The sequence below is a fragment of the Macrotis lagotis genome, chromosome 1 (genome assembly GCF_037893015.1).
Source record: "Macrotis lagotis isolate mMagLag1 chromosome 1, bilby.v1.9.chrom.fasta, whole genome shotgun sequence".
NCBI classification, from domain to species: Eukaryota; Metazoa; Chordata; class Mammalia; order Peramelemorphia; family Peramelidae; genus Macrotis; species Macrotis lagotis.
The window spans coordinates 4,838,609-4,960,504 of NC_133658.1; the positions used below are offsets into that span (position 1 = coordinate 4,838,609).

A 121,896-nucleotide genomic window follows, 5' to 3' on the forward strand; every position below is an offset into this window, starting at 1 on the left:
TAGACCTAAGGGAAAGAAGAGGACCTAGAACCCAGATATGAATAAATGCCCCAGGATCTGGATAAAACCCACTGCTCAAAAGTCAATATCCTGGATAATAAGCAAGAAGAATGAGCAAGAGATGCTAAGATCCCAAGGGAGGCAAATGACCTCACAGACCTCCACACTGAGCCTTGGCGAAATGAAATCATGATTAAAATTTATCTTCTTGAAAGAAATGGAATCTCCATGTGGTCTGAATATATCTAGATATCCCATCAGAAGGGATTCTAAGGGCAGGGGGGTCATGAGGAAGTATATTGGTGCAAACAACAATAGGAAGAAAAAGAGAATAAAAGCTCCTTTTGGCATATACTACAGACCACTTGGACAGAAGGAGGAAATGGATGAGAAATTCAAGAAAGTTAACCTAATAGAGATGAAGGGTAGAATAGTAGGGATGATGAATTTCAATTAAAGCACACTAGATAATAATTTCTGGGCTTGTCTAAATGTTTATGTCATTTTTCAAACAGAAAAAGGATCAACAAAAGAGAAATTCTATACTTAATTTAATGGAATGATAAGAACCTTAGAAAGTAAGGAATGAGCACTCCATCTTAGAATTTGTGAAGGAGAAGAGGAAAACTGGACACAATATAATATACACTCCAGATTTGGGGAGAGCAAATTTCTTTTTTCTAATGTAATTCAAATTTGGTTCCAAACTGTCTCTCTCCCTCCCTCTGTCTCTCCTTATCCTGCACAAGAGAGGCAACATTTTACACACACACACACACACACACACACACACACACACACACACACACAAACATTGTACAATGCATACTTCTATTTATGAGTTCTTTCTCTGGAGGTGGATAGCATCTTCCTTCATGGGTCCTTTGTATTCAATTTGAGTATTTATAAGACTCAGAATAGCTTAAGCCTTCAGTTATTCTTCAAACAATATTGCTATTACAATAAATACAACATTCATTTGGCTCTGTCCATTTCATTTTTCATTATTTCATTCAAGCCTTTCCATGTGTTTTTCTCTAAAATCCACCTGCTCATCATTTCTTAGAGCACAATAATATTCCATCATAATCATATACCACAACTTTTTTAGTCATTCACCAACTGATGGACATTCCCTCAATTTCCAGTTGTTTGTTCCCATAAAGAGAATTGCTATAAATATTTTAGAACATATAGGTTCATTTTCCTTTTCCCTGATAACCTTGGAAAATAGACCTAATAAATGGTATTGCTGGATCTAGAGATATAAACAGTTTTATAACTCTGAGCAAAAATTCCAGATTTCTCTCCAAAATGGTTGGATCGGTTCAGTATTTCACTAACAGTATATTAGTGTCACAGTTTTTCCACATCCCCTCTCCCATTTACCTTTTTCCCCTTCTATAATTTTATTCAATATGATGGGTACAAGATGACATCTCCAAGTTGTTTTAACTGGCATTTTTCTAATCAATACTAATTTAGAACATTTTTTCATATGACTATATATAGCTTCTTTCTTCACTGAAAAGGTGCCTACTCACATCCTTTGGTCATTTATCAATTGGGGAATGACTCATATTCTTACAAATTTGAAGGAACTGTCTATAAAATTTCTTGCCAATTTTCTACTTTCCTTCTAATTTGGTTACATTGGCTTTGAGAGCAGATTTCCAAAGGTTCAGGAGAAGGCTAGATGAGTTCCCATGGATTCAACTTCTAAGGGACTAAAACAGCCGAGAACTGGGAAATTCTCAAGAATGAAAAATCTTAAGCCAACAAGAGAAAAGCAGTGTTGTTAAGTCAAGTAGAAAAGTCTAGGATTTGGGGCCAGAGGACCCTGGTTTCCAGCTCTGTCATCTATTACATGTGACCTTCAGTAGATCATAAACTCCCCGGGCACCATCACCTCACCTGTCAAATGAGGGAGTTCGACTACATGACCTCTGGGTAACATCCAGGTTCATGAAACGATTTCAGTTTCAGGAGGAAAAGGGAGAGGTTGCTCAAAGAGAATGATGCCAATGAGCTGGGATGTCACCCAGTTCACAAACTTTTAAAAGACGTGGGCAAAAGATGGAATGAAGGTGGGTAATAAAAGCTGAATACCTAAGGGTAGCTTTGGACTAGAAATCTAGTATCAGAAGAAAGTGAGGTTAGAGAGCAAGATGAGGACCACAAAAAGCCATGGCTCATTTTTAAGCTATATTAAGGAAAAGAAGTTCAAAGATTTATGGAGCTAGCAACTCAGTTTTCATTTTGTTTCTGGTTGGGTTTTTTTTTTCTGCCACAATCTTTGTAGAATGAATAAAACAGAAGTATCTAAGGGGGCAGCATTAGGAAACCCCTCTAGAAAGGAGCTTTAGAAAGTCATTGCTCTGGATGATTTGAATTTGAACCCCTGGTGAAATGATGCTAATCTGTTGACAAACTCCATCCTCAGGGACTAAAAGGATTGATCACTATAAAAATCTCTGGAGGAGATTTTGGGGAAATCATGGAATCCAAAGGAAGATAGCATGAGCGCAAACCATTGGCCAACACACTGGATTTCTCTCCAAATTCTAGAATACATTGTTATAGAAATAATTAGTAAGCATCTGGACAAGGAGGCAACGATGACCAGTCCTACCAGGCTCCCCTCATTTCATTTTCTGAAAAAATTATTAGCCTTGAACAATAAAAAAATACAGTTTACTCAAATTTTAGAAAAGCATTTCACACAGTATCCTGTACTACAGCTGTCTATTGACAGAGAAGTGTGGACTTGATGTTCCTATAATTTGGAGAATTCAGACAAAAGAGTAGTCACAAATGGTTCCACAGCTGGAAAGAGGCCTCCCCCAGAGCCCTTCAAGGATCTGTCTCTGGAACTGCGCTGTTTAGCATTTGTCTCATTGATTGTGGAAAAATAGAGATGGTTAGTACATCTCGTCCACAGCCAACATCAAGCTGGGAGGGTTAGTTAGAAGACTGAATGATAGAGTCAGGATTCATAAAGATCTCAAGTATCTAAGAAGGCCACATTCAATGAACATCAATCTTGTCCTAGGGCTCCAAAATCCATCTTTTCAAATCCAAAGTGAAAGAAGGATGAAAAGGCAGTTATTCCAAAAATATTCAGAGTATTATTGGACTTACCAATTACCAAGAACCAAAAACTCCCTGTAAATCAGTTTAGATTAAGATGAATGATCATCCAGCAGGAGGGAGGTGAGTTTCCTCTCCTCTTCACTCTGATCAGACCCCACCTGGGTCTTTCTAGGAACCACATCATAGGAAGGGCAGTGATAAACTGAAGGGTGTCCAGAGGAGGGCAGTCAGGATATAGGAGGCTGAATGAAGGAATTGGAATTGCTTGTTCTGGAGAAGTCTCAAGGGGATTTGATAGGGATGTGGTGGCTGTGTTTTAAGTATCTGAAGGACCCTCAGATGGAGGAGGGATTCACTTTGTTCTTCTTAGTCCCAGAAAGCAAAGCTGGGAGCAAAGCAAAGACACATTTAAGCTTGACCTCAGGAAAAACCTTAAGTAGCAAGAGCTGTCAAAAGGTGGAATGGGGACTCTGACCCCCTCACTAAAGGTCTGCAAGCAAAGGTTGGAGGCCTACTTTTCAAGTAATTTTTAGAAGAGATTCTTATTCAACCTGGGCAAGACAGTGCCCAATGACAGCATATCTGAATGGCAAAGCCTTGCGCAAAGATACAAGTCAAGAAAATCTTGAACAATTTGGTTTGACTGGATTGGAGCGGGTAGAATGGGAGGAATAGGGGATAAGATTAGAAAGGTAGGTGGGAGCCTGATGGTGGGGGATCCAAAAAAAGGAGCAAGTCAATACACAGCAGGGGACTCTGGGTCTCATTCTAGATGTCACTGGGAGTCATTCAAGAGTTGGGAGCCCAATGGCCAAGACTTCACTTTAAGACTATGAATTTGGTGACTGTGAAGAATGGATTGGTGAGGAGAGATATTAGAGGCCAAATCAGAGACTATTGCCATAATCCAAGTGAGGTGATGAGACCCAGACTAGGGTCTGTGAAAAATGGAGAGAAGGGGACAGAACCAAGAAGTATCATGAAGAAGAAGCCATAATACTTGACCACTGATTGGGGAGGGAGAGGAATGGTCATGGACCTAGGGAACTGGATGGTTGGTGGGAACCTTGAAATGAGGAGGAGGACGCTTGGAGGAGGGATGGAATCTTACCTTCTGCAGGAGTGAGGTGATGGACAAAAATCAATACTAAGCAAAGGAAACACAAGTTAAGACAAACACATTTCAAGAGGGAAAGAGAGTCAATAGAGTGGGATGATCAAGAAAGGCTTCCTATAGGAAGCAATACCTAAACTGGTTTTGAAGAGAACTGAGGCATTCTACAAGGGGAAGGAAGGTGAGAAAGGTGTGTATGTTAGACCTGAGGCACTACAAGGTGGGAAGTAGAATAGTATCACCGGATCAGAAAGGGTGTGGAGGGATTGAAGGAAGCATGAAATGCCAGAGGAGGGATCTGTAAGGTCAGTAGGGAGCCACTGAAGGTATTTGAGTAGAGGGGAAGCAATATGATCAAATTTGAGTTTTGGAGATGTCCATTTGGCAACTAGATAGAGGATGGATTGGAGCATGAAGTGACCAAAGACAGAAAGACTAGAATGATGATGATGATGTTTGTCCTTCGTTCTATAAATGGCATCAGGGAAGTGAGGCTGTGAATTGGATTTGTGTGGGGTGGGGGTGGGGAGAGGCTGTGCTAAGTCACCAGTCTCACTCTCTCCTCTGGAGTCATCTGAGTCCTGTGGTCAGATAGGAATCAGGATGACTGGAGATGGTCCTGGAAGTGAGACAGCTGGGGTTAAGTGACTTGCCCAAGGTCACACAGCGAGCAAATGGCAATCATCTGAGATCAGATTTCAACTCAGATCTACTTGCCAGTTGGCTCTATCCACTGTGCCGTCTCAGTGCTCATAATACAGAGTGAAGTGAAGGGAGAAGGATCCACTGGACAGCTTTTAACCCCTGAGAAAATACTAGAGAGAAGAATCAGGGTGCCTCAGAGCCTGCAAACCTGGCTGATTTGAGAAGTCATATATATATATATATATATATATATATATATATATATATATATATATGTATGTATGTATGTATATGTATATATATATGTATGTATATGTATATATATATACATATATATATACATATATATAATCACTTGTAAGAGTGAATTTGGGATCAGCTAGGTGGCACAGTGCATAGAGCACCAACCCTGGAGTCAGGAGGACCTGAGTTCAAATCCAGCCTCAGATACTGACTTAGCTGTGTGACCTTGGGCAAGTCACTTAACCTCAGTGCCTTGCAAAACTTTTTTTTTAAGAGTGAGTTCTGGGAGAAGAGGGAGAACTCCACTTTGGGCTCTGCAGAATTTTTCTCCAAGGTCACCTGTGATTATTTGCCAAAGTCAATACCTTTTCTCAGGCATCATCCTCCTTGACCTCTCCATAGCCAGACTACAGGAAAGCCTTTTGTCATTGAATCACAGATTAGGAACTGAAAGGGACTTTAGCCTTGCTTAGGTCAACCCCCTTCTTTGACAGAGGAGAAATTGAGGCCCAGTGGAGAGAAGATGGAAAGACTTGCCCAATAGGCTTCATTCTGGCGCCTCCTCTCTGAGGGTTATTCTAATCTAATCTGTATTTCTTTTGGTTCTGCAGTTGCTTGCTTGCTACCTCCCCCATTAAATTCTGAGTTTCTTGAGAGCAGAGAATGTCTTTCTCTCATTCCCTTTCTAAGTCTTCCAAGCCCTTATCAAGGACCTAGGAGGTGCTAAACCAGAGGGAAAACTGATCCTTTTCTCCTGACTCCAAATCCAGGGTTAACCCAACAACCCCAGGTGGGCTTCTCACCTGCCAAGGTGAGGAGGGAAGGATTAGGAGGGCCCTGGGACCTAGGGGGAAGAAGAAGATTGCTGAGGGGATGACAGATACAGCAAGGGGACAGGGCTCCCCAGATTTGCTAAGGATTGACTCTGGGTGACCAAACACAATCAGTACCTGCCCTCTGAGTCAGAGAGAAACTGTACCTTGGCACCTAGCCCTCGGTGGCACCCGAGTCCAGGGCACTTTGGGTCTCCCCAAGAGACTGACAGATGGGAAGCCCCTCGCTCTGCTGTCTCCCACATTCCCAAGTTTATCATAGGCTGCCCAAATCTGGGTCATGAGGACACAGACTTCTGTCGCCTCTTGCTGTGTAGACAGCTCTGCCCTCTGACTTCATGGAGTTAGGCCAGTCTGACACTTCTCAGAGCAGAGACATTTGCTTAATTAATCCTGTTCAATATAATTAAATTCGAGTCATTTAAATGTCACAAATACATTTTAGACCCTACTATAAGCTTGTGCTTGACCTTGAGGATTAATTATGATAAAAGACCCAGTCCCTGCCCTCAGCAACTTCCAGTCTGCCAGGAGGTGCGATGGGCCCATAAATCTAAGGGGAGATCCAAGGTACCTGAGGAAAACATGAGGAAGCAGAGACTTCTCTGAAAAGCTTCCCCAAATCTCTCCCTCACAGGCCAACAAAGGGTCTGAAAGGGGGCCCCTTGGGGGAGATGCTCTCCTGAAGTCCCCCTTTAAAATGCAAATAAACTGATGAACACATTAAGTAGAGGTGGGGTTAGCCCTGAAACAGAGGACCCGTCTCCTTTCTCTCTGAGTCCACTTTACCAAAGGGCCCTAGTGCCCCCCTGTGGCAGAGGGATCCCCGGAAGAGTAAAACATCAGACACCAGGAAAGAAGAGACTCTCCAGCCTTTGTGAGCCTCAATCCTTCCAGGACACAAAAGTACCTCAAACATCCCATTTTGGAGTCCCCCAAAAGGCATCCTGCCCTGAAGTCCCTCCCATCAGATTGAGCTGCTGTGGATGGGAGTCTCAGGACAGAGCTGCTGGCTTAAGTCCAGGTGGGCTTGAGACTGACTGTGCCCCTTCCAGAGTGATCCGTGCCTCCGGTGTAGTTTGCCTCATTATGGCCATTTTATAAGAGAGGAATCTCTGGGGCTGCTCAGGATCACTCAATACTTATTAAGAAGGATTATTATTATAACAAATAATTGTATTATCAACGAGAAAGACTTGACTGAAGTCTTTTGATCTTAAAGCATCTTCCTGGGACTCTGTGCTGTAAACCCAGAAGACTTCCTCCCTCTCTGGCCTCAGTTTCCCCACCTGCAAAATAAAAACAATGAGTGGCTCCAAGTGCTCCTGGATTTGACATCATGGGAGTCCTATATCTGATGGCCTTGTTCAGGTCATAGAGTCATGGGACATCCTTACTTATGAGGGTGGGGGCATTTCTTCTGTCTAGTGTCTCCATCACGTCTTTTCTGTTGCCTCCAAGAGCAGGAGATGGCTCAAGAGTATGGTTTGCCCCAAGAGGAGACAACTGGAGAACATGGAAAATGGGAGAGGCTGGTTCTGGGCCAGATGGAAGGGAGGGACTCATCTCGGTGGGCTAGGAGGCTGCTGGGGAGGAGGCGGGGTTCCCATGGAATAGCCATTTGTCCAACTGCTCTGTAGCAAGCATCATTGGACTCTGCCAGGACCCCAAGACAAAAGAGAGCCAGGTCCTGCCTGAAGGGACCTTAGAACACTAAGCTTCAAGCCCCCATCTGGAAGGAGGATCATAGATCCAAGGCTCTCAACCCAGGGTCCCTGGTCTTTTAAAAATAGATAATTGGATGCCTATGATCATGTTAATACTAACGAGTATCGCTATACTGTCTGCTAAGGGCTGAGCAGTACTCTAAGCAGTCTACAAATATTACCTCATCTGATTTCAATCTAATGCATTTTCTTTTTTTTAAAAAATTGATTTAATTTTTATTATTTTATTTTATGTATTTTATTATATTATTTTGTGCATGTATCTTTATGTATTTTATTTTATTCTTTAAAGGATTCTGGAAAGAGAACCTTGGGCTTGACCCCCTGACTGCCTGGTGGTCTGGGGCACAGCCAGAAGGGAAGGGCTTCAGAGGTAGAGATTCACACTTGCCCGCTAAGAGCAGGAAGGGGGACCTCAATGGCCACTGAGTCCAACATTCCCTTTTTACAGTGGACAGGTCTTATTCAAATAGGCACCAATGGAGTTTTGTGCTGTGCACGCACATGTGTGTTTGTGCGTGTACTTGTGTATGTGTGTGGATGGGAGGGGGCGGGGGAGCGATGAGTGTTCAGAAGGCCAAAAGCCATTCCCCAGTGGATAAGGGGTCAGAGGATAAGAACACACACTCCTCAGAAGAGTTCACTCAGAAGAACTCCCAATCTTCCCCACCACAAAAGAATGCTAAAAAGGGAAATGCCAGGGAAAACAGCCTTAAGTACTTTCCTCTCTGTGAAAGAAGGGGGAGGGGGAAGTGAATTCTGGGAGAATTTTGGTGATGTCAAACACCAAAGGGGCATCTAAGAGGTAGCATAGTGGACCCAGGTCTGGAGTTGGGTGAGAGCAGTTCAAACCCAGCCTCAGAAACTGCTGGCGGTGTGACCCTGAGCAAGTCACCACTCCCCTGTTTGCCTCCGTTTCCACATCTATAAAATGAGGTGAAGAAGGAAATGGAAAACTGCTCCAGCACCTGTGCCAAGAAAACCCCAGAGGGTCAGAAGAGGTAATAAGACCTAACTGAAAACACCTGAACAAAACATCAGAAGATAGCCATAAAATGTTAGGTTTTTAGAAGGAAGGTCCTCTGCCCCGTCTGCAAAGCCCTCCTTGGGCCTCCTTGTAGGCATCTCTTCTGCCCCCTCACGCTTCCAAAACTGAAGCTCCCCAAGGTGTTGGCTGCCTCCCCCATGCTCTTCCAGAAAACAAGGACCTAGTGTCTGTTGGTGTCCCCAGGACTTGGCATATGGAGCCTTGATAAAAAGGTTTCTGTTCATTTATTGTCTCCTGAACCTGGGGCTGGGGGAGGGGGAGCTTACCCAGGGCTAGGATGGGAAACAAAGGCCTCTGGCTTCAAATCCACCTTCCCAATCCCACCCCACCACTCCATCACCTTTCATTTTGAGAGCATCTCATCCAACTCTCTTATTTTATAGTTAGGGTAACTGAGGTTCAATGGGACCCTAATCCAATGATGCCCTGGTTTGCCCAGGGTCCTATGGGTAAACCACAGGAATTAGAGTCCACAAACTCCCATCTGACCCTCTTTCTGTGGTTCGAGGCTAGAACAGAGAGACCCCGGCAACAAGAGAATCTGAAGGTCTCCCAAAGAGGTGGCTGCCCGGGGGGCCCCGAGCTGCTCACACTGGGAAGGGTCCTCTCTGGACACGTCCCCCAGGACATCCCTTTGGAATCTAGCCAAGGGAATCCTGGGACTCCCGGCTATCTCCAATAACCACCCCCTCTCCTGGGAACAAGAATTGTCTTGGCAGAGAGAAGAGGAAAAGAACGTGTCAAAAACAACACCCCCCAAAAGCAGGGCCTGGTGCGTGGGAAGGAGCACCCCCCTACAGCTCCAGGGGAGCCGGCCAGTTCTGAAGTGCAGAACTTAGCTCCTAGGTGTCACTTCATAAAAGCTACTTGGCTGCCTGTCTCACCAGAGGAAAACGGTGTAAGAATTCTCTCCCCCATTTCACAGATCAAGGAAATGAAGGTTCTGAGAGACAAGGTTTCCCCAAGGGTACACAGCTCAGAAGCCGGGGAGGGAGGGTTTGAATCGGGGTCCCTGCCTCGGCTCCAGTGGTTGCACCTTTGTGAGTTTGTTACAAAATGAATCTTTAGAGTTCCCAGCTAGGGAAGGGAAAAGGGAAAGAAAAAGGAGAAGGGAAGGGAAGGGAAGGGAAAGGGAAGGGGAAAGGGGAAGGGAAGGGGAAAGGGGAAGGGAAAGGGAGAAGGGAGGAGGGACTGGAAGAGGCAAGAAGGAAGAATGGAAGGGGGAAGGAAAGGAAAAGTATTTATCTGACATCCGATGAGAAGCTGTGACAGTGCGCTGAAAGGAAGCAATGGTGGTCCACAGTGTTCACAGGAAAGAGGCCCTTCCATCCACTGGAAGGCTCAGGCTCAGGAAGCTGTTGAGATGACATCAGTGGCTTTTCCTGCGGGCACCTGAAAGATGGCACAGAGACAGATGGGTCTTCCAGAGATGGCTGGGGCAGTCAAAGGATGATGCTAATAGTATCTGACATTCCCAAAGGGTTTTCAGGGTACCCAGTGCTTTCCAGTCACGATCTCATTGGCTGGCTTCTCCCAACAAACCTTGGAGGTAAGGACATATTATCACCCCCATTTTATGGATGAGGAAACAATAGAGACAGAGTCTATTTAGGAACCTACAAGCCCTGATGGCTGTGTCCAGGAACCCACAGCTCCAATTTTGCTCTCCCTTGAGAGGTGAACTGGATTCCATGCTTGTGGAGGAGAAAGAGACCCTGGCCCCTGGAAGCTGCTGCAAGAAATGGCACAGCTCTGCCCATAAGCTTCTGGCTGCCCAATGTAGCTCATTCTTGTTACATCTGTGCCAGATCCTATTGCTTCTAAGCTGCAAAAGGACTTTGACTCTTATCAGTGCCCTCTAAATTCTGTGCCCTTGGGCAAAATCCCTGTTGCCCCAATTTTGACTCTTCCTAGAGGGAAGTGACTGACCCCAGCTAGTGAGTCTGAGTAACTCAGGATTCTTTCCAGTACACCCCCTCCCTTAGTGTGCCCTCCCAATCCTTCAGCCCCCTCCATACACCCAAAACTGTGTTCTTTCTGGGAATATATAACAATCCTATTTCTTTTTGAGTTGGCACCATGCCCTTCAATTCTCATTGGTCTAGGCTCCTTTGGACAGGATGCCACCATGAAGATGCCCCCAGGAAGCTCATCATCAGGAAACTCAGCCCTCACCCCAGAAGCTGTATGACACTTTGTACTCCTTCCTCATCAGGATCCTCAGTACAGCACCCTCTCATTGTGGGGAGAAACAAAATAATTCCTCTCAAAGCCTCCATTTAAAGAGGATTCCCCCCCCCCAAAAGATAAATAGAGGACTCTTGGTCATCCCTTCCTTTCTTACTGCTCTAGACTCCAAAAAGAAAAAGAAAGTAGTCACTGCCCTCTAGAAGCTACCATTCTCACAGGGGAGGCAATAAAAAACCACCACCGCTCAATACATATATTAAAATATGTTTGCAATATAGACTTTGTTCATTCTCGTGCATTCATGTTAAATGCATAGAAGCACAGGTGTGTATTATATATTATATTTCAAATAAAGTCAATTATCTTTAGTCAAAAATATGTTTTCTCCAGGTCATTTTACAGATAAACTGAGGCTTAGTGAGGTGTGTAAGTTACCAGAATTCATACATCTACTAATAGTTAGAGCCAAGTTTTTGTAATAAACATCCCAAATTCAGCCTCCAGGGGGCATTCATTCTTTGAATGAATGAATGCATGCATGCATGCATGAAGGGACAAGGGAAAGGGGAAGGGAAGTCCATTGATGGGGCAGTCATTTTAGGACCGGTGATACAGAGAAAATTAAAATGACCCTATGACAGGGGACAGGAGGAGTTTGTGTTTGGCACTGCTGCCATCTCTATAGGGTGTGGCCTTACCTGTGAACAGCAACTTGTGCAGATTGAACACAACTTCTGGGTCTTAGTGTTACCCCCATCTCAGACAGTGTGCTGGGCTGCATTTGGCTAATATGGGATGGGGGTCTTGCAGATCAGGACCACTCCCCTCTAGAAGGGACGCTAAGCAGATCAAGGAAACCTTAGTGGGTGGGTGGAGGGGGGCAGCCAGAGAGCTGAGGGATTGCTGCAGGAGAAGGCAGATGGGCTCTCCCAGGACATCATCCTGGCCATCGGCCCAGCTTTAGGACACCTGGGGGTGGGAAGGGGAAGATGCCAGCAAAAATCCCTTAGCAATCCTGGAGCCCAGACACTCAGCTTTTGGGACAGAGGAGGCAGGTCCCCCATCTTCTCCCATTTAGGAGGGGGATGGGGCACAGGATCTCCCCCTTGAAGGTCCTCAACCCTAGAATTCTGGAAGCTTATTGGATTTCTTAGAGTCTGAGCTAATACAGTAGATCTGATGAGAAGGGGAGCCCTGTCACTAAACTCACTATCCTCTCCCCATGGGAGAGTCTGTACCCTAAGAATTCTGCTGAACCTCAGTTTCCCCATTAGTTACATGCATGTAACAATGTGCCCCCTGTGGCAAATCCACAGGATCATGAGGAGAGCTTTGGTGGGCATTGGCCTCCTTGGGCATCTCTCAGGATGGCCAACCTGCAGAGTCAAGGGAATCCTCTCTCTCTCTTTCTGACATCAGAATCACCAATTTTGCTTCCCCTTCTAGACTATGTGGCTTGTAAGGACAGATGAAGTACCTCCCCGAGGGCAGAGGAAAAACCTTGGGGACAAGAGTCACACATAGACCTACTCCATTCATTGCTTTCTGGGTGACCATGGGCAAGAACCTCAGTCTTCCCATCTGGAAAATGAGAGGATAAGAGTATCCCTGAGTGGGTCCCCCACAGTAGGAGAGAAAGCAAATTTCCACAGAAAAGGGACTTGGGAGGGGCACTTTTGGCATCTCGGGGTCTTGTGCAGAGCAGATGCTTTGAATGCATTGTCTGCCCTCATCTTCTCCTCTTGGACTGTAATCTCTATGAAGGCAGGGGCTCTCAGACCTCTCCAGGGGTCATGCCCTTCAGGGTCAACTGTCCCAGTTCACAATATACTCTCTAATGGGATCAAAGATGGTAGAGCTGGAAGGGACCGGGGTGGTCTCAACCCCTTCACTGTAGGGATGAGAAAAGTGAGGCCCCAAGACAGAAGGGTTCACAGGCCCAAGGTTCACAGCTGGTCACTCTGGGCAGCCTCCCCCAGCTGCCCAGTGTCCTGGATGGATCCCTCACAGTTGCATCAGTCAGAGAGGAGGAGTTGAGTTCTCCTGGGTCCCAGAGAACAGAACCAGGAGAAGGGAAGGGCAAAAAGGCACATTCAGGTGGGACCCTTGGAAGGCCTTTCCCACAAGGAGAGAGCCTTGAGGACACTCCCTCATTGGAGGTGGTTTCCAGCAAAGGTTGATGATGATGTGATGGGGCTCATCAGGTGGCAAGTGCTCTGGACATCTTCTGGGGTTCCTTCCAGCTCCACCATTTTAGGAGGTCACACTTAGATCTTCAAGGCCAAAAGAGGTGACTGGAGCAGGAAATCATCACCTTCAATATATCATGGACCCCTCAGGCAGGAAGTCTTACAAAACTGATGAGCTGTGCCTCAGAACCATGTTCGATAAAATAACAAAGGATTATTAAGGAAACCAATTACCTTGAAATATCATTATTAAAAACAGGGTTTTCTTAAGAAAAAAAAAGAAAACAAGTTCACAATTAGTCCATCCATTCTGGAGAGCAATCTGGAACTATGCCCGAAGGGTCATCAAATTGTACTTACCCATTGATCCAGTAGGGTAGGGCTGGATCCCAAAGAAATGGTAAAAAAGGGGAAAGAACTCATGTGTACAAAAATGTTTATAGCAGCTCGTTTTGTGGTGGCAAAAAACTGGAAATTGAGGGGATGTCCATCAACTGGGGAATGGCTGAGCAAGCTGCAGTGTAGGATTGTGATGGGATCTGATGGTGCTATAAGAAGTGATGAGCAGTACAGTTTCAGAAAAGCCTGCAAAGACATATGAACTGATGCAGAGTAAAGGGAGCAGAACCAAGAGAACATTGTATATAGTAACAGCATTGATTCACTGTGAAAGGCTTCACTACTCTGATCATGGCAAAGATCCAGGAGAATTCCAAAGGACCCATGATGAAAATGCTATCCAGCCCCAGAGAGAGAACTGATGGAGTCAGAGTGCAGACCAAAGCAGACTTTCTTTTTTACTTTCTTTTTCTTTTCTTTCTTTTTGCAGCATGGCTAAAATGGAAATATGTCTTGCATGACTTCACATGTATAACTAATATCCAATTGTTTGTCTCCTCAAGGAGTAGAGGGAGGGTGGGGGGGGGAGAAAATTTGGAACTCAACATTTCAAAAAGTGTGACTGCTAATGATTGCAGAGGTGTATACAACCTATATCAGTTTACCATCTGAGGTGGGGTGGGGAGAAGTTTGGAACTCAGAACTTTTAAAATATATAAAAAATTATTTAACATGTAATTGGGGTAAATAAAAATGACTTAAAAAAAGAAAAGTTAAAAAGTTTACGGGTAATTGGGAAATACTAATGAAATAATTATATACATACACACACACACACATACGCCAAACAAGTTCATGGCAGGAAGGAGAGTATGCCAGTCAATTTAGATGGTTTCTTGCTGGGATGAATCTTTTTACCATGAATATTCTCTACCCTTGGAATCACAGGGGCCACCCAATGATCAGGGCAGCCCCTTGTGACAACTTCCCTAAGATGACAGCATCATTGATGAAGGAGCCAAAAGGAGAGGGGGGAGGATACCCTGAGATGCCACCTCTAGTTGAGTGACAGAGACATTGCATTTGTCCCTATTCTGTGTTCTTTGGGAAGGGGTAAGAGGGAATAGAGAGGAAGAAATCTGGGACCTCTTGACTCCACCTGTGTGGATGACTTCAGGTCACAAAGGTTTCCTTCCACTCTCCCCTTCATTCCTTAATTCCACTGACCTAGATTGAACAAGATCCCACATTGTGTCCCCCCAGTCCCTCCCAACACCATCCCACAGGCACTGTCAGCTCCCCAACATCCTTCTCTGTGCTCCCTCCTCTCAGGGATCTCCTCTTCCTTCAACGGGCACCTCTAGCCTCCCCTTCACACTCATGAGAGTGAACACTCAGAGATATTTAACTGGAAGTTTTGCAAAGTTTTCTAAATACATTCTCTAAATACATTCATTTGATCATCCCAGGAAAGTATTGATGGAGAAACTGAGGCAGGTGCTTGACAAGGACCACCCGGCTAGTTGGTGGCTAGGGCAGGATTTGCATCTAAATTCAGCCCTCTATCCCCTGTGCTGCCCAGGCTCATAGTAGGTGCTTGGTGATGGACTGACTGACTGGTCGATCATTCTAGAAATGCAGCTCTGACCCGGGCAAAGGACAAGGTGTCCAATGATCAGGAGTCATTCAAGTTACCAAAAGGTGTCCAGTGGAGGGTCCCAGTCTCTAAGCATGGCCTTGACCTGGCCTCTGCTTTTGTCAAAGACCTCGACAAAGATAGCTTGCCTATGAGATGGACAAATGGCACAGTTTGGGGGTCCAGAATATCAGATGAAATGTCATGGGATCTAGCAAACCAAGCACCTATTAAACACTGACTACATACAAGGAACCTGGCTTAAGAGGAAAGGCTAACAGGGTGGACAACATATATGTAAAATAAATATAAAGGAAGTAAATACAAAACAATTAAATGTAGTTTGGAAAGAAGGGCATTAGGAGCTTGGGGAGGGAATAAGCATTTATTAGACACCTACTGCAAACCCAACAAATAGTATCTCCTTTGATCCTGATGCGAGTGGAGATGATCAGGAAAATCCATGTGTAGAAGGTGGTGCTGGAAAACAGAGCTTTGAAGAGGCAGAAGAGAAGAGGAAGGGTAGGTCTGGAGTGGAGGACAGCCAGCAAAGATCTGGAAGTGAGAGATAGAGAACTGGGAGTGAGGAACAGAAAAAGGCAGCTTTATTGGATCACAGAGTATGGAAGAGGATTGATGCTATCCAGTAAGGCTGGAAAGGTTGGGGCCAGGCTGGGAACGGCTTTTAGAGATAAGCAAAGTTTATTTTCATAGATGTGTGTATCTGTATCTCTGTGTCTATCTATATACATAAATAGATGCATATTTACTAGATATCTATATTTATAGATCTGCATCCAGTACACAGCAGAGGCAATAGGAAACTGCCAGACTTTATTGAATAAAGGAATCACTGACACATCAGCATTTTAGGAAAATTATACTGTGGATGGAGTAGAGGGAGACCTGGTGGGGATGGTGCCATATCCAGGCAGATGATGAGACCAGAGGGGGGGAGGCAGCACTGGTGGTGTGGAGGAAGGGTCAGAAGCTGGAGATAATGAATGAGCGCTAGGGAGGGAAGCTAGGCTCACCAACCATGCTAGCCACGTGTCCCTGGGTGGGGTGATCTGGGAGGCAGCAGGCTGAGGAACACCTGTGGGCACTCTGCAGTTCCTATAAGAGGCATAAGGGCCAGCTGGGGAGGGGTTCTCTGAGGATTTCAAGTCTGGTTCTGCCCAGGAAGCCTGAAGGAGAAGGAAACAGTTGGGATCCTGCCCCTCTTTTTCTGTGAAGAGAAAGGACTAAACCCTCTTACTCCCCCCTCCAGCCCCACCCCAGGTTGCTACTTATTGTGGGAACCTTATGGCTGAGCAGCTACTGGTGAGGTGAGGAGGCTGGGCTAGGGCTGAGGAAGGGGGCGCCCCCCAGACCTGGGCCTACTAAAGGATGGGGGGGGACAGCCCAAGAAGGACCTCCATCATTTACAGCCAGACCTGGGGCTGGACACCAAGTCCTGGCACCTCTTTCAACTGAACTTTCTCCAAAGTCTTCTCAAATATTCTTTTCCAAACATTTTATGAGCTTGTCAAACGTCCCCAGACCTAGTCAGGAAAGAGATGTTCCAAGGAACATAGAGTCCCCTTCCCATGACCAAGGCCACCTGCCCTTTCTGTGCTTCCTTTGCACATTCATTTTTTCACATTCACATTTTCTTTCTTTTGGGGGGAGTTGCTTTATTGACTCCTACCCTTTAAAAAGCCTGGGGCTACGTGAAGGGATTGGAGAAAGAGGCTTGGAATGAGTGGGCCACCCCTGGTGGGCTTCCTCCCTCTTGGACTCAGCTAACCACCCTCTACTCTGATTTCATCTTCCTTCCAAGATCCAGGAGGTCTTGTAGTCTAACCCTTCATTTTACAGATGGGGAAACTGAGGCACAGAGAAGGGCTTTACTAGAGTAATAAGACAGGATTTTCAACACAGGTCCTCTGACTCAAAATGCAATGTTCTTTCTAGCACTCGCTCTCCTAAAGAACAAGGGCCCTCATCTCCCTTTCCCTCTCATTAAATGGTTCCATTTTTTTTTTCCATTTACTGTAGATTTGTACTCCTAGGAGCATTGGCTCCTCTGATATGGATGAAGGAAGAGGCAGCATCAGGTAGGTCTAGGATTGGAACACAGAAGCCATCCAACTCAACCTCCTCCCCTTCCAGATAAGGAAATTGAGGCCCAGGGAAAGAAAATGGCTTACTCAATAGTTAACCTTGGGTCCTGGGCCCAGTGCTCTTCCCTTTGGACCTATCCTACCTTTCTTAGCTGTCAAGTCTACTTGGAAATATCATGAGAAGTATGGTTCCCTATGACATAACCCTTCTCTTTGTTTCTTACCTGCCAGATTTTGTGACCTTGGAATGCCTTGGGAGCCTCGCCAGATTGACTTTCAATGGAACCTACATCAAGGACAAGCATTTGGACTTCTATGCTGTTGGTAAGGAGAGAAAATCCTGCTGATCTAGCCCTCCACCACTTTCCATTCTGGTTCAACTCAGAACACCTGTATGCTGGCCACTGATACAAGACCTGCTCTCAAGGAGCTTCCCTTTGATGGGAGGAAGTCCATAACCCTTAAGTATGGCTAGAGACCACTGACTTAGTGAGGATGGGAGGAGAGACAGAAGGGTCTCAAGTAGGTGACACCTGTTCTCTTGTTCTCATGGTGGAATCCATTGAGTCTCTAATGTCAGAGTAGGAGGAAGATTTCTCCAATGGAACCAGCTGTGGCTATAACTCTGGGATCCTTCTTAGTCCCTATTTCCCTTCTCAGTTGGTTATGGCTGGTCCATGCCAATCAATGGCCTACAGAGGCCCTAAACAGTCTCAGTTTGCTAGTGGAGGTCAGCGATGATTTACTCTGGGAATACTGATGGTTGCTCACAGACAACATGGAGGACTGGTTGAAGTATCTCATTGCCAACAATCAGAGATGATGATTCTTGCATAACAGGCACGTTAACATTTGCCACATACAAATGTGGTTCCCATTGAGTCATAGATTTTTAGAGTTAGAAGCTACCTTATAAGTCATCTATCCTAAGATCCTCATTTTACAGATGGGTAAACTGAGGCTCTGAGCAGTTAGGAGACTCCCAAACCAGTATTGTTTCTACTGTATATCAAGTTAGTCATCTATTGTGGAACCTAGGGAAGGTGATGACTCTAGAAAGTAGGGCTCAAAGGAATCTTACCATAGAAGCCACCAGATAATATAGACTTGAAGCACGACGGTATCTCCTCCAGTATAATCCTCACCCATTTTACAGATGAGAAACTAAGACTTGGTGAGTCTCATTCAATGAAACTTTAAGTATTTACTATGCACCCCAAATCAGAGTGGGGATCTAAATTGAGTCCTCAGACTGCAATCTAAGCTCATAAGCCCTTTCCATGATCCATACTGAATCCTAGTCCAATCCTTTCCACTTTACCACCTTGTCTTTGTCTCAACTGTTACTAGCCCAGGAATAACGGATCTCTTTCACTGGGCACTGGGTGGTTCTAAGAAGATCTGTGATGATTCACATTTTCTGGAATGCTTTGCTTCCAAAATGCTTTCCTCACAACTGTCCTCAAATAGGGAGTGTCCATATTAAAGCAGCTTACAGATAGGGAAACTGAGACCCAGGTCAGAAGGTAACCCTGCTAGCTGGTACCCCGATCAGTGTCAAAACGGAGGTTCCTTGATTGTCAGGCTAGTTGGCAAGCATTAAAGACTGCTGATGAAGACTGGACTTTTGTTTCCAGATCAGTTTGGCACAGTATGGAGGATAGATGGGGCTTTGGCCACTCAGTGTGGCTATACCATCGTTTCTGACCCCTGGGGCAATGTGGAGTTCCGAGCATCTCTCCTGAGTTGTTACTCTGTGATCCAGGTGAGTCTCCTGTCCACTCAGCCTTGACCACCCAAGACCTCAGCATCTCCTCGGGGCCTGAGGAGGGCATGGGAATGAGAATAATAAATCATCATCTTGGAGGCTATGAGACTTAGAAGCTGCTTTTTTCCTCATGTGAAATAAATCGGGCATTTGATTAATGAGATACAGCCTCTGAGTGGTAAAACAGGAATTAGGGTCAGGGTCCAGGTATGGACATTTCCTCCATCCCTCCACAATTAAATGTTAACTCCCCAAGAGCACCGGTCTTCCCAGTTTTGTCTTGATATCCCTTTGTGGCTGACAGACAACACGCTGAAATGGATTTTGCTCGAGTCGGGTTCTTAGCAAGACTATTGAAATCTCGAGGTTACAAAAGAAAAAGAACCGCTTGTAAACCCAGTGACCTTGACTTCCCTTCCTGGGAAGAAGATCCCAGAACAGATGCTAAAGAGGTGATTGGGAACCTCTAGAAGGAAAGACCCTTGGTGAGGAGCAACCAGCTAATTCCACTGGGATAGTCTGGGCACAGGTAGCAAACTGATTCACAGTAACATGGGAACATTCCTAATGGCAAAATACTTGGCCTAAGCCCTGCAGGGGCTCTCTAGTTGCCACTCCTTGGGTCCTGAACAAACTCCAAGTGCTTGGCTGGTAGAAGAGCCTCTCCAATTCAATCCTGCCTCTTCCCTCCTTCTAGAATGATGTCAACTTTAGTCACCATGCAGGTCCATGTTGCCTCTAGTCCCCAGCACACGGATGTTGCTGTTTACCAGAAAAGTGTGAGCTGTACTTATTCAACCTGGTGTTCCAGAGAAATTGTGTGTGAAGCCAACTACATGGAAGTAAGGGTGTGTGGGAACCTACCCCCCCTCCCCTGGGGTCAGATGGACTAGAGATGAAGATGGACAATGGGTGGAGGTCATCCCCATGACTACTTTGTTAACCTTCCTCAAGAAGCCAGGGTTGCTGCCAAGTTTCGATAAGGGATCAGAGAAGGAAGGAGAGTGTGAGTGGCATCAGCCCTTCTTCATGGACAATAGCAGACACCTTGATGTTGCACCTTAAGGTCTGCAAAGCAATGCAGATGTGCTTAATCCTCTAAATCCCATGAGAGGTGCCAACTGTGCCCTTTTGATAGAAGACTAAGGTTCAAAACTTAAGTGAGGGGGCAGCTAGGTGGCACAGTGGATAGAGCACCGGCCCTGGAGTCAGGAGTACCCGAGTTCAAATCTGACCTCAGACACTTACTAATTGCCTTGCAAGATCCTAAAAAAAAAAAACCTTAAGTGAGGAATGATTGGAATTCATACCTTTCTGATCTCAAATTCAGTGCTCTCTTGACTTATTTGGGTGAAGAAAGCTATTTATCACCCTTCCTTCCCAAAGGTCTCTGTTAAGAGAGAAGTCCCACTCATCCCAGCTGACCTGCTTCAAGATGAGCCTGAAGACTGGGAAGCAGCATTCCCAGAGGTAAGCCTAGCAAGTTCTGGTCTCTGACTTGAATGAGCTGTAGCTTCCTTCCTGTTAAGTAGAATTTGGGGTGCTTTTTCCAACACCATCCTTTCTTGTCCCAGGCAACATCTGGCATGGCTTCCATATGGCAGATTGTCTTTCACGTCTTGACTGGAAGAAGGGTGATGGTGGTGAGCAATGCCCACAGTGCTGGCTATGGAATCAACACAACAAACACAAGGATCCTCTTGCGAGCAGGATTCAATGCCCGTGAGGCTCAGCAAGTGGAGGTCGGCCAGACTCCCTACAACCAAGATTGGTGGTTGCCTAGAAATGGGTCGCAACTTGTCAGGATTTAGTGAGTTCTTCTTCTTGGTAGATTGGAGGAGTTACTTTCTCAGTGGTAAGATCCAGCACATTCTACAGGCAGCGCTGGATGATCCTTATGGTGGATACTGCTGTGGTTTGTCCTGTGGGTAAGAGATGATCCAGAACCTATTCTTTGCCTCCCTTCTCTCTCATGATCAGATTTGGGTATTTATGGTAGGAGATCAAGGCTTGCTGGAGATTCTAAGAGAAGCTCAGGAACCCAAACTGGGTCTCTGCTTGACCTTCTAGATCCTCTTGCACCTAACCCCTTTCTTAGTGGGCCTGAATGATTCCCATTTCTTTGTGGGAGTTGTCCAAGTCCCAACAACCCCATGCAGATAGGGCATGGGGCATATCTTATTATAGATAATGTAACAGACTGGATCTGGACCAGAATATCTTCCCCAGGGCCCCACAGTAGCTGCACCAGGCTTCTGACTTGGGTGCCCCCTGACTCCCTGCCCACTGTTCTTTCCATGGTGCCATGAAGGTTTCACCAGTTGCTGAACAGTCCTCAAATCCAAGTGGAGGCTAGACCATTCTCCTCCCTATCACCTCTGCCAAATCCAGTTTAGCATCCATATCTGAGCTCCTATTATGTTCTTCTGCCCACCCCCTTCCCAACTTCAGTCAAGTTTTCTTGCCTCTGCTTAGTTTTCTCCTATAGCTCCAACTCTCTCAATGCCAAGATCATCAATTCCAGGCTTCAGAACCAGGTCAAGGTCATCTCCCCGAACTCTTTCCTTTTGCTTAAGGATCAAAAGACCCCAGAGGGGTTTTTTATAAATGGCTGCTCTGAGTCTTGAAGCCAAAGCCCCTAATCCCAGGCAACATCTGGCATGGCTTCCATATGGCAGATTGTCTTTCATGTCTTAACTGGAAGAAGGATGATGGAGGAAATAACAAATTGGGAGGGGAAAAAGATCTATGTTGGCATGCTGCCTCTGACCCTCTCAGCTTATAGAAGGAAGCCTCACCAGTGCAGTGAATAGGGCATTGGCTTGAGAGTTGGGAAGGCTTGGCTTCTAATTCCACAGTAGACCTCTACTAACTATGATATTAAACACTCAAGCATTCTGGGCCTTTGGTTCCCTCATCTGTAGAATGAAAAGGACTGGACTCCATTCTAGATTCCTTCTAACATAAGAACTGTGCTCTTGTATATGACCTTAGACAACTCATTTCTCCGAGTCTCAATTTCTTCATCATTGCATTGGAAATAATAATTCTAGAATACTTTCACAGTGATTTGGAGGCTTAAATGAATTTATATAAAACACTCTATAGGTTTTAAAGCATTCTATAAATGTCAATTATTTATTGGTGACACTGTGGGAGGTATCATAGCATAGTAAATAGGCAGCTGGCCTATCCAACCAAGAAGACACTCAAACATCCTGGCTGTGTGATTGTGGGTAAGAGAGATAACCTCTCGATGCTCTGGGCAAGTCTTTGAACCATAAAGTACAGAGAGGTGCTACCTGCATTGGTAGAAAGCATTTTCTCACCCAGGAATTCTCCATACTGGTGAAATCACAAGTCCAGTCTTTATCCACAACCTATCTTTCATTGTACTTGGTTTCTACCCTGACCCCTAGGTCAGGGTATACTGGTTCTCTGATGCCTGATGACCTAGTCTTTCCAACTACACCAAAATATACTTCCTGAGGTCGGGGTCCATGTTCTAATCTCACATTTCCTCAAAGTTGTGAATAAACAGGTGCATAATTCTTGTCAAAGCTAACTTGAACATTCCTGCCTCTAAAAAAAGAGGCTGTAGCCAATGTCTGTTTGTGCTTCCTCATCTAAGATGATGTGGAATATACGGAGGACGTGATCACCTGGACCATGCCAAAGAACATCAGCCCCCTCCTCATGGGGGCCAGCAACATTAAGGACCTGTCTGTGGAGATGGGTGTGGGGTTGTACAAACTGACCGCTGCAGATCTTCTCTCTAGAAAATACAGTCCGAGGAGTGATGGGAATGCCATCACCATCACAGTGCCCATTGGCGCAGAAGGCGGGTATTATAAGGTAAGCTCTCTCATTTCTCTGACCTCAGTTTCCTGACTTAAGAGGCCAGGAGACAAATCGCTGGTGGCAGATGAAATTGGCATTGGAGAGTTGGGTGGGCAACATGGCAAATGACTGTAAGTCACTCTCTCTAGGCCCCTTCATCTGTAAAATGAGGTGGTATGTTAATCTAGATGGTATCATAGTCTCTTCTGTCTCTCACTGTAAGATATTGTGGTCACTAAGAATTATTTCTAGCTCCAAAATCCATCAAGTCTCCAAGATAGAGAAGAGAGGAAGTCATGAAATGGAACTTGGCTTCATGGAGCTTGAAGGAGAAGAAACCCGGAGATCATCTAATCTAGTCCCTCCTTTTACAGATGAGGAAATTGAGATTCCTGGGACTGTAGGTCAAAATATCAGAAAACTAGTAACTGATCATGAGGAGGATGAAGGGAAGGGTCATAGACTCCAGGATAATCCTTCAAGGACTCCATGATCTCCATGAGGGCTGCCTCTATCATTGACACTGATCATAGGGGACAGGCTTCTGAATTCCAGTGTCTCTTCAACACCTAGTTGATGACTCTAAACTGAGCAGATCTGGGGCTCAGGAGAGGAGGACAGTCCACTATTGGACCTCTCCCCAAAGCCTTCCCTCCTAAAGTAGCCAGGAAAATTTTTAAATGGAGTTGAGTTATAGCATAAATGGATTTAGTTAAAGGATGCAGGTTTAAATCCTGACTCTAAGTGATAGATCATTGGCTCTGATTTTACTGCTAAGCTGCGACAGAGCTTCTGCCAAACTGAGTTCTCTGAGTATCTAAAGGGGAGGGGTCTCACTTCAGTGATCTCTGAAGTCCTTTTCTGAGCCACCAGTGTCTCATAGCTTGGGTCCTCACTGCCTAAGCCTCTGAGTTGGTTCTTAGGAGGACCATGGAGAAGCATCTGGCCCTTCTGGGATCTGGTAGATCCAGCCCTAGGCTACATGCAGAAAGAAGATGCTTTCTGTTGCCTGGACCTATGGAAGTCCTTGAGGGCAGGCCACGTCTGACTTGTCTTTCTATAGTGTCCTACATGTTGTCTATCATAAAGAACAGGAGTTTTGTGCTTGTTCAATGATTTAAGTCTTGACTGTGGCAATCTGAAAGTTGGAATGGGCCCTGAGTGGTGAACTGGGAAGCCTGGTTCTTGACTCAGGTCTTCTACCTCCTTCTGTGCCTCAATTTTCCCATCTTTAAAAGGAAGGAGATAACCACTACCAAGTCCAAGCTCATTGCCCCAAGTTTACAACACTCTTGTTTGCCATTGAATGATTACCTTGCCTTCCACCTTTTCCTTCCTTAGACACATGTACAATCAGGGTGTTACGGTATCTCCTACCACATTGTCCTGTCTCTGGAGCACCAATGGGAAGATGACAAATGGGGGGTGACCAAGCATACCATTGTAAAGCCTGTAAAGACCCCACTGAAGTTTCAGGAGCCCATCCTGACCAATAGTAAGGTCCCTTCCATGAGCAGTCACCCTTGACTCCCCCAGACCTATCCTATCTTTGCTTGTATGCCAAAATTTGGGACACGGCAGTATCTCCTCTCCCTGTATTCCATACTCGGCCTGACCACCTCCCCACGTCTCTGTAACCCTTGCATCATAGTCCATGATGAAAGAGTTGCTTCCTCCTCTATTAGACTGTGACCTTCCTGAGGGAAGGGCCTGAGACATACCGCCAGAAATGGTACAGAAGAGGTCTACTAATGTTTGCAGTTAATTTCCTAGATACCAACCCCAGTCTCAAAGTCTTCAACATATCTGTGGGCTTGTTCCTTCCTGACGTGGAGCTCATCAGCTTGACCATGGATGACCAGACCTTCCTTGTACCAGTGGCTAATCAGAGTGACCTCCAAATCTATGAGACTAAGCATCCAAATGGAACCAGGGATTTTGTTATTGAAGTTGATTTCAACAAGCTAGGTGTAGACATCAAGGTATCTATATTTAAACCATCCTTGAAAATCCCAGGAACAGCACTTCTAAAACAGACTTTTTACACAGGCACTCAACGAGTGGTGATTAAATGAATGCATGAACACACATTTTCTTCTGCCTTCTATCTCTAAATCCTTCATTCTTTTTTCAAATCACAGCTCACATGCCCCCTCCTACTCACAACATTTTCTTAATTTTTGTCCCCATTCACTTGTGTCCCTAACTGGTAAATCGTTTTTGAATTAGGTCTCTGTCTACATGGTCTCTTTCCCCAGTAGAATGTCAGTTCCTTAAAGGTAGGAACTCTTTGGCTTTCCTTTGCATTAGTCACTACAATGGATCCAATTCCATCAAGGCACAAGCCTATATAAATCATGCCCCCCCCCTTGGGACTAATCCTTCTCCTTTCCTCAGTTTTCCGTTGGGACCTCTTTTGTTCTTTCTTGACCTTAGGAAGGGACCAATGTCTTATCAGACATCTCTTGATGTGAAACCTGCCCCTTTTTTAAAATTGTTTCTTGGTTCTCCTTGCAAATCATTCAAGGCACATTAGACCTAGGTATGGTTTAATGAACACCTGAACTGTAGGCTCTTGTCTCTAGTATCCAGGCGAAGACTTTAGGATCTATACTTTGAATGCCAGCCTCCTCTTCAGAGTGGGTGATGATGTCTTTACTACTCCAGTGACCATTGTCTCCATCGTCCATGATGTAGGTAGGTGAGGTCTCCAGAGAACTGATGAGGCCTGGTGCGTTTTGGGGGCAGGGAATTGGGGACCTTCCTGCTGTGTAAGATCAGTGGGTTTGGGACACTCTTATGTAGAAGTCACCCCTGATGTCTTTGCAGTGCTACCCAGAGTGGAAGGGCACTGCGATGCTGAAAATCTCTACCTCAAAGTCACCCGCGGCAATGTAGACCAGAGCTGGGTCCCCTTTCTCTCAGACATGCGAATCACCCCAGAAGCTGCCTGGAAACACGGATACCACTTTCATGACAATGGCACACATCTTTCCATTCACATCCCCTACTTTTCAGCCCATGCAATATATGAGGTAGGAGCTGGAATTCCTTCAACCCTCCCCATGGTGCCAAAAAAGGAACTGAGGCTCAGGCAGGTCACATAGGGAGCAAAGACCATGTCCAGGCTACAAACAAGCTTTTAGTTTAAATCTGGAATTCCTTTGACTTTATTTAACATCCCAGCCCCAAAGAGATGTCAAAGGCCAATTCCTGTAAAACTTCATTTATGGATGAGGAAACTGGGGTCCAGCAGGCTTATGTCAGGTCACGCAGGTAGTAGGTAGTAGAAGTAGAGTTGGAACCCAGATCTCAGAATGGGGGAGCCCAGGATCTGATAGCCCTGTCTTCCTTTGACCTCTCCAGGATTTGCCTTTCACTTTCTGGTGCCTCTTATTTTTCCCTGAAGGCTCCATTCACCTACCTTTGAGGGAACCTGGGTAGGCCGAAGGAAAAAGTAGCCTTGGGATGGTCAGGAAGGGGGATGAAGGCACCTCATTAAATCTTCCCAGAAAAGATAAATCCACCAAGATGTCTTCCCCCACCACCTCCTCCATCAATCAGCTGGAGGGAGAGCTGCTCATCCTCAAAGCTGTTTAGTAGTGAGGGTTCCTGATCTGATAGCTTCTCCACCAAATAGCTGGGCCAGGCTCCTGTTCCTCACTGGATGACCTTGGCAAATCATTGGACTGCCCAAGGCTGAAGTTTCCCCTGAGCCAAGTAGCTTCAGATTTACTGAAGCTCATGAACTGATCTGACAGTATAACAACAATCCTCATGAAAGCATCTTCACTTCCTCGATTCCTCCAAGAGTCCCCTCAAATACCACCCTTTACAGGTCATCTTCCAACTGACCCTGCCTGTGTCTGATGGAAGTGTTGACCTGGAGCCTCCTGGTAGAGGTGGATGGTGATCATCTCCTCTGTCACCTCCCAGGGGACATGTCTGCTATATAGGAAGTGCTCAATCAATACTTTGACTTGACTGATATAGAAGAAGGGAGTTTTCAAGAAGTCATTTTCTGTTCAGATGGGAAAAACTCAGATGTGTTTCCTCACCTCTGAGGCTTCCTCCAGTCCAGAGCAGGTAGTAACAGAAGGGAATAAGGTCAGGGGCTCAGCTCCAATGATAGAACCTGGCATCAATCTTTCTGGACCGAGCAGGGTACCCCAAGACCTCAGCCTTCTGACCTCATCCCCTCAATGCTCTCTAGTCAGCTTGGAGGGCTTTTCTGCCCCCTCACACTCTGCCAGAATGTGGTAGCTTTCAAGGTCCCTAGCATGTCCTGTTTCCCCTGACCCCAAGGTGGGGGGTCATAGAAAGAATCCTGGACCTAGAGATGGGAGCTCCCTCTTGGTCACTACCTGTGTGTGATCTTGGGGGTGGAGCTAAAACTGAGCCACCCCTGGACATCTGGCCCAGGCTGAGATGGACACAAGGACTTGGGAAGTGCTCCTCCAAGGAGCCACAAGCTGCTACCCACCACTTGGATACCTCCATGGTTCTGGCCCCAAACCAGCCTCTTGGCCACAGTTTCCTCATCAGATAAGGATTTTCAACCTGGTCATCTTCACCATCCCTCCCAGCTTTGCCAAGATTACCGTTGCTCCAATCAGAAATATTCATAGGAATAAAAAAAAGCTAATACTTCTATGTGGTGTTTAACATGTATTATCTCCTTGACTTGTTTCTGAGGCCTCAGACCGATATCTCTCCTTCACTAGCGGAGGGTCTTTGTACTGGATTCTCATCCTATACACTCCAGGCCCCAGTGAACTGTGAACCCCCTGAAGGACAAGGACAATGACTTCTCTAGAAACCAGGCCAGAGCTCTGCATGCAGTGGTGCCTCATGTTTGCCAGTCTCCACCCTCAGTGTCATGGCCTTTCTTCTATATCAGTCTGTTCTCTTCCAGGATGTTGGTCCCTCGGGGGTTAGAGTCTGTCTCCGACTGAAGATGAAGCATCATCTCACCCTTGCCACCATGAGGGAATACTCCATTACTTGTCCCTTCTCCCCTAAAGACCTGATAAGTAAGTTTGTCTAGAACTGGTTTTATTCAAATGCTAGCTGCAGAGCCCTGGATTGAGAACATCTTGCCAATTGACCAGGAATCTGATCTTGTGTGGTTCCACATTTCAACCTAGCAAATGCTTCCCAGATTTATAGCCCTCACCAATGGTGTGTTGATGAAGGGACTTGGTGTCTATTTTAAGAAAAGAAAACTGAGGCTGGGAGAGATCACAAGCTTCAGACCCAGATAGATTCCTCTGTGTTCTGTATACCCCTACCCTGCTACACACCCACAACTGTTCCATCTGAGGTTATCTAGGACCCCCACTGGAGAAGGGTTAACAACTGGCCCTAGAGAATGACATCTTCGTCCTTTTCTCCTCCTTCCCTGATAATCCTCAAACTTCTCTGCCTGCTGATCGAGGTTTGAAATAGAAAGCTCTGGGCTCAATAGTACAAGACTCCAGGGTCTCCAACAGTCTTGGCTCATAGCCCTTAGGATTGCTCCTCTACCCTGCCTCAGACTCCTATCTGGAGCCTGTTGTGGATGCCAGAGGTAAGAAAGCAACCAGGAGAAGGAGGGCCATACAAAGGAGCTGGAGAGGGAGCCTGGAGAAGATGAACATTTCCTACCTATTTAAGAGTTGGATTTTTTTTCCAGGAAGGACCAATTAAAAAGTCCAAAATTTAACAGGTAGATATTGGGTGGGTTGGCAGTTGTGCTTAGGGAGCAGAAATCTAACACCAGACCTGCCTCTTGGACTAGCTTGCCAAGCGAATGGCTCCATGGTAGTCACAGCCCTGATCCTAGCAGGTATGCCAGGCTTAGACCCCTCCAGATTTGTGCTTCAGGACCAGCGCTGTGGGCCAACAGCAGTCAACAAGACAAGTGCCATATTTATCTTTGGGGTCAATACCTGTGGGACAAGAAGAAAGGTAAGAGGTCGTGTCCCAGGTCCAGTGGTTCACTGATCACTATGGCCAGGATCCTGTGACCTCTAAGCTCTCCTCTCTGTCCTCAGTTTGAAGAAGACACCCTGACCTATGAGAATGAAGTCCTGTTCTTCAGTCCAGGCCTGGATGACCCCATCTACCAGTGAGCTGGGTGGGGCCCTGTGACCAACCTCCTTCTGCCTGCTCTCTCCTCCCCACCTCTGAAAGACTGAATTTAGTGTGGAGTTTGGAAGTGTTATTGGGAGGGAAAGGTCCAAAAGAAGGCAGAGACTCACAGGAGAGAAGGGCGGTGTCTGGGGAGGGAGGAAAGGAGGCACACTTGCCTTTTGGTGGCTCCATCTCTTCTTCTTTAGACTCAAGTGTGCCTGTCACTATGCCATTGACGGGACGGTGACTTTTCATTATCGGCCAGAGAAGAACCTAGCACCGAACTTGAAGCCAGGACGTGGTCGTCTTGCCGTGATCATGAAACTGTCTAAAGGTAGGATCATGGGACACAGACCTGGAGAGGGGGGAGGACAAGGAACCTAGGACCCTGGCCCATAGCACTCAGACAATCAGAGAGGGGGGAAGACTCTTAGAACATCCTCTTTGTTTTATGTGGAGGAGTGTCTATGGCCACACAGGTGGTAAGGAACCAAGCCTAGAATTGAATTCACATCCTCTAATCCAAGTGCCAATGTTTCTCTGCCCCTGTTCCCTGCCATCCTAGGGCACTCCTGATCCTCGCTTCCTCCCCTCTACCTAGGGGTGCCACTATGGCACATTCTTCTCCCTGACACTTCTCCTGAATTTACTTGATTCTCCCCACCACCAGATAATGCTCTGCCACACAAACGACTTTGTGCACATTTGTATTTCGTGATAGGTAGCGTTTATAGACGCTCTTGAAGACTCTCACAGAACTTCACATAAAACAACCCTGGGAGACAAATGTTATCTCCTTTTTACAGACAAGGAAACTGAGGCTGAGAGTTAAAGTTATTTGCCAGGGTCACATGATCAGGGTCCAAGGCAGGATTCAAATGCGGGTTTTCTTGACTCGAGGTCCAAAGTTTTACAAACCGCACCATCTCCACACATGCTTGTTCTCTCCATTAGAAAGTCAACTTCTTGTGAGCAAAGCTAGGGTTGTGGTCTATGCTTGCATCCCCAAGGCCTGGACCATAAAAGGCCCTTTTAAAATACTAGTTGAGGGGTGGCTAAGTGTGGTGCAGTGAATAGAGTACCGGCCTCGGAGTCAGGAGTACCTGGGTTCAAATCCAACCTCAGACACTTAATAATTACCTAGTTGTGTGGCCTTGGGCAAGTCACTCAACCCCATTGCCTCGAAAAATATCTAAAAAAAAATTAAGAAATAAATTACTAGTTGAGGGGGCAACTAGGTGGCACAGTGGATCCCTGGCGTCAGGAAGACCTAAGTTCAAATCTAGTCTCAGATACTTAATAATCCCCCAGCTGTGTGACCTTGGGTAAGTCATTTAACCCCATTGCCTTATAAAAAGTAAAAACAAAATACTAATTGACCTCAAGCAGGGTCATAATAAAGGGGTCCCTATTCATGTTGATCTTGCATACCCTAAGATCCCTGTGCTCATACCTGCATCCTCACAGAGCTTAGAGAAATGTAACAGTGAGTCCTGCCCCCTCCTAGATGCATCGTACTCAGAATTCTACAAGGAGGCAGAGTACCCCATCCACAGATACCTGAGAGACTCCCTGTTCTTTGAGGTGGAGCTTCTGTATTGAGAAGACCCTTGGGTAGAGCTTTTCCTTGAGGACTGTTGGGCTACCACCTCCCAGGATGGAGGGAGCCAGCCTCGCTGGGATGTGATTATTGACAGGTAACTGGACAAATGTGATCCTTTGGCAGGGGACCATAGGGGCTCAGCTAGGAGACAAAGCAGACCTTGATCAGCCCTTTTTTACACTGTCACCAAGTGAATTAGCATTTATGAAATACCTACTGTGTGCTGTCAGGCCTCTTGCTCAGCACAGTCCCTCCCTTAAGGGTTTCTTCTTTCTCCCAAGCTGTCCTAATGATATGGATTTCCACGAGACCATCTTCCACCGTGTGGATGTGGGGCTTTCTGGCCACCATTTGAAGAGATTCGAAATAAGAATGTTTGCCTTCATGAAGGATCAGAGAGTGCTGTTGGAAGATGTGAGTGGCCTGGGAAGCCTAGAATAGACACACAAATCCATCCTTCAAGAAGCATTTCTTAAATGCCTACTGCATGACAGTCATTGTGCTAGGCTCAGGAGATAGGACAAAAAAAAAAAATCCCTGCTGTCTAGAAGCTTCCGTTCTACCTGAAAGAATGGGAAGAAACTTCAGCCATTGCTTAATCTAGTCTAAGTAGGATGTAAATTGCTAGGAAGGCCTTCGGTGCCGGAAGATTCACCACTTTCTGTGGCACTCAACACGTAGGGCTACTGGACACACCATCCCTGTGTGCAACCCAACCTCCCTAGAATTTGTCAATGATGGTCTGAATTCTCTACTCCAGAATTAGCCAGAGTAGGTCTCATTCTCTTCCTTCATGGGGTCTCAAGAATCCTCCCTTCTTTCTCTGTACTACCACAATCTTCTCATCTCAAGTATATCCCCTCCTCAAGATCCTTCCATATTCTCATCTGGCCTAATTTCCCTTCCTCTCACTAGCTTGCTACCAGACCTTCAGAAATGGGGTGGGCAGAACCAGACCCAGCCTAATCCTAATCCAACCCAACAGCTGTAGAACCATAGCTATCACTTCCCCACCAGGTATTCTACTTTGACTGATACGAGTAGAAGTCTTCGCCATCAGTGCCCCTGGAACAAGAGACCATTCAGAGAATTTAGAAACAAAAATCAAAGCCACCCAGTGGGTAGAGAGGGAGGAGATGAAGTCTTGTGTGGCTTCCCAGTGCATCTTGAAAAGACCCCATCATCTCTCTAGTCTCTTCTGCTTTATAGAGTAGACAGATGCATGTTAATAAGCAATTCAAGGGGCAGCTAGGTGGCATAGTGGATAAAGCACAGGCCCTGGAGTCAGGAGGACCTGGGTTCAAATCTGGTCTCAGACACTTCATAATTACCTAGCTGTGTGGCCTTGGGCAAGCCACTGAACCCCATTTGCCTTGCAAAAAAAACTTTCAAAAAGCAATTCAAGATGTCTTGGAGGTTAGAATTCTCAGCAGGGCTGTAAGACAAATATCATTAAGTCCTCCTTACCTACTTCTCTCCATTTGGAGAATGTCCTTTAATTGAACTCATGTTAACATTTCAGGCCCTGAGTAGATTAAGACTGAGGTAGAAGCCCTTTGGATAAGGGAGCAAGACACAATCAGTAAAGTATTTGGGCAGCTGGGTTCAGAGCACTAGGCTTGGAATCAAAAATTCATCTTCACGAGTTCAAATCTGGCCTCAGAGGTGTGCTAACTGTGTGATCCTGCGCAAGATCATTTATCCTAATTTGCCTCAGTTTCCTCAGCTACAAAATGAACTGGAGAAGCAAAGAGCAAACCACACCAGTATCTCTGCCAAAAAAAAATCCTTAATGGGGGTCTGGAGAGTCAGCCACAATTGGGGGTAAAAATGAGTTAACAAAAAACTGTGTTAAGGGCTTACAATTCAATAGCACCTACCCTCAAGGAGCTTCCATTTGGAAGGTGGAGAGGGAATAACTTAGATATAAGTTTATATCTAATAGTTTGAGATCTCTGTAATAATGCGAGTGGGAGAAGACTAAGAAGAGAAAAAGGGAGGATTGTTGACTGAAGATTTCAGACTTCATTATCTCAGGAAGGCATTGGGTCCATTGATGAGAAAACCTGAGGCCACCCAGCTGGGTCTGGAGGAGCATTAGTTGTTGGACTGATGCCCCCCACCTTGCCCCTTTGATATTGCCAGGTGTATTTCCACTGCAGTGTGATCCTCTGTGGGACTCAACAGATCGGCTTGGACCCTCTCTGTGTGAGGAGCTGTATCCCAGGGAAGCAACGAGTTGGTGAGTGGCCTCTGGTGACTTTGGGGTGGTGTCAGCTTCTCAGGAGGAGCTAATGGGTCTCTCAACTAATGTTGGAGTCCTGAGAAATGGTTTGTGACTACCTGTCTGTCATATGGGATGAATTCTAGCAGGGTCCAATCAAATGAGAGTCTAGAGTAGATAAAGGAATAGATTAAAGTTTTCAAATCCTCATGGGAATAATAGTATATCCACAGGAGATAGGGATTGGGCTTCTTATTTTGTTGGTTCAGAGAATTCCAGGTGAGGGAAAGCCCTCTACTAATGACAGCTGTCGCCTCTGAGAGAGTATGACTTCTCCAGGGTCACGCAGTCATTGCATCAGAAGCAGGATGAGTCTCCTGGTTTTGAGGTCTGCTCTCCTTCCACTCCATCATGATTTCTCCTGAGGTTCCCACTTCCCAGATGAGACCATTGAGGTCCTGAATTATTTGTCTAGGGTCTTATAGTTCACAAGTATCAGAGTCAAGGTTCCCAGGACAACATTCTTCCTATTATAACATCCTGTCAAGGACTGAGAAGCACCTTAGGGACCATGTAGACAGAAGGAAACTGAGGTACGGGGGGGGAGAAACTTCTATAATGTATTCTGACAGGTTTTCCTCATAATAAGCTCTAAGTTTGTCCTGGTTCCATAACTTGGGGATGCAGGTGACCTTAGGGAAATGGACTTGGAGTTGGTCTCTGCACAGGAGGTCCCTGGAAGCCCACCCATGCAGGTCCAACTGTCTCCAGTTTAGTTACAAAGGACAGGGAAGAGAGAGATGGAGCCTGTCTGGGCCACTAGAGCCAGGAAACAGCATCTGCTAGAAGGAAGACTAATCTTCTGCCCCTTCTCCTGCCCAGGTCGTAGCACCAGACCATATCACACATGGGGGCAGGTTTCCTTGGGAGCCATCTCTCTGGCTTCAGATAAAAGTAAGTCTCTTCTGGAAAAGCAAGTCTCCCTGACCCAGATAGGTGTGACTACTTCTGATTGTGCCCACCTGTTACAGGATCCTGAAGACGACTCAAGGTGACTGAAATGGGAGTGTGGCTCCAAGAGAAGAATCAAATAAGAGTTCTGATTAGAAGCAGAGTCTGGTTCATAGCAAAGCGACAGGGTTATGAAGGACTAAGCCACCTAAACTGTCCTTGGGTACCCTTTTAGAGACCTAATTAAGCTTCTAGGAGAAACTGAGCCCTTCAGGCCCCTGCTCTCTGCTTCTGTGTGCCCACAGGAGTCACAGGAACCTAGCAGGCCAATGTCCTCGTGATACAAATGAGAAATCTGAAGCACAAAGATCAAAGGGAGTCCAGAGCTACTCTTAGTTCAAGCCCAGTTCCATTGGGTTCTTACTCTAAAATGGTGGCCTCTTCTTTTATACATTGAGAGTTCAGATCCCTGATAATCTTTATTCTGTAAGCATCTGAATGGCCCCTCAAGAATGAGAGGGAGATCTCCTTCAAGCCCCCTCCCCCCAGGAAGAAGGACAATGGGACTGACAGTGCTGAGGCCCAGAAGGAAGAAGAGACCCAGAAAAGGGAAGGGATTATTCTAAGATCCTTCACCTACAGGCTGGCATATGACACCAAGCTTAGAGCTTTCTGATGCAGGGGATCACGGGAGTCAGGAAGATGAGTTCATATTCAACTTTAGCTGCTTGCCAGGCACAGCCTGGGCAAGTCACTTAACCCCTCTCAGGTTTTTCCTTGTTTAGCCATATTCTGTATCTTTATTTTCTTTTCTTGCTCCCAAAGGTCCTATCCCTTGGAGCTAGGGAGTACAGGGTGAACCCCGCTCCCAAAACAGACCTTCACAGATGTTAAAGTCCTCGTACAGGCCCAATTTCAATGGATCCTCAGAATGCACAAGGACCTTTTATTTTCTAAGGATGCCAGACGTGGTTTACTTCACTCATACTGGTCTTTCTCTGGAGTCTTCTCCCTCACCTACTTCCATTTGCTCTCTTTTCTAGGACTTTTAAATATATCGTCTTCCCACGTTAGAATATAAGCTAGTAGGTGTCTGTGGGTGGATTTGAACTCATGCAGAGGAGTATTTCTGAGTCCAGGTCCTCCGCTCTATCCACTATGCCACCTAGAAACCCTAATTGTCTACTGCACACTTATACTGAGCTTGTGGTCCACTAAACTCCTTAGTTTTTTTCCAGGAAAAACCACCCGGCCACACCACCTATCTTAATTCACCAATGAGTGACTTTCTAAATCACAAACACGAGTCTGTCCAAGGAGGAAGATGACTTTGGTTGGAAGGTGGGACATTTAGCTGCTAAATGTAGACCTAATTGATTAGCCTATCATGGACCCCATGCCTGGGTTGTGCCAGTGATCGAGGCAAAAGCAAAACTACCCTTGTCTCTATGGAGCTGCCATCCTAACAGGAGATGCCACACACCCAGATTTATATATGCAAAATGGAGACAAGGGCACCTTGGGGACAGGGGTAGGTGGGGAGAATCTGGAAAGGTTTTGTGTAGAAAATGATGTGGAAGCCAAATGTTGGAGGGAGCCAGGTACGAGCAGGCCGGGCCGAGCAAGGAGGAGGGCAGGGCCTGGTTTTCCGTCAGGCCTAAGAAGATTCGAAGCGATGGACCCCACACATCTGGGACCACAAAACTCAGCAAGAAACCCAGGGGCGGGTGCAGACTGGGGGTCAGGAAATAGGAAGGATTTCCCCAGCTCCTGGGGGCAGCTGGGGCCGGAGCCGGGCTCCACCCAGTCTTGCCCAGCCGGAGTTGGGGCCCCTTGTCCTGTCCCCAGGGAGCTAGCCCCATTGGCCTTGGGCTGGGGGCGTCCCTAGAGGCCAGGACATGAAGAGGAGCAAGGACCCTGTCCTGAGCTCTCTCCTGAAGTAACAAGCCCACTCACCTTCCTCAGGTTTTCCGGCAGAGGCAGGAGGACCACCTGGGATGGACTCCGTGCCAGTGAAGTCCTTCCCACCTTCAGAGTTCTGCCCTCGGAGAGAAAAGCCCCATCCACAGCTCAGATTAGCTTCGGGGCTGTTCAGGTGGGGGCGGCTTCCCCAGCCCTGGGGGGTGCCACCTCCCAGCTTGGCCAAGCGGCCGCCTGGGCTCCTCAGCGATGGGGTTCATTTTCTAAGGGATGGTGGATGGGGCTCCAGCCCCCTCTGGTGGAGCGCCTGGTGAAGCTCAGGAGGGATGGGTGGCTTTGCTGCTTGAAGGTTTGGGATGTTTTCTTTCTCCTCCTCTTCTTCCCCTATCCACCTCCTCCTCCTCTTCCTCCCCCACCCTCTGAAGTGCATAGCATGGGTAAGATTACAGAGGAGGAAGCTGAGGCTCAGGGAGGTTAGGACTAGATAATTATGAAAGGGGGATCTCGACAAATAGTCATTTATTAAGCACCTCCTGTATGCCATTTGCCAGGTGTTAGAGATAAAAGACAATGAATGGAATGACCTCTATTCCCTAGAGGCTCTGTGTTCTAAGGAGGAGACAGCCCTCCCCAGATTGGGGTCCCCAGGATCCTGCTCCATCAGCCCTTGGGACCCCAGAGCATCTCTGCTGTTCCCCCTTGGAGGGCAAGTGGCCTCTGGAGGGTCGGCCAGGCAAACCCACCAGACTCAAGGCTGGAACTTGCCTAGTGTGTGTGGGGGGGGGGGTGAGAAGAGCCTGTAGGTCTCAGATTACCTGTCTGCCCCCCACTCATGGAGCAGCTGCACCCCCTCCCAGCCAGCTGTGTCAGAGGAAGGACTTCAGCCCAAGACTATCAGACACCCTAAGGTGCAAAGACTCATTTGTACAGCTCAGGTGATAAGGCTTGGAGAGGGATGCCCACCCGAGCAGGGGCTGGGGTGATGCTCTGCCCTTCTGGGCCTCAATACTGTGGCCAGTCCCATTGTGCGGAAGGCCCAGAAATGTCCAGGAAGATGCCTGGCTGGGTTTGTCTAGGTTAGATGCCGCCTTCTCCAGGAAGCCCTCCTTGACCCCAGCCCCACTTCCAGGACTCTGACTTAGCCTGCTTCACTCTCCCCTCCATCAGAGAGCTGGGTCTTTGTCCCCTCTCCTCCTTTAGGCCCTAGGGCCTGAAGGGTAGAGCTCCTCTGGCCCCGGGTCTGCATAGATGTCAGATGTGTGACTGACACTGGGTAAGTCCTCATCAAAGGCCATGGGACACAGAGAACAGGGCTTCTAGCCCAGAGAAAACTCGGACCTCTCAATTGCAGTCCTTTAGGTGCCAGGCCCCGGGACCAGTGTCCCCAAGCTACTTGAGCATCCTTTTAAAGGAAGGGAGGGCTCTGGGAGAGATATGAAGAGGGAGGGTATTGCCAGTGGGGGTCCTTTTGAGGCAACGGCATGGTGAAAGGAGATGGAGAGTCCAGGGTGCAGATCAGAGAGGGAACTGGCAGCCACGGACCCTGGAGAGCACTCCTCTACAGCCCCCCACCTGCTTCAGAGTCCTTCAACTACCAGGTCTGAAGTGGCCCCTGGGTCCCCCATCCCTGCCCACCCCCAGACCTGGCTCTGATCCTGCCTCCTGAAGGCCACCCCAAACTCCCAGGGTCTCTTTTGAACCATCAGCTCACCATTGCCTCTGACCTCAGGCTGCCTTGGCAGGGTGGCACTGAGTGTCTCTCCCTGGGGACAGGGCTGTGTTTTAGCCCTTTTTTGGACCTAGTGGGCAGCATGCAGTGGGCACTTAATACATGCTTGCTGTCTGGCTGCCCTTGGCTCTCCTTTCCCCCCAAACCACTCTGCCCCTTCTTTCTCCAGACTGTCTTTGAATAGTAGAAGAGGGGAGGGCAGAGCAGAGCAGAGCTTAGCACCAGCCCTGAATAAGGGCCCCCTGGGGGGGGGGGGGGTTAGCATCCCAAGGGCTTCACCAATGTTATCACCCTTGGAGGCCTCACACAGAGATCTGGAGATATAAGGAGGGAGCAAGAAAAAGGGGGGAGATGGAGGAGATGGAGAAAGGATAGAAGGGGATAGAGAGAAAGGAGGAGACAGAGAGGGGGGAGAGAGAGAGAGATTGGAAGAAAGAGAAGGGGAGGGCGACAGGTGGTGGAGACAGAAGGTGAGGTTGAGAGATGGAGAAAGGAGAGAGGTAGAAAGGGAGGGGGGAAACAGAGACAGAGACAAAGGAGAAAACCAGAAGGGGTAGAAAAAGAAGTGGGGGAGGGAGACAGACAAAAGGGAGAGAAAGAGAAGGGGAGGGGAGAGACAGAGGGAGACGGGAGTCACCGCTGGGGCCTCCTAAGCATGGAGGTGCTGGGGAGGTCAGAGTGACCCCTGCCCCTGGAGAGCCCCAATGCTGGGGAGAGCCCTGTAATGGGGAGCCTCCTGGAAGCGGGGCCCTGGCCCAGCGGAAGCCCGGGGTCAGAGCTGCCTCCCCTTGTTGAACAGAAAAGGCCCCGAAGTGTTTCCGTGACACCTCAAGCTCTTTCAAGTCGGGGCCTTTATGGCAGGGGGCCTCCCCCCCTGGCTTGGCTCTTGTTTTCTTTTTCCCCCCATTAACAGAAGTGAAGAGGAAATGAGCCCCTGGGGGTCCCTTTATGGCCAGCTCCCGTTCACCTGTTGACATGATCCTGGCTGGGGAGGGGGCCGGGGTACAGATGCATACAAGGGGCTGATATTTTAATGCTGGGGGGGCATGAAGTAGGGTGCCAAAGATTGGAGGGAATTCGGAGGCCGTCTGGTGCAAGTGTGGCATTGACAGTGGGGTAAACTGAGGCCTGGGGAAGGGAAGGGGCCGAGGTCCTCCCTCCCAGCCTTGTCTCCAGTCTGGCGTTCCCCCAGTCGGGCCCTGGACGCTGCCCGAAGGAGCCCCAGCAGCTCCCCACTCAGGGCCTTGGCCCTCGGTTCGCTTTGTTCTCCATACTTCGGTGGCAACATCTGGGCACGACTGACTTCCTGTGTAATCGCCCGTGTTCACAAACCTCATTCTGAGAGGGGTCCCTGGGCTGTCCCAGACTGCCCAAGGGGTCTGGGGGCCCCAGCAGGCTCGGCCCTAACCCCCACCTTCATCCCAGGTGACAGCCCAGAGGAAGGGAACCACTCACCTGAGATCCCTGAGATTTGAAGGGAAGGGACAGAGAGAGGGAGAGGGAGGGAGGGAAGAGAGGGAAGAGGGAGAAGGGAAAGAAGGATGAAGGAAGGAAGGAGGGGCAAGGAGGGTTCATCAAGGGATTACAAGTACCAGGGGCAAAGGGGAGACAAAGGCTCTAAAACCCAGTGCTTCTCCCCGACTCCTAAGTTATAGGGGAAGAAGAGGGAGCCCCAGAGACCCCCATTGTACAGACGAGGAAACTGAGGCCCAATGAGGTCACCCAGATGGTGCTGACTTCTGGGGCTGAGGCAGTGTGGTATCATGGAAAAGATGATGCCCCCAATTTGTGGCAGAATCTCCCCAGAGGACGAAAAAGCTTCAGCCAATTGTCTGATACGGGGGCTTTCTTGAACATAAATGAGTGTTTAAAGAGAATAACTTGTGACTCAGTTTCATTCTCTGTAAAACGAAGGGATTAAACTAAATAGGCCCAAGGCTTCTCCCTGCTCTGATGCTCCACGGCCAAAGGGGTCCCTCAGCTGTCATATCTTAGTGTTGGGTTCTAGGGCCTTCCCAAATAGAATGTTCTCTAGGGGTCCTCCCAATTCTGATAGTCTGTGTTCTAGGCTCCCTCGCCAAGCTCTGGGGCCCCTTCTCTCCCCACTTGGACACTCTGTGTTCTATGACCAATGGGTCTGGTTGCTCCAGAAATGACCTCAGACCCTCTGGAGACCCCCTTGGGGCAGTGATGGAGGGTCCCCGCCAGACTCCGCTTGGCCCAGTTTCTGGGGAGGGTCCAGGCCCTTAGACCACCAGGAGACCGCTTCCCCTGCCCCGACTAGCCAGAAGGGGCTGCCTCTGCCCGCAGCGGCGGGGAGGGCCTAGCCTGAGGTGCCCCTCCTGAGCCGCTGGGGGCGGGCTGCATGTCCCTCTAATGACCGACCCCCCGGCCGGACCACAAAACGGAAGGCAATTTCACATGGGCCTGTGGGAGCCAAATGCGGCCGTTAGCGCTCTCAGCTCCGCCCCTGGGAGCCAGATGTGTGAGCAGCCAGAGGTGTCACCAGGCTGGGGGCAGGGGCACAGGAGGAAGACCCCCACACACACCCTGGCCCTCCCAGGGCTTCCAGATGGCCGAGGCCCGCGGTGGCTCCGGGAGCCTCCCCGCGGATTCTCAGGGAAAGGTGGGCAGCGGGCTCTGGCCGAGCCCCTGGCCTTGTGCCCGCGGCTTCACTCTGAGGGCAGTGCCCCGGCGATGGGGCTGGCAGGAGAGGCAGAGGAGTGAAGCCGGACTCATCTTACAGAGGAGGACCCTCTATAAAAGAGGAGCCTGGGGCGGGGCAGGAGGGCTGAGGCGGGGTGGAAGCAGCTGTTGCCCACCTGGCGCGGGAGAACACGGCCTGGCAGTGGAGCCTGGCCGGCTGCGGCGGGAAGATGGGGCAGGACGGAGTGGAGGTCGCGGGCTGCACTCCCACCTGCCCCACTTGCTCCTTAAGTGGAGGGCAGAAGGAGACTTGTCCCCGGGTAGCACCTCCTCTTGCGCTGCGGGGAGCCCTGCACGGAGCCCCCTGGGAGGGGGGCTTCTCGGCCTCGGTGGTCTCAGCGCCGACACGGGGCTGGGCTCCGGCATCCTCAGTTACCCCCTCTATAAAAGCGGACGCGGGGCGATCGTGGCCCCGACACTGGGGGGGTGCGTCTGCCCCCCACCCCCGTCCAGCCCTCGCCCCCACCGTGAGGTCACAGCCAAGGGAGCAGGGATCCCAAAGAACGGAGAATCCTGGGCCGATCGGGCCGGCATCCCCCCCCCCCATGTGGAGCCTCGCCTTAGCGGCCAGCCAGGCCAACGCATTCATTTTACAAATAAGGAAACCGAGTCCCAGGGGCCACATCAGTGGGCCAAAGGGGCTCACAGTAAATTAAGCCTTTTATCTCTCCCTTTCTGCTCCGATCCTTTCGGTAAGAACAGTGAGCCGGGACTCTGGAGTGGGAAGCGTCAAGGATGTCGTGGGTTCGAATCCTGCCTCCGCCATTTCCCCAGAAGTTGAGTCCTCCGTCTCCCCGGTCTCCAGAGGGGATCGATCACCACGGTTCAAAGCAGAGACAGAGCCGTGTTGGTGATGAGCTTTTATTACAATAGTCTGAGGGCCTGAAAATTGCTGTCGCCTCCCCATCCGCAGCCTCCCCCGGGGTGGGGTGGGGTGGGGAAGGAGAGGGCCAAGTCGGTCCACTTCAAATGCATCCAGGGAGGCGCCCCCCAGCTACAGCCCCATCACCTCTCGGGGGGCCCGTGACCCTTGAGGGCCCTCCCACACCTCGGTCTAGGACCCCGGGCGCCTGCCCAACGGGCCCAGCAGTTTTATGAGGTTGCCACATCCGAGGCCGCGTCAGAAGTTCTGGGGACTGCGCCCCATCTCTGATGCCCTCGCCCTGGTCCTGGCATGAGGGCCACCCCACTGAGATTCCTGAAAAGGCCTGGCCCGCCCACCGCCCTCCCCAGCCATGGTCACCCGGTAGAGCTTCGCCAGGTTGAACCCCACCTGGGCCTCAGCTTCCCCATTTGCACAATGAGGGAGGGGAGCTCTACAGCCCCTTCCTGCTCTGCAGTTGGGCAACCCCGTGATCCTGGGGGGTAACAGACCTGGCTGGTCCCCCAGACCACTCTTCTCTGGCCCCCTTCTCCTGCCTCTCCTCTAGCCCCCAGGCCGCCCTACAGGTCTCCAACCCTTCCTTCCTGGTCCAGATCTCTTCTGATCTCAGATTCCCACCTGGCGACCCCCAGCCCCACCCCCATCCCACCTGAGAGCCAAGCAAGCTGCGGGCTGAAGCCTTCCTGGGGGACTCCTACCAGGGACCCTTCGCTGGAAACACACACACACACACACACACAGAGACAGACACACACACACAGACACACACACACACACACACAGACAGACACACACACACAGAAGCACACAGACACAGAGACAGACACACACACAGAGAAGCACACAGACACACACACAGAAGCACACAGACATACACACAAAGACAGACACACACACACAGAGAAGCACACAGACACACACAGTCACACAAACACAAACACACAGACACACACACAGACACACAAACACAAACACCCGTCTGAACCAGCACCCTAAGACCAACCACAGGACGGCCCTCCCATCTCTTAGCATGTAAACCCTGCTATCCAGAAAGGGCTGGGGGGGGGGGGGTGTCCAGGCAAGAAGGAAGGAAGAGGAGACACCCCGGAGCAGCCCAACCCCCAGGATGGCAGCTGGCAAAGATCAGCATTTTCCCAGTATTGACAAAGGGGATGGATCCTTTCAAATATACCTTGACCAGACCCATGACGGCTCCACGGTGGGTCCCTCTGCCCCTGAGCTCCTTCTGGGCAGGCGGTGGTGGGGCACCTGGGAGGGAGGCTGCCAGGGAGCTGGAAGCCACCAGGATGTCTCTTGGAGGACAGAGGGCCAACGCTCCAGTCAGTCCCAAAATGTCCTTTTTTAGATTTGGGTTTCCAAACTTTCTGAGAGGCGCCTGGCCCAGCCTCTCTCCTCCAGCCCCCATCCCTCAGCCCAGTTTGTTTTCTTTGACTCTTTCCTTAATGAGTTCCACCATCTAATGTGAAGTCCAGTTACCCAGGCTAATTGGTTCCCTCACAAGATGATGCCTTATTTCTTCTCTCGGGGGCCCTTCTGTTTAAAGGCATTTTCACTGGGGGGTGAAAATCCAGGTCCCTGGTCCAGCGAGGCAGCCACACTGGGGAGAGATACCAGGGCCAGTGGGGTGGACATGAGCTGACCCCTGAGGTCCCTTCCAGCTGAGTCTGCCCTTCAGCCGCCCACCCCAGGGTCCCTTCCTTTGATAAGCCAAGTTGTTGAAGGTTGGATGGGGGGCTCTGGGAGGCCCCAGCCTGCTCCTGGCCTTTCCGCCCTGGGGAGCCTGCCAGCTCCGGCGGTCTGTCCATCTCGGGGCAGCTCGGGCAAGGTCGGGGTGCAGCTAGGTCCGCTGGGCCCCGTTGAGGAGGTCCGTGAGCTCCCCGATGTATTTGATGGTGTATTTCAGGGTCTGGATCTTGGTGAGGGGCTGGCCCCGCTGGCTGTAGACTGGGGGCAGGTAATTGCGGAGGGTGTGCAGGGCGTCGGCCAGAGCCCTCATCCGCAGCTTCTCCCTCTCGCTGGCCTTGCGCCTCCTCTGGGCCGACATTCTGACTTTGGTGCCCTTCGGGGCCTTGCTGGGGCCCGGACTCTGCAGGTAGGTGGAAGGGAAGGCCAACATGCCACAGGCCACCAGGCTGCCACTGCCGCTGCCACCATCACCCGCACCGTGGCCACAGGCCAGGTCGGCCACCCCTGGGTGGGCAGGTGAGGAAGAAGAGGCGAAGGACGGGGTGGGGGACAGGCTCTGAGGGGAGCCTGCCCGGCCCAGGTCGAAGGGGCCGGGTGTGTCCTTCCAGTCCCAAGAGGAGAGAAAGGCAGGGCTGGAGCAGGCCAGCCCCTCCTCGAGGCCCAGCAGCGTCTCCTGCAGTTTGTCCATCCTGCCCGGAAGCCCAGGGAGTGATGAGGATCTGCGGAGGCTGCCGGCCTAAGGCCCCTCTTTATGGGGGCAGGAGACCCCTGGGGAAGTGGCACCTGAGGCCGAGCAGAGGGAGTTCAAAGGAGAGCCCGAGGCCGGGCGGGCAATGAACTCCTCAGGTGTCACTTTCTGCTCATTTCCAATTATCGCCCCCCAGTGAAAATGCCTTTAAACAGAAGGGCCCCCGAGAGAAGAAATAAGGCATTATCTTGTTGTGAGGGAACCAATTAGCCTGGGTAACTGGACTTCACATTAGATTGTGGAACTCATTAAGGAAAGAGCCAAAGAAAACAAACTGGACTGAGGGGCCAGGGGCTGGAGGAGAGAGGCTGGGGCCAGGCCGCCTGGGGCCTGCGTGGCCACTGGGAAGGGAGAAGCCCAGGAACAGCGAGGCAGAGCTGAAAGGCACCCTCCTTTATGGGGAGGGGGAAACCAAGGCACAAGGAGGGTCCAGACCCCACACTCAGGACCCATCTGGGGTGGGCTGAGGGCAGGTCTTCTTCCCTCCCAGTGGACCATGCCCTCGAGGATCAGCGTGTCCACCAGGCTCAGAGTGTCCACATGGGCAGTCTGGGTAAAGAGCCCCAGAGTGTGAGCCAGTCCCCTGAGGGCCACAGGGTGGAAGGCAGAAAGATCCGTGGAGGCCTGGCTCAGAGTGGGGACCAGAGGATGGCCCCGTCCCTCTCTCTGACCAGTACAGTGAAGGGACCAGACTGTGATCAGTATCTACAGTTACTCCAGGTAGACGGACCTTTCCAGCTCCAACATTCCATGTTCTATGTTCTAGGCTCCATCCCAGCTCTGACATCCCATGTTTCTTGTTCTAAGACCAGACCCAGCTCTGGCATGACCTGTTCCATGTTCTGCGGACTCTCCCAGCTCTGACAATAGTCCTTGTTTTGAGATCCTCCCAGCTCTGATTCCTGTACCATGTTCTAGGAGCCCTCCCATCTCCACCCTCTGTCCTCTGGTCCTAGAGGCTCTTCCGATGTGCCCAGACTGGCCCCAGATATTTGGTTCCCTGTGAGTGGTGCTGCTCTTTCCTGCAGAGAGTCTGAAGCCTAAACCAGGCGGGTCAGCGAAGGGGCAGGATGGCTGAAGGTCCAAAGACTGCCCAGTCTTATTCAGACTTTTTCCAGGGGCGGCTAGGTGGTGCAGTGGATAAAGCACCGGCCTTGGAGTCAGGAGTACATAGGTTCAAATCTGGTCTCAGGCACTTAATAATGACCTAGCTGTGTGGCCTTGGGCAAACCACTTAACCCCATCTGCCTTGCAAAAAACCTAAAAAAAAAAAAAAGACTTTTTCCAAATACAGATGAAGAAGAGTCATAGACAGTTCTTTGAGGTTTTTAAAGCCCTAGGAAACAACAAAGATCCAAGTCTGGAGGCAGCTCCATGGTGCTGGAGAGAGAGCCATAGAACCTGAGTGAGCAAGACCTGAGTTCGAATTCTCCTCAGATACTTCCTAGCTTTGTGACCTTAGGTGGTTACTTAACCTCTGTCGGCCTTCATTCCTAGACCTGTAAAATGGGATAATAACCAAGTAGTTGTGAGGATAAAGTGAGATAGCTGTGCCCACCTTGTATTATTTCCCTGAGTTATTCAGCCCCCCACCCCCACCCCACCATGGGGCCGATCTCTCCTCACCACCATGTTGTCTGGCATGGATCTGGACAGAGGCCAGTCCTTCCATCCGTTGGTGAAGAAACAATCCAAAGGTTTTTGGGAAAGGGACTTATCCTCCAAAGACTCAGGGGCAATGTGTTTCTGACAGCCAGTGTGAGCATTTATATGACTGGGTACAAAGTTATGTTTGTAAAATGGTTCTTTTCAATCATTTATGGTTATTAAAAGACAAAAAGTTGGAACCTCCAAACCAAGAACACAGAGAACCAGTCATATCTGAAAGGACTCCTAAAAAAGGATTAGGAAGAATGACCGTGGTTCCTTTTCTTTCTTTCTCCCCCTACTCTTCCCCCACCCCCTAGAGATGGTCGTCTTTAGACAGAAATATGTATATATAACCATGTTATCCATATTCTTATTCATCAGTTCTTTCTTTGGATGCAGATAGCATCTGTTCTTTATAGTTAATTTGGAATTTATAGTGGCCAAAATGACTTGGGCACCCAACTCTGGTCTTAGTACCAATGTCACTGGTATTGTGTCTGCTCACTTCACTCTTCGTTATTCCATTTGAGCCATTCCATGATTTTTCTAAGATCACTGAGTTCATTTCTCACATACACTACCATTCCATCACAACCATTTACTACGACTCATTCAGTCATTCTCCAACTGATGGGCATGCCGGCAATTTCTGATCCTTGGCTACCACAAAAAGAGTTACCATAAACATCTTAGAACATCTAAATTCTTTTCCTTTTTTTCCTAAGGATCTTTGGAAATGGTCCTTGTAGTGGTATTGCTGGGTCAAAGGGTATGGAGAGATTAATTTGGGCATAATTCCAGATTGCTCTCTAACATTACTGGATCAATTTACATTTCCCCCAACAATGAATTGTTTCCCAATTTTTCCATATCCCTACCAACATGTTTTTGCTTTCACTAGAATCATTTTAGTTCATCTGATAGGTTTAAAATGAGCTCTCAAGATTCTTTTAACTTGCATTTCTCTAATCAATAATAATTTAAAGCATTTTTAAAGACATATTTTTCATAAATATCATAGAAATTCACACGATAACTTTCTTGTTTATTTAGAGTGAACAGCAAATTGTAAATAATAAAATTTCAGTTTCATGGGCAATCATCTTCTTTATTGTGCTATGTTCTAGAAATTATAATCCATAAACTAAAATAAAAAAAAATTTTAAAAAAGAATGTTTTTTTGCTTCCAGAGATCTCGGAGAATATTAGCTTCAATTCCTTAACTTTACAAAGTAGAAGGACGGCTGCTAGGCATGGAAAGAGTTTTGACTAGGCAGGGTTTTCTAGGATTCCCCAGAGTGTAAGGAGACTTAGAATTTGAATCCCAATTCCCCTAACTCTGGGTTTGGAAGCCTTCTCCTTCAGGATGCCATAGTTTCTTCTCTGTGTTTGCAATTGGAGCTTCAAGACAACTGAAAATACTGAAATATCTCATGTTACATTTCAGCAAAAACAATTACACCACTTACTGTCTCTAAGCTGTCATTGATGGTCTCAACAGCATGGAGAAAATACCTTCCAGCTTGAACAACAAACTGTTTTCTAGAATATCCTTCTTTGCAACTCCTCAACCAAACCTATCTACAGATGATCTTTAAAAGTGGGAGCTGCTGAGGTTTATTAGATTGGCTAATATGACCAAATAAAAAGGAAAATATTGTTGGAAGGGTGTGAGAAAATTGGCACACAAATGCACTGTTGGCGGAGTTGTGAACTGATCCAATCATTCTGGAGAGCCAAAGGGCTACAAAACTTTGCCTACCCTTTGATCCCACAATACTACTACTAGGTCTATATCTCAAAGGCATTCAAAAAATGGGAAAAGAACCTATTTTTACAAAAATATTTATGGCAGTTCTTTTTGTGATGGCTAAGAATTGGAAATCAAAGGGATTTCCATCAACTGGAGACTACGTGATCAAGGATGATTATAATGGAATATTATTGCACTATATGATGCATAGAAAAGTGAACAGAACCAGGAAAACATTGTACACAGTAACAGCATTACTGTCTGATGAAGAAACATGGATGACTTAGCTATTCTCAACAGTACAATCCAAGACAATCCCAAAGGACTCGTGATACTATCTTCCTCCAGAGAAAGTGTGGGTATTGATTGAATACAAGCTCAAACATGTTGTTTTCATTTTTTTCTTTTACACAAGTCTTCTTGGACAAAATGACTAATATGGAAATGTTCCACATAATTGCACATATAGAATCTCTATTTGCTTACTGACTCAAGGAGGGGAGAGGGAAGGACTCCAAACTTTAAATAAAAATGTTTTTAAATTGAGTTATTTAAAAAGTGAGAGTTGGAAGGGACCCTGAGACCATTAACTCATCTACCCCCTTCCCATTTTTCCAAGGAGAAAACAAGGTAGTAATAGTAGTAATAGTGGTAGTGATGAAGGTTGTGATGATGATGATAGCATTCATACAGCCCTTTAGGGTTCTCTACACAGGTTCCTTGCTGCCATTTTATTCTGACTCAGACAAAATGGGGAGCATTTTGTACCAACTATTCTTACTATTTGTTATTGCTGCTCACTCCTTCCAGTCTTGTCTAACTCTTCATGACTTCATTGGAGGTTTTCTTGGCAAAGGTCCTAGAATGTTTTACTATTTCCTTCTCCAGTTCATTTTACAGATGAGGAAACTGAGGCAAACAGGGTGAAGTGACTTGCCCAGGGTCACACAACTAGTGAGTGTCTGAGACTGGATTTGAACTTGAGAATTTGAACTCCATCCACTATGCCAACTAGCTGCCCTTTCCTACTTCTTATTATAGCATCTTAATCAAAACTCTAGAAGCTAATGAAGTCTAGCTAACTGCCCTTCAATGGAAATACTCCCTAGGTGGGTTTGAGGCAACCCCCAAGTCTACCCCTTAGAAACTTTAGGAGGAAGAGCAGACATCTTCTGGGATCCATCATTCATTATGACTTGGAGCTGGGGAAGTCATGCAGAGAGGGAACTACCTGAAGGAGTTTCTAGAAAAGAAAACAAACAGCTGGGGTGGCAGGAGTGTAGGTGGGGGGAGTGGGGAGGCTCCCTGTAAAAGGTGGAGGTGTCGCTGAGCATTGAAGAAAATGGGGGATTCTGGAAGATGACCATAAGACCAGTGCAAAGTCAAGGGCAGGAGAGATGGGACATCATGGGCAAGGGATAGTCATGGATTGGGCTGGCTGGATCATAGATTGGACAAAAGGAAGCAACATCTTCTCAGTCTGAAAGCTTGGCTGGAGCCAGACTCACTCAAAACCTGTGCTGGACTAATCTAGAAATGATCCATCCCCATAGTATCTACCATGGATGAGGTCAGCAGCACGCACTGAGTCTGTCTCATGACTCAGTCTCTGTACTAAATATTAGGGAGGTGAAGAAAGGTGAAAATAGCTTATAATCCAGTGGGAGGATAGCAGGCAAGTAACAAGGTACCTACATTTATTAAGCACCAACTGTTTGCCAGTCATTTTACTGGAGGCATCAGTCACATCTATGAGGCCAGTAGATGATAGAGTGGAGTGGGGAGATGAGGGAAACCTTTGGCAGGAAAAAAGAAGGGAAGCTCAGGGGGGAGGTGTGGAGGGAGAGGTGCTGAGTCCCAGGACCAGAGCCAGGAAACGGAGGGAGCCAGTCTCTGGATTTACAGTCTATGAAGGGGTGTACACCAGATGGGGGGGGGGGCTGGGTTACCAAGGCCTTTGAATGCCAAAGAGAGGATTTTGTATTTGATTCTAGAGGTTACTGACACAGTTAGATCTGAGCTTTTGGATAACACTTCAGAGTAGAGGATGGACTGGGGTGAGGAAGAGCAATGAAAGTAAATAGAAAGATCAAAACAGATCATCCTTCAAAATTACAAATGAACCACATGGAAAACATAATATATAAAACCACTTGGAAAATATAAACACTCAAATAAAAGTGACATAGCACAGTCACTGACTATAAAGCAAATTTTTTTAGAGGGGAAGGGCAGATAGGACAGCCTGGGAGACAAATGGCCCCTTATCTGCATAAGTAGACCCAAGGTTGATGAATCCTCCCCTCTTCCTACTTCTTTCTGCTTCATCTCCTTGGGGGGTCCAACAGCCTCAAGGTCACGTCGTCTTGCTAGGATGACATTCCCAGCAGTTCAGTCAGAAGCCGCCTTCGTGAGGGAGCATGCTATCCCTGGGACACTCTTTTTGGAGAACCTAGAGGCATTTGGTGGCTAGAGCTGGGCTATGCCTTGACTGTATGTCCATGATGTTGAAAAGCTTTTGAATCTCCATTGATCCTTCCTTCCTTTCTTGTTGTTACCACTCTGATGGTATTCTGAGTGATCTTTCACACTTGAGATGCATTAGGAATCAAGAACTTTTCCAACACAGACAATGCAAGGCTCAGACTTCTCAGCCTGGTCTCAATTTTCTCTAGTTATCTTAATGCATCTACTAATTTTTTTTTGTTGGGGGGAGTGTCTTCCATCCTCTTGGTTTTGAGATAATGCTTTGAGATGAACTCAAAAGGAAGATGGGTAATTAAATTCTTCGCTAAGTTGCAGAATTCCTGTGGGTGCCGTCATGATTCTTGGTCAACAGAGACAGCACAGGACTGGCTAACTTTTAATAAACTGATCAGGAAGCTTGTCCTTCTGACTCATTTTAATCATCACCACAGTGGCAATAATCAGATGGGGGCTCAGGATGTGGTCCTAGGAGCCTAGTCACTACCATAGCAAAAATAAACTACGTACAAATTCCTTGACCTGCCAACCCAATTTTCCTGTCATAAAAGAAAGGAATACATATAGACTGACACTTAATTTGATACATATCAACAAATCTGACCATCTCCAAGGTTTTTGCTGAGACCATATGGGCTTTCTGTTTCCCTTTTTAGACTTTAATAATCATCCCTTTATAATGTATATAAAAATTATAATTTTGCCAGAAATCCAAGGAAAGCTCACTGGCCCATCAGTTCTTTTCCCTTCTGTTTATGACCCAGAACACTGGTGCTTGTACTAGTCTGCTGTAGCTCTCCCATGCTTCATGGCCTTAGGTCCATCATTGACAAAGACTTCAGTCTCATTCAGGACCCTGGGGGGAAGCTTGGATGAGACTGGGGCTGACCTCCTGAAGTGCCTCTGGCACAGAAGCTCCTTCCTTTGGATGGGTTTCAATCCTGGATTGGCCCTGTTGTTCCGTCCTTCTCCTTAAAAGAGAAAATGGAAGCAAAATAAGGGGCAACCAGCTCTGTGTTCTCTCCAGTTTACTTCTTCCCCCAAGGATTGCCTTAGATCTATATTAGGGGCAGCTAAGGGACACCAAAGGCACAAGACCTGGAGTCAGAAAGACTGAATTCAAATCTAGCCTTAGATGCTTACTGTATGACCCTGGGCAAGTCACTTCAATCCTGTTTGCTTTGATTTCCTCATCAATAGCGAGCCACTCCAGTCTCCTTGCCAAGAAAACCGCAAATGGACTCATGAAAACTTGGACATGACTGAAAAACAAAGATGATTGTGGGACCTTTAGATTCCAAAACCCATTTATTTACAGGGGATAAAACTGAGGTTCCCAAGAATGACATGACTTGTCCAAAGCACTAACTTGTGGTGGACAGGCCATGGTTTCAAACTAGGCTCTTTATGAAGTCAACTAATTGTCCATTATGTTTCTAATGAAATTCAACAGGTGATTAGAAGTGGGGGTAAAGGCAAGAGGAGAGTCCTAGAGGACTCCAGGGTCGCTAGAAGGATGGGGCAACTATAGACATAAGGCTGTTTGGAGAGTTGTTGGGTGGCACAGTGGAGAGAGCACTGGCCCTGACATCAGGAAGGTCTGAGTTCAAATCCAGCCTCAGACCCTTGACTCTAGCTGTGGACGAGTCACTTCACTCTCACAGCCTCATTTCCAGGGTCATCTCCAGGCAGCCAGATTCATGTCCGCTCACTGGCCTCCGGTGGCTCCAGAGGAGAAAGTGAGGCTGGGGACTCAGACCCCAACCCCAATCCAATTTATGAGTTCGTCATGACAACACCTCCAGAGGAAGAACAGACATCATCATCATCATTATCAAGCATTAAGGCAGATCTAGTCTGCCCAAGAGTGTGAGGGCAGGTTAAGTAAATAGCCCAGGGGAGTCAGGCAGTCTCCACCTGGTCCGCCTCAAATCCAGCCTCAGATACTTCCTGGCTGTTCACCCCAGGGTCAAGTCACTCTGTCTCTGTTTGTCTCAGTTTCCTCATCTGTAAAAATCTGCAAAACTCTCCCCTGGGTTGTGAGGACCAAATAAAATGATATCTAAAAATCTCTAAAGCACTTTGCCAGCTCTAAAGTTCCAGGGGAGACCACTATTACCACCACTGTTTTATTATTATTATTACTATTATTACTATTCCAGAACCTGCCAGTTGCCTGACACCCCTCCCCTCTGCTCCCTCACGCCCCATCTGTCCTGGGGTGTCCACACAAAACCTCTCCCAGGCCTCCTTGGAACCTGGAACACAGAAAGTTGGAGGCAAAAGAGCAAGGAAAAAGAGAATGTGGAATGTCAGAGCTGGGGGGGGGGGTGCCCCCAGCCCCAGAGCCGGAGCACTGGACAGAGGGCGGGGGCCGGCAGGGCTGGGAGGGGCTTCCAAGGGTCCTAGGTTTTTATAACCAGCTGTTCCTTCAGACCAGGCCTCAGTTTCCCCTTCTGCCATTTCCTCTCAGACCCCGAGGATGGAAGCGGGGAGGGGGGCCCCCTCGGCTCCTGGGCGGGGAGCTGAGACACAGGATGCTCGCCGGGGAGGGGGAGGGCGGCGGCGGCCCCTGCTTTGAACCTGAGCTCTCACGCTCCACCGGCCCAGGAGATGAGCCTCCCTCTCTGGGGCCCCGGTTTGACACCTCGAGGGCAGCTGGAAGCGGGGGGCCGGGGACGCGGCTGCGGCCCGCCCTCCGGGGGGCTTCCAGGGTGCCTCGGGGTCCTCCACGAGGGGAGGGGGCTAACCGCAGCCTCTCTCCGACGCCGGCCGGAGTGAGAGCTCGTGCCCTCCCCTGCCTCAGTTTCCCCCGCTGGACAATGAGAGGGACGGCTCTGGGGCTCCGAGAACCTGGGGGCTCGGCCCGGTCGGCCCCTTAAGGGGAGAGGTCGCCGCGGCCTCGGCTGCCCCCGGGAAGGTCCCGACCCGGCTGGCCCGGCTGGCCCGGGCTCCCGCGAGTCTCCCTGCGCCCCGGAGGGGAGGTCCCCGCTCCCCTCTTATTGCGGGGGGACACCGAGGCCCCTGGCTCAGGGCGAAGGCCTGGGGCCCCCCGCCTCCCAGCTCCGGGCGGACGTTCTGGGGGCGGCTCCCAGGGGTCCAGGGGTCCAGGAGGCGCCGGGCTTCTGGGGTCTCCCTCTGAGACCTCGGCAGGGCTGGGGGGCGGGAGGGGCTCGGTCAAGGCCGCCCGCGGCGTCTGGGGTGGCGGGGGAGGGGGGCCTTGCCTGGAGAGCGCCCCCCGAGAATGAGAGCGCCCAGAGGCTGCGGCTCGGACCAAGGAGCCGGAGGACTCAGGGGTCCCCGAGGAATCCCGGCTAGAAAATATGTGAGGGGTGGGGGAGGAGAGAGCCATGGGTGGGGGCAGGGGGAGCCGCGAGGAAGAGGGGGGGTCGGGAGAGGCAGGCAGAGGGGCACCGAGGGGCTCCCCGGTCTCCGAAGGGGGCTCCCCGCCCCGTCCAGGCGCTTGTCCCCCTCGGCCGCCCCGGCTCCCCGCTGCAGACTGGGGACCAGGCGGCGCCTCCCGCCGGTGGTTGTGGGGTGTGCTTACAGCAGGCGCTTACTAAGTGCTTGGCCCCTCCCTCCTTTAAAAGGAGACCTGAAACAAGCGGCTCACGGCTGGGGGCGGCGGCGGGGTCCGGGCCAAGGCCCCAGGAGCCGAGGCCCGGCTCCGACCCCTGCCCCCCAAAGGGGCCCGGAGGAGCGGGGAACCCGAGTCCGCGGAGAAGGGGTCCTGAGGGCCCGGGGCCGGGCCGGGGGCTGGCAGGGTCAGGGGAGCTCCGCGCCCACAGCCGGGGGTGGGGGTGGGGGGAGCTGGGCACTGTCCAGCCCCGTGGCCCCTCTCCGAGGGGAAATGAAGAGGCCGCAGCGGGCGACCCCGGCCCCATTCACAGCTGGAGGCCGAAGCGCCTCGGCCGGGCCTGGAGCCCCCCCCCAGACTCCGCGAGGAAGAAGAGGTGTTGGGAGATGCTGGTGTGTGTGTGTGTGTGTATGTATGTGGAGGGCCGGGGGCACCCTCCCTCGGGGAGACCAAAAGGCCCATCAGCGTCGGCCAGCCTTCTCCCATGCAGAGCGCTCCCCAGGAGGAAGCCCCCCGGCCCTCTCACCTTGCTGCGAAGGGCCTCCCCTGGCTCATTTGGACTGGCATCAAACAGGTGGGCTCTGCCAGCGCCCGTTAAGAATGGGAGCCCTGCTTGGTCACTGGCAGGGACAGAAAGATGAGGGAGCTGGGTCAGCCCCAAGGAGCCATGTAGCCCAGCTTCTCCTCCTCCTCCTCCCTCCCTCTCTTCTTCCTCCCCTTCCTTCTCCCTCCTCTTCCTCCTCCCTGCCTAGAGAGTTCCTACACATCCCTCAAAAAGCAGTGAGGGAGCGGAATGACCCAGGTTCAAGCTTGGCCTCCAGATGGCACCGCCACGCAGCCACAGGCACCCAGGGAGGCTTCAGGAAGGCCTGGGTCATAGCAGTGAGCCACAGGGATGGCTTCTGGAGCTGGAAGGGACTTTCTCTGAGGCCTAGGGAAGGTCAAGGACAGATGCTCGGTCACCCAGGCTCCAAGGGGCAGCTCAGTGGCCCCAAAGTCAGGAGGCCCTGAATTCAAATCCAGCCTCAGATGCTCAACCCTTACTTAGCATCCGTCCCGGTTCCTACTTGGCCACTGGACCCAGAAGGCTCCAGTGGAGAAAGCGAGGCTGGGGACTCATGTGACCCTGGACAAGTCCCTTCATTCCTCAGGAGATTGAGCTGCAGAAGGGAATGGCCAATCACTCCAGTCTCTCTGCCAAGAAATTCTGCACCGGTGTCCGAACCAGGTCTGGGTCTCCCAAATCTCCCAGTCCTCTGGCCGACCTCATCCTGGCCACTCTCCAATTATTATGGAGCTGTTCATGGACTCGTCTCTACACTACTAGGGACCAGAAGCACTAAGGCAGAGCCAGTGCTGACCAGAGGGCACTGAACAAGCCTCAGTTTCCTCCTCTGAACACAAGGCTAATGACACACCGACCTCAGGAAAGTCCTTAGGAGCTCAAAGGAGAGGATCTCCCTAGGAGTTTAGTGAGGCTTCAAGGGCTCCCTAAAGACTATTATTATTATTATGGCTATTGTGAGGACCACATTGCAGGGGCATCAAGGAGCTCTCTGCCCCATGCCACCCCCCCCCCCACACACACAATGAACAAGAAGCTCAAGGAGTGACTTGCCTAATGAAGGAGTGACTTGCCTAATGATGGCAAGACGCTGGAGAGTTTATGCTCCAATCCAGGCTTCCTCACTCCCAGGCTGTGGATACAGGATGATGATGATGATGATAGCAACACTACAAAAACAGCAATAATATTCATTCATCTCTTACTTCCAGGCTCTAAGAATGTTTTCAGACTCCACTGGGTGATGAGGATGCCCTGCCACAAGGCAGACTTGGGTGGCAACAGCAAAAACCCCCAGCTCTGCTGACATCCCAATTTTAACGTCTTCCCTCCCAACTTTTTGGTGAGGCATCGTGCCGAACGGGCTCCCCGGGCTCCCCCTTAGAGTGCCCAGGTCTGCTTTGGCATCTGCAGACTGGCCTAGCCAAACAGAAGGTTCAAAGGCCTTCTGAGCACAGGAGGTAACTGAGTCTCCTGAAAGCAATTTGTTTCTGATCCCAAACGGCCATTTATCAAGTTTTTTCTGACAAAGTTAAGTCACTCTGCCCCATGAGACTCGATTGGAAGCAGGGTGCCTGGGGTGACCCTGGGTGAGCCAGCTCCCTCCCGGGGGCTCAGCACCCCCTCCCCACAGAATGCCTGTGGTCACAGCTGTCACAGGGGCTTCCAGAGTCCAGGGCTCATTCTATGACAAGGTGGAGTTCCCCATCTTTCCAAGGGCACTCAGATTGTGTCATTCCCAAGGACCAGCCTGGATATACTGAGACCGCCTGCTGGGCAGTGACTAGAGCAGTGAGTCTCCCAGATGATCACGGCAGTCGCAGTCAGCACTGGAGCACTTTCCCTAAGAAAATCTGAGTTCATCTGAGTATTCAAAGATCCCTTCCAATGAGCCCGCCCCCCTCCTGGGGTTCCTGGTAGCCTAATAGTGTGATGGACAGGCAGGACCCATCTTTCGTGGCCATCCAGGGTTTTCTTGGCAGTGTCCCTGGAGGGTTTTTCCCTTCTTCTCAACTCATTTTACAGATGAGGAAACTGAGGCTGAGAGTAAGGGCCTTGTCCAGAGGCACCAGCTAAGAAGCGTCTGAGATCAGACTTGAACGCAACACCGCAGAGCATTGGAGTTAGGAGAACCTGGCTCAACTGCCTATGGACGAGGCCCTTACTCTCAGCCTCGGTTTCCTCCTCTGTAAACAAGGAACCAACCTCTGGAAGTTGTCACAAGCGTCAGATGGAAGATTATTTGTAAGGCGTTTAGCAAAGCTTCCAGTGCTTCCTAAAGACCAATTATTATTACTATTGTTGTTAAGGTATTTCATGTGACCTACACCTAGGGGGCGTTAAAGAGCTCTCTGCCCCATGCCACCCCCCCACCCCGGGGCAGAACTGACCATCTCTCTTCCTTTCCTTGTTCTCCTGTGGAGAGTCGGCTAAGACACGTCTGCCTGCCCAAGGGGTCCTTCACTGAGCACATCTTGGCTGAGCGGCTGTGGCCTGCGGAGGACAGGTCCTGCCCCTGCTGGTCCTGGGTACCCTGACACTGGAGGGACACATGAACCCATCCAGTGCCCTCACTCTGCCCTGTGATGCCTTCCAGCAACCTGGGGCTGCACCATTCCCCAACTTGGGGCTAAAGGAATGGGCTGAATGAGGGCGTCGCTGAGGCTCAGCCCAAACTGGGGGTACATTCACTGCCACTTGGTCACCAGGGACCCCTGCCCTAGTAAGCTGCCCATCTTTTCACTTGTGATTTTCCCTGAAACTGCAGCTGGCCTCTGAGGCCCAATACGTTAAATTCATGTCATTAAATTGTGTGGCATTGGCATCTCTCTCTTCTTCTGCAACCTGAAAACATGATTTGTACTCATTTTGAAGTGAGGTAATTGAGCCTAGGGTGTGGCTTGGAGCATCATTCTCCTAAGACTCGCTTCCACCTGGTCTTGTTTACCTGGCTGCCTCCCTGAGCTGGAGCATCCTCCTGAGAGCTGGTCTCCAGGATGAGATAAGGGTCTTCAGGAGACAAGGAGGGAAGGGAGGAGGGGAGGAAGAGAGGAAGAGAAGAAGGAGGGAAGGGAAGGAAAAACATCTCAAGCACTTCCCTTGTGCTGGTCTTAGGCAGGCTGGTGGCACTAGGTACTGCAGGTGTTCCAGAGGAGACAACCCCATCGTTAGCTGTGAGTGTTACACCTGGAGCACAGCCCCCAACCCCAGGTTGGTTGGCTGGTCCTTGCTCTCCCTTATGGAAGACCTCAATGACGGCACTCTGAGACAAATGAAGCATGTCCTGTCCGACGGGCTGATCAGACCACTAGGAGCTCTAGCCCAGGTTGGGCACAACGGCCCAGGTGGACACCTGGGGTGGGTGCTCTGAACTCAGGTATCATTGGTCTGCCTGATTCAGAAGGTGCAGGCTCCTGCCAGATGAGGGCCCGCCATGCTGGGCGGTCCTGTACATCCAAGACTCCTCTTTGGGTGGACAGATTGACTGCCCTTGAGGTAAAGGCTCGGTGGCCTCAGCACTGATGGACGTGTGTTTGTGAGGCAGGCACTGGCTCTTCTGGCCACTCCTCCCTAGGCTGAGGACCACTTAGGGCCTGGGGTGCTGCGGCCACACTATTGCAGGCTGGCAGTGCCAACCTAGGTACTGGTGCCGCTTGGAGCTCAGCAGGAGGCTGATCCTGGCTGAGTCCTGCTCCTCTCAGAAACAAGCAGATCAATCCATCACGTGGACCCTCCTCTGTGACTAAGCATGGTGGGAGCCAGCAGTGGAGCCCCCAGATGTGAGGCCCCAAGACGAGAAGCCTCCATCCTCACCCCCCGAGGAGGGGCTGCAGTCTGAGGCTCCCCAAACAAAGGGCATCGCCCACCTCAGCTCCACTGCCAACACCAGCCCCCCCCATTATAATTCACTTGGGAGGCAGGTGAGGAGCGCCCCCCATGATCTGAGTAGCCCCTCCTCTTGGGAAGCCCCCTCCCTCCGGGCTGCTTGGCCCTCCCCCAGCCTCAGTCCTGCCTTGAGTGAGTTCATCATGTATTAAACATCCACCACACACAGAGCACTCCCCTCACCCGCTGCCTGGTGGACACTTGGCCCAGGGCCCTTCCCCACCAACCTTCCCGTCGGCTCTTTCGGAGGACAGGGCTATCACAGGTTAGGGGTTCCTCCTCCCCTGCCCCGCAGACCCCAGGTCACCAAGCCCTTTCAGCTTTCTCTGCCTCATTGCTTATACGATGATCAGTCCCTGAACACTGACCAGCACCTACCACATAGTGGGGATAGAGGAAGGCAACATTAGCCCCTGCCCCCCAGGAGCTCCCATGGAGATGTGTAGAAACAAGATACACCCAACAAGCAGGAACCCACCTAGGGTGGGACACTCCTGAGGGTGGAGCTTGGAGGGCACAGGGGGCCATGAGGAGGAGGGTGAAGGAGCATGCCAGGCACGGGGGATGGCTAAAGGAAATGCCTGAACCCCTGGGTTGACAATGTTGGTGTTGGGAGTGCAGGGGGGTGCGGGTAAGAAGGTTGTGAAGGACTTGGAAGACCAAAGACTAGTCTGTAAGAAAATCACTCCTATTGCCTTTTCCTGGCTCCAGTCCATCTCCCAAGAGCCACCAAAGCGATCTTCCCAAAGGAGGGGTCTGAGCACATTCACCCCTTGTGGCTCCCCAATATTCACAGGATGAAACACAAAGGACTCAATCCGGCATTCACAAGTCCCTCACCGCTGGGCTCCAGTCAAGCTCTTTCCCCTCAGCCCTTGTGGCCAGTTAGACTGACCTTCCCCCTGCTCCTCAGACATCCCCTCCATTTCCCGTCTCCCTCCCTTCCATCTCTTAGCTGGGGGGGGGCGGGGGGCTCTAAACCCCTCCAAACCCCTCTTCTGTGCTATAGAGGACAGTCACAATGCACCCACTTTCCATCAGCAGATCTTTTCTGCTGGGGACCCTCAATCCCCTTCCTTGTCCTCACAGTGCCTGTATATATCTTCCTTAAGACAGCAGCAGCTACTGGAGGCAAGCGAAAGGGAGAGTATATGAATGGAGAGACATGTATGTGTGTGTGTTATATGTCATAGATCACGGTATGTGTATAGAGGCAGACTTTTGAATAGGAAAAAATCAACATCTGCTGAGAACTCCAAACTCCATCCATGGTTTAATGAAATACATCATTCACACGTTCCACAGGAAAGTCAAAATTTGAGCTCATAAAAGTGTTTTCAGTCTAAATAGAAAATTATTTCAAAAACTACAAATGAGCATTTGAGGAAGGGAAAAGCTCATGCAAAATGCTTCTGATTTGGGAAATCATTGTTCCTTCTCTTGAAATGCCAAAGTTGTATTGAATATCTTGAAATGTCTTTAAAAACTTACGTAAAAACACACATACAATCACTTTAAGAATTATTTTTGAAAACTCTAACACATCTAAGAAGTGTTTGTTGCCAGGAATGGGAAGGCACCATTTTGGATCCACTGGAAAAGAACCCTTTTCCCACATGTTAATGTATGTCCTTTCCTGTGCCTCGTTGGCGCACTTGGCCTCTTAACCTCCAGAGCTGTTGCTAATGGGGATGGGGCCCTCAGAAGCAGCCCCTTCTGAGTTCCCTTCCGCTTCTGGGGTGGGACAACCACACGGCTCCGGATGTCCCCACAAACGGGGTGCGCTGCTGGGGCACCATCATCTGCCCCCCTCCATGTCAGGAGGAGCAGGTTAATGAGCCATGGGCTGGGCGGAGTTGGCCAATTGCTGCAGAGCTCCTAGAGAAGGCATCCACGTCTTTGTGGGCTCCTCTAGCTCCTGGAGCCCAAGGATCACTCTGCTTGTGATCTTGACCAGGAAACCAAGACCTCCTGGAGCCCTCCAACTGCGCCTTTGGTGACGATCATCACAGGCGTCATGGGGTCTGCCATTAATCCTGCACTTCTCAGAAGCTTTGGGGGACATCCAAGTCCTGTCTCCACAAAGACGACACAGGGAACAGGCATCCTTCCATGAGTGAACACAGGGATGCTGTGGGTAGAGAGAAGGGAAGTGACCACCGATGACTGGTCTGTCTGTATCCGAGTCTGGAGAACGGGGCAGAGATCCTCATCATTTCTGCTCCACATCTTCCAAGTTCCATGGGCCTTCTTGGTGTTCTAGAACATTTTCTCCCTCCTTCTCTCACCCTAGTAAGCAACATGATATAGGATTTGCATGTTCAAGTTTTACATATACACTGGTAGGGGGGTGGGCATCTGAATTAGTAAAAAGCATGAATTAACAAAATGCTTATGTAAAATCTAATTTCATTGCTTTCTCATACCAAAAGACATTCCAAATAGGATGGGGTTATAGAAAGGTGAGTCTGGTTCCCAGAGAAACTTCTGGAAAGATCCGAGTCTCTGAGGTTGGTTCCTCCTTGGACTCTGGCCTATGGCTCTCAGGTTCCCTCTGTCCGGCCTTCTGGCTCCAGGACAGCTCCAGCCTCCTCTGTTCTTGGGTTGGGCAGAAGCCACGGCTTGGCTGCTACGACCGCTCTCTCAACTTGGGCACTGGAGTGGTCAGTCTGTATTTCTTGGGGGTCAGCCCCAAGTTTAATTTAGGCTCGGCTGGATCCATCTTTTCCCCAAATGGCCTCAAGATGTCATGACTTCTCCGATCATCTCACCCACAGTGGCCAGATCCCATCCGAGTGCCCACATCCTTGCTCTGGCCTCTCTCCCATCCAGACCCTCCAGCCTGGTCTGGGCGGGGGTGGGTAATGGGGGTGGACCTCCGGATCGTTTTGTCAGCTGCTCTGGAATCTTAGTTTCAACCTCTGAGCTAAAGGGAGAGGGCTCTCCAGAACCGAAATGGCCACCTTCTCTCCTCCAGGAGGGGGCGCAGATGGACACAGGGCTGGGGGAGGGGGACCTTCCACAGCCTTGGCTGCCTGGGGAGCCCTGGCTCCCCTGAAAGACCCTTGGAGGTCACTCAAGGGCCACGGAACGCTGGTGTGGACCAGGGTGGGAGGGTGCCACGGAGGCCGGGACTTCCCTCCCGGAGGCGGGCGCCTCTCCTTCCTGCTGGCCGGCTCATTGTCCTCATCTGAGGAACTGCAGGGGAGGCAAACACTCTTTTTGGGGACTCTTTTTGGAGCAGTCTGAGCCTCAGGCTGATCTTGGGGCTGCTCCAGGCCTGAGGGTCTCCCTGCTGGTTTCCTGGGAACTTGGGGGACACAAATTCTCTCTCTGGTCTTCTCCTGAAGGGATAGTGCTCTCCTGGCAGCTGGGTCAGATTGTCCCTGGCCGTTTTGCAAACCAAATGCTGGGAGACCACCCAGCGGGCCGGGACCGAACTGCCGGGACTCCAAAGAGGACCGGCCTTCAGCAGCCAGGGCTCCTTCTGTCCTCTGTGGACTTGAGGCTTCCACCTCTTCCCAGTGGGCAGGATGCCCGGCTGGCAGGGAGGAGGTCTGGGGCCGCCCACAGGCCCGGGCAGCCACTCGCTCCTTTAGAGGCAGAAGGGTCAAACTGAGAGTCTCATGTTCACTGGCGGGGCCCACATTCGGAGGGTCCCTGCCAGGGACCAAGGGTTGGGTAGAAGGCCTGTGAGTCTGGGCCTCTGGCAAGGTGCTGAAGGAGGTGTCCTCCCAGTCAATGGAGCTCAGCTGGAGGGCCTCAATGGCCAAGCTGTCATCATGGCGCTCAGACATGGAAGGGGAAGAACCGCCAGCAGCACAGCACTGGGTGGTCCCAGGCCTGGGAAGGGCCTGGGTCTCTGTGCAAAGCCAGCTGCTTTCATCAGGAGGAACTTTCAACTCTGATTCCAACTCCTTCCCCAGAGCCATGTCCTGCGAGAGCTTCACACGGGACAGAAGATCTGCTGCCTCCGCCAGCTCTGGTAAATCGCTGCCCTGAGACCGGTCCTTCTTACCTGGGGACAGAGAGAAAGAGAATCGGGGCTTTTTCTTCAAGAAAAGCAAAAACAAACCAATTAGAAGTGGGACTCCATGGTCAGTCCTGGGCAAGGCCACCCCAGCTGACCCCTTGCAGCAGGGTCACAACTCGGGCTAGGGTTCCTGTTCAGATATATCTGGCTCTACCAACAACTCCAGACCTTCCCCCATAACCCATAAGACAAAGGTCAGGCCTGGCCCTCCCTGTGACACTGCACAGCTCCTTGTCATACAGAAGGTGCCAGCAGATGGGAAATGACTCCTCCAAGGTCATACAGCCTGGAGGGGTTTGACCGTCCTTCCTAAAGGTCCCACACAGAGAGATTGTGAAAGGACCTCAGGGAATGGCACAACTCCTATTTCATGGTCAACGTTAGGAAGGCCCTTCCTAGTAACTTTGGATCATGGGGCTGCCTGGGGCGCTGCCAGTCACATGCCAGCGTGTGTCAAAGGGCAAGACTCGAACCCTAGTCATCCTGGCTTTGAGAGCGGTGGCCATGACTCCATGGATGGGGAGGAGGCGCTGGCCCGGCTCTACTGGCCCGGGCAGCACAGACCAAGGTGAGCCAGACCTGCCATGCCACGCCAGGTAGGAATGGGGATGGAGGTGTGGCTGGTGCTCTTGGACCCCTCCCCCCACAAGGCCAGCCCACCCCACTCCAGACTCACTTCTGGACTTCTTCCCCCGGCTCTCCAGCAGGTGCTCCTGGAATTGGGCGACCACTCTGGGATAGGCCGCTTCAAACAAGGCAGCTTCCTCCACTGTAAGCACGGGAGGTGCCTCCGGCTGGACATCGGTGCTGGGGGCGGCCACAGCCTCTGATGTGTAGTGCTCTGAAACAGAGACAGGGAGCTGCTGGAGCCTCAGACACTGTCGGACCCTTGGTTCCCATCCCTAAGCTGCGCCGTTCCCCAGCCCCTCCCCACCAGGCTGGCATGGTCTGTGCATCCCCAAGGGAGCCCCCCACCCCAGCAGCATTCAGAAACCCCAACGGCCAAATGCCACCATGTCTTCTAGCACCAAGAGTGAGTTCCCATGGTGCCAGAGTGCAAGTGCTCCCTCCTCCCCTCCCAGGAGCCTGGCTCAGGTGGATTTGGACACTGGTTCACCTGCCTGTCAGACTGGCAGCCCCTGGGGGCAGGGCATCACTCTGGGTCAGGTCTTAAGCAGTGCTGACCACCCACTGAATGGCCTATGGATATGACCTCAGGCCAGGGAGGACTGAAGGGGGTGGTCCTAGGACCCCAGACTGAGATCTAGAGTGGAGAATTTCACAGCTGTGAGGAAGCTGAGAATTCATCCGGCCAGATGGCCATGTTTTGCAGAAGGGGAAACTGAGGCCAAGGCTTGTGGGATGACTTGTCCAAAGGCAGATGGGAAGAGAGCAGTAGATGGGGGGGGGTTCAACACTCACTGGTCCAGGGGTTGATGCTGCTGAGGCAAGAACCCCGGGGATGAGGGGGCACAAGGGGGAGGGGGGAGAGACAGAGAGACAGAGAGACAGAAAGACAGAGAGAGACAGACAGACAGACAGACAGGGAAAAGAGGTTGGGTGGAGATCTCCTGGCAGTCAGGCTTGGGGGAAGGGGTAGTGATGTCTGTCCTGAAGTGGGGGTCTAGGTTGGTCAAGGGAGGGCCACACACACACATACAGACACAGGCACACACACACAGACACACACACAGACACACACACACAGCCATGGGGGCAGACTTGGGTCTGGGACACACATACCACACAGAGAGGACAAGAGAGGAGGCTGGGGCTCCACTAAGGAGGTGGGGGTATGAGCATGCAGGAGGAAGAGGAGGAAAGGAAGCCCAGAAGAGGATGTGCCTGCACCCCCTCCCGGGGGGGGGGGTTCCTGGGGAAGAAACTCCTTCACAAACCCCTTGAGTCTGAAGGAGGATTTTTGAGGTAGCAAAAGCAGAAAGAGAATGAAAAGAGACAAGGAAGGGAGGCCCTTTGGGGGTGGGGAGGGGACCCTCCCCTGTTACCCCCAGCAGCCAACACACCTGGCTTTTTCCACTGGACCTCAAAACAGGGGCGGCCGTTCCTGACACGGGTGCGTGTTATTCTAGGAAGAAAAGTCCCCTTAGGATAACAGGGATGAGCCCCACATGCCTGGCCTAAACCAGGTCATCCCTGTAATCCAGGACCATATCTTTCTCTGGCTTCTCCGGGCCCCTCCCCTTGTCCGGCCTGGCCCCCGACCCCCGATTCCCGGCCCCCAACAGGGCTTGCACCCCAGGGGCTGTGAATGGAACATTGCTGGTTCCTGTTATATCCCGTCACTGCAATGACCACTAGGGCCAGGCTGTTCACTCAGCAGCTGTCCCCAGAGTCGAGGCTGGGGACAGGCTGCCCTCAGTTTCCCTTTATTGTAACCATGGCGGGGAGGGGGGGTATAAAGACTCTGAATCCTACCTCTGACCTCTGCTTCAACACGGCCCTAGCCAGGTCACCGTTGCACCCCGAGACTCAGTTTCCTCACCTAGATGTTCCTGGGAGGCCTAAGCTTATGAGGCGGAGGATACTTGGGGCACCTGGACCCCTGCGCTGGCAGCTGATTCTTAACTGTGGCTAAAATTCTCAGAACTCTAGGGGAGTGTCCAAAGCCCATCACAAGCATTTACAGATGAGGAAACTGAGGCAGGGAGGCAGGGTTTGATGCACCATCCATCTCTGCCTGGAGCCGCCTCAGAGCCAGGCCCTCCACGACTCCTGTGGTGCCTCTGGGGACCTTTCCACTCACTGGCTGATCAGACCAGACCCAGGCCTGATCCCCCTGGCTTTAGGGTTCCCCCAGTGCCTCAGCCGCCCCCACCCCATTACCGCACGGGCTGCAGCTGGCCAGGAGCCAGGCGGCCGGACATCCGCTCAGACATGTCGTGATGCGTCAGGAGCACCATCAGCTTCTGGCAGGCGTAGGGCCTGGGCCACTCCATCTTCTCCAAGGCAAATATCTAGAAGCCGATCAAACGCAGCTGGACTCAGCCATGACCTTGGCAGAGTTGGGGCTCCTGCAAGGCCGGCCGGCTGACTAGCATGCGCGACGTGCTCGCTGTGAGCCTGGAGCCAAGCCAAGCTCACGGCCCCAGGCACAAGGACTTCGGCTCTATGAGGGGTGTGGGTACCAGGGCTCCAGACTGAAGGCCAGATTCTTCTGGGCTGGCTGGTCGCTGCTCAGGTCTGGAGGTCTGGCCGTCGGCACTGGACAAATGCTCGTGGACCAAGTGAAGGGGCGGCCCAGGTCTGGCCGAGGGGGCCAGACTCGAACGATCCCCCAACTTCTGAGGCCTGGCAGACCAGGTCACCCCATCCCAGGACACACCTGAAAAGCTAACAGGTTGGGTCTCTGGTGGAGGATCTTCTTCATCAATCTGTCCTTGCTCATCTGGAATTCTCGAATCACCTGGAGGGGGAGGAAAGAAAGAAGAGACTTAGGATCCCCACCGACCTCAGCCCCCCCAGAACAAACGCCTGCTGCCGGGTAGGGTGTTACCTCAGGGAAGGGGAATCCTCTGCAGCTGCAAGCTTTCCTGGAGAGAAATCACAAACCAAGAGATCAGGTGGGTCTCGCCATCCTCGGCCCCCCAGGCCATGCTGGGAAGGCAGGGCGTGAGGCACAGGACCCTGGCCGGGATGGGGAAGCCTGGGCCAAAGGTTCCTGGAAACACGGGTACTCGCTGTAGGGACAGGGGAGCTGCGACAACTTGAAAACTCCAGGAAACAGGGGCTTGGGGTATTCTGCCACTCGGGGGTTGCTCTCAGGAGCTCCCAGCCAGGTGGGAAGGCCCCAAGTACGCCCCTCAGACTCTCCACCAACAGTGGAACCCAGCTGTGCCGGGCGTGGGGAGGGCAAGTCAGTTGAACCACTCTGGAAATTAGGGAGGAGGCAGCAGGAAGGCGAATGTCCATACAGAGGCCTTGGCCCCAGTCCTGGCCGGTCTCCCTCTCCCAAGAGAAAGCCCTGGGACATCTGGAGACCAGAGGAAACAGAGATCTGAGGACCCCCCCACCAACTTTAGAGAGGAGACCACATAGCCAGGCAGCCAGACATCTGCTCCATCACGTCACGTTGTGTCAAGAGCCGCATCACGGAGGTGCAGACACGTAGCCTCATCGGTCCAGGGTCCAAGCCCTCAAACAGTCTGAGGAGTCAGGGATCTTCCCCAGTATGGGGAACCCGCCCTAGGCCTAGGGGCCTTCATCGCCCAGACTGATGGCCCTCAGATGCCTGAGCCGCCCCATCCTCAGCCTGCTCCCCTCGGATGACCTCCTGCGAGCTTGGCGGTAGTGCCTCGTGGGTGACCCGAGGGAGGACGAGGGAGCTTTCTGGCCCTGTCCAGGGTCAGCGCCCTCTCCTCTATCCCCCTGCTGACCTCTTGGTGAGTCAGGCCCACTCCACGTGACCCTCTTTGCTCCTCTTGCCTTGCCCAGCCTCAGAGTCCACTCTCTGTGCCTTCACTTCTAGGCACCGCGGTGGCTCCTGCTTAGAAAGACCTGAGTTCTAATCCAGCTCGGACAGCTGCTAGCCGGGAGACTGACCTTGACCAAGTCACTTTGCCTTGGATCTGTCATCTGTAAAATGGGATAGCAGCCCCTGCCTCCTAGGAATGCTGTGAGGACCAAACGAGACAATACTGGCAAAGAGCTCAGCCCAGGGTCCAGCACAGGCGGGGGGCTTGACAGACCTATGCTGCTGAATGAAGGCGGCACAGATGGGGCCACCCAGCCTCCCCTGGGCCCCCCTCCCCAGCAGCTCATCCACACTTCTGACCCCTCCTCAAGCCTCCCACGCTCGCCTTCACCCACACTCTGAATCCTTCTCCGTGGCCTCTCCTCATCTCCCGCCTCTTGACCTCGACATCCCTGTGTCTCACAAAGGTCACCTAGGTGGTGCAGCGGATAGAGAACCAGCCCTGGAGTCAGGACTGGGGTTCTAATTTGGTCTGAGACACTAAATAATGACCTGTATGGCCTTGGGCAAGTCACTGAGCCCCACTGACTTACAAAAAAAAGCGGCCTTTCTCCTGTCCAAGACCGAGCCCAACTCCCATTCAGAGATTCCCTTCCATCCCGTCTCCTCCAGAAGATGGTCCCCCATCCTCCCCTGTCTCTCCCTCTCTTGGGCTCTTCCCTCTGCTCACAGGCATGCCCGAGTCTCCCCCACCCTCCCTCGACCCTTCCCACTGCCCTACCGCATCTCTACAGTCGAGCTTCCGACTTCACCATTGAACCCAAGCTGCTCCCTGCAAAGTACCTGGAGAGTTTGGGCTCTTTTCTCAGGCCTCATTCTCCACAGCCCTTCTGAGACCTCACACACTGCCATCCTCTCTCCTCCTGGACTCTCCCTCCTCCCCTTCCACTGTGACTGCTTCCTCTCTGGCCCACAGGATGCTGAAAAGCCCTCCAGACCCTATGCTGGACCCTCTTCTCCTCCCCTTGAGACCACTGATTTGGTGACCCTATCAGCACAGTGCCAGTCCCCAGCCTGGCCCACTCACTAAGTGCTTGGTGATTGACTCCTTATCTCTGGGGGACAGCGCTACACCGGGGCACCTGGCAAGGCCCCTTGGAAGGAGGCGGCTGAGGGAATGGGGTTGGGGCTCTTCTGAGGGCAGGCCAGGTACCCCCTGCCCAGCTTGGCATCACCCTGAAAGAAATTTCGGGCTCACGGAGTGAAGAAAATGCTTCCAGTGCCCAGAAGGACCTTCCTGCTGGACCCTTGGGTCCCTGCCTCAGGAGGAAGCCCCTTCCACCTGCGGCTGTTTCTAATCTGATTGTCCATGGGGCACCGTGCCTGGGCCACAAGCGGGAAGCAGACTGAAGGACGACCTACTTCCTGATGCTGCTCTCCAGTGCACTCCACTGGCCGCCAAGCTCTGCGCGATGCCACTCACATTGGCAGCGGTATTCATCGTCGTGGGGCTCGCAGTACTTCTCACTCCCGCACAGTCCACACCCGTTCCGCTCATGGTCCTTGGGGGAGCCTGAAACGGGAGCCCACCCGCCCGGTCACCGAGGGACCCAGGGCTTCCAGATGAACGCAATTTCATTGACAGAAACGAACACTGGAGTAAGGCATCTTATCGACGTGGTCAGAGTTCTCCCCATCCCCAGCTTCAAAGCAAAGCCTCTGCTTTTCCAGACCAACTTTTTGCTTTCGAGGATCCGTTTTTACCGAGAGCCTAGGCTCGGTCTCAGAAGTAAGCTCCTTCATTTTTTAACCTATCCAAGGTCCGGCTCCCCAAATCTCCCGCGGATTTCACCTCAGCTCCTTCCAATCTGATCTCTCTTTCTGAGCCAGGGTCTCCAAATGTTTTTGATGCTCCCCCACCCTCAGCAGTAAAAAATTTTCTGAGCACATGACCCCCTCCCAATGTGTTTATTAATGTGTATTAATACATTAGGACGTCAATTGACCTTATACGACATACACAAACCAAGAGTTTTAACAGGATGGAAAGAACAGTCAAGTCATTTGCCAGTGAGTTTATGCAGACTCCGTAAGACTGGCTGGGAAGGCAGCAGAACCGAAAGGAGGGGGCTGGCCTCCAGGAACCCCCGATCTAACAAGAGATGACAAGTCCGCACACTGGCACATACAATATCCATGGAGGAGATGGAAGGGGGGAGCCTTTGAGGGGGGCTTCCTGGAGGTGATGCTGTGTGAACCCAGCCTTAAAGGAAGCCAGAGATGTGGGGTGGAGGAGGAACAGTCCCCAGGCCAGCAAGGCTGGACCACAGGGAACCCCCTGGAGAAAGGACTAGATCATCCTGGGAGACCACGGTCCAGAGGAGAGGTGAGATGCTCTGGGAGTAAAGATCAGAAATCCAGAGGCTGAAGAGAATTAATGATAAGATCTGGCATGTGATTAGAGAAGTGGGGTGAAGGAGAGACATTAGAGATACCACCCAGGTTGGTACCTTGGGTAACTGCAGAAATGGGGGTGGTGTGAGAGACTGGGTGGAGGTGAGATCCTAAGCCTGTCATGAGGATGGTTATGGGACATCCTGATGGAAATGCTTGACCTAAGGTGGGGGACAGAGACAGGGACAGACTGTGGGAGTGAGGAGAGGTTGAGGACAGAGCTCTGGGGGGCATGCCCAGAGAGGATCTGGGAGAGAAGACCAAAGGATCCAATACTCCCGAGAGCTCATGAGGAAAGGCAATCTGGTCTGGCTCCTGAAAGCCATGACAGACCAGAACAACGGGGTGGGAAGCCCACCAAGAGAGAATTCAGGGAGAAGAGAGGAAGCAGAAGGTCTGAGTGTGGACAACCAAAAGGAAGGGACAGCTGGACCAACAGCTGGTGGGCATGGGAGAAGTCAATGAGACTGGGGCTGTTTTGGGTCCATCTGGAGCGAGCAGAGGACTTAGGAGGGAGAGACTGAGCATCAGAGAAGCGGGGGTGATGAAGAGTGGGGAAGAGAGAAGAGTATGGGTAGGCAGGGGTGGGGTGGGGTGTCCTGGCCTCAGGAAGGATTTCCCCATTCTAGGCTACCTAGGTCTATGCATAGCTTTTCCAATCCACTTGCTGCTCCAGCTCTCGGAGCCCTCCCTGGGGGCCAGGCTTGGAAGAAGCAGGGTGCCTGTCCCCCCCACATTCTAGGCCTTTCTTCCTCACTCCCCACCCCATTCAGATGGGCAGCAGAGGGTGGCTGTGGTGGATGGGGCAGGGTAGATCAGCTGGGGACTGTGTGCCCCACAAGACCATCTGGCCTAGCCAGGGTCCCGGGGATGGTGCTCTCCTCAGGTCTGATACAGTCTTGCAGTTCCCTAACTGGTTGACTGGCATACCCTCTTTTGAGGCAGTTTCTATAAAGTCAGAAAGGGCATGAGGGTGGGTCAGAACAGCCCCTCCATGAAGCCAAGGTTCTAGGAGGAAGCTGCCAGGAGAAGCACAGAAGGATGAGGAGAAGCATCACAAGAGTGATAGGATGTTCAAGGGCAGAGACACCTTCCAAGGATAAGGCAGCAAAGTCTGGAAGGAGGTCAAGAGGGAAGTCTATTTCTTTTTTTTGTTTTTTTCTTTTAGGTTTTTGCAAGGCAATGGGGTTAAGTGACTTGCCCAAGGCCACACAGCTAAGTAATTATTGAGTGTCTGAGGCTGGATTTGAACTCACATCCTCCTGACTCCAGGGTTGGTGCTCTATCCACTGCAGGAAATCTATTTCTGAGGTCACCCACCACGCCCCGTAAGCCCTCGAGGGCAGGGACTCTGCCTTCTGGATATGTATCCCTAGCACCCTCTCCTAATTCTGACAATTTAGAGAATTCTGTGATTATACTGTAAAAAAGAATCCTCAAAGGAGTTGCAGAAAACCTCTTCTGCTTCCCCAACTCCACTAAGACCTTCAAGGGAGGTCACACCAAAATGTGGCGTGTCCTCTAGGAAATGAGAGTGTCGGGTCATTTCCTCGTCTCCTGAGGGGCCTGTCCCAGGCCCAGGAAGCAATAGGTGGAGCCAAGCATGGGACAACTGATTGAGACTGGAAACAGCATCCAGCCTGGCTGGGTGCTGTCCCCTTGTTTATTTAACTTAGATATGAAATGCCGGCTGGACGCATCCAAAGCTGGAACGAACCTGCCAGGAGAACCATCAACAACCTCAGATGTGCGGATGCTGCCAGAGATGGCAGAAACTGAGGAAGAATTGGAAGCCTCTCGAGGAGATGAAGAGAAGGCTGGGCATGAAGCTTAGCCTTGAGAAAACTGAAAAGCCACGGGAGGCACAGCAGCCTGTGTATACCTGGACGCAAAGACCAGGCAGCGATGGCAGCAGCAAAATGAAGATGCTCGATGGTGGTTGAATATAATGGAATGTGACTGTCTCATAGGAGAGGACGGACAGGCGGATGTCAGAAAAGCCAGGAAGCCTTACTGAACAGATGCCGAGGGAAGTCAGTAGAACCAGGAGGACACCAAACATGCCAACAGCAACCTTGGGTAGTGACGAGAGGACGTACTTGGCCACAATTCTGAAAACTGCCAAGTCTCGATGCAGACCAAAGCAGACAACTTTCACTTTTTAACATGTTTTTTCTTTCTCCAGATTTTCCCTTTTGTTCTGCTTCTTCTTGGACACTGTGACTAATATTGAACTATGGGTAACATGATTGGGCACGTATAATGTAGATCAGATGATCGGCTATCTTAGGGCGGGGAGGGGAAAACTTTACAAAAATGAGTGCTGAAAACTACCTTTAAAAGTAATTGGAAAAATAAAGAAAAAGAGAAGCTACAAGTCAATACATAAAAACCACCTCAACCAATCCTGTTTGAGAGTGACTCCGGAGCCTCAGGAGAACAGGGAGGAACAGGATTCATCAGAAGTAAGACAACTTTTCTCGGATTATAGAGAGCATTGGTAGTAGAGCCAGTTCAGCTTGAGAATGTATGTGAATTTAGAATTTTGCTATGGACAGTAAACACTCCAGTTAGAAGATAGCTTCAAGAAGAGCCGGACATGGGCATGCCTTTAGCTCCCTGACAAAGACAATCTTGGGGATTGGTCTCTGGATGTTTCCTGTCTTCCTTTCAAATTAATTTTTATATTATCTTTTTTTTTTTTTTTTTTTACTTTGCCTGAATTTCTCCATCTATTCCTCCTTCCTGGACTCTCCCATTGAAGGGTTCCATAAATGAAAGATATTTTTAAAAAAACAAACAAAAGCCAGTCAAACCTAGGAAGGGAGAGAACGATCTGACCTTATTTGCAGTGCTCCATGCCTGCAGACCCCTCCCCTCTGCACAGGAGTTGGGAAAGATGCAGTTCTCTCTTTTCCTTGGGGCCTTTGTCATTTTGTTCCTTGGAAGGAAAGCTGTGCAAGTCTAGACAGGCCCCTGCCAGCCAAGGTCCAGACCATTGAGGCTCAGGTTCCTCCAGAGTGCTGTGAGATTGTGGGAGTTGGACTAGAAAGAAAGCTGAGGCTGCAGAACTTATGCCGACATTTCAACACTTCCATTAATTCAGACTATTCTGGAAAGTCAAATACCAGAGCTGAAATCCTTTGGCCACATAATAAGAGGATGGGCCTTATTGGAAGAGCCCCTGTTGTGGGGAAAGAGAGAAGAACAAAGGAGAAGGGGACGGCAGAGGATGAGGGAGAGATGGTGGAGGATAGGAAGGCCCAGCGTGCTGGGCTCACAGAGCAGGACATGACCAAATAATGATGATGCCAGAAACGTCCCCCCTACCTGGATGGGCACACACGGGGCAATGAGCTGGCTTTTTCACTGGGGCCGGGGGTGAGTCAAGGCTGTCACATCCCTCCTGCCACTGGTCAAACCTGGAAAGGTAACAAAGCAATGAAGGAAGGTGGGCCCAGCCCTCCAGCCAGCTCAGCCCTCTCTTGAGAATCCATCTCCAGACTGCTTTCTTAACAGTAGAGTCACAGTGCCCCCCCTTGACAGATGAGGACCCTAAAGTTCAGAGAGGTAACTGGACCCAACTCCACTGATTCGCATGTCAGAGGGAGGATGTGCACTGTCCCAAGTTAAACCCCTCACAGGGTGCTCTCCTTTGATTGAATCCACCTTCCAAGGAGGAGTGGCTTACCCCAGCCTAGACAAAGGGCAGCACCACTGCAGAGGATGGGAGAAATGTCACACCAACCTCCCTCTGACTACATGAACCCAGGGACCAGCCTCCTTCCCATTCCTGCAGCAGCCCCCCTTTGCTGGAAAAGGAGGTGAGAGGAGACAGGGAAATTGTGCAAATCTGCACTTCTCTCTCCAAAGATGAATTCAAATGATTCTTTAAAAAAATTTTTTTTTGCAAGGTAAATAGGGTTAAATGGCTTGCCCAAAGGCCACACAGCTAGGTAATTATTAAGTGTCTGGGGTCGCATTTGAACTCAGGTCCTCCTGACTCCAGGGCCGGTGCTCTATCTACTGCACTACCTAGCCACCCCCAAATGATTCTTGAAGATCACAGAATGCAGTTTCCTCGTAAACCTTTTTTTCCAAGGCAGTGGGGCTAAGTGACTTGCCCAAGGCCACACAGCTAGGTAAAAATTAAGTGTCTGAGGCCACATTTGAACTCAGGTCCTCCTGCCTCTGGGACTGGTGCTCTATCCACTGTGCCATCTAGCTGCTCCTCTCTTAAACTTTCTACCAGTAATTTCTGCTACTGACTTTTAAACCTTATCTTTCCTTTATAGACTGACAATGTATTTTAGGGAAAGTAGATTTCACAGTACCTTCCTTGGACCTTACATATCAAAATATATGAATTAGTGAGATATGAGTTGATTGTTAGAATATGGACCAGGCTGGCACTTTTTAAAAAAAATCTGACTCTTTTGTGCCTGCTAGAGAAGGGGAATTAGGAAACTATTTTGGTGAGCTGGTACATAATTTGTGCTTAAATATCTAACCTCAATATAGGTCACTGAATTTAATTTAGAAAAATGTTGCAACGAAATTTATAAGAAAGCTTTGTGGATGTCAGATTTGTCTTTTCTTGCTTTAAAATGATCTACTTGAAAGTAGCTGCCACTGACAGACTGTTGCAACTCAACTTATTTGAAATATTTTATTCCCAACTCAAGTCCTCAAGAGTTCTTCCCACAAGAGGGACAGGAAAAAATAAAGAAAACAAAAGGTTTGAACCTGTTCCTCAGGCATTCTTGGGAAAAAATAGGGTCGAGGTTATCATGAGGAAGTTTAAATTAGAATCAGTGACTACCAAAAACTGTTTTAGACACAAAATCAACTTTAAAAAAGTTAGAAGAACCCACAATGGTGTTAGATCTGACCTGAGCCCTGACCCTGAACCAGAGTCCTGTTCTCTGTCCCCTGCTCAATGACATCTCAGGCTTGGCATGAGGCCTGGAGCAGGAGTCCCAACCCTGGGGGAGATTCCTGCATGAGACTGTCTCTCTCAACTGCCATCTCCTTGCCCTGCCAGCTCCTCCTGGAACTAGAACCCCACCCACCCACCCAAATCACATCATGTCAATCACCAACTCTCCAAAAGTCTGCCCACCGCTCCATGGGCAGCTTCTCTCAGGGTCCATCCTACCTTCATTCTGTCCCTGTCTTCAAATCCAGGCCAGGCACTTGTTGGCTGTGAGACCTCGGGCAAGTCGCTTAAACCTCTGCCTTATTTTTCCCTTTGAAAAATGGGGAAAACCTCTCCTTCCCTTCCTCCCTCCTTCTTCCCTTTCTTCCTTCTTTCCTCATACCCTCCCTTTTTCCTTTCCCCCTTCCTCCCTTCTTTTTTCTCCCTCCCTTCCCCCCAGTCTTCAGAGGCGTCTCCTAATTTAGATTGTTCCAAATGAGGGTGGACCAGGGAACAACAAAGTAAAACATACAACAATGGTGAATAATTACATTGGAGAAGAATCAAATTCTAGCCTCACAGGAGACATCATTGAGTGTATTTTGAACTATACCTTTTCAGCAAACTCTGGCCTTTCAAAGCATGTACAAGTTTCAAGGCCTGCTCCTTTCCAACTCCAGGGACTCCCTTCAGAAAGAAAAATAAATAAATGGCAGGACACCAGCAATTCTCCTTTAATGATAGGGACAAATTACCTTGGGGCAGATTCTTCATTGACCATTTTAAAGGGTACTCGTTCTCTGGGCACCCAATGAAGCCTCTCAGAGAAAGGCAGTGATGCTGCAGCTAAGGGAGGGTCCCCGGATGTCCCCAGATGGAGCATGACAAAGCTGCTCCTGATCAGGATACAGGAATAAAGACCAGACATCTCTACTATATCCACAACCCAAGGCACTGAAGATTGATTCAAATGGACAGAGCCAAGGTCATTGTTATGGAGGGGAGATGATGTGACCTGGGGGTGCATGGGAAGAACTGAGGAGCCCAAGTCACCTCTGGGGGTGGAGCTTGTCAGCCTAGAACACGGGGCTCAACTAAGCTCTTGAGGGGGGGATCATTTGGGAGGGGAATGGGGAGAGAAGGGTCAGGTCCTTGAGCAGAGGAAGGCCTCATAAGCTTCAGAAAGTCAGAGGATTTGTCCTGATGTAGTTTGGGGTTGACGTGGTGAGCTAGGTGAACACTGAAAGCATTTCACAAAGACTCAAGACTCAGAGTTATGAGGGACAGGTGAGTGTTAACATCCAGGTATGAGGTCATTGCCTGTGGGCTGTATCCCTGGAGAATAAGTGGCTAGCAGAAAAAAGTCAGACTTTTACAGGGTACAGGGGATGGCCTATATTCTGGGAAAGGGGTAGGGGTTGGCACAGGCATGGTGGAAAGGATGAGGTCAGTGTGTTCAAGGCTAACAAAGACACATTTCTGGGGGACAGGGAGTAGCAGCTGGTTATCGCAATCTACTTTGTTGGGCCCAAGCCTCTCCCTCCCTATCCTTGTTGCCTCCTTCTTGGTGGCTATTGTATCGACCGGTCCCCAAAAGGCTGTTATCCCTTCAAGGTTGGCTACAGCAAGCAGGGAGGATCCAACAACGTTTCTAAAACATACACTTTCTCAGGGATGGTGTAACAGAGTTTGTTCTATGACCTTTCCCAAAGCCTGCCTAGAGAACAAGAGACAACAGTTTGTTACCAAAAGGCTCAGCATGTTCCTATTTGTTCCCGGCCTCCCCCTTCCACAGCAGCATCTCCTCCCCAGACAGCAGACAGCAGCCTCCCAGGGAGCTGAGGACCCCCAGATGCCCTGAGGAAGCTGTGCCATCTCGAAGGGAAAAGAGATAGCAAGAGACCAAGGGCCCGGGCACTCCTCTCTGCGGAAGCCCGTCTGTGGCCCCTGTCCAAGGACACATTGGCATTCACCCCTTCTGAAAGCTAATTGTTATCAACAGATATTCAAAGAAGCACGCATATGGGAGCTCATCCCTAGAACTCGGCTACATGACCTACATGAGCTACATGAGCCCAAGGTCATCTCCCCCAATAATGAGGATTCAGAGGGGATTGGATTTATAACTCATTATTTTTCAAAATTACTATATTTTAAGAAGAATTTTCTTTATTCATTTAAAGAAATTCAACACAAAGGATAGTGTATTCTGGAGATGGAAGTTTTCTATAAATATCCACAAGTGATCGAGGGACTGCCAAGAATGTGATGGGCTCTGTGAAATGCTGCCATCCATGCTCTCCCTTTGGTTTGAACCTTTAAAAATGGTTATCGAGCGCTATGTCTTTCAAGAACAAACAGGGACGTCCTGCTCATTAGCTGTTTTAGAATAGGGAACATTCACCTCTAAAATTGTAGCCCTCAGAGACGAGGTGAAGGGTCCAAGCCCCACCCTCTGTTGGGCCAGGGCCCCTCCTGCCGTGGCTTCCTCTCCAGGGTCACCTTCTGGCCACTCTGCATAGACCTGGCTGTGGACTTGGAAACACTTTCAAAGATACTCAATGAATGACCAACAGTATCGTGCATCTCCCTCTGTCCTTCTGTCTCAGTGGACTTCACAGTCCTAATAAGAATGATTTCAGGACAGTCCAACCCACCAGGCTTCCACCCTGGCAGCTTCTTCTCCAACCACCTTCTCCACAACTGGTCACTCCATAAACATTTATTAAACACCGACTGTGTGCCAACCACTGAGAATGCAAAAACGGGCAAAGACAGCCCTTGCCTTCACAGACTTTATATCCAATGGAAGTGATAACAAGCAGACAAGCTAGATACAAAGGGAGTTCTATGCAGAATAAATAGGTCATAGTTAAAGGGAAGAAACCCAAAGATCACACTCTCGGGGCAAGAACACACTACTTGACAAAAATTATTGGGAAGACTGGAAACTGGTTTGGCAGAAATGAGGTATGGTCCAATATCTCACAACACAGACCAAGATAAGGCCACAATGGGAACATGATTTAGACATAAGGGGGCAGGGGGAGACCATAAGCAAATTAGTAGAGTATGGAATAGTTTACCTGTGAGACCTATGGATAAAACGATTATTTATGACCAAAAGTGAGAGAGAAGGGATCACAGGAAGTAAAAGGGATGATTTTGATTATATTACATTAAAAAAGATTTGCACAACAAATGCAAATTAATGCAGTCAAGATTAGAAGGAAAACAGGAAGCTGGGGAGAGGGCAGATAACAGCAAGCTTCTGTGATAAAGGATTCACTTTTCAAATATACAAGGAACTGAGTCAAATCTATTAAAACAAGAGTTATTCCTTGGTTGGTCAATGATCAGGGGATACAAACAGTTCTCAAAAGAAGAAATCAAAGCTCTCTGTGGCTGTTGTTAAGTCATTTCACTTGTGTTTGACTCTTTAAAACCCTACTTGGGGTTTTCTTGGCAAAGATATTAGATATAGAGGAAGAGGCAAGCAAACAAGGTGACTTGCCAGGGTCCCAGAGCTAATACGCCTCTCAGGCTGGATCATGTGGTAGGAGGACAGCAACTGGGGGAATAGAGCTGGGAGACTAGGGCTAAGTCCTCCAAGAAGGAAGGTCTGATGACAAGAGCACTTTGAATTCTGATGGATGGCATGAAACCTCTGGGAGGCTATCTACTAAAGCTCACACATTAAGCATGTGCGGACCACCTTCCTTCCCAAACACAGGCTTAAGAAATCGGATGAATATGAGCAAATCCTGGAGAGGTCAAGTCAATAGAATACAAATGGTGCTATCAACTAAATTAATGTTCACTCATGTTCGTGACAACCAAACTACTTGATGGAGGTTAAAAAAACAATGAAATTTATCTGAATGAATGAACAAGGGTTAAAAATATCAGGGGAATCAATGAAATAAAACTGGGGAAGGAAGAGGGCCTGGGAGTAACAGATATCAAATAAAATAACAGAAGCAAGCCTCAGAAACTTGGCTTCTGGTTAAGGGACTGACAGGCAAATCAGTGGGGCAGGGGCTGATACATCAGACTACAAAGTGGCAGGGAGTTTGCACAAGGCCAGCACACCCATGAGCAGATGCACTCCCACCCCGGGACAGAAAGGTGGCCTTAAGAGGCACATGGATACCATCTAGACACGGATCTGTCTGGTTTGGCCAGATCTATTTGATATAAGGCATCTGCTTCGCATTTTTCATTGGAGATCAGGAAACAGGTAAAAAGGAAAGAAAATAATGAATTCTGGCTAATGGTGTGTGTGGGGAGGGAGAAGAGGGAAGGAGGTGGAGAATGTGATTATTTTTAAAATAAAAAAGAATGTAAGTTCTCTGAAGACAGACTTTGGCTTATGTGTTTCCATCACCAGAACTGAGCAGACCATGGGACCCAGAGCAGGGGCTACTCAATGCCTCTTAGTTTCTAAGCCCCATCACCTGCAGGTGCCCTGCCCCACTCCCCCCCCCCACTCTCAGGGAGTGCCCTGGACCACTTCTTCCCAAGGAACTACCCCTGCTCGTGCACACTGCTTATCGATTGCCACGACCGCCCCATGTTGTAGGTCTGAAGTGAGAGAGTGAGGCCGAGGACAGATAATTCACCACCCAGAAGGGTGAAGCCATAATGGGACGTTCCCAAGCAACAGCAAATCTAAAGTCAATGGTGGCAAAAGCAGAAAGTTACATGTGATGGTAGTCTTAAATATTAGGTCCGATATTCTATCATATTTATTAAAAAACCAATATAAATTTCCTGTCCATAACTCAGACTCTGCCTCAGCCTCACTTGGAAGCATCACTGAGGTGGAAGTAGCTCTTCTGAGTCAATAAAAAACATTGGCCCCAGATTCTGAAAGACCAGGTCAGGGGAGACTCTCTGGCCAGCTCTACACCAAGACAGAAGAGCCCCCACGTGGGTCAAAAGGGCCAACCGTGCTGTAGAGGGGCAATGGCAGGATGGACAACCCTCGGAGACACCCCACAGATCCAGAGAGGGACCAATGATAACAAGCCATGTTCTGAGACAGCTAAGGACCGTCAGAGCCTTCCAAAGCTATGGTGTTCCACAGTCTAGACCACCTGATCTAGACCATATTTTACTAATGGCATCAAGTCCTTGGTGTAAGACACAGCAGGCTGACGGACACTCCATGGATGTCTAGGGTTAATCACAGATCTGGATGAGACTCCCAGTCCCTGTCAATGGCCCCTTTGGGGCTAGAGGAAGAGGACAAGCGGTTGCTGGGATTCAGTCATCTCACGCCTTGATTAACACCTTCTACACCTACACTGGGCTAGGTCAGATAAGGAGGGCAGCTGTGAACCCCAGGGGGCCACAAGGACAAAACTATTGTCATAAGAATACGAAGATGTCATTTGCCTCTTTTAAAACCCTTTCCTTTTCCAACTTTGTGTTGGCAAGGCAGCGTTTTCTTCATATACTTCCACCAAAACAACAGCTCACCCTGACTGAAGGCAAGAGCAGGTAGGAGAATTCAGACTTTTAAAAAGATTGTGAACAAGACACAAAACAATGCCACTCATTACGCTTTTTTGTTTCAGAAAAAGAGTTATTTTGAATAAAAACATGCTATTCATGCTAATAGATAATGGGTTTATTATTACTTTAAAGGGATTAAAAGATTTTAAAAAGTTGACCTATTTTAGTTTCCAGTATGTTAACTACTGACAGCTTACCCACATCAAGAGAAGCTTTTCGTGGCCTTTCTTCAATCATTTTTCAGAGTGTAATCCTCTAGAATCCAACAAGCTCAAGAACATCCCTCTAACAAACCTTTAGGGCAGTCCTACCATGTCCCAAGCGCCGTATCGGGGATTGGGGTTACAGAAACAAAAATGAAGACAAGTCCTGCCTTTGAGAGGGAGTGCAGGTGAGGTGGGCATGCCAATGCAGGTAAGTAAAGATGGAACATGCACAAAGACCTGTGGAGGTGAGAGGATAGGGTTCGCTGTCATGTGACTGTTGGTGGCTTACCTTAGGAAGGTAGTCACAACCCAGCAGTACGGCCAGGCCAATCAGAGAGTCTCGATCCAAACCCAGTTCCCTTGTAATAGAAGACATCGTGTAGCAATCCACGTGGGGATCCTAAAAGGAAGCAAGTATGTACATGTTTAATCTTCCAAAAAGTTGATTTTCATAGATTTCTTTTTTCTTTTTGTTTTCTGGGGTTTCCTGAGAAGCAATGGGGTTAAGTGACTTGCCCAAGGTAAGCATTAAGTGTCTGAGGCTGGAGTTGAACTCAGATCCTCCTGATTCTCCAGTGTACCACCTAGCTACTCCCTATTCATAGCTTTCCTAGTCTCCTTCTCCTCCACAAATACTGTCCAGAACTCTCTGCAAGGGGAAGAAACATAAAAACACCATATCAGAGATGCAAAGGAGGACCCTCAGTCACAGAGAAGCTCCTCCAGGGTTCTGGGACACAGGCAATCAGTGATTAAGAAGTCCCTGGTCCAGCCTCACTCTCAAGAGGTAGGTGGTGAAGCCCGGGGAAGCAGCAGAACCTGCTCAGGCTTGCGGCTCCTGATGGCCACTGAAGCATGTTCTTAACCATCACAACCAACATCTTCCCCAGCCTCTGTTACTGCGAGGGCAGAAGACGTATCTTGTGCTCTGAAGGCATGGGACGAGATCTGTGACTTCACTGGGACCCTGTGAGAGAGGGATCCTGCCTGCCTGGGACACCTGCCAGGATGCATCCAAGGCAGGCTCTGCCTGCAGGCCTCTCTGGCTTTGAGGTGGGCTCAAGCCCCCATGCCTCAGGAGCTGAAACATGAGATCCTCCAGCAAAAAAATTTTTTAGAAATCAAAATTACTTAGCAATAATAATTATTTAAAAAAATCAAATTGAAAACACACACAAAGCAAAATACATACCTTTAAATTCATAGTGAAATTTCGATAAACAATCTGTGCCCCATAAAGGAAAGCATCTCCGTCATTGGTGAGGCACCCGTCCACATAGCCATGGGCATTGAGATAAGCACACATGGCCTCGGCTTCCCCAGCTGCTTGAACCCATGGAATTCCCAAACACTCTAACATGTCAAGGCACTAGGAACAGAATTAAGCAAAATTAGGGGCTGCTTTTAGTCAAGCTACTAATAAGCAATTATTAAGTCTCCACTGTGTATGCTAGCTTAAGTTTCCTATAAGATACTTCTCCAGGAGTTATGATGTCCAAAGTGGCAGCAGCACTTCATAAGCTTAAAAGTAATCTTTTAAGAACAAATGCCAAAAAAATAGATTATAGATTTACATGGATGGAGATGGATATGTGACAGATAGATGATATAGATGGGTGGATAGATGATAGAGCTTGATGGAAAGATTGATAGATGATAGGTAGATGATATAGATAGGCAGGTAGAAGATATATAGGCAGATAGATGATATCTTTATCTAAGCTGAAGGAATAGAGCTAACAGGATATAAAGGAGGCTCATCTCAGAAGGATGACATCACAATGAGACTACATTGTTTTTCAAATTCTCCATGTGTAATCCTTTAATTAAGAATTCATTTTGGAAAAAAAAAAAAGGAGATAGGAAAGAAATTCCCCAAGAAGGGTAACACTCATAGTATTGGATAATGAGAGCTTTGTGTAGAGCAAATGGGCAATTCTGACCAAACTGGAAGCTGGTCAGTAATGGTGATTTTCTGTAATAATGACAGGCATATTCCCTAGTTGAGATAACTGTAAAAATCACATTCCAATGATAAATCTAGAGAAGTCTCACATACTTGGAGGGAGGTTTGCCAAGTGTAATAAGCGGTAACATTTACTAAAGAGAATAAAGACGATAATGCATCAAAAGACCCATCTGCCTGCATTGCCATGGATTCTGAATCATCATCTCACCAATATACTAGAAAACCTAATGCTAAAAGAGAGAATTGAGCAAATCTTCTTCCCTTCTCTAACTAAATGTGGGAGACCTTGTGTTTCTGGGTCCTGGCAATGGCGGCTCACCTCTTTTAAGATGGCCTTGAACCCCGACCTAGCGGTTCGGCGGGCTCGATTTGAGGGAGCCCCGTATCGCGCCTCGGTCCTTTTGTTCATCACGTCTGCTTTCAGCTGGGGTGCGTCGCCTTCTGTGACAAAGAGCAGCCTGACTCCCATTAACGTTAGAGATGAGATCCGAAAAAACAAGTTCCTGAGCAGCACAAACAGATTTCAGTAACTCCTCAGGCCCTGAGCTCTCAGCCCCGATGGGGCCTGACCATGGTGCCAACCACCTCTTACGGGAATGGGGGCCACAATGGGCAGACGTGGTGTCCATGAAGCCCTACGCACCTGAGATGGGGCTTGGTCACGGTGCCCATCATCTTTTTGACTGTGAGCGCTTCACATACCCAGAGACTCAGATCCACAGCGAGGGTTTTCCCCTGGAGACTCTGGAGATGGGTGTGCTGCTTAACGGGCTCCAAAATCTGCCACAGATCGTTCACCCCCATTCTGTCTCCTCTGTGCTGGTCTCAAAGCATCGACCGAAAGCTGCTGGATGGAAACATTCAACAGTTCCAAGTAAGACATGGAGATGTTCCCCGGAAAAGTCCTCCCACAGCGGGGAGAGCCTGGCCGGCTCGTCCTGGGCTTCAGGAGAGACGCTCAGCACAAACTCAACAGTCCCCAACAATGCAACCATTTCAGGACCAGGAGGAGCAGGGGACGGGCCCAGGCGCAAGGCTCACCAGGCCGGCCCCAGGGCCCAGGCGCAAGGGTCACCAGGCCGGTCACCAGGGCCCAGGCGCAAGGCTCACCAGGCCGGCCCCAGGGCCCAGGCGCAAGGGTCACCAGGCCGGCCGGCCGGCCCCAGGGCCCAGGCGCAAGGCTCACCAGGCAGGCCCCAGGGCCCAAGGCTCACCAGGCCGGCCCCAGGGCCCAGGCGCAAGGGTCACCAGGCCGGCCCCAGGGCCCAGGCGCAAGGGTCACCAGGCCGGCCCCGGGGCCCAGGCGCAAGGCTCACCAGGCCGGCCCCAGGGCCCAGGCGCAAGGGTCACCAGGCCGGCCCCGCCTGCTTGAGCATCAGAAATGGGTCTGCAAGGTTGGGGTCAGAGGGCCCAGGAGGCCCAGTCTCCCTGGCTCCTCCATCCGGGGAGCTGGGGGGGTCCTTGGGGCTCGGGAAGGAGGTCCTTGTGAAGGAGAAAGGAGGGAAGGTGGGGGGCATCCCTGCTGCTGTGCCCCGGGCTCCCCACGCATCCCTTCGGGCCAAATGGTGATCCGTGAGAGCGCTGGCTGGGAGCCTCCTGAGCTAGGGTTAGACCCCAGTCCCCCAGTGTCCCCCCAGCCCCCCATTCACCCCCCCAGTCCCCCCGGCCCCTGCAGCCCCCCCAGCCCCCCGGGGCCTCAAGAAGGCGGGGCCCTAAAGTGGAGGCTGAGGGATCTGGGGCGCAGTCTCCACCAGGCCTCTTTCGGGGTCCCCCGCGACTGCCTCCCTAGGGGCTCAGGCCCTCCGGCTGCCCCCACTCTCTGGGGGGCCCCCGCAGCCCTTGGCGCCCCCGGGGTCCCCCCGCCCCCCAGCGGGGTGGGAGGGGCCGCGGGCCGCACCCTCCGGTCCCGCTCACTCACGGGGCGTGGGCGCGGGGGGCTGCGGGGCCTGAGCGTGCGGCCCGCGAACTGCACGACCCTGTTCCAAATTGGCGCTCGCCCTCGGCCCCGCCCCCGGCGCACGGACGGCCGCCTCGGCCAATCGGAAGCGCCGCTCTCCCCGGCCCCGCCCCTCGCCGCCCGGACGCGGCGCGCGGAGCGCACGGAGCCGCCGCCCACGGAGCCGCCTCCCGCGGCCCCCCCGTGCGGCGCATGCGCGCGGCGGGCGCGGGACGGGCGCGCGGCGGGGCGGGGCCGCGCAGGCGCACAGGCGGCGCAGCCGCGGCCCCGCCCCCTCGGCCCGGGAGCCGCGCTTGTGGCCGCTGGTCCCGCGGCTCCGCCGGCTCCGAGGCCCGGCCCGGCCCGGCGCGGCCCCCAGGTAGGAGGACGGGCGCGGGCGCGGGGCGCCGTGACGTCAGAGCCGGGGGGCCGCCGCCGCTGCCCCCGGCCCCCCCCCCCGCCTCTGCCCCCGGGGGTGCCGCCGCTGCCCCCCGGACCCCCCCCTGCCTCTGCCCCCCGGCCCCCCCCCCCGCCTCTGCCCCCGGGGTTCCGCCGCCTCTGCCCCCGGCCCCCCCCGCCTCTGCCCCCCGGCCCCCCCCCGCCTCTGCCCCCGGCCCCCCCCGCCGCTGCCCCCGGGGGTGCCGCCGCCGCTGCCCCCGGCCCCCCCCCCCCCCCCCCGCCGCTGCCCCCGGGGGGCCGCCGCCTCTGCCCCCCGGCCCCCCCGCCTCTGCCCCCCGGGCGCTTGGGGGCCCCGCCCCCGTGACAGGCCGGGCAGAGCCCGCGGGGACAGACCAGGCCCGGGCCCGGGGGCCCTAAGACACGGGTTGGGGGGCCGCGCCCCTTCGGGGACACCCGGAGCGGGCCGTGACTCAGACCCCCGTGACCCCAGTTGGGTTGCCCAGAGGTTGGAGGGCTTCGCCCTTTCCAGTTTATTTTACAGGCGGGGAAACTGAGGCAAGCGGGCACGGACGTGCCCAGGGTCACGCCACCGGGCAGTGCCCGAGGCCGGGTTTGGCCCAGGAAGAAGGGCCCTCCTCGCCCCAGACCCCGGACGCCCCCCCCCCATGCCCAGCTGCCCATTGCGGGCCCCCCAAGCGCCCAGGCTCAGAAGCTGGGGTGGGGGCAGCGCTGGGGGCGCCTCTTAGCCCAAAAACCTGCGGGATAGAGAAGAGGGAACTGAGCCTCCGCCCAGGTCTTGGCCTGAAATGGCCCCCAATGAGCTTATTGCTAACACGGGGCCCTCCTTTTTGAAGACAAATCGAGATTTAAAGGTTGCCATCAGCAACTATAAACCCAGATTTGGTTTTGTCCCCAAAACATAGCCAGATGAGCTCTTCCGTACGTTCCCCATCAGAATCCTTATGGTCAGTTGGCGCCTCAAAGAAAAGAGAATCTGCCTTCTGAAGCAAAGCACCGGAGATAGATGGGCCTTCTAAAGAATTATTAACTAACATTTGTCATTCCGTAAGATCCCATTTGGGAGATAGATCCAGATGCAAGTGAATTAATTTTCACCTCCTCAGGGAGCACGTGAGACCAAGCATGGGGAAAATGTGACCTCAAAACAGGGTACCTCAGTTTATCAGTTTGTAACGGGTAAAAGTCATACTCAGAATTTGATCTTTTTTTATATTAGGAAGATTCTTCAAGTGGTAAATTCTTTTTACCATTTAAAAAAAAGATACTGTGTTTGAAACCGTTCATTTAAAAACACAGTCATGATCATTTTTTTTGTGGTGAACTTGACCCGGGAGACATTGTTTTAAGCAATCTTGTATGAGGAAGAATGTTAGGATCTTAGGAGACCTCCAGGTAGAGTAAGGTCTTTTACCAGCGGTGGTGAATCACAGGCGTGTTGGAGCTGACCTCCCACCAGCAAACAGTTGAGACTCCAGGCCAAGTAGAAACACACACATAGGCGTACGTTCTTTAACAATTGTACAGGCAGAGTCATTTGTCTGGTGTCGTTTCACTCGGCTCATGCATGTTCTCTTTTTGCTGAAATGTATGTAATGTGTGTATGAAATGTTTGAAATGTATGTAATCCCTTTCCAAGGATTCCGTGGGATAAATGAGTTTCTATGTAATCTGATTTGCAGATACATTTGGCTAAATTCCTCCTATCAACTGATTAGAATTTCAGGTTTTGCTTTGGAGTCATACTCTTGTGAATAATTATGTAAATTCTGAGAAACTATGGAATGGGAAGTGCTGCTCAGAACAGATGATCTCACTGAAGATTTTAACCGCTTATTTGGGTGTTGTGAAAATATTAATGATGTTCTTAGAGAAGGTCATCGAGTTGTGAATGTGCCACTGGACGTTTGGGGGGCATTGAGAAGTTGTGTCTGGAATGCCCCTAACAGACCCAAGTTTTAGAGAACTGTACATTGCTGAGAAGAATGAAGTCATTTCTTGTTGTCCCTGTGTCCCAGGCATGTTGTAATGTGGGTCTTGGGAAAAGTGCCAGGCCCTGGGCTCCTCCTGGCTCCTTCCCTGGGAGGGGACAGCCAAGTGACACGGGCCTCAGGCTTCCAAGGTTAGCAGATGTGATGTTAGCGCAGCTGCCACCCTGGAAGGCACACTTGGTACGGACCGTACTGTCTTATACTGTGGGCTCGCTTCACAGCGTCCTCCACTTTCTCCTGCATCTCTTAGGTCCTGAGAATCCTGCGTAGGCTGGGAGCTCTGGGGAAGAGGACAAACGAGGGATTGGAAGCTTCGTCTGATTGAGGATTACCTTATTACTGGTAAAAACTAATCCACAAATCCGCGTTTGTTGCTGGTCAAGGGCTTCATGGTGTTTCCCCCCTTCATTTTCTGCTCACCCAACCATACTTTAGTCACTTGGGGCCGGATGGGGGTGGGAAGGCTAGGAAAGCTTGGCACCCCTCCCCCCATGCCTCAGCAGGGGTGTCTCAGTAGGGCTCCTGGGGGTGCCCTGCCAGGAGTGCCACCACCAAGTGTGTCAGGGTGCCAAATAGAGCTTGAGTGAGGGAGTGCCACTGTGCAGGAGCCTGGGCAAGGCTGTCTTTGGCCCTAAGATTAGGGCTTCCAGGGCCCCTCTAAGGAAGCTGTGCTAGCTTCTGGGATGGTGGGGTGGGGGGACGCCCTGGAGAGGTCTGGGCTTTAGAAGTATCTCTGAAAGTTGTGAAAGGGACTCCCGGAGGGGGAGAGTTAGGCAGGCTGTTGGGAGCAGACGTAGAAAGTGAGAGTGCCAGGCCAGAAGTGAGGAGGTCCTGAAGGGGAAAAGACTGCTCCTGTTGCCAAGGAAACTGGAAGTAAGACTGGCCTGTTGCTAGGAAACAGTGAAGAGCTATTGAGCCCAGAGGACTCATTGGCAGGGTCTTCCAACATCCTGATACACCAAACTGGGGGGACATTTCCTGCCAGAGGGGTCCAGAAGGGGAGGGGGATTCCTGGGAGGTATCTGCCATTGTCCAGGTCAGAAAGGCTGGTTGGGCCCCAACCACTCACCTTCCTGCCTGAGACAAAAGGGGAGGCAGGGGGAGGGACCAGGGCCTCTTTACCCTGTGGCTTCTCATCTCCTTTGGATGTGTTAATGCTTTAGGCTCAATGGCTAAAAGGAAAGAAGAACATTATATGCCCACTGGGTCTCAGAAAAAACAAAGGCCTGCCCAGGACAGTGGGTCTGGGGAGGACAGCGATGATGAACTCCCCTTGTCTTTGTCCCCTGGGAATGCGGCTGCTCAGACAGTAAGTGCTGGGAGACAGGCGATTGGGGGGGGGATTCCTGGGATCCTTGGGGGCACAGTGGACATAGACTGGGGTCCATCTGGATAGCCAGCCTGGATCAGCCGGTGATCAGATGGAGATGAGCAGTGAGTAGACCATAAGACCCCTGAAAGTTCTGTCGAGGGGGTGCCACATTTTAGAGGACCCCCAGCAAGTGAAGTATCTGGGTCCCCTAAAGAGAGCACTGTGAGAGTGCCCAACTGACTGCCTTGAAATAAGTGGATGTTTGTCTTAGAGAAGAGCACAGCCCAGAGTCCCAAGATTGTAGGTTTGGATAGCGGAGCCCCAGAGCACAAGCAACAAGACCCGCGTCCAAATTCTGCTCTGCCTCAGCTATAAAATGGGGATCTCAGAGCCCCTCCCCAGCTTGTCATGAGCTGAGGTTCTGAGGGAGTGCTGGTTTTGTCCTCAGCGCTAAAAGAGAAGGCCAAGGCCATAAAGAACCTGACTCCAGGTCCCACAGTCTGGATGCTTTGTGAGGTTGCCCTCTCTTTTTGGGACAGAAACCAGAAATGGGGCACAGACGCCCTGTAGGGAGCCTCCGTCCAGAGGCCAAAGGGGCCAGGGACTCCAAAGAGAGAGGGAGGGAGGGACCTTGGAGACAGGAACGATGATAGGACTGGGGGCTGCAGCTTGAGCTTTCCTCGCCACTGCTCTGTTTGTTTTGCGTCTCTTCAGTTTGATTGATTTGTAGTAAGAAGGTCGAGATTGATGAGATTTGGTTTGTCCAGCAAGGCATCCAGCCACCACTAGCTGGACAGGGCTGTGGTGTCTGCAGGGAGAGCCCCGTTGATGACCATTATTCTTTACTTTTCATTGTGTTTGGAGTTAGTGGGGTTATGTCCAAGTATGAACATGCTATGGAGGCCCCCTGGGGAGGGCAGATGGGGTCTTAAGTCAGAGAGACTGGGGGGGGGGTGGCGGCGGTGGCGCCGGTGGCAGCTCACCTTAACCTTATTGTGAATGCTTTCTTTAACAGATGTCAGCTGAAGTTGGGATCATTGAGAGCATCCAGCTGAAGAATTTCATGTGCCACTCGATGCTTGGGCCTTTTAAGTTTGGGTCCAATGTCAACTTTGTGGTGGGAAACAATGGAAGTAAGTTGGGGTTGGATTAAGGTTTGTGAGCTTGGGTGTGTGTGTGTGCATGCATGCCTCTTTGGGGGGAGAAAAATCTCTACACTATGCTTGATTAGTACTAAAGACAGTTTATCCAGATTTCTAGATAGGCCTTCTGACTCCCCCCGCCTCTGAATCCTCTGTTGTTGTTGGGGTTATTGAGCTGAGGAGGGAAGGGGGCTCTCACCTTGGGACCCCAGCTGTCCTAACCACCAGTAGCCCCGTATCTCCAAATTGAGGAGCCCCAACCTTGGGGTCCCCCTTCCCCCAGCATCCCTCTTGTTGCTGACCCTGACTACATGACTGCTCTCCATGGGGACCTCTATCTTTGTGGCTTTATTTGCTAGAATTCAGTTCAGTTCTGTTTTCTATAAATGGATAGCCAGTGGCTGGTCTAAATATTGAGTTGGTGTTCTCCTAGGCCAGAATGCTTTAGCCGTGATGTGGACTGTCTATAGCTTTGAGTCTACAAAGTGAACAAGCTAGTCTTGGCTCTTTGAAATAACTTTATGTCTGGGGTGTTAGAACCATTGGGGTGCAAGGTGCCTTCTATTTTGGAATTCAGTCAGACTTAGTGAGTCTGGAATCAGGTCAGAAATGACCTGACAAATGACCATGGCCATGACAACTGGGGGAATGTGGTCAGATGTCCTCTGGGGCAGGGTTTGTGTTTCCAGAAAGGTGATTTCCATCCATAATTGGTGGGAAGACTTGAAAGGCTGTCACAGTAGAACCTTCTCTTTTTTGTTCTAACAAATATCTTAGGAAGAAAGAAAGATTTTATTGTTTCATTTAAGGAACATATAATAGCTTCTAGGATGAGGGAAATTCTGTCCCTGATTTTGTGTAAAGTTCACATATTCTCTGGCCATCTCAACATCAGGTGATCAAGGGCAGTGCTGGCAAGCTCCTCTGCCACCCTCTGATTCAGAAATGAGGAAGCCAAGGGCCAGAAGGGGGCCTGGGGTGGAAGGGAACCCAGTGTTCTCGTCTTGCTTGAGCAGATGGGAACAAAGACCTTGGTTCCCATTGGGCCACTGTTGATTTGTTATCCCCTTTATTCCCTCAGGTGGCAAAAGCGCCGTGCTAACAGCTCTCATTGTTGGCCTTGGGGGAAAAGCCACAGCCACCAATAGAGGCTCCTCTTTGAAAGGGTTTGTGAAGGATGGGCAAAGGTGAGTGCAGTGGGGGTGGGGAGTTGAGGAAGAAACAACATGTCCTGGGGAGGACAAGGTGCCAGCCACACAGTGCTTCCCCACGCCCAAATGCATCAGAAGCTTGGGTCGATTGAGGCATTTGTGTAAATGGTTCAGGCAAGAGGGAGCGAGGTCCTGAAAGGGAGCAAGAGTGTGAGGATGGAGGGAGCAAGACAATCGCAGATGTCACCGAGGCTTCAAGTTTGATTGTGGAAGAGCTCCTGCTCTCAACTTACAGGAAAGTTAGGAGAAGGGGCCAGGAAGCAGCTGCCTTGGAGGGTTCAGCTCCCAGAACCTCTGAGCCTGAGCCACAGGCTTGGCAAGGGGCCACTGGTCACCTCACTGAGGATGACTGATGGGTTACTGAGAGCCAGTTCAACTCGGTATAAGGAGAAAGATTAAGGGGACCACACGGAAGGTCAGGGGGCTGCCTCAAAACAGAGACTCATTGACCACTAGTTGGGAATAATGTCCACTAGATGCCCAAGGTTCTGAAGATGCCCATCTTGGCTCCTGAAATTCCCTGCTGAAAGGGAGGAAAGGCATGGAGTAGATGGCAGAGAGAAACCCATGGGAAATCCCATCCCCTATGGGTCTTGTGGCCACCAGATGGTGCCATTGTAACTCCATACCATCTTAACTAGAGAGGTTCCCTTCTCCCAGGCTTCCTCGCTTCTCACTGGGATTATTGCAGCGAACTTTTAAAAGAATAACAATATTTTGATTGTAGTAACAAGTTTTGTAGTATGTGTGGCTGTGGAGTTGAAATCAAGATTACTGGACACAAATTTAGTCTTGTCATTTTGTTAGCATGTTAGGGAAAGTAAAATTCAGTTTATTAAATATTTAATGTAACTGTACCCAAGTTTTCCAAGAAGGAACCTTGGAATTTTTCTGTGGAGTGATTCCTTCATCCAACAGTTGCTTCTGCATGATGTCCATACTGTTTCATAGCTGGAGTTTGCTTCATTTTTTTCTCCTTGTCATTTTTGGAGCTGTTTTGTAAACTGATGAGGTATCTTTCCATAATACCATTTTTTTTAAAAAAACCGCAATTCCATACAATAATAATAAAACAAATAACACTAGTCAGTTTTTATTGATGTTTGTCCATACCTGTTTCCCATTTTATCCTTCCCCTTTTCTCCTCCAGGAGAACCATCTTAACAAAGACATTTTTTCCCCCAAAGAAAAACACTTAAAAAAATCTCAGCAGAACTGACCTTTCCACTGCCTAAGTCTGACAAGAGTCTATGCAGCTTCTGCACTTAGGACTTGCCCTCATCTTGTCATAGCCTCTTGGCTCTTCCTCCTGCCTCCTCTCAGCCTTTTCCTCGCCTGCTTACCTGGCATGCCCCACAAATACTGATCCTAGTACCCCAAATCTGGGGCCTGCCTACTGGTCCTCACAAAAGAGGTTTCCTCTCCAATAGCCACCTCTTTTCACTGGCTGTAGAGGAAAGGGATGATTATGGCTCAGATATGACTTTGAAACCTGGGGCTGTGGACAAGGTCATTTTTTTCTGGACCTCAGTTTCCTCATGTGTAAAATAAAGAGGTTGGTCCCAGTGACCTTCCAAGGTCCCTTCTGGTGCCTTATAAAGAGCTTTCAAAGCCAAGAGGATTTGTATTTCAGCCTCCTCCTGACAGACCGGTAGCATCCTCAGACTCCTGAATCTCCTCGAACTCTTTAGGAGAAAAGGGACTAGCAAGGAGAGGTGTTGGAGGCTGCTAGGGAGGTTTTGGGCATGGCCCAGGGCAGGGGGGGATGGGCTTGCTCCCATTTGGGGGCAGTGGCCTTGTGGGTGTGAAAGCTTCAGCACCTTGGTTAAATATGAAGAATAAGGGAGAGGGATGGTTAAGGGAAGGGAGGCAGGTCCCTGGAATGGTGGCGGGAGCCTCAGCAGAAAGAGGGGAGGGGATATGGATGGTGGCCCAGCTGATGAGACCAAGAGATAGAAAGGAGGCTCCAGGGAGGACGGTAGTGAGGAGGAAGGGGAAGCAGCCATCCCCCTGATGTATTGAAAGATCCAGAATAAGGCCTTGGTGGGGATGACTAGGTGGCGCAGTGGATAGAGCACCGGTCCTGGAGTCAGAAGGACTCAAGTTCAAATCCAGCTTCAGACACTTAATAATTACCTAGCTCTGTGACCTTGGGCAACCCACTTAACTTTAAAAAAAAGAGAATAAGACCTTGGGAATTGGTGTTTTGGGGTCTCTGGAAAGATAGGGGGAGAAAGAACTTTTGAAGTGTAGACAGAGGTGCCAACCCTGCAAACTAGAGAAGGATTCTGGTTGAGGCCTCCCAGGTGTCCTCCACAGCCTTAGAAATGCCTCCAAGTGAGAGAGGTCAGGACAAGGTCTGGGACAGGAAAGCAGGTGAAGTGAGGCTACAGAGAGAAGCTGGAGAACCTGGGGAGCATCAGGGGGGTCCCTGGAGGTTTTTGAGGAGGGAGACTGAGTCAGAGAAGATTGAACTAGAAATGGGCCAGTGGAAAGCTGGGCCCTCAGGGAGGACTGAGCAATGTGAGAGGCAGGGGTACCTGCCTGGCCCGAGCCACGATGGCATGAAGGGTGGTGGCACCCATTGCCCAGTTTCATCTGCGTCTTCGCCTCTGGGTGGGATGCTTTCCCTTTGGCAACTTGGCTTCTTTTGGTCTCTGTATAGCTCTGCCGACGTCTCGATAACGCTAAGGAACAGAGGGGAAGACGCATTCAAACCCAGCATCTATGGGACCTCGATTACAGTGCAGCAGCACATCAGCGTCGAAGGCAACCGCAGTTACAAGCTCAAGGGCCAGACAGGTGAGGTCAGACCTGCAGCTGAGCCTGCCCTCGAGGCCATGACTGGGGGGGGGGGGTGACAGGGGTCAGTCTTGCAGGCTGTCCCTTCCCCCTGGTCCTGGAAAGGCCATTTCGGTCTTGCCCGTAAATGCTGTTTTGTACATGCCCTGCTACTGTCCCCAGACTGTCATTCACAAAGCTTGACTGAAATTTAAACTGAGTGTGGCCATTGGGTGGTCTCCCCTAGCCCAAGCCAGCCAGAAATGGAGGGTGTCAGAATGTGACCTAAAAAGAGACCCCTCCTGCAGCCTCAAGTCCAGGGCTCCTCCTGGCTCTGCTGGGAGACCTTCACTGGGGGGGCCCAGCCTCTCCTAAGGCAGCATCTTCCACTTTGGGGCTCTCTTCCTTGACCTCTTTGGAGCTTGTATCATTGGCCTTCGTTCTCTTCTCAGAGGTTAGATACCCAGTAATCTCTAGCCTGTCTAAAGAAGCTTCTCTGATTTTGTTTCATGCCACGGTCGCTAGCCAGAAAGCCATGAAGTCCTGACCAGACTGCTTTTGGGTGTCAACCTGGCCAAGGCCAAGACCTTCATCAAGAGTTTTGACTCCTGGGCAAATGTCCTCAGTCAGAAGGGCTCCCCAAGGTGGTCTATGAGTGCTCAGAAGGACCCAGGATACAGTAGGCTAGATAGGAGTCGCTGTCTGCCTTGGTGAAGAGGTCTCTCCTCTCTGTGGAGGAAGTCACAGGGCTCTTGAAGTCCTGAAGAATTCTAAATTCATCTTCTAGCAGAAATTGGAGCAAACAGTGGGAAAGGACATATCACTAGGGAGTGAGAGGAAGCCACCATGTTCCTGATACTTTAAGATTCATTTTTTCGTAAGCCCCCCATGAGAGACAAGTGTCAGTAAAATAAATTGGGAGAATGTAGGGGAGTAGGTGGGAGATGGATCATGGCAGGACCTTAGCCCCTCCTCTAGATGGGAGCTGCTTGCCTGCATGGGCAGCTCCTGCCCTTTGGGGCTCAGGCAGCACAGGGTTTTCTTATATGAACCTCCCTGCCTCTGCCAGAGGCACCATCCTGGGACAGTCTAGAAGGAGCCCCCCTCTTCAGGCACCTCCTCAAATGGCTGGTTTCCAGAGGCTGTGCTGCTCTTCTCCCCAGAGGGAGATACCTAGGCTAAGACTGGCCTTTCACCTCATTCTCTTTAGCTGCCCAGGCCTAGACCCAGGCCCAGGCCCTCCAGAATACACACAAAACCTCTGTCCTCTGAACTTTCCCAGATGGGGGAGAGCTGTCATCCATCCTCCCTTAATGACCAGCGTGCCCAGGCAGGCAGTAGGCGGGCGGGGATTCCATGGGAAGGCCTGGAGCCCTGGTCTGGCATCTTCCCCAGGTCACCAGCGATACCTTGTCCATAGCTAGGGTCAGAGGCACCTTGGTGTTATTCTTGGCTTCACTCTCATCATCTGGCCTCAGTGATGGCCTGGGTTGGCTCCATTTGGAACAGGCTTTTCTCTTTCCAGGTCCCCAGGAAGCATGATGTTGTGCTTCCGAGGGTCATGATCCGCTTCCACCTGCATACTCTCCCCTAGCTTTCCTCTGGCTTTTTCAAGAGTGCTTGGCTCTTCTGAGACACCAAGAAGAGACTTGCTCTTCCAGCCCTTGGCCTTGCCTCGGACAGAGCCCCCTCACACACCCTGTCTGGGCAGTGTTCTCCTGGTCTTCCATGTTAGCTGGAGGACTGTCCCGGGGGCTCCCCTTCTCTTGAACCTCGCCCTCTATCTGCTGGTCACGCCCCAGTGCCAACGGAGAGGGGAGTGATGGTCTGAGGAAGGGGGTCCCTGTTGGACTGGGCCCAGAGCTGCAGCAGCCTTCCTCACCGTGCCGTGTCCTGTTTGGTTTTGGTTGCCTAGGAAACCTGGTTTCTGCCAAGAAAGAAGAACTCACGGCGATTCTTGATCACTTTAACATCCAGGTAAAGATGGCGAGTAGTCCTGGGGCAGAGAAGTTTGGACTTGCAGGAAAGCAGAATGGGCTTTTATGATGTGGACAGCTCAAGGGGCGGTGGGCTCTGAGTGGTCCTGCTGCCAGCTGCAGCTCCAGGGGAGAGCACAAGGGGGGCACCCTCTCGCCTTCTGAGCCTTCATGGTCTCCCATCCTCAGACTGGGTCCCTCTCCCCTCACCTGGCCCCTTCCTATATGAAAACTGTGGCTGCTGGGTCCTCTTCTCAGGGCCACTAGAGTCGTTGCCCCCCTGATTTGGGCTGATGTGTAAAAGGAGAAAAAAAATGTGTGTGGGTGAAGACAGCTGAAACACATCTGGGCCCTGCTCCCCTCAGGAGAACTAGAGTCTTGGGGTGCAAGGTATCCAATGGGCATTTGTCCAGAATGTCTAAAACACAAGGTCTGCCCCCCCCAGACCCTACCTCAGGGCGTGATCTTGGACCAGGAGAGGCCCCAACAGCCCAGGAGTGAAGGAAAAAAGTGCGCCTTGGTCTGTAATCTCACTCTGATAAGAATATCTAAAAACTCTGGTTTTTAGGGCAGAGGGCTTATCACTTTTTAATAGAGCTTTGGATCTGAGTCAGGAAGACCTGAGTTCAAATGTAGCCTTGGGCATTTACAGATTTGGGGGCCCTGAGCAAATCAGTTAATTTAGGTCTGCTCCCATTTCCCTGCTAAAATGAAAGTGATAACCGGCCACATACTCTGAGGGTCAGGATAGGATCTGTAAAGGGCTACATTCACCTCTGACTGGCTCATGACGGTGATGAAGGCTCTGATCTCCTGGCAAAGGGCCTGGCGCCTGCAGACGTGCCTGGTTGGGTCGGCCTGGTCAGTCTCAGCTCGCCAAGCCCCTACTTGTGAGCCCATCCCAGCAGCGACAGTCCCTAGTTGTGTGAGCGGCATCCAAAGCAACAAAGGATGTTGTCCACGTCCAAGGGACCTTGCCAGGCATTGAGCCCCATCTCTGAGGTTTAAAGTTGAGGGCTGGAGAAGTAGCTAATGGGGAGCTGGCTGGCTCGGGGGGGGGGCGATCCTGGCTCAGCCTCTTGGCACTGTGGGGAGGGGGTTCCCCTTTCTGGCCTGGGCCCCAAAGTCCTCAAGATGGGTCCTGGGTCCCAGGTCCTCGGGTGTCGTCGTGGCCAGGGCTGCTCCAGGTGGTGCGACTGCAGCTCCTTGGACAACTTATAAAATCTACGAAGATGGTGAATTCCGAACATTTAGCAACCTTTTTTTTCCCAGGTGGATAATCCCGTGTCTGTTCTAACCCAAGAGATGAGCAAGCAGTTCCTGCAGTCCAAAAACGAAGGTGACAAATACAAGGTAAGGAAGGCTTGGACCCTCGGGAGCCTGGGAACCTTTCCCTGGGTTTTCATTTGTTCACCCTCGCATGGTCTCCTCTTCTGATGGCAGCCCAGACTCCTTCCCTTTCCAGTGTAGGGAGCTCTTACCTCTGATGCTGCCAGATTTGGGAGTGTCCTCAGGAACTTGAAGCATTGCAGAACGCAGGCCAAATCTGCGACTTGATAAATGCCTGCTTTAGGGCCCAGTCAGAGGAGCCCCAGCTTGGGGGGACTGGCAGACCCCCAGTTCAGAGCCTGTCTCACTCCATTTCCTCAGCTGCAAAATGGAGTAATGAGGATGGGTTGAGTTAGCTTGAAGCCAGGAAGGTAGCCATGGACTTGGAGTCAGAAAGAGTTCACATAGTCAGACACTTAGCAGCTTGGTGACCCTGGGCCTTTCACTCAGGCCTACTCCCCTTAGTTTCTTCATCTATAAAAACAAGCTGGAGAAGAAAATGGTAAACCATCTTTGCCCCAAAAAAGTCAACTGGGACCACACAGAGCCAGGAACAACTGAAAAAGCCTGAAGAGCCACAAATAAAGCCCCGGGTCAGTGGGAGCAGATGGGAAGCCAGCTCTGGATGGGACCGAGAAGCCACAAGACCTCCCCCATGAGGCCACTGGGCCCAGATCCTGCTTCCTTTCCTGAGGATGGTTTGTGGCCTCCAGCCGGGTCTGGAGTCACGTGAGGATGTAGCTGCCGGGTCCCAAGCATGGCAAGGCTGCCCTGCGTTTGTTCTCTCTCCAGGATAAGCCCCATTCCCATTCTTGAGGAAAGATGGTGCCTATTCTGGCCAGGGAGGGGGTCCAGGCAGAGCACACCCTGGCTTTTCTCTTTGCTTTTTCTCTTTCCTCACCCCTCCTGCCAGGCTTCTTCACGTGAAGTCCTCTGCTGGGTTTAGTTGTCTCTGGGCAGAGCTAGGGAGGATTAGGTGTGCTTGGACCCGATTAGGAGTTTTCCTCGGCCCAGGTCAGATGCAGGGGCCTCAGTCTGGTAAGGTGCAGTTGCACCACCTGGGGCAGGCTAAACTAAGCCCTATCCTGACCCTCAGAGTATGGCTGGTTATCACTTTCATTTTAGTGGGGAAAGGGGAGCAGACCTAAACTAAGCCCCTTAGTTTTCTGGGGGGAGGACAACCCTCCTGCAGGCTCAGAGCTGCCTTTCAGAACTGCCTGCAGCTGCCTGCAGAGAGAAGGCATTTCCCCAGGCCTGGACATCCTCAGCCAGGCCAGGTGACCATTGGTCAGCTCCAGGCAGGGAACAGAAGAGGTGAACTCTGGGAATGTGGGGGTCTGTCCAGATTTATTCTCAAAGACGCTGGTCCTCAATCCTCCAGGCTGAGGGTCAGCTCTGGGCCCAAGTTCCAATACAGCTTGAGGTGCTGATCCCTGGTGAGGCCCTTCTCCAAGAGTCATAGCACCCCCACTCAGGACTGGTGCGTTTACCCTTTGTCTTTCTTTTGGCTCAGTTCTTTATGAAAGCGACCCAGCTGGAGCAGATGAAAGAGGATTACTCCTACATTATGGACACCAAAGCCAGAACTCGGGACCAGATAGAGCAAGGAGAAGAGGTAGGTGGAAGACAGGAGATGTGGCCATCCTTAGGGCTGCAGTTCTTTCCTCCCCAGTGGCCACTGAGGCATCCCAGAAGAGCAGGAGGGGGAGGCTGGGGAGCACCCTTTCTGGAAGCCGACGTTCCCTGGCCCAGCTTCTCTAGAAGCTGTGCCCAGGTCGTCCTCAGTGAGCCTTTCTCCTCTGAGTCAGTGAACCCAACTTGAATCCCAGGTCCAGCTCCATCTGCAGCAGAGTTGGAGGCACCACTGGTCAGTCGGTATCTGATAAAACACGGGTGGGTATCTGTAATCATTTATGCCACACCCACCGTGTTTTGGGTACAGGGGTACCGGGTACCAAGAGGAAAGGAAGCTATTCTGTGGCTGAGGGGCTTGGAACCCTGAGGGAGGAGGGCTCAGGAAAGACTCCCTGCAGAAGGAGGGGCCTGCTGCATGGGAACAGCCAGGAGGGCAGAGGTGAAGGGAGGGAAAGGTCTCAGAAAGTGTGGTGAGCATAAGAGGGGAGGGAGGGAGGCTGTGTAGGGGCTGGAGGAGAGAGGGAGCATGTTGTCAGGGATGTTGGGAAGCTTTACCTGGGCCACGCTGGAATGAATTCTGTCCCACAGGGTCACAGCCACACCTTGCCCCTGTGCAAGGAGGAGACTTGAGGTCAGGAGCCCAGGCTGGGGCTGTGGGGATAAAACTGACAGGGCAGTGACTTATGAGATGGGGAGTCCTCCATAGAACCTGAGACGTTGGCAAGAGGAGGAGCTTGGTTTGGGACGGGCTGTTAAAAACATCCCCTGGGCAGCTGGGGTCAGGTGCAGGAGGGAGCCCGGGAAAGGCCTGTCCTTGCGGAGTTCTTGTTGCACAGGGGTCAGCGTTTCTGTCAGGGACCTAGAACAAAATTTGAGGTCCCTGAGGGATGAGAAACCAGACAAAAAGACTGAGGAGGAGGAGGAAGACCCTGCTGGGAAGAGGCAGGAGGGGTCGTTCCCAGGGACCTGGGAGACTGACTCAGGTACAGAGCATAGGGAGCCAGCCAGTGGAGGCAGGGGAGCCTAGAGCTAGGGTTGGTGGTACAAAGGAACTGCAGGAGCCCCATGGGCCAAGGCCAGAAGGACAGGCCGGACATCCTCTCTCACTGACCACTGCTCTGGTTCACATTCAGAATTTCTTGACTTTTAAAAGCATCCCTTACTGGAAGCCTCCGATTAGGAGTTGTTCAGACTAACTGAATCCACTTCAGAGCTTTCTAGAAGCTGTGGCATCCACGGAAGCACCCCATTCCTCTGGGCGGCTCCCAGTCTGGCACTCCTGTTATAGCTCGAGGCATCCTTGGCAGCCCATCATCTCTCCTGGGCATGCTTCAGGAGACTCAAAAATGGTCCTTCTTTGGTTCCCCAGCGGCTTCAGGAGCTCCGACGTCAGTGCATAGAGAAGGAGGAGCGCTTCCAGAACATCGCCGACCTGAGCCTGATGAAGAAGAAGCTGGAGGATTTGAAGCACGAGATGGCTTGGGCCCTGGTAATAACACCTCAGGCTCTCCCATCACGTGCGGGGATGCTCTGGTTCCAAGGGGCCTTCACAGGCTCTTGTGCGTCCTTCTCTCCTAGGTGGGCGAATACGAAAAGGAGATCGAAGAAATGAGAAGCAGCATGAGTGTTGGAGAAGAGCGGACTCTGCGACTGACTCAGAAGCTGGAGGTTTGGCAGGTAGGCACTGGCTCCACGGGTGACCTCAGTTGGGCCATTCCCCCTTGGCTCCACCGGCTGAAGGCACTGCCAGGTCTCAATCTCTGGACTTGGGACGGGGAACTCTTGATAATGAGGCAGCTTTTTCATGATATTGTTTCAGTGATATCAAATGAAGCATAAAGACAAAGAAAGAAGGAATAAATAGAAGTGTCTGTAGAGCACCCAGGCCCTGCCAGGTGGTCTGCTAAGAGCCCTATAAGACTTAGCTCATTTGATCCTGACAGCAACCCTGAGAGGGGTAGGGGCTGCTGTTATCCCCATCTTAAAGATGAGGAAAGTGAGACAGGCAGTAAAGTGATTTGTCCAGAGTCATCAGGATAATAAGTGAGGTTGGATTGGAACTCAGGTCTTGCTGACTCCAAGCGCAATCTCTATGACTCCCTAGCCTGTTTACTGAGGAGATGTTACATGAGGGCTCCCAGAGAGTAGTGGGGAGGTGGTGTGATCAGTACAGGGGTGAGTGCTAAGAGAGACAGGGAGGCTGAGCCAGCCCCCATCACCACCACCACCACCACCACCTTTGTAGGGCTGCCAGTCCAGGGCAGGAGAGGAAAGGTCTAGATGAGAGCCAGAGGACCAAGAGACACCAAGGACAGTGGTCCCCACTGGTCAAGCTGTCTATACTCCCACCACTCTCCAGCCCCAGGGAGTGAGCAGGACATGCACATGCACAGGCAGTGCCAGAGTTGTCTACATCTCTCCATGTTGTTATCAGCAGATGGTAGAATCAGATCATCGACCAGAGAACTTAGCCAGAAAAAGCCTCATAAAGTAAAATGAAAATCCAAATGAAATCCCAAAGTGAATGTGCCAAGAACCAAGAAAACATTTGGGAAAACAAAGTCAGTAAGTCAGGAGGTGAGCAGGGTCAGGTCCCACACTGTCATTGAGATAGTTAGGCTTGGAATAGGTTATGGCTGGGGCAGGTTGTCAGCAGAACAGAGGAAGGACCCACTGACTGCCCTTCAGCCTCTGGATTGAGGATTCATTGTTTGGTAAAAACTGGGAAAGTCAGTGATGCAGGTCAGGCCCAAACTTCCTATGGTGGATGCATTATGTCATAAGCCAATGAGAGCTGGAGGTCTGACCCCAGTCACAGTTCTCTATCCTAGTGATGGGTCAGAGACTAATGTTTTTTCTGTGAAAATTTAACTCAAGGGCTTGATCTGCTAATAGTAATTCCTCTAGGAGCAGTTAGGTGATGCAATAGATAGGGCACCAGCCCTGAAGTCAGAAGGATTTGAGTTCAAATTCAGCCTTGGGCACTTAATACTTACTTAGCTGTGTGACCTTGGGCCAGTCACTTAACCCCATTGCCTTGGAAAAAACAAAATATAAAAAAATAGTAGCTCTTCTATTAATGTCTCCCCAGGATTGATGGAATGAGATTATAGAACTTGTCACTCATTTGTATTCCATCGCTTGATGGCCTGCTGCTTCCTGGGTCTCTGGAACAGGTTCTAGACTCGTTTCTTGGGTTGGCTCTGACCCTTTTCTCCCTTAGATTTCATATTAGAGGTCGGCCAGGCCACCATGTTGTTGGCTTGGGGAGTTGTAAGCCACGTTAACTCCTTTCTCCATTTAACTCCGCATGGATTTGGGCAGGAGGGGTTTTCCTAAGAAGCACTTTTGTTTTCAAAGACCAAGGTCAACCTGGCTGAGGAGAAGTTTAAGGCTATTCAGGATAACTTGGAAAAGATCAGTGAAGAGGCCATCTCCCTGGAGCCCCAGTGCATTCAGGCCAAGTCAGATCTGATCGATAAAAAGAAGGCTTACAATGATGCCGAGGTGAGGTCTCCTGGGAAGGGATCTGCCTGGACACTTCAGTCTTGACCCAAAGCACGGGGGGGGGGGGCCTTTGGCTGATCATGACCAGCCTCCAAAGGTTGAGGAAAATGACCAGTTTTCCCCTGCTTCCCTCATGGGTTGCCTAATGTTTTGACATCAGGTTTTATATCATCGCTGCCGTAATGAATTTAAAAGATTGGAGAAGGATGGCGAGCAGCTGAGGAACCGCATTGAAGAGCTGAGGAGGAGGTATGGGGATTGTTGAGGGGTCGGGTTGGGGAGGTTGTGGTGGAGGTTCAATTCTTCGTCCTTAGGGGCTCCAGTGACATGTCACCCTCTGTTCGGCCCCTGCAGTGCCGATCAGCGTTTGGAGCCGGCGAGGCAGGAAAGGCAGAGAAAAATTGCCACGTTGAGTGAAAAGATGAAGAAATATGAAGATCAAGAAGAGCTACTGGTAGAAGAGATGGAGCGTTTCCGGCAAACGATAGAAAGAGACAAAGAAGAGCGTAATAGGAACCGGTGCGTTGTGCAGCAGGGACTGGGCTGAGGCTCTTGACTCCCCAAAACCCTTTCTCCCACCTCCCCTACTTCATCTTCTCTTAGTGGGCTTCCCAGGGACCTCTGCCCTTATTCCTCTGGATCTCTTCCCAGTTAGAGACTTCATCAAACTTTAGATAAATGGCACCCAAAGGGAGCTTAGACATCCTTCATCCAGCTGCTCCCATTTTATAACACAAATGGGGAAAATGAGTTCTTTTTAGGCAGCAGCAAACGGGGGAGAATTTGGGAAAAGAGGTTTATCCAGAGTCATTTCAGAAGGTGGGAATCGCCTGCCTTCCTGGAGCCCGGGGCAGGTCCTTGGATCTACATCCAGTCATGCTTTGTCATCTTTGTTTAGGCAAGAAGAAGATGACGTGCAGCAATACCTGACTATCAAGCGGAGACACCTGCAGCAGCTGAAGGAGACCAGGACCAATCGCCTGAAGCAGTTCGGGTCCCAGGTGCCAGCCCTTCTGGAAGCCATTGAGGAGGCCTACAGAAAAGGACAGTTCACTCGCAAGCCCGTGGGCCCACTAGGTATGGGGCAGTGCTCTCAGTGGGCTGACCCAAGAGGGGGTGGGGGCCTCTCAGATAAGCCTAGGTGACAGACAGAAGGGCCTTCGGACTCATTGGACCCCCACCTGGGAATGTCTCACCTCCTCAACCCCGTCACCCCCATCTCCTCCACTCCCTGCCTTCATCTCATCTCTAGGATCTCCTGTAAATGAGAGGAGGTTCCCTCCTTCCCTCCATTGCCCTGATGTGTGACACCCCAGGGGTTTGTCTGCTTGTCAGTTAACAGGACTTACTGCACTCTTTCTCCAGGGGCCTGTATTCGCCTCCGGGATCCCGAACTTGCCTTGGCTATTGAGTGCTGCCTAAAAGGCCTGATTTTTGCCTTTTGTTGCCACAACTATAAAGACGAGCGAGTCCTTCAGGGGCTCATGAAAAATCTTTATCCACCATCATCTTCCCGACCTCAGATCATCGTCTCTGAGTTTCGCAATGAGGTGTATGACGTCAGCCACAGGTGAGACCCCTTCCCCTCCAGAGGGGTTGGTGAGCGTGCTGCCTCATGGACCCAGAGCTAGACTAGATCCAAGGAAGACCCAGGTTCAAATCTGGTCTCAAGCACCAGTGGGGTTCCCCACAGGGCTCATGGCTTTGGAAAAAATTATCTGCCTCAGTTTCTCCATCTGCAAAAATAATAGCCCCAGCCTCCCACAGTTGTTGTGATGGTCATATTTGGGGGTTGGTTCCTATCCTTTGTTCTCAGAGACATCATCAAGATGATGTTACCTTTAGAGACAAGTTACTGTGGCTGATGGCACCACCAGGAGCTCAGAAGGTCCCGTCCCAGGACAGGCGCAGACAGTCCAAGGGACACTTGGCCTGGGTCTCAGAGCTTGTGCATCTCATGTGCCTTAGCACTGCTTGCATCCTGCCTAAGGGTCAGGATCTCTGGTTCTGCAGAGAGACCTTGGCATTGCTTCTGACTCCTATGAGTGCCTGCCCTCAGCAAGTGCGCCATCATATAGTCTAGAACCACATGGCCCCCAAGGTAGTGCTTGCTCTGTAGTAATGTGTGAACTCTTGGTAGGGCTAGATCTTAGGGTCTTCCCAAGGCGGGTCACGTTTGTGTAGCCTGGAGTGCAGTAGGTGCTCAGGTGAGGACTGGGGTCCTTCCTACTTCCACTACACACAGTAAACCCTAGGCCCTCAGTGTCAAGGGCCTGGTGCCAGGAGGGCTTTCATCCACACTTGGTGACTGACTGACTGGACCTAAGTGAAATGTTCCCGATTGCCACATCAGGGTGGCTCTTTGGTGTGGGCTGCTGAACTAGGGTAGAATTGCCCCCCAAGGGCAACAGAAGGTATCAGTGTCTGGTGGGCTGTTTCCTATAGGTATTGCCCTCCCTAAGCTAAGACCGGGTTTATGGAGTTGTAGTGCTAAGGGAAGGCGACTGGGTCCCCCACTTTGAGTCGGACTTCACTGCAGGCTTGGCCCCTTGCCTGGATGAGGCGAATCTATAAATTGACTTGGTTTCCCCCAGTCTGACTAGCCTGGAGGTCCTTAGGGATTGGAGAAGAGTAGGAGTCTGTTTAGCTAAGTTTGGTCAACTGTTACAGATCTGGCCTTTTTCACTTTTCAGAGTCTAAAAAAAATGGATGTGACTGCAATAGGTAAAACAATGTAATCCTTGGGTTCTCTAACCAAGTTTTTTCTATAAATGCTTTCCAGAAACTGCAATGCAGACACCAGTTTTTTAATTTTTATTTTTTATGATTAAGTAAAATAAAACTTAGTTTTTGCCAGGATCTGCATAAATATGTGTGTGATGGCAGATTTATTTCTGCACCAATAACCCACCACACAAACTGGAAGAGGAGATCTTGATACCAGTCAGTGGAATTTTAACATTCCCGTCAGTGGCGATTTATTAAGTAACAAAAATCTGTCCTTCATAGTAAAAACTGGTATTGCTAGTAAATATTTGGACATATTTGGGGTAGAAGGGAAGGAGACAGGCACTTTGCTAAGCACTTGACAACAATCCTGGAAGGGAGTTGCAGGCAAGGAAGCCAAGTCAAAGAGGGTTAAGTGGTCTCCCAGCTAGTAAGTGTGTGAGACAGAATTTGAACTCAGGTCTTGACTGCAGGCCCAACCTCCATGGGGCTTCTTTTTCTTTGGTATGATAGTGAAAAAGGGTAAACAAATGCTAACACTTCTTTTGCCATGTCATTTCCCAAGGCTGATGCCCAGGGTCACAGTGTGTTGGCACTGCCAGGCTGGTGGCCTTGGGCAGGGGGCTGGGCACCATGGAGAAGGGAGGCTATGGTGACTTTGCTGCTTTCTTCCTCTCACAGAGCGGCTCATCACCCAGAGTTCCCCACAGTGCTCACAGCTTTGGAGATAGACAATGCCGTCGTGGCCAATAGCTTGATTGACATGCGGAGAATCGAGACTGTGCTGCTGATCAAAGTAAGACCCCTGTTGCCAGAGGGCAGTCCGGTCAGTGCCTCTCTGAGCAAGACCAAGGAAAGGGATGGTGATTGCCCAAGACAACCTTGCCATTCTTTGGCCACTAGCAGAATGACTGCCCATGACCAAAGTGAGCATTCTGGGTGTGCCCAGTCAGGGTCCTCCATCTGCCCTGAATCCTTGTGTCATTTTAGCCTTAGACCTAATCAGTCGTGTTTGGCATATTCTGTAAGGCTGGGGCTGGGCGAAGTGGCAGCAGGATCCCTTGATGGTCCGCGCCCACTTTGCACTGCCAAGTGCCCTCATTCAGGGTTAGCAGTTGACCAGTAAGGGTGGCTGTGGCAGAGACGTGTCTGAGTGAAAATGGGGTGCTGAAGCCAAGGCCCCATGTGGGCACCTTTGTTCTTGCTCCCAGAGAGCTGGGGGTGCTCCCCTTTAGCAAAGAGGGCATTTATTTCTCTGGTGGTTCTTATCCTGCACCACCTCTCCTCTCTCCTGGTTCCCTCCCACATGCCCACTGACCTGCCCTCTGGGCTTGCTCCCCTTTTTCTCTCTTGACTCAGGATCCTTGGCAGCTTGTCTCCTGCTCCTTCTCCCCTCTGCCCATCCTGGGGGCTTCCACTCAGACCTCACTGTCCTCTGGGATCCCCTTCTTAGCTGGGCAGGACATCCAACATCTCTTTCCCTTTCATGATATGCTCACAAGGAGCCACTCCCACTTGCTGCCCAGTGCCTCTTGGCCACTTGCCCTCAGAATGGCCTCTTTTATTCACGTCCAATTTTTTTCTTCCTGGGAGAAAGAAAAACCAAACTCAGTGGAAAGAGGCAGAATCAGGCAACGGTTGTCATCTCCTCAGGCACTGGCTGGACCTTGGGCCTGAGTTCAGCTCCAGCTTCAGGGTCTTCCTGATTTCTGGCTGAGTCTCTTCGCCTCTCTGCTTCAGTTTCCTCCACTGTCCCTTGGGGATAAAAATGGCAGCTGCCCGATGCACTTCGAGTGGGGCCTGGTGACTCTGAGGCCCTTGTTAAGGACTTGCTTTCTCTCTTTAGCCTCTCTGAGTTTGTGTGGTGACCAGTGTCTGAACCGACCTCACCGTCCCTCACTTCTGCCAGTCTCCCTGCTGTCAGTGTGTGTGGACTGAGAGGTCCCTCTCCTGTTTGTTGACCCTCTGGGAAGTTGAGGCCTAGTTGTGGAATTGCTCGCTGGGTCAGAAGGTCCTGAGCTGTGTCACTTTGGGGGCAGCGTTTGGAAGTGGTTTTCCAGGGGGGCCAGAGCAGCTGGGCTCCGTTTCTTCCTCTGCATTCTAGCATTTTTAACGGGGAATGAATGTGATATCTTGGCAAAAATCTGTGGCTTCAAGGATAATCTGGATGATCTATTATTACCTGTTAATATTTAAAAATTTTGTAGCAGTATTGATGAGGGGTCATCACTTTTTTCTGGTTTCAATATTAACAGCATGTTATTGTGGAAGGAATTTGGGAGGATTATCCCCTTTTCTGTTTTTTGCAAATCGCTTATGAAAAAGTTGGAATTGTTTTTGCTTTAATGTTGGATAGAATTCAGATGAATTCTAATTTAAAAAAAAAATTTCCCCTCCTTTTGGAGCTCGTTTATGCCTGCTTTTCATCCAAAGTGATCAAAGGATGGAAGAACACACACACACACACACACACACACACACTTGCACAGAAATAGTTTATTTAATAGGAAAGTAAGAGGGAGTGGAGAAAGAGTGAAGTAGAAAATGGGAAACAATAGTGTTATGAGAAACAAACTCACTGCAGAGGGCAGGTTGTGAAGTTGGGGCATGGGAATGAGGAAAGGATAAGAACAGAAGGAACCTGAGGGAAGGGATGGCTCAAATCTAGAACACTGCTGATGAACAAGCACACTCCTCTCCCCACCCTATTTTCCTTTACAATGAAGAAGGACTAAAATAAAATGCAGGATTAAAAAATAGGACCCTTCAATCAAGTCACCCTTGGAAAGGAAGACAGCAGAAGGGATGACAAATCAGAACCCGACAAGATGTGCAACGTTATTATACGAGACAAATAGGAAAACTACTTTTTACTGAAAAGCATCAAGACAACAAATGAATATCAATACCAGACTTTTCATTCTGCAAATATAAATACATATATATATATATATATATACATATATATATGTATGTATAACACACCCATATAGCTTCATCTCAGTTGTGAATGTTATCTATGCAAAAACTAATTGCATTAAGACATAAAAATTTCACTAATAGAGCCATTTCTCACTTCACATGAGTGGACTGTTCCACCGGCAACTCACGAAGCTGAAGTAGCTTCAGTGAGTGGAGTGGGAAGCTTCCCCAACCCTGCTACCGCCACCACTGGCTGGAATCCTGTCTCCTACCTGCTGGTGAATCCGGTTATCATAATAAAAATCCATTTAATTTTATTTAATAAAAGCAGAAATATTAAACTCTCCTTCTACAAGCCACAGTGCAACAAAAATCATATTCAATAAAGAGCTACTAAATAAATACTTTAAAAAATCATTGAAGACAAATAACTTTTTCCTAAATAATAGGTGGTTAAAGAATGAATGATAGAAACAATCAATAATTTCATCAAAAGTTATGACAGAGACAATATGCCAAAATTCTTTGGAAGCAACCAAAGCAGTCCTTAAAGAGGTATTTATGTCTAGCCACTTATATTAAGAAAGAATAGATTATTCGATTATTCGATTGGGCATGCAACTTAAAAAAATTTAGATGTTAAAAATGAAAATAAAATTCCTGAGAATTAGAGATGGATAAAACTGAAAGTGAAATAGCTACTGAAGAAAATGAAACTTTTATCTTTTAGAATTAATATTAAAGCTTGAAGATGATTTCGATTTTTTTAGGTGTTTTTTTTTTTTTTGCAAGGCAGTAGGGTTAAGTGCCTTGCCCAAGGCCACACAGCTAGGGAATTATTAAGTGTCTGAGGGTGTATTTGAACTCAGGTACTCCAGACTCCAGGCCTGGTGCTCTATCCACTGTGCCACCTAGCTGCCTGATTTTGATTTTTTTAAAGGTCAAATTCACATTAGATTAAAAAAGGACATAATGAGAAATTGTTTCATTCCAGTTGTATGGCGATAAAGTTGAAATGAAACAGATGGATATTTGCAAAAATATAAAATCAAGGTTAAACAGTATAGGAAATAGGGAACTTTCCACAACCCAGTCATTTCTGAACCATCCTCTGTGGGAGCCAGAGCCACAAGTGGCTGTTCAGTTGTCTCTGACTCTTCGTGACCCTATTTGGGGCTCTGTTACCAAAGATACAGGGCCTTTTTCTTCTTCAGTAGACTAAGGCAAACAGTGACTTGCCCAGGGTCATAGAGCTAGTTAGTCTGTAGTCAGATTTGAACTCATCTTCCAGACATCTGACCCAGAACTATCAACTGAGTTACCTTTCGTCTCTGATCCTCTTTGTATCACCATTGGTTTCATCCTGACCTTTCTGCCACCTCAGCCAAAGTCCCCCTCTTGGTCCAGAGGCCTCTTACAGGTGATTCCTTTCTCACCTGACTCTTCCCTTCAGACCGGGAACTCCTCGAAGCAGGGCCTTTCCCTATGTGAGTGACTAGGCTTCCCCAGTCCTCTGGCCTGCCTTCCTTGACCTTGGTTCTGTTTCCTTCGACTGCTGCTGCTCAGGTCCCCTTTGTGTTCCACCCTCTGGCTGTTCCCCACACATGGGGACCCCTGACCTGGATTCTCCCTTGGACAGATCCAGGGCATCTGTGCCAATCACTGTCATCCTTTACCCCACTTGGTTCTTCAGTCTCTTTTTGTATTTTTCATGTTTGTGTTGGTGGTTTTATATCTACCGTGGTGGCTACCATGTTGTAGAAGGCCATCTTGAGTTCTTCACTCAGATTCTCAAATTCATTTCTTCTTTTTTGGCCCCTCTGGTAGTTTCCATCCATCTCTTTTTTTCTCCATTCCATTTTTTGCCAGCTGCCAGAACACTCTTCCAAAGTGTGGGGTGGGCCAGAGCACTTCTCTGTTTTCTCTCTTGATTCATCATCTCATTCTCACTTCTGTCCCTTCCTTAATCTAACTCTTTCCTCTGTCACTTAAAATAGAACCCTCTTTGTTCTTCAATAGTCTTGCCACCCTTAGCTTAATCCAAATTTTTTGGATTCCTGAAGGCAAGTTTTACAAGAATTTGTTCTGCTGTTTGGTCTCCCTATGCTAATTTGTCCTTCCCACCCCTATTTTACCAGCCTATTGGCTCTCTGGTGCCATTAAGACATGATATAAATTCTCCATGTGGCTTGGAAAGGTCTTCCTCACCTATTCCCCAGCTTCCTTTCCAGTGTGATTACTCCGTTACTCCCCCCCCCCCCCCAACTCCATAAACCAGTCAAAGTGGCCTTTGCTTTAATTCTTTAGTGTATCCTGGGTCTCCTCTCTTTTTTCCCTTTGTATTCGATGGTTCACCCTGAGCACTGCTTAGCTATAGATCTCACCTCTGTATCTGTGATTGTCCCTCTCCCGAGTGTACAACACAAGGGTATTGCATTGCTTCCCGTGGGTTTTGTCCTTGTGTCTGCACAAAGTCTTTTCATCCAGCCTCGGCTACATCTTCCACTGTACTATTCCAGAAGCCAATTCCTGCTTGATGATAATAATCAGATCCAGAAGAGGAAGTTCTCCTAAATGGTTTAGGCACCATTTAAAGGATGAAATTATCCTCAAGTCCACTCGAGAAGTTGTTGGCTGTTCTGTTGGTGGAAAGGGGAGAGGACAACAGAAGAAGATGCTGAAGGTGGGCTCATGATGAGCCAGTTCTGCAGTTGTTCTAGTGACCAGGTTGCTGCTGCCTCTAGTGATCCCTGAGTCCCCCCTCTAGTTTCTAGATGTTCTACTATGATTGTATCCCAGCAATAGAGAAGGGCTCCCTGGCCTGCTTTCTCACCCTTCCCCCCAACCCCTCAGCCATATGGTCATCCCACCAATTCTCAGGGACATCTGAGGTTTGCTCACACCAAGGTCTCTAGGTGGATTTGTTGAGAGAGAGCCTTTGCAGCCCAGACTTTGTTCTGCTGTAAACTTCTAGTGTCTTAGATTTCTCTGGCATCTTGTCTAGTGGATTTTCAACACTCCAAGCACTTTCCTAGTGGCATCTGGCCATGGGTGCCTCATTGAGAGATGACAAATGTCCCAGTTCATGGACTTGTAGTAGATGCTCATGAAGCACGCCAGGATGGAAAGAGAATCATGAAATGATGTCATAGACACCCCAATGAAGAGAAACTTGGCCCAGACTATATTTTACATTAGTTCCTGCCTTTTTCCTTCTCAGTGTTTGTTGGCCCTGGATTGTCTTCTGGACTCAGAATTATCCATTGACTGTTTTTTTTTCTCAAAAATACATCCCATTTTAATGTGCTCTTCTTTTTCATTCTAGACTAAGCTACTTTCAGCAAAGGGTTTAATTAAATTTGATGGGTTAGAATGTCCATTGGAATAGTAAGTGCATTGTTTATGAGGGCTGAAAGTAAGGCGACCCTTCGTAAAGATTTGAAGAAGATTGAATTAATGCCATGGGCTCCATTTTGTTTTGTCCGGTGCTGGCTGGCACTGCAGTTGGTGCCACTCACCCACTGATGACCCTTCTTGATTTTCAGAGTAGCCCATTGGCGCGGGCTGTGATGCAGTCTCAGAAGCCCCCCAAGAACTGCAATGAAGCATTCACTGTGGAAGGTGATCAAGTGTTTGAACGGCGCTATTACTCATCTGAAAGAACAAGGCCTCGCTATCTCACCGGGGATGTTGAGAAAGAAATAAGGTGGGTAGTGGAGTTAGGGAATAGCCCTGCGAGCTGGCAAGCCTGGCTCTCCAGAGCTTAAGATATGTGCCTCTAGGGTTGGGAGGTGGATGGCGGGGGGACTGGAATCAGGGCGACTCATCCTCTGCTTCGAGTCCGGCCTCAGACACTGACCAGCTGAGTGACCCTGGCAAGTTGCTTAGGCTTGTTTGCCTTGGTTTCCTAATCTGTAAAATGAGCAGGAAAAGGAAATGGCAAATGCCTCCAGTGTCTATGCCAAGAAAATCCCAGTGAAGTCACAGAGAATCAGAGATGACCGACCAACAGTTGATGGTAGTGTCTTTCACTTTGTCTTTAGGGGCTGTTTTTGTGTAAATGTTTGTGGTATGAGAGAGGATTCAGTTCCTGGGGGTGGAGTAAGAGGAGGCAGAAATGTCTCTGAAAGGCAGGCCTAAAACCCATCACATATTTTAAAGAGACAGACATGGAAAGTTCCATGAGGCATTGGAGTTGGCTAGGACCACTGTGGCCAGGAGCCTGGTCCAGAATTCCCTCTGTGACCTGACCTTGGCTTGAAGCCTGCTCTCCTAGGAGCCAGCTGTGCCAGGAGGCCCAGGTTTCTTCTCTGGCATCATCCCCTCCTTGCCCCTAGCTCAGTCCGGAAAGGTCTTCACTGTGCTTGGAGAGGGTGTTTGCCTGCACTTGTCTTTCTCCACACTCACCTGTCCATGTGGGCAGGCTAGGACACCACAGTGCTGTGGGATCATTAGACCCTGGGCAGACAGTAGGACCCTAGAGGTTCCTAGATCACCCAAATGCTTTAGGTGGTGCAGCCAGGGTAGCCCAGGCTGCGAGCAAGGCCCTGCTGGTCCTTCCTGCACTCGGAGCTGGCACATCTCCTTCCCCAGGTGCTGCCGCCTGGAGGCAGGCTGCCTACTCTGTTCCTGTCTCCCCCAGCACAGAGTGTGTGAGATTGGGGGATTAGTTCATGTGGAGCAGGTGGTGCTGCATCCTCTGCAGACAGCTCCTTCTACCAGGGCTCCCTCTGTTCTTCCCGAGGCCCTCATTCCAAACCGAGGTAATCGGGCTCCCTGAGCTGAACAGGATGAGGGATGACCAGCTGTTCTCCGTCCCCCAGGAGGAACCCTCTCAGCTGTGCCCCTGAAAACCAAGTCAGCTCCATCTCCGACAGTTTAGAAACTGTCCAGAAAAGACTTCATCTGCCATGACCTTTGGTGTTTGCCCTATTTGTTATTAATTGGTCTGAAATCAGTCCAGGATTCCAATCCCTCTGACCTGAATCTCATTCATTTCCATGCTTTTTCCTTTTCTGACCCCTTTTTGCCTTCTTCCTCGATCCCTCTCTTTCCCATTCTCCATACACAAGATGAGTGATTGTCCAGGGAGGGGGCAGTCCAGGACCCTCCCTCCATCAGCTCTCATTGTAAGCAGGTGACCCCCGGGCTGTTGGACCTTTTCAGAAGCACCTGGGGCTTGGGGCCCTGGCTCCTTTGGAGTCATCAAAGTCACTCTTTATTATGGCCCCCTCGCCCTACGTGCTGCTCTGATCATTCTCTTTTTCCCAGAAGAGAAATGCTAAAGTGATGTGTTGCTGCCTTATTTACTGCTGGCTAGAAGTCTCCTCTTCCCTGCTGATGGGTCAGCTGCTCGACAGAGGGGCTTGTTTCCTCCCTAGGGGTCCTGCTCCAGATAGACAGTCAGAGGGGGCTCTCCTTGCCTTCTGGAGCATTCCCACAGGATGGGCTCCTGGGACCATGTCTTTCTCCCTTCTTGTCTGTCTCGGGATGGGTGGTCTCAACGTTGCCCACAGGGCAGAACATAGGCTGCCTTCCCTTGTCTGGTATTGGCTGCAGATTTGCTGGATCCATTTCTAAGAGGAGAAAGCTTAGGCTTGTCAGGGACAGGAAGCTCATGAGGCTCCCCTAACCCAGTCTGTGTGTGAGAGGGGGTGAGAGTGTGAATCAGTCATCTCAGAAAGAAGGTTGGAAGTCCCCCAACCCCAACCCTTCAGAGCCCTGGGCCCCACATCTCAAAAGCCTCAGTCATTTTTTCCTGCCTGCCTTAGTTTCCTTATCCAGAAAATGAACTGGAGAAGGGAATGGCAAACCCTTCCAGTATCTTTATCAAGAAACCCCCCAGTGGGAGATTGAACCGCAACTGGCCATCCTACCTGGGGACTCCCCAAGAAAGACTCAGCCAAGCCAGAGCTCAGGCAGCCTTGGGGGGAGCACTAGCTTCTTGTCTTGGTTCTTGCAGCCATCTGGAGAAAGAAGTGGAGAGCAAGCTTGCACAGCTGGCAGTGCTCCGCCAGCAGGGCCGCTCCCTGGAGATGGACCTCCGGAAGAACCAGGAACTGGTCAACAGCCATCACCTGCATATAAAGGAACTCAAGGTGAGAGCCCTTGACTGGCCCCAGACCCGGGCTGTGAGGAGGGGGGGGGGGGGACGGAAGGGCTTCGGCACACCAGAAGCACAGTAAGAAGAGCGAGGAGTGTTTAGGAGTCACTGAGGCCAGTGACCTCCCAGGGCCACATACTTGTAGAGAGGGAGACTTAAGGGCACCATGGGACCCAAAGGGCCAGGCTGGGCTTGGATCTGGGAAGACCCAAAGTGCAAATCCAGCCTTAGGCACTTTCCAGCTAAGTGACCCTGGCTGATCATTAACCCTGTTGGTCTCAGTTTTCTGAATGAGCTGAGAAGGAACTGGCAAACCACTCCAGAATTTCTGGAGAAACTCCAGCCTGGGTCACTCAGTTGGACACAACTCAACAAGAGTATTTAAATGAACATTGATGTGTGATAGGGTGTGAGACACTGAGAAGGGTCTGGTGGGTCTGATGGAAGTCTGGGGAATGGGGATGGGGTGGAGGGGGCTCCCTCCCCAGTCTTGGGGCTTGTCCAGCTTGGGTGGCAACATGGCTGACCTGGGGAGGGGAGGACCTAAGTCTGAAAAATGTGGATCCAAAAAACCTCAATAATTGTCTTTCAGATTAAAGTCAGAAAAATCCTTCTAGAAATAAAAGATCTTGAGAATGAAGAAGAAAATCAGAATGTGGACATTTCGACTCTGGTGAGATCCCAGTCTCTGGTGACCTGCCACTGGGCCCCTGGCTCTTGCCAAAGGTGCCCTGCCCTCCCACTCTGGGCCCTGCTGTCCATGTTTGTACTGCTCTTGTTCCACCCCCCTCAGGCGCTCCTCCCAGGCCTCCTTTGCCCAGTTGCCATTTTATTCCATTGAATATTGGGCCTTCATAATGGACATTGGCCACTTTCCCCTTCCTGCCTCATCTTGTGGCTGGGGGCTAGAATTCCTGTTCTGTCCCCTCTGCCTATGGTCACCTTCACCTGCTGGGTGGACTTGCTCTGTCCTCTGGGGAAGGGGCCGTCCCTCCCCTCCAGCCCCTCCCTTTTAACCTGGTTTCTGCTGTGCTTCCGTGGCCTTTTCCTCTCTTGGTGCTGCTGCCCCCTCTCTCATATTCAGAAAAGTTCTTGGTTCCCATTGTGAACAGGAAGAGGAAGACGAAGAAATTAAAAAGCAGCTGAAGGATGTGGGGGATGAGATGAAGGTTCGAAAGGAAGAATTGGACAATTTAAGAAAACAGAAAGTGGATGCCGAGCAGGCATATGAAGACTTCAAGTTGAAAATTCATCAGGTTTCTGAATTAGCCGAGCCTGTGAAGGTTGGTGGTGTGGCCTTTGTGTCTTTGTGTCTCATAGCCGCAGTGTCTGCCATCAGAAAATTGAGGAAGCAGACTCCTGAGCCCCAAAATGGGGCTTCTCAGAGCTTTGGTTTTCAGAGGAAACAGACCCAAAGAATGATTGTACTAACCCTCCAGGTGAAGGGGGCCAAGCCAGGCTGGACTTGTGGGGCCGCCCCAAGGCCTCAAGACAGTTTGGGATGTTCACACGCTCCTTCAGTGGGTCATCCAGTGGTGAAACCAGGAAGGCAGCCATGCCTTCTGAGCCCCTGACCCACCTCAAAACAAGAGTGGTTCTACAGAACCACCCTTGTAGATGAGCCCCCATGGTCTTCCAACCTTCTATATGTCCATTGAGTCCTTGGGCCTGCGTTCCCTGCGCCATTACGAGGAAAGGCTCAAGGACTCAAAGGGTTTAAGTTCTCAGGTCATGGGGTCAAATGGTCAGAGTGGGTGAAAGTCACCCCATGTTCACGACTGGACTAGCAGCTTCCTGATCCCCAGATTGATCCTCAGAGCTTTGGTTTTCTCTTTTGGTGGCGGGGCAATGTCTGTCCTCCCAGCTTCAGCCACATCCTGGTGGAACTCCCTCCCTCTGTCCCCCAGCTTCATCTTCCCTATAGCATCCCCTTCCGTCCCCGACTCTAGCTGTGGATCCCTCCACACCCTGCCCATCTGACCTGTCCTCCTGCCCCTCCTGCATGTCTGTCATCCATGGGCATGGAGACACACACTCATCCACCCTTGATCTCAGCTGCCCCTCCGGACTCTGAGCAAAGCCCTCATCACCACCCATGAATTGAATGACTGTCTCTTTGCCCTGAGGCTTCACATTGGTCTCAGCCTGGCTCCGTCCTGCTCTGGAGCTGTCCGGTTTTCTGAGGGCAACCTGTCTTTCCCATCACCCTCACCCCCTCGTCCATCTTCTCCCTCAGCTCACTGCAGTATGGTTTTGTATGGATCCCAACAGGCCCATCCTGTTCTAAACTCTAAGGAAACAGTTAAGAAGGCAGCAGCCCCTGTCCTCTAGAAACTTCTAGTCTGAAGGGAGAGGGGGAACCTGGAAGCTTTTGACAGAAGGAGCTCCCCATTTAGAAGGGCTGAGACCCTCAGGGGGTCCAGACCCCAGAGCTGACTGTCTCTTCTCATCCAGGACCTTCCCCCCTATCCTATTGCAAAAGCTCCCTCCAGGATGCCTGAGTCCCCCCCCTCCAACTTACCTTGGCTTGGGGACTGCTGAGCTTGTCTGTCCAGCTCCTCGAGGCATTTTGGCTCTCTAAGCTGAGGCCTGGGGGCTCTTCTCGGTCTTTGGACAGGGTGCTTAGGGGCTCACTCAACTTTTCCTTCCACAGGAAGAGCTGAACCAGGCCTATGCAGATGTGGATACCCAGAAGCGTTCCCTGCGCCATTACGAGGAAAGGCTCAAGCAGCACGTGGATGCTCTCCATGTGAAGAAGGAGGAGCTGATCCAGACTGAGAAGGAGCTCGAGGTGCCTGCCCCCCCGGGGAGGGGGTGACTGGTTAGGGCTGGGATCCCCGGGGCATCCCTGATGTTTAGAAGCTTTCCTTGCAGGCCCAGGGACTCAAGAAGGGTTTTGAATGTATAGATTCAGACATGATTACAAAAGAAAGTAGCCCCTTCAACTCCAAATAGAAATAAAAAGACAGTCCCTCCCCATACCTGGAAAGGCGTCTGGAGCCATGGAAGATTTTAAATAAATAGAGGGTCACAGAGCATACTCTTTAGCAAAATGATTTTCTTATAAAGCCTGTCTTATCAAATGCTTTTTAACAGTACCTCTCTTTACATTTGCCCCCCACCCTGAGAGCCAGAAGAGAGACCTTGGAGTTAGAACTACATGGCACTCCTGGAGCTGTGTTGTCCACTTGACCCCTCCAAAATCACTGGCTCCATCACCCCTACTTTGGCCCTGCCCCAACTCCTCATACAGCTTAGGCGATGGAGTTGTTTTTTTTTTTCTAAAGGCCTTTTTTTTTCCCCCATCAGGAATGTTCATGGGAAACAAGTTTTTGATGTCAAATAAAACTGCTCTTTTAATTGTTTTTAGGAGAAGATTGTTCTGGCCCAAAAGATCTGCCCTGAACGAATAACAGTGACCAAAGCTCCCTCCATTCTCGACAAAGAAATTAGTCGACTAAGACAGAAGATCCAGACAGAAAGTGACAGTCATGGGGACAGAGAAGAAATCATAAGGTAACCAAGTTGGAACAGAAGCTTTACCCCAGACTGATACCCTGGCTCCTCCTTTGTCATTCCTGGATCTGACCACAGAAGGCACTCTTGGGATGCCCACTTGTATCATTTCCAAGGAAGCCCTTCATCCAGTGGAAGGAAACCTGTCCTCTCCGCTCTCCTGAGTGGTCCAGAAAACAGGTCTCTCCCACCTCCTCCAGGTGCTCTTTTCACCTGGGGCTGCCTCAAGGGGCTGCTCTGCTTTTCTCTTGCGTGGCTGGATTTTTGTCCTTTGTATGAAAATTGATTTCCTTCCCAGGATGTCAGAATTGCTTATTCAGGGGCAAGTAAAGCAATTTGGGTTGGTTTGGGGCTTCCCCCCACCCCATAATATCTTCTCATTTCAATGGTTGATTTCATAGACTGTAAATGAGAACTATCTTCCTAGAGAACACTTGCCAGTGTTAAGGAGATCATAACCTTCAAAGGTAATTTTTTAAGAATCTTTAATGATTAGAAAGTTGTTTTTCCTTACACTTGTAGACTCTGGATCTTTGGATAATTTCTTCCCAGGCCTGTTGTGATGTCAGTATTTGAAGACAGGGTCCATAGGTCTGTTCATCATCTCCTTCCAACCTTCTCTCAGCCAGCCTGCAATATCTTCACTATCCTTTGGTAGTCTCCTTTGGAGGAGTGTTTCCTCATCTTTCAGGGTTCTCTAGTGTAGAGTGCCATCACTAAAGGCTTCTACCTCGAACCACAAAGAGGGCCACCATGGTGGTTGCCCCTTTGAAGAACAAAGAGCAGACCTTGTGGTCATTCTGTTAGAGAGCGAATAAGTCACTGGTGGCCTCCCCCTCAAGGAGCAAAGAGTAGGGCCACAGTGGTCGCTCCATCACAAAGTGAAGAACATTTTCCCCCTGAAGAGTGAAAACCCCACCCTGGTGGCTGCCTGCCCCCTTGAGGTACAAAGAGCAGCACCATGGTAGTCATCCCGTCAGAGAGTGAAGATTGAAGAGCACACTGGTGGCTGCCCCCTTGAAGACTGAAGAGAGCCACTGTGGTGGCTACCCCATCAAGCACTGAAGAACACCACTGTGGTGGCCACCACTCTCAGGCATGCCCTCTTGAACTTGCTGAGAATCGGGGATGGCCTCCCCTCCTGGAGCAGCAGCGTTCCGAGGCTCTTTGTTCCTGCTGAGCTCATTGGCTGCACAAAAATCTCTTCTTTTTCATGCACCTCATAGGATGAAGTGGGGGAATCTCAGTGTACAGGCTTCTCTCTCACTTCTCAGTTGTTTGCTCTTGGAGTCAGTCCACCCAGAAAATGAGGGGCTTCCAGTCACACCCCCCCTTCCCAGACTTCCTTGATGAATGGGATCCTAACAGTCCTGTGAGCACCTGGGTCACAGATGACTGCTGGCCTCTCTAGACATGTGTCCTTGTTCACAAGTTGTGCAGTTCCCACAGGTCTAGTTTTACAGGCTCTATGTCCTTGGTCAGCTCTTGGGGACACTGTTTCTACTCCAGGCCTTTGGGGCTCCAGCTCTCTCCTGGTGGCCTTTGGTGGGTTTTCTCCCCAAATGGGCCAGTTGGTCTGGTACAGGCCTGGAAGGTTAAGTATGGAGAGAGAGGGATGGCTGGCACAGCCCAGAAAGAGACGACCACAGGACCCTAGGTCTTGGCAGCTCTAGGAATGTCGGAGGAGAGGGCATGGAGCCCCACCTGAAGCAAGACCTTAGATCCAGGCATTGTGTGTGCAATGGGACCATGGGGATGTTTGCCCAGCATCCACACTGCTGCCAAGGAGGTGAGGGCTCTGTGCAATGGGTCTTATAGACAGCCCAGCTGGCACAGGGTTTGGCTTCCTTTGGGGCAAGAGCTGCCCAAGGAAGCTCCAGGGGAGATTCAGAGGAAGAAGCAAACTGGACAGCTGGTGTGGGAGCTGGTAGCCACTTGAAGGGCCTTTCAGAAGCAAAAAGCACACATATGGGTGTTGTCCCCAGTGAGCTCTTTCGTTTTTTGTTCCTATTGGCTGGTGTTCACCTTGAAGACAGGGGCCATAGGTCTGTTTATCTTCTCCTTCCAACCTTCTCTCAGCCAGCCTGCAATATCTTCACTATCCTTTGTTAGTCTCCTTTGGAGGAGTGTTTCCTCATCCTTCAAGGTGCTCTAGTGTAGAGTGCCATCACTAAAGGCTTCTACCTTGAACCACAAAGAGGGCCACCATGGTGGTTGCCCTTGTACATTTTTATACGATTCTTCAGTTGATCTTAGGTGTGTGATGCTGTGGGAGGGGGCAGCATCAGGTATGGGCCCCTGCCTCAGGGAAAGTGGGGTATTGTAGGGTGACCTTGTTAGCTCCTAGCTATCTCTGACCTGAACTCTGGGGCTCCCTGAAAAGGGCTTATCTTCCTCAGAATTAAGTTTCTGTTTGTTCACCAGGCAGTACAAGGAGGCAAAAGAGACCTATCAGGACCTGGATGGCAAAGTGAAGAATCTGAAGAGGTTCATTAAACTACTGGATGAAATAATGACACAGAGGTACAAGACCTACCAGCAGTTCCGAAGGTGAGTGGGGGGCCCTTGGGTGCTTATCCTGGGGTGGGTCACCAGCCTGGGCATCTGCACTTTTGTTCCTTTGCATATGTGTGTATGTTGTGTATGAGCTCATGGGAGTCATTGTTGTACAACTTTGAGGTAAGGACTCCAATTTTACAGGTGAGGAAACTGAGGCATCAAGAGTTAATGGGAAAGCTTCAGAGGCAATGCAGCAAAAAAAGTCATCTCTGGGATGACTGACCTAGGAGACCTACAATCATTTGGTTTAGGGAAATCGAGATCTTGGGGGCCATCCCTTCTGCCTTGTCCTTGAAAATATCTCTCAAGCCTTTACTTTGATACTTAGTCCATCCTTTGTTGGGGGGGAGGTGCCAAGAGAAGAAAGCTCCAGGTTCCCCTTTGGGGAAGAAAGAGAGAAAATGGGACGTCACAGACCCCTGGATATTCCCAGCCCAGCCCCTAGAAGGAACAGGATGTGGGCTGGTGACTGGAAGGGGATTGGGAGGGGAGGAGGTGGCAGCAGAATGACCCAGCGCCCCATGGACTTTGTAATTATCCCTACCGAAGTCTGATTTGACTCAAACGAAAACAACCATTGTCCAGGAAGGTCAGATTGTGCCCCCAGTGTCTGGTTCCAAAAGTGGCTTCTGTTCCCTTCAGGTGTCTCACTCTACGATGCAAATTGTACTTTGACAACCTGCTTTCCCAGCGTGCCTACTCCGGCAAGATGCTCTTTGACCACAAGAATGAGACTCTGGCCATCACGGTGAGTCTGGGGGCCAATACCAAGTCATTTCCCCTGAGGTGTGCACCACCTGCTAAGCCCACTGAGCCTGTCCTTGTGGAAGACTCCAGTGAGACCAAAGCACAAGAAGGAGAGGACACAAGGCTCTCCTGTGGCAGTGCCAGTCCTGCTCTAGTGGCAGCAAGATTGCCCTTGGACTGTTGGGGCTCTGACAGTGTGTTGTAACAGTGCTGTCATGGGCGGGGCGGGGGACGGGGGACTCCTTGAAAGAGATCTGAGAGAAGCAGGCGCCTCTCACCTGTTTTTCATTAAAAACTCAGGATTCAGTCAAGATCTGGATTTGATTCTTGACTCTGCTCTCCCCCTCCCCCCGAGCCTGGCCAAGGCCTTGCCTTCCACCTCTGAGGTCTCCATCCCTTTGTCCCCTGACCAGCAGCAGGGCCACATCTTCCCATTCAGTAGTGACTGTTCTTCTATTTCCATTATACCCAGGTCCAGCCTGGAGAGGGCAACCAAGCAGCGTTCAGCGACATGCGCTCCTTATCCGGAGGGGAGCGCTCCTTTTCCACTGTTTGTTTCATTCTTTCTCTGTGGTCCATTGCAGAATCTCCCTTCCGATGCTTGGATGAATTTGATGTCTACATGGTACTATCCAGTCTTGAGTTCTCTAGTCTGTGCTTGGCCTTATTTGCTGGGAAAGGAGGGTGCCCTCCTCTCTTAGTGGGTAACTGTGGCATTGGAGTGGGCACTAACAACTGCTTCCCACCATGACTGATTTTATTTTTCTAATTTGCAATTAGTCTGTGGTCATACTTTGTATTTCACATTTTAAGATTTTTGAAGCAGTGGTTTCATTCATTTCCTGGAATTTGTCCCCACCCATAGCCTCCTTCGTGTTATTTGAGCATTAATGACATCCAAGACTAGACACCCTGACCATTTCATGTGAAAAGTGGCTACTGCCAGAGGAGGGCACATCTTGAGGTCTCTGTTTACTAAGAGTCTGATGCCCCGATCTTCATACATTGAGGAAGAGTCATTGAATTTGGGGGCCAGGATGCAAGAGTATGTTCAGCCTGTTGGATGGGGTGGGGTGGGAGTGAGGGGTTTTTTAAACTTTGCTTGAGAAAAGTGAAAAGATTACTCAGTTAAGACTAATCAATATGACATCATTTGCCAGTTACATAATTTTCTTTTATTTTTTTAATTTTCTTCCTGTTTGTAAATATTATGGGCAAATTGAACTTCCATCAAACTCCTTTAAATGTTACCAGGCACAATTGACCTTAGTTCAACGCTCTTTCTATGGGGCTGTTGACAGCAGCAAGGAGAATACAAAGGGTTTGTTCTGGGCTCATATTGGGTCCCAGCAGATGTTGTCCTCGACACTTGTGCACTCACATTGGGGGATGGCCCAGCGAGCAGGACCTGAGTTCCAGGTTTATTCCTCTTTAGGACATGGTCAACAGGAGAATCGCCATGGACATGATCCTCAAGATGGCAGATTCTCAGCACTACCGGCAGTTCATCCTGCTGACTCCCCAGAACATGAGGTAAGGCTGGCTCTCTGGCACCACTGGTGGGGTCTGGCCTAAGTAGGGGATCCCCAGCTGTGGGCCAGGCAGGCTCCTGTCCCCTCCTCTGGGGCTGCCACTCCCATCCAAGTCCATCCAGCTGTTCAGGCTGGGTCCCTGTGGGTCAGACACTGAGAGGGACCAGGGCCAGGATCTTACCATTATGCTCTGTTTGTAGGTCTCTTCCCCCAAGCAGGTTGATCCGAATTCTCCGCATGCAAGACCCTGAAAGGGGCCAGAGCTGCCTGCCTTTCCAGCCGGCCAACATAGAGCAGGATGAAGAAGAAGAAAACTGATTTCTCAGCATTGGGGAGGTACTGCCCACTTTCCAGGGACAGTGTCCCCAGGTTGGTGTTGGAAGTTCTGCTTTCAAGAGTAGTATTGAGAAAGATGAGCCTCCTTGTTCCCCCACCTGAATCTGTGTTTCAGCCTTGAGCAGTATTAAAGAGAAGCTGAGTTCTCTCCCACCCTCCCACCCCATGTGTGGTTGTGATAGGCCTGATGTCAGACCCTCACCCTCTGTTGTAGGAGCCTTGTGTCAACGTGTCTGCGTGGACCTTTGTGTTATGTTGTGTTCACTGTGGACTTGACAAATTCTCAATAAATGTTTCAGAGCATTGACAGTTTCCATTGACTTCTTCCACCAACATGTTACCTTCTATGCCCTTGTACTCCCACCGACCTGCCCCTAAAGACAGGAAGTCCCTGCCCTGGAGAAGCCCCGGCCTAGCACTGATATGCTTTCCCTCACCTCCCCTTGAGGAGCCCTGCGCTTCCACTGGGGGCAGGATACACTAGGATGGGCAGAGGGGAAGGTAGCCTGGGCCCTTGTGCAGTCTGACCAGGACCCGGGCCTGGCAGACTGAAGAGGGGCAGGAGCCCACGTGGGACCTGGCTTTGAGAAGAAGACAGTGACTCTGGGGCTCAGACCCCAGGTCCACTGAACCTCCAGAGCCTCAGGGGCTTGGTAGTGGCCTAGTCTATCAGTGGAGCTTGGTCCAGGAGGTCAGGAAGCAGACTTTACTCCAGTTCATGTCTCTGGCAGTCCTGAAAGCTTGAAGACGCCCAACCAAGCTTGATCCATGAAAGGGGCAGAAGGCCAGACATTTCCTCCAGAGGTGCTCTGGGCACAGAGCCCTGACAGACCGGGATCAAGGAGAAGATGGAAGGAAAGAAGTGGGGGAGCTCCAGATGGGTCTGCTGACTTTTGCTCTGGCTCCGCCACCCTCTTCTCTCAACCGCTGCCAGGGTACTTCTTCCTTAAGCCCTCTGGAGTCCACCTTCCCATCTCCCCCTTCTCCCACTCTTTCCTGTTTTCCTGTCCAGTGTCCTCTCTCTTCCCTCCTTTGACCAGTTCCACCCCCCGCTCCTTGTTTTTATGAACTTGGGAATCCCCTGTCCCTCCTCCCCTTCTCCAATTCTCCCACTCCCCTGCATCACTTCATAGTGTCCTGACTTTCTGAAACCAGTCCCAGATGCCCCAAGAGGTTCAGTCACTCCTCGGGTGACGGGTATCCACCTCCACCTGTTTCTGCACAAATGCATTCTCCTTTGGTCCAGGGGCAGTGGTCATTGTGCTTGGGCCGTTCCAGACCCTCCCAAAAGTTCTTTTCCCTCACGCTGTCTAGCATTTTTCTTTTCTTAGAGGGGGAGGAACCTGGCAGTTTGCCTCTCCTGGCTTGCAGGATTGTTTCATGACTATTCATCATTTTTCTTCTGAAAACTGTTCT

General features: G+C 50.3%; 3 protein-coding genes across 7 annotated transcripts; 1 reads left to right on the forward strand and 2 right to left on the reverse strand.

Moving 5' to 3' along the window:
- Nucleotides 1–42,758: 42,758 nt before the first annotated feature.
- Nucleotides 42,759–43,295, reverse strand: MSGN1 (mesogenin 1). The gene has a single exon (XM_074221664.1). It carries the CDS (start codon nucleotides 43,293–43,295, stop codon nucleotides 42,759–42,761), a length of 537 nt encoding a protein of 178 aa, XP_074077765.1.
- Nucleotides 43,296–58,528: 15,233 nt separating this feature from the next.
- On the reverse strand, nucleotides 58,529–82,800 carry GEN1 (GEN1 Holliday junction 5' flap endonuclease). 5 transcript variants are annotated; one of them, XR_012470266.1, is made up of 15 exons: nucleotides 82,720–82,792; nucleotides 81,445–81,648; nucleotides 81,121–81,304; nucleotides 80,025–80,201; nucleotides 79,122–79,232; nucleotides 73,720–73,793; nucleotides 71,519–71,610; nucleotides 67,157–67,307; nucleotides 64,817–64,853; nucleotides 64,646–64,726; nucleotides 64,147–64,277; nucleotides 63,327–63,388; nucleotides 61,979–62,143; nucleotides 59,696–61,287; nucleotides 58,529–59,558 (listed from the first exon to the last, which is right to left on the reverse strand). XR_012470266.1 is itself a non-coding variant. In XM_074195050.1 (14 exons), the coding sequence occupies exons 2-14, from the start codon at nucleotides 81,603–81,605 to the stop codon at nucleotides 60,161–60,163; spliced, it is 2,553 nt and encodes an 850-aa protein (XP_074051151.1). In that variant the 5' UTR covers nucleotides 81,606–81,645; nucleotides 82,720–82,800; the 3' UTR covers nucleotides 58,529–60,160. The 5 variants fall into 5 exon arrangements, 4 of the variants coding, with proteins under 4 accessions (XP_074051151.1, XP_074051142.1, XP_074051146.1 ...); XM_074195050.1 differs by having other exon boundaries at nucleotides 58,529–61,287; nucleotides 81,445–81,645; nucleotides 82,720–82,800; XM_074195041.1 differs by having other exon boundaries at nucleotides 58,529–61,287.
- Nucleotides 82,801–83,016: 216 nt separating this feature from the next.
- Nucleotides 83,017–120,789, forward strand: SMC6 (structural maintenance of chromosomes 6). The gene is made up of 28 exons (XM_074195060.1): nucleotides 83,017–83,116; nucleotides 85,396–85,487; nucleotides 86,309–86,454; nucleotides 87,473–87,590; nucleotides 88,681–88,786; nucleotides 91,476–91,612; nucleotides 93,507–93,568; nucleotides 94,840–94,920; nucleotides 96,410–96,511; nucleotides 97,901–98,020; nucleotides 98,110–98,208; nucleotides 99,892–100,038; nucleotides 100,199–100,287; nucleotides 100,393–100,557; nucleotides 100,937–101,115; nucleotides 101,404–101,608; nucleotides 103,447–103,561; nucleotides 109,233–109,393; nucleotides 111,650–111,785; nucleotides 112,383–112,463; nucleotides 112,903–113,073; nucleotides 114,444–114,581; nucleotides 115,161–115,306; nucleotides 117,731–117,856; nucleotides 118,508–118,613; nucleotides 119,085–119,237; nucleotides 120,048–120,145; nucleotides 120,345–120,789. Exons 3-28 carry the CDS (start codon nucleotides 86,314–86,316, stop codon nucleotides 120,460–120,462), a joined length of 3,300 nt encoding a protein of 1,099 aa, XP_074051161.1. The 5' UTR covers nucleotides 83,017–83,116; nucleotides 85,396–85,487; nucleotides 86,309–86,313; the 3' UTR covers nucleotides 120,463–120,789.
- The last annotated feature ends 1,107 nt before the right edge of the window (nucleotides 120,790–121,896 follow it).

Coding starts and splice junctions, on each gene's coding strand:
- MSGN1 (XM_074221664.1), bottom strand. CDS start 43,295: ATGGACAAACTGCAGGAGACGCTGCTGGGCCTCGAGGAGGGGCTGGCC.
- GEN1 (XM_074195050.1), bottom strand. CDS start 81,605: ATGGGGGTGAACGATCTGTGGCAGATTTTGGAGCCCGTTAAGCAGCAC. Junction 64,854..67,156: donor CTGGAGAGCAGCATCAGGAA/GTAGGTCGTCCT, acceptor ATTTCTCTCCAG/GAAAGCTTGCAGCTGCAGAG. Junction 64,727..64,816: donor GAGGATTCCCCTTCCCTGAG/GTAACACCCTAC, acceptor CTCCCCCTCCAG/GTGATTCGAGAATTCCAGAT.
- SMC6 (XM_074195060.1), top strand. CDS start 86,314: ATGGCTAAAAGGAAAGAAGAACATTATATGCCCACTGGGTCTCAGAAA. Junction 86,455..87,472: donor GGAATGCGGCTGCTCAGACA/GTAAGTGCTGGG, acceptor TTTCTTTAACAG/ATGTCAGCTGAAGTTGGGAT. Junction 109,394..111,649: donor GATGTTGAGAAAGAAATAAG/GTGGGTAGTGGA, acceptor TGGTTCTTGCAG/CCATCTGGAGAAAGAAGTGG.